This window comes from Lygodium microphyllum, chromosome 8 (assembly GCF_053477565.2).
Source record: "Lygodium microphyllum isolate KBCC chromosome 8, Lygodium_microphyllum_v1.1.10, whole genome shotgun sequence".
NCBI classification, from domain to species: Eukaryota; Viridiplantae; Streptophyta; class Polypodiopsida; order Schizaeales; family Lygodiaceae; genus Lygodium; species Lygodium microphyllum.
The window spans coordinates 35,735,723-35,879,901 of NC_141142.1; the positions used below are offsets into that span (position 1 = coordinate 35,735,723).

At 40.1% G+C, this 144,179-nt stretch overlaps 3 protein-coding genes and 1 pseudogene across 5 annotated transcripts; 2 read left to right on the plus strand and 2 right to left on the minus strand.

Annotated features, from left to right (window-relative positions):
- Nucleotides 1-5,879: 5,879 nt before the first annotated feature.
- LOC148032151 (myb-like transcription factor family protein) lies at nt 5,880-74,986 on the minus strand. 3 transcript variants are annotated; one of them, XR_015691578.1, is made up of 16 exons: nt 74,718-74,986; nt 74,447-74,536; nt 58,343-58,408; nt 58,141-58,200; nt 57,999-58,055; nt 40,044-40,173; nt 34,225-34,292; nt 15,816-15,908; nt 15,670-15,714; nt 15,395-15,589; nt 8,124-8,234; nt 7,942-8,037; nt 7,490-7,565; nt 7,349-7,383; nt 6,204-7,260; nt 5,881-6,115 (listed from the first exon to the last, which is right to left on the minus strand). XR_015691578.1 is itself a non-coding variant. In XM_087682791.1 (15 exons), the coding sequence occupies exons 1-15, from the start codon at nt 74,832-74,834 to the stop codon at nt 7,180-7,182; spliced, it is 1,314 nt and encodes a 437-aa protein (XP_087538917.1). In that variant the 5' UTR covers nt 74,835-74,986; the 3' UTR covers nt 5,880-7,179. The 3 variants fall into 3 exon arrangements, 2 of the variants coding, with proteins under 2 accessions (XP_087538917.1, XP_087538916.1); XM_087682791.1 differs by having other exon boundaries at nt 5,880-7,260; nt 15,395-15,583; XM_087682790.1 differs by having other exon boundaries at nt 5,880-7,260.
- Nucleotides 16,642-18,997, minus strand: LOC148032152 (heat shock protein 81-1 pseudogene; annotated as a pseudogene).
- LOC148032153 (uncharacterized) lies at nt 18,450-19,232 on the plus strand (the record flags this gene model as incomplete). The annotated part of the gene is made up of 1 exon (XM_087682792.1): nt 18,450-19,232. A coding segment is annotated over one exon (618 nt), but the record flags the coding sequence as incomplete, so codon positions are not given.
- A 47,941-nt stretch (nt 74,987-122,927) lies between the features above and the next one.
- LOC148032154 (pentatricopeptide repeat-containing protein At2g39620-like) lies at nt 122,928-128,883 on the plus strand. Its single transcript, XM_087682794.1, has one exon. It carries the CDS (start codon nt 123,419-123,421, stop codon nt 125,669-125,671), a length of 2,253 nt encoding a protein of 750 aa, XP_087538920.1. The 5' UTR covers nt 122,928-123,418; the 3' UTR covers nt 125,672-128,883.
- Nucleotides 128,884-144,179: the final 15,296 nt, after the last annotated feature.

Sequence of the window (144,179 nt, forward strand, 5' to 3'; positions counted from 1 at the left end):
TATTGTTTGTCCACCCTATGCTATAAGAAGTCTTAGAGTATTTTCTCAACCTCACTCCAAGAATGCTTGCTAAAAGGGAAGTTAAGAGGCAACAAAAATAATCATTGGCTGCAACTACTAATCTATTCAAGTTGAAAGCTTGACTTCTTTAAACTTTTGCATCTTTAATTAAATTTTCTTTTAGCCAAATAGACCTTTGCCTTATGGTGATTTCTAATCCAATGGGACATCCCGAATATCTAATAACCTTTCCAAGCTCAATATTCTTGAAGCCAAACTCATCCAAGACACTATCATTAGAATCCCACTGGAGCTTTAGAACTTCAAGCTTAGTCATGCTAACCTATGAGCCAAAGACTTCATAGAATTGATTATAAAGCTCCAAAAGTTATTTAATGATATTTTCATCCTCTCAAGTAATATTGGCATTGTGAAAAAGAATTATTTGAGTTCTAAAGAGACACTCCCATTGGGGATATGTGATAGTTTGATGACTTGTTTTCTCAAAAAAGAATAAGGGACCATGTCAAACAAAAAGGGGGATAAAGACACCCTTGCGTGGCCAATCTCTTTAACATTAAGTAACTCAACAAAGGTCCATTAAAGAGATAAAGTAGGTAAGACATTAAAGAATAGGGCATTAGCCATTCTACAATGTGGACATGAGGCCTCATATGTGACCAATACTAGTTGACCCCATATTATTCCATCATAGGCTTTATCCAACTCCATACTCAACATAACATTAAAGCAATGCATGATCCAATAAGAGAAAAAACTAGATTAAAAACATAGAAGGAACTAAAGCTTAAGATCAAGGGCCTTAGCAATTACCTTGTATGAAATAGTCCATATTTCCAACCTTTACAAGTTTTTCTTCTCAATTTTATTGGATTGCACTTCATAACTCCTACATTAAGAGGTTTTGATGATTGATTAGTTTCCTCACCTCATTAGCCATATGGGTGATATTTTGCTGCTGCATGTCCCAAAATCTTAAAAACTTTGACTGGTAAACCATCTTTATTTAGTGTTCATTTTTCATGACAAACATGACTTGATTGACTTGATTCTCAATAAAAGGCCTATCAAGAATGGTTTCTTCCTCTTTGGAAATTGCCATCGACATATAGTCTAGGAGCATAAGACTCTATCATAGTAATGATGCATCATGTATAGTGTCTACTCCAACTATTTAGGGGAGATTATAAAAAAATACTTTAAAGACCTTAGCAATTTTTGCATCTTTGGTATTTAAGGGTGGTAGACCCCTATTAATGTTGTAGCCATGCATGCAAGAAAGAGCGATAACATGGGATGAATCATTATAATAAAAAACAATTTGAAAAAACCTCAACCTCTACTAGCAAGTCTAGCCACCAAAAGTGTCCCCTGCAAAATAGATTTGATTGAAGCACACCGCCCAAGATGATTCGTCATGGTGTTTTCATTTCTTGCAACAATAGGACATTAGAATTATGTTCTCTTATCAATGCTTAAACAGTCTTGTTTCCCTATTGCACACAAACTTCTTGCATTTTGAAGAATGATTTTGGACTTTCTAGCCATATGAAATGTCAATTCAAGTCTTATGCCAAGCCTTCAAGAGGAGAAAAAATGCTAGAAAAAATATAAGGCTTTCATCATTTTAAAATGAGACATTGGGCACCTTCTTTTCTTTATCACTACTAGAAGTTGAAGGAGATATGTTTGCACAACTAGAACCCACTTCACCTAGCTTCATTTATGGTTTCTGTTTGTGGCTATCATTAATCCATAGAGATCTTGGAGCTCTAGCAAGAAGTTCATGCACCCTTTCCCCTTTACAAAGTGGAACCACCGTGTCACTAACATTAGCCTCATGCATTGTGTGTTTGTTTCATGTGTCAAGCAAGGTATCCTTCTTCTCGTCGTGCACGTTTTTAAAATGTTCCTCATAAAATGTCCTACCTTCCTGCATGCATAAGATGCATCAGAGAGGGGAGAGGATATGGCCTCACACATAATCTCAAAGCCTCTCTCATCCAAGTTTTCTAGTATTTCAAGTGTTCCACCCAATGATGCCACAATATACATGCATGCCTATCACCTCTTTGATTAGTTGAGAATGGGAGCATGCAATATTTTACCCAAAATGGTGACAATAATATGTTCTTTGGAGTCACAATATGTGTGTGGAGTTGAACATGAGACTCATTCATGGTGGCATTGAGAAAAAAGAATATCATTTGAGAAAAACCAACACACTAAGGAAGTATGTGCCAATAGGTTGCCTTTACCAATTGAACAATTACAATTCTTGTTGCCAAGGATTTGATAAGAGCCATTTCTTACAAATTTACAGGCCAAAGGGGCTAATAGAGTGTTATCTAATGGTTAAGTGGCTAAAAAATGATGCATCTTTTATGTAAAACAGTGACTAAACTAAGGTGGGATGTGCTTTGCTTTTGGGGGCATCACCTTATTGGCCTCTTTACCCTAATGGATGAGGCTACAATGAATATCAAATGTTGCTAATAACTAATTTAAAAAATCGTTTGCTAGAACATGAATAGCCCAATGATACAGAACTTATAATAGTGACCACACAAGATTGAAGGGAACATAAACAATTGTGAATCTTTCTTGGCTCTACAAGCAACTTTTCTTTGCTAGCTAGATAGTCAACCAAAGCTTGAATCACAACATGTGTGCAAATGTGTTTTTCCCTAACATGAAAGCATGTTATTCCTACTTGCCATTTTTAATTAGTGTTTAAACTGATAGAAGCTATTGGGGAGGCTCCTACAAGGTGTTTCTACTAGAATAGATGGTTTTATCAAAAAGTGATTCATGTTAATATAACCCCAAGCAAAACAAATGTTATCATCTCAAAGGAAATTGACATTGTCCTCCCTACCAAGTGCATCATATGAATCCAAGCACAAGCATTTTTTGATAACTTTAATGCCTTTTACATTCAAGAATTTTGATAGCCATGGAGTACACTAAAATTGATGAAAACTTGGTGATGTTGACTTCCCCATTCCAATATTGAAAGGTAAGATAGCTTGTTAGATATGAGGTGTAAGGTAAGATAGCATGTTAGATATGAGGCGTAACTATATCAAGGAACATGCAATGTGCACGAAAAACTAAGGTCAATTGTAAAATTTTCAATAAATTGATAGAATAAGGCTTAAAATCTTGAACTTTTCGAAATTTATAAAAATGATTGATACATGGAAATTGGTATCAAAATCCCTTCAAAATTCAAGTAAAAGGTTATTGATTTTGCCACCAAAAAAGATTTTGTGAAGAGTGGCAACAAGTTAGGCTTGTGGGTTTGTTCACATTCTAATGAAATTTCAACCCTACTCATGATAGAGAGAAGGTCCAATTGACAAGAAGCACTTGCTTACTCCAAGCTAATTCCCCTATTTCACAAGAAGTTCTAGATAGCTTCCCACCATGATTCCCACATTGTGAATAATGATGACACCATGAGCTTCTATGAGGGAAGGACTACATATCTAGCTAGGTGCAACTAGGGGCAACCCCAAAGCTGAGAACCTCCCTCCCCCATGTACACCTAGTTAGGTTGAAAATAATGAAGTGTTGTAAGTGATTCTATGCATTTCTTCAAATGTCATGCTATCCAAACATATGGACTTCAAGCTTGCATCAACATCAATGTACTTAATTTTGGTTTCTTTTAACTCTCAAACTTAATGTACGTAAGTTTAAAATCCCTTTTTTACACATTTTTTATACACAAAATGATACCATATAAAAGGGGTATTTACAAATTGAATAGAAAAAGGATATGTTATATTTCTCATAAATTTACAAATAAGAGGTTTTTTAAATGGGCCTTGAATACATGTGATATAGAGGGTCTACATATAGTGATCCCTTCGAGTCTCTCTCATTGTACCTACATTTGGATACTTTTGTATTCATTTAGAGTTGGTTTATACAAGTTACTTCAAGATTCAAATAGCTTCTTACATGAAAGCACTAGATCTTCATCAAGTAAATAGGAGATGCAACAACAAAGTCTTCAATAAAGTTCACTTTGAAGGCTTCACATCTGGTTTTGCACTTTACTACCACACATTTAAAACCTCGATTGCTAATGTTGTGAGGTCCCTCAATGTAGGGATTAACCAAAAGGGCTACATGAAAAGCCATGTGTTTCTTAGCAAATCTCTTAGGCCCCCTTGAAACGTAACTATTAAAGAGCATCAAGATGATGTCTAGTGTGCTCCCTCCCAATGTATATCCAAAAAAAAAAGAGGAGAAAACAAAGAAAATACCCATACAAAGTAAAAGGAAAGGAACAAAGAGCTTTCCCATGTAATATCAGAGTGCCAAAAATACTGCACCTAGGGTTTGTTAAGTTAGATGCATTCAATGGCCTCAGTCGGCGAGCTCCATGCCTAATCCCCTAGCCCTCAAATGTAAAAGATGAAATTTCAACGAACTAAGCTATTGAACATACATACATACATACATAAATAATACTCTTTTTGACCTCAAGACATTCATTCATACTATAACAAAATCAAAAGCCCTTTAAATATAATTCCTTGGTATTAACTATTAAACGGTTCTTACAATTCAAAATGCATTGGTGGCTAATCCTACTCACCTTGAGTGATGGGGTGCTCCTATCAAGCCAAACAAGTTTGCAATTTTCCAAAACAAAGAATAGATATTATTCCCCAAGAGGGCAAGACAAAGGCAAAGGAAAAAACCCACCTTGAACAAGATTGTCTTGTGACATTGAGCACTAGCACATCCCTTCATTCAAGGTAATTGTAGCCTTTTCTCTTGACAAAATTCCTCAAGTACAAATAATAATGCTTGTAACATTGCTAAACAATAAAAGGCACAACAAAGTAACAAGGATAGAGATGAACCTTTGGCCCTTGTCTTGCATGTAATAATGTAGTCGATTTGTTTAAAAAGCATTAATAATGTCTCTTGGAGATGATTATTGTAGTGTGAATCACAAGTACAGGCTAAGTCAACTTATACTACCCCTAATTGTACCATGCTAGTAGATTGGTGTTTGAAAAATAAGACAATACAAGAAATGAAAACCTAATTCATATTATTTGAAAAATGAGAGTAATACAAGTCAACTTTCTTATTAGCACGTAGCATTTATTACACCTTTCACTTTTATTGTTTAAGTGAGAAGACTGGTCAAGGTAATGATTGAGAACCCAATTCATATAAACTAAAAATGCAAACAAGACCAATTTAATTTTTTCTTATTATTAGCATACAATCTTTTTAGACATCTGGCTTTTTTCATTCACAATGAGTGACTCACCTAGAGAACTTAAGCTTTGGCAAATTTCCTACGATGTTATCTTGATCCTGTCATGCATTGGTCCGTGAGCCAACCTAATTTCCCAAAGATCCTTTTGATCACATAGTACTTAATACCTCACCTTATGGATTGGTCCATGCAATAGTAGCCAAATCCCACACACAATTAGAAAAGGAATATGCTAGGCTATATCAAGGCTATGATGAACTATTATTGATAAAAGATTGGTCCACCTATTATCGAAGGCCAATCCTAATAAGTCTGAAATTTGGTTGGGGTGATGTTGGGTTGACTTACTTTGCACATGGAATGTGTCTTCAATTAATGTTTTCTTCTTTGAAGATTCAAGCAGCAAATTGTGCCCTAGTTTTTCAAAACTTTCCTATTTTGGCAGTGTTATAGATGTTGGACTCGGTTTCTATATTCACTCTAAACCCACAACTTGTGCCATGTGCAAAGCCTTTCTTAGATGTCCAGTATAAGAGCAATTGAGAGAGAAGGTAACATAACAATTGTCTCTTAAGTTTTATGTCTAGACATACTTGAATACAATAAAGGACTCCTTTATAGATGAACAAGAACAAGCATAAGGTCTTTCAGTTACTTCATGCTGCAAGTATAAAGACTTCTTTTGTAGTCAACTATACATTTTGATTGAATGAATCTGGCTATTCAAAATAATTCCTCCACATATAACGTCCCATATAAAGCCACATTGTCCTTATTTGACGTAGAACTTCCCATATCAGCATGAATACCAAGAATGCTGACTCAATGAAAATTTCAGCAGATCTGCAAGACCATAAATTCTCATTTCCATGGGCATACATGGCATTGGCTAATAGGGTATCACTAGGTATCAGAGCACTTTTGGGGCTACCTGAAGGGTCCTGTAGTGTGAACGCCTTCTTGGCACTTCAAAGTTTGCGCAGTAGGTTTTATCAATAGACCTTGGGGCTCACTTCCACAAAACTTTTTGCACCATGACTGTCAGAATCTGGACCCTAGGCAGCTCCTTCCACACCAAGGTGGTGTGGGCTTGACATGCTTCTTGTGCCCAAGCTTGAGATTGAACCCCATTAGGCTCTACAGCTGACAAGTGAGCTCAATGTCCATCCTCTATGTTTCTTTTTGTGCTTGTATGCCTTGTATCATGTCATGTGTGCAGGTTTGATGTCTATGTGGGTGTATCATCAGGTTACTAACCAAAACGAGCATCCAATATGTATCCAATACCAATAATAAAAAATTGTTTCTTGATCAAGAGATGAGAAAAACCAACTTAAAAAAAGATTTCTATCAATCAAAACCAGTGCTCTTTTGAGCCCCTATGTAATCAGCACTCAATGTTACATAGAGACTGACAAGAAGCAGCTCTTGGTGATACATTTTACCATCTGTTGATAAGATATGCACCTCAACAAAACAATACCTGCATACATCGTAAGGCCAAGACCATGAAAAATATTCTGCAGAGTTAAGGAACTCAAATATCACTCCTGAAACCATCATAGGATAATTCCATGTAGATAGGTGCCCTTTGTATTCCATTCTGTCGGCTGGGTATGAGGTTTGGATTGCATGATGTTCTGAAGAGATATGAGTTGCGTAGTTGGAGTGTCATGACTACAACATCCAGAAAACACATGACAGCAGAACCATTTGCTTCTCCACTGACTTCTCTGCAGGCAAACTGAATGCCAATGTTCCCATAAAATGTTGGTCTTGGACTTCTGCACAAGTTGATGCACTCAAAACATCCTTCCCTTGTTTGACTCAATCTAGTTCATGCATTTGTGGGGAGCAAATTGGGCCAGGCAATTCCTTGCTAGACAGCTCAAACACAATGCCATAATTTATCCTTCTGATCCCTTCAGCTTGCGGGAACGTTTACTGCTTGGGGGTGATGGTGGACCTTCTGAGAACCTTGCAGGGACCTGAATAGATTTGTTGTTGAGTCATGTGTTATTTCATTACATTTTATTTTATTGTTCTGCAAAGACAAACTAAGGTCTGTAATTTTACCTTGCGTTTATGATCACGCTTGCCAGACCGTTCCCCTAAAAAACAACAAACAGATCCCACCAACTGCCATCAGCAATCACTAGAATATTAGTCAATAAATGAAATAAGAAGAGAGACTACTCAATTGAACAGTGGCCAAACCAGGGAAACCATCTGGGTCACCAACACGACCCAATCCACGTTCGTAATCACCTCCACGGTTCATGAGATCTGCTTTCTGTACAGAAGAGCACTTGAATGTCAGCTTTTACACCAATTCCATTCTTTCCAGTGACGATAGCCCACTGCCTAATAGCTCTCCATCCAGAGAGTTCTGAAGGGCTCATATTTATTTGTAAACTTGAATTCTAAGCCAACTACTCTAGTTGAACTAGTCCAATATGGCTAATATCATCCATTCAGAAACTTCTGAGGTACTCATGTTTCACTGTATGTTTTAAGTTCTAGATCTGTTCCATATTGGCAGCCAAAGGATGAAGGAGGTTATTTATGGCCACATCATTTGCATCCATAAGGAAAAACAGGATTCCAAAGTCACAGTTTCATATTCTGTATGAGGCACAAAAAAGAGAGGATTTTGCCCAGAAGCATACCTGCTTTCTAAGGTTCAACATAGTCGAAATTTCCTTCCGTAGTTCAAGATGTTCAGTGCAAACTGCTTGTGTAGGAACCTTAGGCTTCGTTTGAACCTGTTTGTAGCCGCAAGTCATAAGGCCAGGCAGAACATACATAGTATCTACTTGACAAAGGTGAAGCAGTATTGACATAAAATTACCCCATATTCCTCTAGAACTTGTTCAACACGCTTTGAGAGCCTTGCTCCACCAGGTGGAATCATTGCCGAAACCATTTGTGTCAACATGCCTCCTCTCATATATACACGTGGCTGATTCAAATATGGCAATGATAACCACTACTCAATTACAGCATTAAATACACTGCAGAAGTTCAAATTAGCTACACGCACTGCGCAACAGAAAACTGACTTTTCCCTTCCATTAACACAATATAAAGACATCGACAATGGCCCCTATCTTAGAAGATCAAAAGTCTGGGAAACATTTGTTGGTGGGGAACAAACAAGGATCAATGCTTGGGGTTTTCAAGATCAGCAGATAATGAGCTATCAGCCAGCAGAAGTCCAACGACAAAGCATCACTAGGTGTGTATTTCCTTGAAAATGAGATGATTGTCCCCAGCCATATGAAGCCAGAATTTTTGCTCGTCTTTATCTTTACTTCCATATCCTCATTTGCCCCATATTTTTCTTTTTTACCTTTGTCATTTTCTGAACCACCACCTTCACCTTCATCTTCATCTACATTGTTAATGTGAGAAACTAGAGTGCACAAAGGAGGAAGGATATGAACACAAGAGAAGGGAAGAGAGAGATTGATGAAAACCTAAAAAACAGGAGGAGAAATCTGCATGAACTGAATAGAATACCGTAACGAAGACATGAAATTTTAATGCTTTGCTTAGCCTTTGATATAGCTGTCAATCAAATGTGCAAATGTGAGGTGCAAGTGCTGTGCAAGATTGCTAGTTTACAACGGCGGGCCAAGTACCTTAAAAAGTCACTATGTCTCAAAGGAAAAAATTGTAATAAGTTATAGTAATCAAGTACTAGGCGGTACCTGGTGACAGATTTTGGCTTAGAATATCTTATTAGCTATTACTGTCAATGGTGGTGACATTAGGAGCTACTCATTAATTAATTAATTGATGCCAATTCAAGGGCTAATAAATGCTCAACATTGCTTGAATGACAAATTGGCCTAGCCAATTAAATTATTGGCTAGAACAATCATTTTTCTAAGCAAGAATTTATAATTAGATCAATTTTCATGGTTAATATTTTGAAGATTAATTTAATTAGACTGAAAATTGCTACAAAATGCATTTAGAATATTACCACTTGGCAAAACTTGCTCATGCAAGTGTGTGAAAGACTATTAGAGGCTGGTGGAATAGAAGAGGAGGACACAGAGCTGCTGCTGCAATTTTCCAGCCACTGGTGATCAGCCATTGAATGTCCAATGGTGACATTAATTAAATAACTAATGCTAAGTCCAAGACCAATTAATGTTGGGACATTAAATGTCCCATGGGAGTTAGCACATCAATTGTGGAGATACTAGCCAGTTCTTGGACAAGGTCAAAAGAATAATTAACTAAATTTCAAAAAATAAATTCTGAAAATGAATTAATTAAAGCTGAAAATTAAATCTAGAAAGTTGCCAAGTGGCAAAACAAGTTGCCACTTCTCAAAACTTCCATGCAAATTGGAAGAGGGCTGTTTGGGACTGGCTAAGGGTCATTCAAGCATTCACATGCTAAGGGAGGAAGCAAGAGCCATTGGATGAGCTCTAAGAGAGGCGATATCTAATCATGCAGTGCGGCAAGATAGGGGCAGCAGGTTTCCTTCTCTGCCTCACTGAAAGGCAGCAGTAGAAGAGGAGGGCTTGCTAGTTGCACTAGGATTTAACACCCCTTTTGAGGCTCTTGGCACCATTAGAGCTATTGATCAAAAGATACTCCTTTCAGCTGATTTTCTCTCTCTACATCTTCCTCTCTCATCCTCTGACAATCCCTCAGCCATTCTCAGCAACTTCCAATTTGGGGTGAAGAGCAATTGCAGAAATTGCTGCTGAAAATCCTAATGTACAACAAAAATTAGGGTTTCCATAGCCACCTCAAGATCCATGTGCGATTACTGAAGAGTCAAGACTCAACACTTGTGTTGCAACTCCAAGCAAAGGGATTTGCAACTAATCCAAGGTGTAGTCCATTCACCAATTATTGTGACCCGCATGCAAGAGATTGAAGACCCAATGAACCTAGATTGTTCTACAATCAAGGGGCAAATTGTGCCCAAGCAATGCTGGTCATTTTATGATAGCCAATGTATTAAAGATTAAAGGAGATCAGCTTATATCTCATTGTACTTCAACCTTAGAGCAATACAAGGTAAAGAAATACCACAAGGAGCACTAGTTGTTGGGGGGAATTGGGTGTCAACTGTCCAAGATTAAGTGGCAAAGTATGTACTTTCAGATTTATGTACTAAATGCTTGTTGTAGATTGAGTTAAATCAGGTTATCACCACCCTTGCCAAGAAGAAAGGCTAGTTTCATGCAGCCAATGTAAACACACACCTAAATAGTCTAAAACTGAAATCGAGGGGTGCCACCTCCATCAAAACACCATGCAGACAAAATGTTAGAGCTGCCTCAAACTAAAGCTCACAAGCAAAAGATGACTCTACATGGTACAAATGTTCATTGACACCCCCCTAAAACTCTTGGATGTGGCTGAAAGGCCAAAGAAAATGGAATGGATCAAGGGGTAGTAGGAGTGCCAACGTCCATTGATGTAGTACATAGATGAGGAAAGCTCTAAATAATCTCTTCATAATTGCCCTTGGACAAACAAAGGGCCAAGGAATCCACAACTCCATCGTCTATATCACCCCCCTTTGAAAGGAATGGTGAATACGAGAGAACCACTAGAGGAAAGTGTGGGGGGTGGAATGAAACCTGTGGGATAGATGGTGAACAATTGGGAGCATGTGTGGTTATGGAGACCTATTGAACAAAAATCATTCTTCCTTCAAAGTATTTGTAAAACACACCAAGAAACTGCTGAGTTTTGATGTTAGGCTGCTGGAATGGATGATAAAGTAGCTACATTGCTGCAACACATGGTGTAGTTGCTCGGCACACATCGAGGAAGGCCCAAAATAGTGCAAGAAAATCTGTATTTGATGAAGCTGGGGCAGCAATAGGCTATTGCAAACAGTGAGCAGCTGTGACCCCTCTTAGATGGCTGACCTTAGTGATAAAGCTGCACAAAACAGCAAGTAGAGTGTGGTCTCCTCTTCATAGAACCTCCAGGTCCTCTCATTTGGCTTTGATACCATGTGAGAGTCTCAAAGAAAGAAGAATACAAACACAGAGAGAGAAGGGAAGAGAAATATTGATGAAAGCACAGAAAATAAAAGGAGAAATCTGTGTTAAACTAAATAGAATGCTAAATACAACACAAAACGATCAGTCCTTGCACATAGCCTGAAGTGTTAGTGAGGGCACCGAATCAGGCCAATGACAAAGAATGTCCATTGCATGATGGCAAGAGTGCTGAACCCTATTACTACATTAAATAGGCAGTCCAGCCAAAACTAGCTGACAGACTCTATAAACATGCAGCAAACCTGGCCGACCAGCTTTAAAATGCTGGTCACCAGCACAAAATGGCCAAAAAACCATATCACCAGCTGCTAGTGTGAATTCAAGCAGAGGGTAGCCTAAAAACTTAAAGGCACTAATCTAACATGTAGTCAGTTCGAACACACACCTAAACAGTCAAAAAATGAAATGCCACCTAAATGACAAACAAACCAAATGTTAGAGCTCCTAATGTCCTCATTTGACTCAGAATAAGGCTCACAAGCATGAGAAGACTACACATGACACATGTTTGCTAACACTAGCTTCATCTTTCATCTTTCATGCTCTTCATCTTCATTATAGGAAACTTCTTCATCTTCACTTCATATTGATCATTGTCTTTGTCTTCATCTTCCATAACCTACACATCTTTCTTTTGAATTTCTTCCCTGAGTCTCCAAATATTTATGATTCTTTAATTGTCAAAACTTCAGAGTCAAATCTTTCAGGCATGAATACCTCAAGATCAAATTGTTAAATGCGACTTTATTTGGTAGAAAATGGCAAATGCAATTTCTTTACTAAAGTATGGTGTGTCTATCAATGGATGCAAAACAGAATACGAAGTGAAAGGGATGGATAGGGAGAGATATAAGTTTGGTTGTCAAGAAGTTTGGGGGTGAGGAAAAAGAATCTCAGTGATCTTGACATAAGACTACATCATGGACATCTCTATGCAAGTAAGATGCGTTGCAACTTGGGGGTTGATGAAGGATTGCATTCAAGGGAGACCAGTCGATTCACAACTAATGTCATAAAACACAGCAAATGGGGATTCCTATGGCACCTTTTGGGTAGAGATCACTCGTTCTTCTCCTTGTAGTTCCTATGAATGGAAATCACATTATGTCTTTTGTTGTAATGACAAGTCAAACAAAACAACAGCAAGTCCCCCAAAGGAAGAAAAGGAAATTGCTTGAAAAGCGGTACAACAAAGCTACACTTACCTTCATTGAGATTCACACCTAATAGCTTACCTTCATTGAGATTCACACCTAATAGCTTGACTTTTGTTGAGTGCATACTCTCTCTCTCTCTCTTTTTTTTTTTTTGTAAATCTCTCTCTCTCTCTCTCTCTCTCTCTCTCTCTCTCTCTCTCTCTCGATGCACCATCTCTTTCTTTGAGCCACTCGGAGGTTAGTAGGATCATCAAACATGCTTATCCAGCTGGAGACTAGGGCATGGTTGACAACAGCACGAGTTGCAAACGAAAATGGCTTTTTACCAAGAGCATCTTCTCCACACTACCAATCATAGTTTTTCCATATGGTAATCGTACATCATAGGTAAACAGGTTCAAAAGTATGATTACAGTATGATTCAGGCCCTAGGGCTGAATCATGCATTGCCCTGATTTCAATTTTTAAAACCAATAAATATGTATCTAGACTATGATAACAAGCTGAATAAAAAATTAGAATTTTAAGTCTCTATCGACTGAAGCAAGCTCCAAGGGAATAGTATCACAATTTTCATGCTTTTGTATGCTCTCAAGTCCATTCACCACTTTCATTTTTTGTGACTGGTTCTCTAAATCATTATATCCAAATATCGATTGGACAATACGTTGCGAAGCTTTAGTCTTTTCTAATCTCATGATGCATATTAAGCATAGGTCCCTAGTGGATTACATGTATTGACAAATCCTTGCCAGCTTCTTAAGTGAGCCTTTGATAGATGCTCCACCTTTTCTAGCCACCCCAAGTACTTCAATAATAGCTTTAGATTCTACAAAATAGTCACTACCAATAAGGCATTCAATGATCAAGACACAACATTGATTTGCCAAAAAGAATTCAGACTTTGATTTCTAGTCATTTAAGTCGAGACACGATTAAAGCACCAATGGTAGGTGGTTGCCATACCATGCTGTCTATAGGCATGTGACACCCTTTTTCAATAAAATTGTCAAGTTTTTGTGCTTTTTTAGTCATTTCTGCACCCTGAAAGTGGTCAAGTCTGGAATAGGATATCATATGCCGGATTTCATACATTTTTCATACACCTGCATCAGCAATCATACGAGTATGATAAAAACTATGCTACCAATGATGCCAATATTGTTCGCTTGAGATACATGAACACCCACCTATCTCATGGGATTAGATGTGCTATTTGTAAGCTGTGCACTTCTTCACACCATCTAGAAGATTGAGACTAGCAGAAATACATCCACACCTTCTGAGGAGTGCATATGTCAAGTTTGCCAACGAGAGCCAAACACACAGGAGCACTACAGTTGCCATTGATCGGCATATTATGAGAGGGTGCTTCATCTATTCAAGGATGGTTTTGGGCTGCCGAAGAGAGTAATGGACTACACTAATCAAAGATGACATGGTTATTAAACCGAAGGCCTATCCAGAGGTAGCTCACATATTTCTTTACAAGGAGTACCCATGCAGCCTCAGATCAGTCTCAATCTGCCTCAACTTACATCTACCAGAGTGATATTGATTGATCACGTGATTTAGCTTGGCCAGTCCAAGCATCCTAGATCTCAATTGATGAGTCAATGACACATGCATAGGAGGTTATTACACCGAAGGCCTATCCGGAGGTAGCTCACATATTTCTTTACAAGGAGTGCCCATGCAGCCTCAGAGCAGTCTCAGTCTGCAACAACTTACATCTACCCGAGTGATATTTATTGATCACATGAATTTGCTTGGCCGGTCCAAACATGCTAGATCTCAATCAATGAGTCAATGAACATGCATAGGAGGATAGAAAAGATTATTGCTCAAGCTAAAGCTAGGCCCCCAGGTTCTTTTCTACATGGGATGATGTTGAGGCTATGGGACATTGACCAATGAGGGTTTTCTTGAGTTGACATGTAGCTGAGCTACCCTCATGGACTTTGTAGGCCCACTTCATGTACTCCTGATTTTGATCAAGTGTCTGGACAGCCAGGCACCTCTCTCACCTATGGCAGTACCAATTAGGATTTACTATCAGCATTTAGATTCATATAGACTGCTTATTTCAAAGACAGTTATATCATTTTACAGATCGTTGTAACTTATGGTCTCATAGGCCCATCTTGTTCTTTTGCTGACATTCATAAAACACTTCATTCCATTTCCTCTCCCTCCCCCCCAACACACACACACACACACACACAAATTTGCACACACCTCTATCTAGACTCTATACAAAACCTCAAGTATTTACAAAATATACGAGAGGATTCCGTTCCTTTCTAAAAAACTTGTGACAATGTATGAAACGAGCAAGTAGTGCAAGTCTTTGTAGCAAAAGAGACCATCACTTTGGATTAGTCTTTTCATATTTCCTAACTTTATTTTGCCTCTTTCTCCATCAGAAAGGTATGGTAATGTCCAACATATAGCTACTACATTGAATTTATGAAAATTTGAAATAATTAACCTCATCCAGTATGTTATAAAGAGTACCCATGCTCTTAAAATAGTTTAGACATGGTCTTGTGGCTCTCTATATTCAACTTGTCGTAACTATTTGCACACATTCATCATCTCCTTAAGCTTTCCTACCCCCATTGATGCATATGAACCAACCACTTTAAGCAACATCAACTCCCACAAGTAGCTAATGTGCTCCTCCTTAGTCTTACATAAGATGATTGACCTGCTATCCCACTTTGAATAGCCATTCTGATTAATTTTACAAAAACAGTCAATAGCTAAAGGACAATTTTCTTCAACTGCTTATGAGCAGCAGTACTCCTGATGAGGTTGTCCAAAATACCACAGACAGAGCCCAACCCATTTGTGATTGTGCAGTTAGATGAATTACTCAACACCAAAAAAAGGGAGAGATGAGTAGGAGCCAATACCAAACGAGGTGCATTGGAGGCCGTTGTAATAGCTGACAAGAAAGCAGGCATTGTAGCTGTAGCAGATGGGCGAGGTGGATGCACAGGGGATGGAGAACCCGGTCTGGCAGGAGTAGAGGGAGCTTTCTCAGTGGCATCCCCATCAGCAGCCGCAAATGCAGAGCCAGAAGTATCTGTCTCATTGCCACCCTGTTTCTTCATGAAAATGGAGATAGGAATTTAGATATGTTCACATTTGTGGCAGCTGGCTAACAGAACAACAAGTATGAACATACCTTGGAAAAACGGGCTTCTGAAAAGCGTTTGGCCTCAGCTAAGACCTGCTACAAACCAATTAAAATGTTTAATAAATTAATACTATGTACAGACAATACTTTCCAGCACTTCTTGTATCAGAGAGGCCAGCTTTACAGCAGATTACCTCAATATCATCCCGCTCCTGCTGCCGTGATTGAGACAACACAACTCCAAGTGCACGCTTTCGCTCTATTTCATGTGCTGTATTGTACGACTCCTGAAAAGACTCAGTTTTAAAACAAGCAACTTGGAAAATGTTAAGTTCAATAGGTCAAAGTGAGAATGTTAGTCTCTATCCAGCAAGGCAGAAAACCTAAAAATTAACTGACACTTATACAATTAGAACAAGAAACTGCAATTTTATTCTCAGCATTAGTTTGGCAATGCAATAGAATACAAAAGCATCTGTATCCTCTTCAGAAGTGAATGCATTAGGTTTTAATGTACACAACTTTTCTCCGCTTTTCGAACCAAGAACATTTGCAAATTCAGTCGGTGCCATTTGCAAGAAACTGTACATCCTTATGTTGGGGATGGTCTGACCATACGTTGTCATTTTTGCACTTGTATATTCTTCAGTATACTATTGGTCTTTTAGAATTTCTATGACTAATCACTATTATAGACAACATTTAGGAAAGGTGTGTGTACAGATTCAATTATCTAGATCTAAATCACAGTACATTGGACATACATAACTTTGGCTACAGAGTAGCAACCATAACATGTATACTTGCAAGTGGTGGTACATGATCTGTGATGGTCAACAATGTAAAGAGAAATGAACTATTATAGTTCTAAAATGGTACTTTAATCAGAAAACAATAAGAGAGGCTCTAACTACAGACTGGAAGTTCGAGGTTATTTTTCATCTCAATTAATGACCAGGTGGCCAATTTTTTCATCACTATAGTTACTCACTAGTGAGCCACATGTTGCAAATCTCTAGCTTGAAGGATACTCAAATATTTGGTGCTATTCCCTAGACCAAAAGATTTATCCACCACTATTGAGCGTTCCCTGTGAGGAAAATAGATACCTTACACACCTTGAACCACTCAATAGAGTTCCCTCTTCAATTAGCTATGTCAAACTAGTGGAGAAAAGCCAAGCATTGTTGTCCTCCAGTAGAATATTTTGGCTTGTCATTCAGAGCAAGGATATCATACATAAGTAGCTGCAAGAATCTTGATTGACTTTGCACTACCAATTGTTTGACCAATATTCAAGGCCGCGGGTGTTCAATTTGCATTACCGAATACCAATAACATACCTAGTAGGTGCAGTTGTACCCCAACCGGAAATCCTGCTTGAGTGCTCAGATTCGCATTCATTGTAAAAGAGTGGGGGTAGACAGGTAGGACACGGGTTAGCACGGGAATACCCAGTTATATTGACAGGGTATATAAGGTGTTGAGAGACCCAATTAGGGCATCAGTTATCAATAATCAAGTCTCTCTTTTCTCCTTCCTCCTAGCTTTCATGGCTTCCCTCCTCTTTCTCTCTCTTTTCCTATCTTTCTCTCTCTTCTTCTCTCATCTTCTTCCTCTTTCTCTCTCCTCTCTGCAGTCTCTCCCTTCTCTCCTTCTCTCTCCTAGGTCCCCTTCATTACAGTTGGTATCAGAGCTTAGTTTTTAGATCCTTCCTTTCTCTCTACTTTCCCTCAAATCTAGTCTCATTTTCCAACAATAAACCCTACTTTTCAGGTACACAGGTAGAGATGGCAGCCTTTCTTGGAGTCTCAAATGGAGCTTGGACCAAAAAATGGAGGCAGAAAGACAAAAATGGCAAGTCGTTTTTCAACATTGAGGTAAAAATTCTAGGGTTTTAGTGGAGGAGGACACTGTAGCACTTAGAGGGAGCACTGGAGTGACCAGTGGGCATTCCCAAGAAGAAGACAGGCAACATTGAAGACTTTTCAAAAGAAGACAGGCAACATTGATCCTTCCTTTCTCTCTCCTCTTCTTTGTCTTCCTTCTCTTCTTCATATTCATAATCCGACACCTCTTTCGTGGTGGTCTTCTCAGGCCACAAAGAGATGGGATAGCTTATGAACTCAGAATGTTTCTTAATCAAGTCTTTCAACCTCCTCTCATCAAGGTACTCAAGCTGGTCTTCCTTCAAGTAAAGAGTAATCTTCGTTCCCCTGCCTAGAGGCTCTCCAGAGTCACGGGTAACAGTAAAGGAACCGCCGGCCTATGACTCCCAAATGTACTGCTCATCGTCATTGTGCTTGGTCGTAACTACCACCTTCTCTGCCACAAGATACACAGAATAAAACCCGACACCAAATTGACCGATCATGCTGACGTCTGCCCCGGCAGCCAAGGCTTCCATGAATTCCTTAGTACCGGATCGGGCTATAGTACCGAGATTGTTGACCAGATATGCTTTTGTCATGCCAATACTGTTGTCGATGATGGTCAATGTGTTGGCCGCCTTGTTTGGAACGATGTGAATGAAAAGCTCCGACTAAGAGTCGAGCTTGCTCTTGTCAGTCAAGCTCTCAAACCGGATCTTGTCAAGCGCATCAAGGGCATTGCTGATAAGCTCACGGAGGAAAATCTCCTTGTTGCTGTAGAAGGTGTTGATGATGAGGCTAAGGAGCTGGTTGATTTCTGCCTGGAAGGCAAAGGTTTCGGTCTCAGCCACCATGGCAAGTTTGAGCGGAAGAAAACAGGCAGTGAGATAGGGAAAGATGGTATCTCTGGGGTAAAATCAGAAGGAACAATGCTGATAGTAGTCCTTTCTCTCTCCTCCTTCCTGCTTGTTCGCTTCATCCAAATGTTGCAGAGAGAAGCCATGGTTTGATCCAGAAGATGCTCAAACTCTCGTGCTTCCGTCGGAGGAAAACAGAGGCAAATTGGCAGACCCTTTCTATCGTTTAGAACACTTGGAAGAGGATGCACAGAAGGCTAAGGAAACAGAACCTTTACTTGTACGCATGCAAGGTGTATCAGATGTCAAGCATGAGAAGGAATATTTACTTAACAGGTCACTTAGAGCTCAATTACGAGCACAAAAGGAGCGAGTAGCTGCAGAAATAGATTATTCCAAGAAGTTGGGACTAGGCATCAAACTTCTCCCTCCCTCAAAAGAAGATGCAGAAGAGGCTCTTAAAGTCAAGTTTGCCAAGAACTTTGAAGCCAATAGAAAGCGGAAAAGGGCAGCTATACAAGCATCGTCAACTTTCTCAGGTTCTTCAAAGCAATGCTATTCTTCTCCCATAGATGAAGATCAAAAGCTGCAGTTGCTTGCAAAAGTAAATGCAGCTGCAGTTCATAGCTTTGTTACTGGCAGGGTCAAACCATCCTCTCAGCCTAAAACCATAGAGACAACTCCAAGAAAGAAATTCAGGATCACAAAACCAACTTGATGGCAGCAAAGCTAACTTCTGTATTGGCATTTTCAATCTAGTCTTACTGGTTTTCAAGCCAACACTGGCAAAGTTTGGTTTACAACTGATTCTATCTGGATATATCAGCATACACTGTTCTAGAGGAGTTCATTGTAAGGAGTCAGTACGAGGACTTGGAAGAGAAAGCAGAGTTACAATCCTAAACATAGTATGACCAAAGTACATGTTCTGTTGTTTGAAGGGATCCTTTCACCCCATTCAAGATCTGCAGACCCAGCTCCTGGGATCACTCCTTGTTTCCCTTCACCCGCAGGACTATATGTGCTACCAAGGCCAAGGTCTGTTGCTGCTGTAGCTTCAAAAGTCCTCTTGAGGACTTGTCTTCTGAAAGGGAGATAGCACGCTTCCAATGATGCTTGGACAGAAGTGTATTCATTAGAAAGAAGAGTCGCAAGAGTCCACTGCTCACGTCGATGCTTTGAAGCTGGAGCTTCAACACAAGGATTCGAACCTTTTTGACACACAGCATCCAAGTCATTGCTTGACAGATCCAGGGTGGTCAAAAGCTCTAACTCGGCAAATATATCAGGAAGGTTGCTTGACAGTTGATTACCACTGAAATTCAATGTAGCCAAGTTGCTCAAGCCAGAAAGAGCAAATGGTAGATTTCCTGTGAACAAGTTGGAGGACAGAAATAGTTGTTGTACATGGGGTGGAAACTCATTTTAGAGTTTCTAGAAGCATTTGGGACAGATATAATTCATGTCAAGGCAAGCAAGGGCACAATTATTGCGTGCAACAAGCGTTAAAAAGGCAGTATCACACATCTTGCTGACTCCACTTTCACTGTCTTGCTTCAAAAGCTGGGGTTGATCCTCCCTTCTGCAAGAGCAGTTCTGCCTCCTGACATACTACTTGAGCTATAACATTTTTGCAGCAGCAAGCACGCGTAGCTCAGGATTCTGAAGTAACAAAAGGCTTGGCACTTTGATTCTCTTGATAGTGGCACTTATATGCTCATGTTGGTATGAAGATGTTTATGCAAGTGGCAATGGTACTCATGGGATATGCCTATGCCTTTGATTGGCAATCTTGGTAATGATGCTTATGATTGGTCTTGAGATGATCATGTTTGACAAGGTTATGCTCTTATTGGCAAATGCATTTGGCCATGGTGGCAATGGTTTGGATCATATTAGCAACGACTTTCAAACTACAATGATGTAAAGGACAACTTCCAACTCATAGGTCTCCCAAAGGTCCTCATTGAGTTTGATCAGTTGGTTAGACCCTACAGGGTATCGACTGTTCAAAACAGGCCTCTTAGAGTTAAAAACAGGGTGCTGGACTCCACAGTTAAGCCACGCATTTCTTATTACAGAATTTTCTGTATAAGACCTGTTATTACATACCTATGCTCTTTGCGTAGAGGGGATCGATACCTTCGACTAGAGCTTGAAAGCTCCCCGATCGGAGCTCCCATTGGAGAGTTACAGCCACTTTTGTATGCAGTGATCCTGTGGGACAGGCAGCAGTTCTACACAGTCAGCCCACAAAAGTCTATTACAGCAAAGCCTTCTTGTGTGACTAAGTGCGGGCTCTATAGCTTGATTCGAAGAGGGCATCCTCCCTTTCGATCTGAACTAAAAACCTCCCCATTCCGCCCTATGGTTTGGGAGATACACTCAATTTTGTGCCCAGAGGTACTGTGGGACAGGCAGCAGTCCTACACAGTCAGCCCACAAAAAGTGATTACGGCAAAGCCCTGATCATTTACTGTCAGAGATATTTTTACATAGCCTCGTAGAGGGGATCGAAGGCTTTCATTTGAATCAAAAAGTTTGGCGATCGGAGCTTTCTAGCTCAAGATATCGTCGTCTCTGTAACAAGGGGTCTAGTGGACTGCACTTGGGATGGCAGGCCACAAGGGTAAAGCAAAGGCCCAAGAGGACTTCCAGCATGAAATAAGGGACTCATGTGCCTCAATGAATGATCCTAGCTCAACCCAAGAGGATCGTGAAGACATGTTTGAAGAGGGTGCCCCTGAGATGGACCGCTTCTCTATGCTCAACCATACTCTATGCCAACATGAGACCCGTCATGCCGACCGGCATTGAGACTTGGAACAACGCCATAGGCAGATGGAAACCCACCAAGATCAGCGTCATTCCGAGATGATGGCCAAGATGGACTTACTCATCGAGCGCATAGGCGCCCTCATCCCCGCCATCGCACCCTCCTCGGCTCAGCCCAAGGAGCATGTCCCTCCCCGTGAGGCCAACTCCCCTCCTACCTTGGAGACCGGGCGTAACCCACAAGGTTTTGGTGGCACCTATGGCCTTTCCCATAGCACCTATGAGCTGGGTGAGCCCCCTATGTGACATGATGAACCCATTCTCCCATCACCCGTGACAAACCCTTCTAGCCCATCCTTGGGACAGCAGCTCCCCCATAGTAACAGCTATATGCAAGGGCAAAATGTAAATTTTGGGTAGCATAGTATGCAGGGTGCACATGGGCAGCATGCACGTGGCAGTTTTGGGCAGCAAGGACCCAATGTTCAGTTTGGTTTGCATGTATTGCATGGGCAGCATGGAAATTTTGGGCAGCAAGGCCCCAATGCAGGTGCACATGGGCAGCATGGGAATTTTGGGCAGCAAGGCCCTAATAATCAGTTTGGTCCACATATAATACATGGGCAGCGTGGCACCCATAGACATTTTGGTCAGCAAGACATATATGGGCATTCTCATGGACATTATGAGTACCATGACCATTGGCATGGTATCGATGTGCAAAGGCAAGTGCATGCACCTACTTATAGTCAACATGTATATGATGAGTGTGAATATTTTGAGCAACATGCATGTGATGACTATATATGTTCTTATGAACTACATTCTGGTCACATACATGGACAACCATCTAGACAGCATTATGTACATGGACAACATCATGCAAATATATATGAGTATGTACATGGGGAGCAACATCATTATCGGCAATGGAGTGCTCGATATCTCACTGCCACAGGCTCATGAGCAGATGCCCCATCAGCCCAAGGCCCTTACCTTTGAATGCCTAGTAATAGCCACGCATGTGAAACTCATGGACATGAAATGCCTAGGGATTGATGCATTGAATGCTGTATTGATTGCAGCCTCATCTACTCCAGTCCGATTTGACCTAGTGGTTCCCAATGAGTTTATGGACAAGTCAATGCATGCTACCATATGGGTCGGTAAGGATCTTGTGCCACCATTAGTGCTTCACGATGACACCATGAATTACTTCTATGATACAGTGGATGCATTGGATCACAATTATCCTTTTGACCCCGGTGGTAGTATGGTGACCCATGCTTGTATGGATGACCCTTGTGCTCTTGATGCTTATTATGGAGGTTATCCATTTGATCCCGGGGAATGGAATGGTCTTGGAAAAGCCCTATGCTGATCAGCATTTCATCCAGTGCAGTTCTTTCCCTACTCCCAGGATACAATTTTGATTGAGCAGTAGCTAAATTTGCCCCAGTCTGAAATGAAGACAACTTACAGACAGCATACTATTTCAGAACAGTTTTTACCCTGCATTAATGACAGTCAAGTGTCACTTATATGGCTTGAAAGTATGCTTCATGAGCTTCGTTTTGACATGTCACACGCCTCAATCGGAGCTTCCCATAGGAAGTTATGACCAGTTTTCTCCAGCAGGCCTGTTCTGGACAGCATGCTGTCCACTGTTTGTCAGCCCCTAATTGTCAAGAATTGGAGGCCAAACTCATATGCTATCAACTTGCACATGTCATATACATCATATACACAATTCTATGCCCCAATCCCACATGAGATTGTACTTCCCCCATACCTATATTCTCCTTTGTAATGCTGAGCAGAGTAGTACTCTGCAAACCCCCCCCCCCCCCCTTTTTTTTTCTTTCGTTGTGAGCCATAAGTCCTCTTTTTGTTTTTGAGGGCAAAAACCTTCGGGATCGGGATGGAATGTAAAAGAGTGGGGGTAGACGGATAGGACATGGGTTAGCACGGGAATACCCAGTTATATTGACAAGGTATATAAGGTGTTGAGAGACTCAATTAGGGCATCAGTTATCGATAATCAAGTCTCTCTTTTCTCCTTCCTCCTAGCTTTCATGGCTTCCCTCCTCTTTCTCTCTCTTTTCTTGTCTTTCTCTCTCTTCAACTAGTCTTTCTCTCTCTTCTTCTCTCATCTTCTTCCTCTTTCTCTCTCCTCTCAGCAGTCTCTCCCTTCTCTCCTTCTCTCTCCTAGGTCTCCTTCATTACATTCATCATCACATTAACATGCCTAGTAGGTGCAGTTGTACCCCAACTTGAAATCCTGTTGAGTGCTCAGATTCGCATTCATCATCACATTGGGTGGATCAGTTTGCATGCATGAAAACACTTTCCCTTCCAAACATATCGGAGCACCAGTGCTATGCCCTTGGCCAGCTCGAACAATGGTTGCAATGGCTTGAAACAAACAGCTCCTCCAAAATAACTTGGATGAGTGGATGGTGGCTAAACAACATGCTACACCTGCTGAGAATTATCACCTTGTCCATTGACTTTAGCAACCAAAACAGAAATAGATTGCTGAAATTGAACACGCTGCACTGCTGGAACCACTATCTGCTGTCCAACAACATATAAATTTTAATAGGCTATCTCTTGGCCACACTAGGATCCCAAATCGATGCCTCCTCTTTGCCAACTTTGATAAGTCATACAACGTACCAAACTTAAGATCATAGCAACAAAGGAATGTGTTTCTTTGGGATCAAAACTTGTATTGAGAGATTATTCTTGTATTAAGAGTTTAGTATTAAATGGGTTTAGTCTCATTTATAAGTTATTTATGATACATTATGATTCATTCTGGCTTTTGACATTTTATCAGTTTGTTTTGGAATAAGAATAATGATGTTGCAACTTGACTTAGTCCAGATTGTACATGGGCTACTTACATGTTTATTTCAATTTTCTTTGTGTGATATGCATGAATCATAATGTTTGAGGTTTGAACCATAGTATTGCTTATCCAAAGACTAACTTTGACATAAGTCAATAATGAATCATGAATGTGCCACATATTATTCTCAATTGACTCTCATGGATTATCACTCAAGCTAGATTGGCCTTTTTTTGTTTAAGAGAGAGTTCTATAGAGGTTTAAAACCTCTTTCCTTAAACTATAAAAAAAACCCACGTTTCTTATTTTACCCCCCCTTGAAAGAAGCTTACAAAACACGTTTCAAGCTGCTATACTTAAGATACTTCATGAGCTACACAAAATACACTATATGTTATATCCCTAGACATCCGGATGGGCACTAGTAGCATTGGTCACAGTGGTCATGAAGTGACTAAGTGTCAATGCACTAAGGGCACTTTGGGGTTACGGTAACACTCAACGCTCTATTGTGCACATTCATTGTGTGATCACCACTCTTGGACTCTCGGCTTGTTTGACAATTAATAGGGAAAGAATTAAAATGGTACACGATCCTATCATGTTTTATACTAACCAACATCATACTTCCAAAGAGCTCCACGAAGGCATGTAGGTTTACCTTAAAGTCCCAAAGGACTTGGATTCAATAACTACTAGCAAGTGCTATAAATTGTGTTCAAGGTATTATACTCCTTTTCACATTACCAAGAAGATAAGTAGTATATTCTATGAGTTGGACTTACCTTCCAAATTTGAGTTCACCTTGTGTTCCATATAACTCATTTGAAAAAAGGACTAGGACAAGGTGAGCAAATTGTCCCAATTGAGGAAGTCCTGCAACTTGAGAATATTGCTCATTATGTTCCACTAGGACCTAAATTGGTTCTTGACTTTAGGACTAAACGATCTCAGTAGACCATTTATCTGAAATATTTGGTCAAGTGGAAAAACCAATCGGAGGCAGAGGCTACTTGGGAGTTGGTTTATTCATTGAAGAGTTGTTTTCCTCACTTTGTCCTTAAGGATATTGTTGAGGATAGCAATCATTCGTAAGAGAGAGAAATGTTATGTCCTTGGATATCCAAATGGGCACTAGTAGCATTGGTCATAGTGGTCATGAAGTGACTTAGTGCGAATGCACTAAGGACACTTCAAGGTTAGGGAAGCCAAGTCCTATTTATAGAACGTAAACTCCTATTGTGCATATTCATTGTGTAATCACCACTCTTGGACACTTGGCCTATTGGTTAACGCATTCATACATCAAGAAGGTGTGAGTTGGTAGTATGGAACACTGACCCTCGTGATGTGGTTGTGACTTTGAGTGGTGCTAGCTCCCACGCTCCCGTTTGGCTCTATGGTTGGGAGGATGTCCAGTCCCTTTTATGGTGAGATTAACTTGCATCATATCTTATGTGCATGTTGGATCCTATGGATCACTTTACTAGAGAGATGAATAAACCTATCGATTGCACTAAGTTATTGTGCTTTGAATAAAGTATCATCATCCACATTGCTCATCATAGGCTCCCAAAACTTTGTCAACATTATCCATTTGATCCATGTATCCTAGAGAACCAAATTTTGGTCCTTGTTGTACATCATCAACATCTCATCCAACATATCTCAATCCTTCAAGAGAATCATTGCTCCATTCCCTTCTTCCCAAATGCTTTCTTTGTTCACCTAAATTTAAGACCCGAGTGTTTGCACCCTAAGTAACAACAAACTTACTTCCCTTAATGGAATTGGTGTTGTCCCGACAATGGAACTATGAAACCAGTCTTTGGTGAATCAAAGGGTAGCACAATTTTTCTTAACAAGCACATAACGTGAAACACAAAAGTTTAGCAAAAGAAAAGCCAAACAAACAACAGAGCTAGACTGCTCCTATAACTAGACACAAAGAAATATTGGCCCCAAGCTTGGTGCCCCTTTTGCAATTTCATTATCATTACACAATAAGACAATTGTTCATGGATCTTTTGTGCTTGTGCACCCATCTCCAATTATTCTCACCAGCCAAGACCAAAAGTATGGTTGCCAAGAATGAAAAGTACGATACACTACAATATAATAAAATACAATACTAAATGGTACCTTAAGATCTTTTAAGGTACAATACGATAAAAATACATTATTCTCTCCTAAAAGCTACTTAAAACCTAGTTTTTCTAATCAAAAGAAAGTAGAGAAGTTGTTTGAATCTTAAACAACACAATCCCACAAGCAAATTATACATGTATAATAAGCGTTTAACTCATCGCTAAATGAGGATTGGACTAAAAAAGAAGTATCCATTAAGTTGGTATCTCACTGTATTAACACATATGATATGGTACCTATAGTATGGTATAGTATGAGCCCTTTCATACGTGGCACTAGTGCAACATTACCAAAAGCATCAAATCTGAACCAAAACAAGTGGAATTCCACAAACGAGAAGACCAATCTTCCTAACATGGAATCTCGCTAGAAAAACCCGATCTTATAGAATCTACCACAATAGATCTCTCCACAGAGCCTTGAAATTGACCAAAACAACACAAATCAACTCCACAATCCCTAGAAAATTCAAAAAAACATTATCTAGGCAAGAACAACTCTGCCCTAATTAGAGTCGCCATCTTGTAGTAAACAACATCACCCAGCTTCAATGGCTCTTGTGCAACTTTACACCCTTGGACAACTCTGTCATAACTCCGCCTAGCCCTAGATCATTCACCACATAGTATGGGGGAGTTTTGAAAGAGGGAAACAAAAACGACTAAAAAATGAGTTTCGCAGTTTTGGCCAGTTTTGGAAACGGGAAAAGAGTTTCACATTTAACCATTACATCCATACATAGGTACTTTAATATGTCAATCATGGTTGTCTTCATACATAATACAGACTTACCTGTACAGTACCATCCTAGACCATACATATTGGGACAATCTAATATGAAAAATAGGGGCTTCTAGGCCAGCACCCCCCTCTTTTATTGAATTGTACCCATCACTGAGCAACAAGGACAAATGGTGACCATTGTCTTGAATCACCAATTCTTTTGGTACAAGTTCACAATAGTGTTGGAAACGGAGAAAGAGAGAGAGCAAATACAAGACAATGAGCAAGAGTGGGTAATAGTTCCACACTCAAAAGATACAAATGCTAGAATGATAGAATGAAAGTACAATAGGTCTTAAGTAAGTTAGACCTATCCCTAACTCAACTAGAGTTCATTTAACTCTAGAACCAACTCTAGAAGCGGTAACACAACTTATTAATATAGTTGTGTTCACACTACAAACCAACTAACTAAAGCATTCGACACTACCCATATAAGTGGCAAATTCTAACACCCCTTGCAATGCCAATGTGGTAAAAGTATAGGAAGATAAGGGTAGCAAGTTCAAGGACTTTCAAGAAGCCTCGAAATTCTCACAAGGAAGTGCTTAGGTTAAAATGTTTGCAACATTCTCCTATGTAGGAACATACATCAAACTGATCTCTCATGCATAGCATCTCTCTTTGACATAATGGTAATGTACCTCAATGTGTTTCATGCGAGCATGAAACAAAAGATTCCATGGCACTACAACAACACTCTAACTGTCACGAAGAACAGGTGTAGAACTCTCCAAAGAAATCTATATATCAGTCAACAATCTATGCAGCCATATATATTCCACTATTGCGGTAAAGGTTGCCTTGAAGTCAGCCTCACAAGATGAGGTAGCCACTGTAAGTTGTTTCTTACTTAGCTATGAATGCACGAGTGGCTTAGAAAGAAACAATGTCCACTAGTAGACTGCATAGTGTCTGCATCACCAACCCAGTCTGAATCACTAAAAGCCTATAGATGCAAGTTTCCCTCCTAGGAAATAATAATATATGTGATTGAGTACTTTGCAAATATCTAAAGATCTGCTTAACAACTTGTCTGTGTATTGTCTGCGGGCTATGCATATACCTGCTCACTTGAGATATTGCATATTGAATATCAGGGCGTGTGTTGCAAAGATGAATAAGACAGCCAACAGTTTTTGGTTGTAAATTGCAACATCAGACATCTCTTCACTACCATGCATAGACAGCTTTGAGCTTGGCTGCATAGGAGTGCACATAAGTTTGCAATCTTACATGTTAAACCTATGTAACACCTTATCCACATATTGTGAGTACGAAATGATGATACCATGCTAATTTTGGGTGAATTGAATCCCCAAATAATAGTGTAGACAGCCCATATCTGACACAACAAATGCATGTTTTAATTCAGCCTTAAAATCTATAATTTTTTCCTCTATAGATCCAATGAGCAGCATGTCGTCTACATAAAGAATGATAATCAACAGCAAGTCCCCCCTTCATTCTTAATGTATAGAGTGGGAGCAATCGGACTATTTTTTAACCCTTTGTTGACCAAATAAACATCAATTTTATAACCATGCATGAGGAACCTGTTTGAGACCCTAAAGAGCCTTATGCAACTTGCATACCATATGCTCTTTCCCTTTAACCACAAACCCTAGAGATTGTGACACAAACACTCTCATACAAATCCCCATTTAAAAATGTTATCTTGAAGTCCAACTAATGAACTTTCTAGCCATAATTTGCAGCCATAGCAATCACACATCTCATCATACTCATGCATGATGTAGGAGCAAAGGTTTCCTTAGAATCTATGCCCTTCTTCTGTGCATAGCTTTTTACTACCAACTATGCTTTGTATCTCTTAATAGTGCAATCAACCTTGTGTTTGAGTTTAAAAACCCATTTCGTGCCTATGGCCTTCTTACCAAGTGGTAAATCCACAAGATCCCATGTAGAGTTAGTGGCAATGGAGTCTAACTCCTCCTACATGACCTGCATCCAATGTACATCTTGCTGACCTTTGTTCAAGTAGGCTCATCATCATCCAATAGTGAACTCATGAGCACATGCTCATCACAATCATCTACTTCCACTATATCAGCCAAATGTGCCCCCTTGCATCATGTGCTGCATGCCGGCAGCCCTTCTAGTGTGCAGAGGTAATGGGGCACCCATTTTACTCTCCTAGAGAGTTTGTAACAACCATCTTGGGACTGTTTTTGCTGCATTTACAGCAGCCCTTCCATGCTGAATTGTTTTTACCTTACAACATCACGTCTAGTGCATCGAGGTAATGGGGCATCCATTTCGCTCTACTGGAGAGTTCGTAACAGCCATCTCGGGATTGTTTTACCTTCTAGTCTAATTTTTTGTAGAAATATCGCCTCAGAACACGTGTCAACAATAACTAGCATGCATACCAAAGCCAAAAAACTGAAAAGCCCTAAATTTCTCACATTGATATTGAAGAAATTCCGCAATGTTGGCAATTTTGGTGGAGATTCACCCACGGGAACTTGAATCGGGCAAAAGCCCAACTTTTCTCAAAGAAACTTTGAGAAATTTGGAAATTGGAAAAGTCAGCTATAAATCCCCAATTTTCTTGATACGGAGTGTGAGAAATTGAATATTTCTTTGAAATTAGGTATGAGACGAGCAAGGTGGATGAGAAATGAATTTTTTTTTCAAAAACCCCCAAATATTGAAAATTAGGGTTTTTGTGTTTTTCTCGGATTTGCAAGAAATGACAGGCAAGGCTGAGAATACTACAAACAAGGCTAAGAGGCTATCTGTGCACACTTGCATACAAGACTGTGTATAGGACTATGTGTAGACTAAAAACAACAATAGCACCTTCTTCAAAACAGCAACTTCTCTTCCCTGGGTTTGACGTTGGCTGCCTATAGGAGGACCTTGGCAGAGTGGCACCAACTAACTGTGGCTGTTCAGAATCAGCATGTAGAAGCTGCTCTGATACCAAATGTTCAAAATGGAGAGAGAGAGAGAGAGAGAGAGAGAGAGAGAGTGTGTGTGTGTGTGTGTGTGTGTGTGAACACAAGACAAAGCAAGAGTGGACAACAATTCCACACTCAAAACATGCAAGTGCTAGAATGATAGAATGAAAGCACACTACAAACCGACTAACTAAAACTTTAGGCACTATCCATAGAATTGGCATATTCTAACAAATAGATGCTATTGACATGCTCTTAACACAATAATACAAGGTTTTTCTTTAATCTTGATGTTGGGCCAATTAAGAGAATGTAAAGGTGCAATGAGACAATTATTCCTTAATGATGAGTTCACCTCATTGGCATTGGTAGACACCTCTCTCTCTCTCTCTCTCTCTCTCTCTCTCTCTCTCTCTCTCGCCTACACTTCTATTTGTATGATCATTCGTGCATGATGTATCCACTCCCATCAACGTACACTTGTAAGTTGTAGCACATGTTGCACATGCAGCAATGCCATAGAGGTTTTGGGGCATTACCCTAAAGTGTTCATCTTATATACTCTAATAGCATTGCTATTTAAACATCAATTTTATCATACTCGCTACAAAATAATCAAGTTTAAATTTTGTTTCATACTAACATTGTACCATACCTTATAAAATCTTAAGGTACCATTTACTACCATACTTCATCAAGTACAATATTGTGCCTTTCATACCTAACAACTATGATATCAACGCACATAGCACCAATTACTCAAAATTTACACACGACTCTTAAGCCTTCATGTCACATGAACTTGTCTTCATCTTGTCTCCATCTCTTATATTAAAAGAACTATGACAAGTTGAGGGTTTCAAGCCTTCATGTCACTATTTAGTAGCTACACATTGCTCGCAAGAGTTGAGAGTAAGTACTACCGTCTTAGTTATGCAAATCTTTGTGTGATTGCTTCCATCCTCTCACTATAAATGGCTTTAGTGAAGAGAAATAGGCATAAAAACACATGCAATAAAAGTGCTTTTTGAAGGCTAGAATTGAAAGCTAGAACTAAAACACATTGCCTATCAACCATGGTAACCATGAAATGCATTTCACTCACGCTGAAATGCGAAACGTTTCACTGAACATGAAACACCCTAAGTGAAATAGCTAACTAAAACATGATTTTCAAATGGAAAAAATAGTTTTTCTTGCTTTTTTAAAGGGTTTTTGCAAACTCTACTTATAGGACACCATTCATATTAATCTTATGCATACAAAAAAATATATCATTTGTTGACATGAAAGGATTTGCATGGTATGAATTCATAAGTTGGAAAAGTTGGAATTCACTGTTTATTTAAAAAAACTTACATGTATTTTTCAATTGTTTCACTTGGGACTTGCCCAAAGATGAAACGTTTCAAGGTGAAATTCAAGGGTGAAATGTTTCACGATTAGCTTGCTATTGACTAAAAAGTGAAACACGTGGGAAAAGTTCAAGGGCTCTCACCCAATTTAAGGGACTAAAAAAAACCCAAAAAAGGATTGACACAAAAACATGTTTCAGATTTTTAGAGTTTTGGAAACGTTTTTAAAATAGTGCTGAGGGTCTGAAACAACATTAGGGTTCGAAATACCATTTTGGGATACTATGCTTCACTAGCAGAGCAAACAACATGATCAACAATAGGACTTCACAAGTCTACAACTTCAGGTGATGATCTCAACCTAGGCAGCCACAACCTTTCCCGATATGTCTTTCCATCTAAAAAGAAATGTTGTGCTATTCACCTTTCCTTCCAAATCCTAACTTTTCCCTGTCCTTAAACAGCTTTTCACTAGAATGTTTAAATTTAATGTTAAATTTTAGTTATCCAGCCTTTGCTTCATTAATTAGTGTCCCAACCCAACCACTCCCAAATATAATAAATTAAACAAAATTTTAAATAAAGTTCAATTTAATAAAATTAATTAATGTATGCACAAACTTACACATTAACTAGTTTCATTTTTCCTCAAAGAACATTAACCCATCTCCAGCACAAGTCATGCAATTTCCTAGACTTGCCAAATAGTGTTCCGAAGAAAACTCGCATCCTCATGACATTTTCAGCCTTGATGCACTTAATCGCACCCAACATCTCTCTAGCTATCTATATTTGTGGGACAATCACAGGTATATTGAACAAGCTATAAGTTGTATTAGAGCAACAGTCTTCCATGACAGCTATTTATTTTCAAAGGAAGCTTTTCTCCCTCGCCTATAATTTGGCTGAATCCATGCAATCCTTCATGTGTGTGAAGGTTACCCATGATCACTAGATTAATAGTGACATTTGTTGGTCCTCTTCAAACCCCCTACTACGTATGACGTTACTACATGGGAGGCCTTGCAATCACTCTCCTTTGGCTCCATGGCTTTCCTCCTTGAAAAGAGATCCATTCTACGTGTACAAGAAGGCTTTCACAAATAGTTATAGAGGATGGCAATTCTTCCTTGTTCCCCATTTCTATATATGTTTCTCTATTTTTTCAAAGAGTGTTAAGAAGAAGGCTGCCTCTTCTCTCACAAGTGGCAAGACTAATGCTTTTAGTCCTTTATTGCAATCACACTCTCGACTCCATGGCTGTCCTCCTCCCTGAGGAGAGATCCATTCTACATGCACAAAAAAGCTTTCACAAATAGTTACAAAAGATGGCAATTCTTCCTTGTTCTCCATCCCTATCTATGTTTGTCAATCTTTCCAAAGCTTTTAGTCCTTTATTGCAATCACTCTCCTTTGACTCCACGGCTGTCCTCCTTGAGGCTTAAGGAGAGATCCATTCTACATGCACAAGAAGGATTTCACAAATAGTTAAAGAGGATGGCAATTTTCCTTGTTCCCCATCCCTGTCTATGTTTTTCTATCTTTTATAACAGTCTAAAAGAAGGCTGCCTCTTTTTTGGCAAGCAGCAAGACTAATGTTTTTGGTCCTCTATTGGATTTATCCTCTTGCTTGTGCTATGGGGCCTAGGACTCCTTTCTAGTTTGAGTGTTTACCTTTTCATGCTTTCAACCAAAGAGGGCATGATGATGCTCTAATCACAGTGGAAGATGGCTTTCATTGTTGGCAATTATATTAGGGATAATTTTTCAAACTGTGGACATGAGATATGCTCTTAAAACATATATGCATTCAGTGCTGCCTATGGGCTTCACTATAGAGAGACCTTCTGGTTGACACCTTAGAAGATGTGCTAATCTCCAAGTTCATGATATGTTAGCTTCTTGAGCATGCCTACATGAGGGAATCATCACATATGCTCATGTTCATAACACAGATTCCACATATATAACCTAGCAAGCTTGTCAATGGCTTGTGAGACTTTGTGCCATGGCTTATACAACTTACTCCTAGGCACCTTGGCAGTGCTTCAGATTCATTATGCTTCTTTGAGATATATCTAAAAGCCTTAGGCTAGACTGTCCATGATGCACTTTGCTTCTTATTAGTGTTCCACCATTAAGTTGAGAGAGAGCCTTAGAGGTCACTTTATCCTTCTTTATCCAATCCCATGCATAAACATACAAGGATCAAACCTCCGCTCTTTTGATCACTTTGTTTCTCTTATGGGTGGTCTCTCACTTCAGATGTACTAACATATATATGCCCTGGCCCCTTTGTGGGATCGCTTGTACTTCTACATCCCATTGTAGCTATCCTTGGATGTGAGATCCTCCTCCTTATCTGCAGAGAGAGGTTGCTCTAATCTTGCTTTCTCCAAGCTATTGTTTGAAGCCTTACACATTTTGTTCAATCTCTATGTTAATAGATCTTGTGTTTAGCTTCTGCATTGCATCACTCTGACAATTGACAAGGTATCACCTACAAGTTTAAATTATCAACCTAACATAATTGACCAAAACATACATTTCTAGTTCCCAATGACATGTAAATCTCTATATATGACCTGGCACCCCTCACTAAAGGGACCATGTGAATATCTTGTAAACCAACAATAAGCTTCAAACTGCTGATGTACAGTCCCTTAGCTCATGTTGAATCAACAACATCCTATAGAAGCTATGTACAAAGAGAAGAGAATAAATTTTGTACATCAAAATATTCATGAAATTGTGGGTTTCAGCCTTTTACTCTACAATGTTAAGAAACATATCAAAAATTTGTATCCCAAAGAAAGGCAATTAGCATATTATAGCAAATAAATTATCTCAAGCCTTTAGAAGTGAGGAAAACAAGAACTTTTGCAAATAAGAGTTCTAGAGATTGTGAATCTTTGACAAGAAATGGACCGTAAAAATTTTTATAAGCTCAATGTCAAATGTGTGATCTATATTACCAAAAATAGTCCAATGTCTTCAAGTAAACTATGATCTGAATATTGGCTTAGAAATCACCTTTACAAGGGTGTGATCTGCTGCATCTTCAGGTGTAGATGCTCTTGCAAGGATTATAGCTTTTGCAGCTGCAAAGACAAACACAAAACAAACAACAGAGTTCAAGTTAAGCTAAATATACTTCTCAGTACTTATAATCTAAGCATTTAGTATGCCTATATAAGAATGCATATTGATCTATCTGCCTTCGGATTATATTGCCTTCCTATATATTTCACAGCCAAACAAAACATGCATGTGCATAGAGAGAGAGACATTCACCATATTGCGCAAAACAAAACATACGGATCAAACCATTTCATTCATGCATGTGTGTGGATCATGGTAACTGTGAAACATGTTTCAAGCAGAGTGAAGCACAGAATTGAAAAGTTTCAGTCAAGCATGAATCACCCAAATGTTTCACCTGCCCCAAAAAAGAGGATTACATGAGTGTACATTTTTTGGTTAGATGAGTTGTGATCAAACTATTCTTGTTAAATTGTTGGCCTTGCAAGTCAGGAAACGCATCAATTGTCAAATCAACATAGCACATTCTCTTCATTGTGGACACTAGACAATAACATTGTGAGCATGACACCAAGACTTCCTGTGATTACCTCTCTCTCTCTCTCTCTCTCTCTCTCTCTCTCTCTCTCTCCACAGGGGCCAGTTGTGACGACCCCAGGCCTACACAACCTGCCTACACCCAGTCCTATGCCCACCTGCCTAGCAAGCCTGTAGGTCTTGCTCCACCCTTGTCCCCCAGCCATCCTGCCTTGCCACTGCCCTAGCTACCAGCCCACCCTTGCCCTGCCCTAGTGCCATCTTGCCTCGCTTCACCGTCCCCACCCTTACTCCTATTGACCCACCTTGCCCCTTTTAGGATGTCATCCTGCCCTACCCAGATCTGTTGACCAGACCCTGTTCTGTTGGCATGCCCTGACCCTCTCCTATCCATACTGCTATCAGGCCGCCGGTGGTTGGGGGGGATGTGGTTGTAGGGTTTCGTCAGGGGTGGGGATGGGGATGGGGATGGGGATGGGGATGGGATTACTACAAGGTTTCAAATTAGTGCAGACAGATGGCAAGTGTGGCCTTGTTTCAAATTAGTGGAGACGGATGGCAAGTGTGGATGCCAAACTGGACACCCTGGAGAAAGCACTAAAAATGCTTATCACTAATACAAAAACAAACGTGGTCATCGAGATTAACCAGGTGCAGCCTGACCTACAAGCCAAAATCACAAAACTTGGGAATGAAGCCAAGAAATTAAAAAGGAGAAGGCAGCCATGTTGACAAAGATCTAGTAACCAAAGCTTGGAGAGTTCGGGAAGAACTGCAAAAGCGTACGCTCATTTTGAGGTTCTCAAATGAGATGGAAAGGACGGCCTTCACAAGGAAGAAGGCCATAATATGAACATTCCAAGGGGATTCCATCTACGTAGATGATCTTACCAGGATGTAGGTGAGTTTATGTCTACCACCAGCTCAGCTATCTCCAGCCCTACTACCTATCACCCACCAACTCTATCAAACGGCACGTCTTCCAAACCACCTCCATCTCAGTCCACAGCTCAAAGCCACCTAGCTGCTGTTCCAGCACTCGCCAACTGAAACCAACCTTCCTCCTCCGAGAGGGTGGTAATGATCTGATTAACCAACAATTACAAAAAGCATAAATTTCACATAAACTGAAAATGCACATGTTACCACTTAATGTTGAACATTCGACAGCCTATTGGCCCCAAAACTTGGCGTCCCTTGCGGTATTTATTTAACTTGTATTGTAAATGGATGGAATACAACTAAGACTCTTCAACCTCCTCCACTAATCCAAGTGCCTCTTGCTGTCATAAATGACCAACAAGCCTTCAAATTAGTTGCCCCTTGATGTGCTCCTTGGGAAATAAATTAGCACCAAATTAAATGCTAGTTGGCTGGTCTCCTGAATCTTCTTGAAATACACTGATTTTAGCTCTGAAAATTCAAGCCCAAAGCCTTTAATCTAGGCACACTTCCTAAGGTGGCTGTCAAACCCTAATTTATGGTATACAGTAGAGATTCACCCAAAATCTCCACCTCCAAGGGCTGGATTGCTGTAAAACTTGAAGCAAAGCTAGGAAATGGTTGGAAAAAGAGAGAGACTGCTATAGAGAGAGAAAATTCAAAGATTTGTCGCAAGAATTTGGTGAAATTGAGCTACTGACCCAGTTTTCCAGCCCCAAATGGATTCTCCAACAAGAAAGGGAACATCAAAGGCTGTAATCTTCAAGAGAAAGTGCATCAGTCACAATCATCAGCTTCCCGTGGTCAAGAATATGCAACCACCTTCTTCAAAATTGTCTCCAATGGTTGAGAAATGGCCCCAAAAGCAACAGCAGCCAAACCTCTCTTCCCAACAGCTCCAAAATGCAAAAATGAGATTTCCTTCTCGCTTCAGCCCCAATCCAACTTTCCCAGACTTGCATGGGCAAGTTTTGCCAAGTTGTAGCCTTCTAAACTGAATATTCAGTATTTTCCAACCCATTATATTAATTTTCAAAATATAAATTTTAAATTTAATTTAATAATTATTTTGTGCCCAAAAAAATAATCTAACCAACCAACAATTATCACTCCGAATTGGCCAATTCCCTAGTCTCACCACCACTGACACTAATGGGTAATTAAATGTTCTAGGCCAACTTCTGATACCGGATACCACCTAGTACCTTCCAGGCATAGCTTATTACAACTTTTGCCTTTGGCACCAATTGATATCTCAAGGTCCTAAGTCCCACATTGTGAAATAATTAACTTGCACCTCACATGTGTGAGTAACATTTGCACATTTGATTAGCTTTTAATCAAATGCTAAGCAAAGCAATCAATAAGATTTCACATCCTCGTGACACCAACACTATAGTCGCAGCCAACATAAGACATCCCAACCAACAAAGAAGAGGAAGAGGAAGAGACCACTATGTTAAGCATGAGCAACGCATATGTGCCTTTGCTTGACCTACCCCATGTGTCAACACATATGGTTCTTGCATCATCGTTGGCCCTACTCCAACCTTTCATTTGACCACATGTTCGCATCTACCACCTTGCCATCTCTAGCCGGATCCAATCCCGCCAATCATGTTAACCTGCTACATTATGCCACATCATACACCCATGACCAGCCACCGCATCATCAACTATTCAACACTCGACACCAAACCTGTGCCACATTGCCTCCTATACATGGCCATCCTGCTCAAATTTCCACCAATAGTCCATTAACATGCTTCGACTAGAGATAAGGAACAAGGTTTAAAATAAACATTAATTACTTTAAATTCAAGCCTTTGTTAGTTAGGGGCAATTCATGTGAAAATTAGGGTTTTTAATTTCAATTGAGATCTCCTGATTTCTTCGTTAAAATTTGGACTTTTTCACATTCAAGCCCTTTGCCATCAAATTGAAGCCTCCAACGAGACGTTAAAGACCCCCTCAGATCTTCTTCCTCACCATTAGGCATAAAATGACCCATTAAGTGTTTTGTGCTTGGCAATGTTGTCGCAAGTGCTCAACATCAACTACAACATCCTCATGGTCAACATCGAGGGCAGATTATATAATGCATAAGACTTTAAAAACTAAAAATTTTACTATGAAAATTTCAAAAAATTGTACAATTTGTACTTATTTTTATTTCTTTTCCTTCAATTCTCGAAGGAGTCCTCGCTTTCAAGGGGGGGTTTATAACCAATTCTAATGGTCTTTGAGTTGAGCCCAAGAGCTATACTTAAGTTTGGACCCCTAATCACGTGTACTGTGCCTCCAAACCATATTGCCTTTTGACCAACGTCTAAGCCACACACGAACACCTTTGGATCAACTTCAATTATATCATTGAGCTTGTTAGTAGAACATGCCATGGAAAAACTCTAGTTACAAATATCTTCCTACCTTTGTATATCTCCATTTGGAATCTTTCCTATGGGATTCAACACTACCTCTCATGAGGTAAGACCTTCCCATGTTTTCTCTTCTTATATTACAAGTGTGGGTTGGTGGTATGAGAACCAACTCTTGGGACATGGTCATGACCTGATCTACTATTAATTCCCATGCTCAAGGGTGAGCCCGTTTGATTCTATGGCTGGGAAGTAAGTCTAACACCCATTCACTTTGTGTTCTTTATTGTGGGTACAGCTTATGTCATGTCTTGTGTGAAGTTGGATCCTAGGGAGACATTTCACTCTCAAGATTGCATGTTCTTCTTAATGGAGTTCCATAGACAAAATGCTTGGACTAGATCCCCATATTAGTGAAACGAACATTAGAGGAGTAATACAGAGGATTACCAACAATTGATCCATAGGACACCTTAAGCAATTCAGATCCCAAATACTTATTGTTGCTAGTCCCTACACAATGGTTCAAGAATTGAATCTACCTGCTATTTGTGAGGGAGAGGCAATATATACTTCATACATTAATATTCCAGTCGACATGCTGTTGCTCTGGTGCAAAGCCTGATCAGTTGTGTCTACTGAAAGGGGGTCTGCAAAGGACTCACCCCAGTCAGTGAAAGCAACCCCCTCTGGGCACAATGAATCTTGGATGTGGCTTTGGACTCTCCCAAAGGTGGAAGGCGAAAGATACATGAGAGAGCATTACATCTGGACATGGATATGCTAGTGCCTCTAAATTAAGCTGAGGAAATTGGGGGGGGGGGGGGGGGGGGGGGGGGGGAAGCCCGAATGCATTGGATATGGAAGCATGAAAAAGGCATGGAAACTGGCTGAAGGGAGAAGAGGAAAAGATAAGGGCAGCAGGGAAAGGAGATGCTGGCGAAAGAAGGGGGGAAAGCTGAGAGGCTGAGGAGGAGGAGGAGGAGGAGGAGGAGGAGGAGGCAGCATTGAGGAGGCTGCCAAGAAGAGGCAGAAAATAGCCACGTGGGGATGGAGGGTGATCAGCAGGGCAGGTAGGGGGTTTTGAGAGGGTGCAGTAGAGAAGGCAAAAGTCTGACAGTGAAAGCAGTTGTGTTACATTCTTGGACATCCAGATTAGGCCCATTTTGCACATCATTGTGCAATTGATGCTGCTTGTGCCCATCGGAATGTAAGTGGATGGCTGATGAAGAAGACAGAGAAATAGGCAGGGGGGCTGAGGGCAGAAGGAACAGTATGCAGGAGCGAAAAGGTTGCAGGGAGGAGAGACAGGAGGGTTAAAGGCAGGCAAGAGGAGAAAGGAAGCAGGTGAAGGATGTCTAAGAGCAGGCAAGGGCTGTGGGAAGCTGAAGAGATTGTGAGGGGCAGGGCATGGCTGAGAGGAAGCAAGAAACAATGGCAGCAGCACGTGAGGGTTCCCAAGTCCAGATGATGTTATTCTCAAACATTACTCTGCCAGTTGGCTGCATGTAACATAAGTGGACCTTGAGAGCAGTCATCCACATTTGTTAAAAGGTAACACCTCACACACGTAAACATCAGAGGTCTAAATGTTTTTCAAAACTGTCCTCGTAATGCATGTCCAAAAATTTTTAAAAAACAAGTTTGTCAAAAATGGTTCAAGAACTGAATCTACCTGCTATTATTGAAATAAGGATTTATCATAAGCAATTTATACCCTATCAAGTACTCAATCAAGTGCTCTTTAGAATTTCAAATCTTAAACTCAACTACAGTGCCACAGGACAGGCTATTTGCTAATTATATCATTCATAAGTCAATCTTGAATGCAGTGAATCGCTTTCTGTTCCACATTTGCTTAAGGCACACAAAAAACAATGAATATCTAAAAATTAAAAAGGGATAATCACATGCATATCCATCAACCAGAAATCAGTTGTGCATCAGCTATACCTGAGTAGTAGCGGCTTTTTAGCTCTTCAACACTGCGAGGAGGATTGAATCTATCTGCTATTATTATGAAACGAAGATCAAATCGTTCGCAAAGATCAAAAAGCTGATCAGTCTCTTGCTTGCTCCAATTCTGAATTGCAAACAGACACAAATCGATATTAAAATTGGGCAAAAGAATAATCATTCATTTCATTTGTAAAAGCATTGTACAATCCTAGCCAGTCAACGTGTGAATCACCATATATCTAGGTTTCAAAGTCTGTCATATTGGGTTGAAGTTTGTTTTTGGTAGACAAGGCAGAAAGAAATACAAGTAGAACATAATCAATATGGCAAACATGGCGTAGTCCTTTCAATTCACCTTGAACTTATTCATGTTATCTCTAGCCCCTTCCTCCCTCCGCTCTGCACGAGCTCCCTTACCCCAATTCAGAACCATAAGCAGATTTGAAAATGTACTAACTACTGTAATGAAGATGTACTAACTACTGCAATGAAAGACAAGATGTTCTGGTCTCCCATACCACCAAGAGGTGCTCCAATGAGCCTAAGGATCACAGCCTAGTAGGTGCATGTCTCCGACTGGGTGCACAGGAAGCCCAAGGCTACCTTTATATTATGAAGCTAACTGGGCAATTAGCTGCCCAAGTGGGTACTTGTAATCCCCAGCTACAATTCCTCCTACAGACATGACACGACACAAACCATACAGGCAAACTGAACAAACATAAGGAATAGGTGTACAAATAGGACTGCCTAGGGCCTCTAGTCCAAGTATGGTGATCACACGATAAAGTGCAAAATGAGTGTTGGGTGCTATTTTACAAGACCTGGCTGCCCTAACGCTAAAGGGCCTTGAGAGTGTTCACACTATGAAACCTTTCTAGACTAATGCTATGGGGACCCATCCTAGATGTCCAAGCATGTAACGGCACATTCCTGTCCAATGAGACCCCAAACTAGCTGGCCAATCACCTACCCTAGCTTCAGGCCCCATCAAGCATCTAACCTAGTCATGTTTGCCAAGCCTAAACTTTAACCTAGGGTTTGCATTGCGCACACACATAGAGATGAATGGAGACAAACAATGTGTTTCCATCTCTCATGATTGGAGATGAACCACACATGTATCACCTTCCTTTCATCTTTTTCAGCCTTGCCTTTTCAAAACACACCAATACATAATTGCTCTGCAAACAGTAAAGCACGTCTATAGCAATCAACTACCCTCTTTTGCTATTCCTATGACCTCCGCAGTGAATATTTTATCTTTGCATAGGTTGCATCCAAGTTTTCCACATAACAATCAGCCTCAAAGTTATCATCCTTAGTCTGCAAGATAGATAGTACTTGCTTGCCACCATAGAAACAAGGAACGGCCGTTCCGGGCTATAGGAACGGTTTAACGCGTTCCAGATCCTTGGACGAGGTGAAACGGCCAGGGAACGTTCCTTGCCGTTCCCTGGGCCGTTCCCTGTTTGGAACGGCCATTCCAAGCCTGTTGACTAAAAATTTACATTTTTCCACCATTTTTCTTTTTGCTTATATCACACTCCTACTACATATTCACCTATCTCCATTGCCTAATGTGCACACACTAATCTCTCTCTCTCTCTCTCTCTCTCTCTCTCTCTCTCTCTCTCTCTCTCTCTCTTTTGAATATTCAAAGTGTCAAGACAATCCACAAGCCAATTAGGAGTCCATGCAAAGCTCAAATTTGATGCATTATGAACTCTTGCAAATCACAATCAAATTTCAGCCTATTTTCAATTTCAAGGTAATCATCCATTTATATTGTCTAATTTCAAGGGAAACTGGAATAATTGGGGCAATTCATGAGCAATTTGGAGCTGTGGGGTAATCGAGTCAATTTTGGGACATTTGGGTCAATTTGGAGCATTGAGGGGTATTGGGGCAATTAGAGGGACATTCTTTGGGGCAATTTGATCATGCAGGGCATATTTGGGGCACTTAAGATATGTGCCGTTCCCCCCCTTCCCGTTCCCCCACCTTGGACGTTCCCCCCGTTCCAGGGGGTCCCGCTCCCGTTCCCGTTCCCCGTTCCAGGTAACTATACTTGCCACCCTCAACCACCTCAAATGAAGCTTTGCCAATGGAATTATGCACCATGTTGTTGTAGGCAAACTCAATCAATGGCAACTATTGCTCCCATTGTTTCTTGTGGCTTGAAATATAACACGTCAAAAGATCCAATACTCTAGAATTTGCTTCCTCAGATTGACCATCTATTTGCGGATGGAAGGATGATGAGAATTTCAACTTGGTACCCATACTTTAAAAAACCCCTTTTAAAATAATCTGGTCATCCGAGAATCTCGATCACTAATGATCAACTCTGATATACCATGATACTTAAAGATGTGCTGCAAAAATAATCGTGCCATATGATTAGCCTTTATTTTCTTCCTCACCGGAATGAAATGGGCCTATTTACTAAACCTGTAAATGGTAGTCCATATTCCATCATTCCCTATAGGTATCCTAGAAAGCTCAAAAATAAAATCCATTGCAATACTCTCCCAAGGCCTATCTAGAATAGGCAAGGGCTGCAACAAGCCCAACATCTTTTGCCTATCATGCTTTACCTTCTAACATATGAACAAGTCCTGACAAATTGTTCTACATCATGCCTCAAAGCTGGCCAATAAAAGAAATACTCTCTTTTGAAAATGGCAACAACAAATACAGCATGGACAGATTATCCTTTCAACTTTGCGTCAAATATGAGTGTCTTTCTCTTATGCTAAATAGTAATCTCTTTTGCACATGAATCAATCACTGCATGCATATTGTGACACCATGGCATACCAAGCACCACACCACAACCCTCAAGTGGAGCAATGAAGAACTCTTCACTATCCACGTATTCTTATATATGTAACCAAAGCTTTCCAATGAGTGGTATGACAAGCTTTATATAGCCTTTATATACCTTTCCAACTTCCCCCATGGGTCCCATCTCATCCTCTCTAAAGCCTAGACAAGAGGCTGCTATGTCTCCAGAGATGAAGTTGGCTCGTGCACCATTATCAAAGAAAATCAATGCATGTTGATCCCAAAATTTGCCCCTTGCTTTGCACAACTCAGTAGAATCATCATTGAGCGGATCATGAACAACATTGGGTACCAATCCCACTGATGTTTTAGACTCCTTTCCCCTGGGATCTCCCTCATTTTCCGATTTTGCACTTTGTTGCCTATTGAGACAGTCCCTTGCAATTTGACCCTCCTGTTTACAAATGAAGCATTTATTTGAAGCCATCAATTCCCTACATTGCGTCAATATTTTTTAGCCCTTTCTTTGCTCTTTTGGCCTCTTTCCAAGCTGATTTTCAAATCTACCCCTTTTCTAAGCCTTAACAACTTTTTATTTGGCTTCTCCCTACTCACTAGGAAACTCAAATCTTTTACATGCAGCAATGTATCTGTTGTAGCAACAATCTCTGTGAACTGAGACATACTAGACACTATGGATTTAATGCAAAAATCCATGATTCCTTTGGACAACCCACAAACATATTTTTTCACTTGCTCATGAAGGGGTACGGGGTGATACAAAGTGACAAGCAACAATGCATCCCAAAACCTCTTATTATATTGCTCCAAATTATCACATTCCTTAATATCCAACTTATTCCAAGCTGCTAGGATGTCTAACTCAAAGGTACTTGTCAACCGATTCAATGCAAACATTTGTTGAAACTGTACACATGTTGACAGTGCTCTATCTTGCATTAAAAGAGTGGACCACTACTACAATGCATTTTGCTCCAAGAAAGTGGCTGCATTTCGAATCTTCGAGGACTCACTGAAGTCTCCCCGACTTAGCTGCATCAAATTGTTAAATGAAAGTCAAAGCTTTCAACCTATCTTGTGCACCATTGAAGGACTCAAACTTCACCGCTTTTCCACCCTCATCATAGTCTTTTGCTGCCCCTTTGGGTGCGAAGTTCACACACTAGCTGCTACAGAAAAGATGCATTTGCTGAATTTACATCAAAGCTAACACTAAATGAGGCATTTGCATGACCAACACTCATTCCTTGAGCCACATAAACATTCTAAGGTGCATATGCATTACGAAGCATGCTACTTTGTGCCCCAGGCATCAAGCGAATGCTGCCATACATAGAGTTTTGTACATTTCTAGCCATATCCAAATACATTAAGCCTTGGACACCGTGCATTGGTTGCTACATACCATAGGGATTTGTGCCATACATTTCCATATGCGGTCCCTGTCCCAACCCTAGCATGAAAAATAGTGCTTCCACCAAAGTAACTTGGCTACCCCATCATAGCATGCATGCTCCACTGTCCAAAATCCATTGGATCAGCACTTCTATAGTTACCACGAACGGGGAACGGGAACGGGACCCTCCGGAACGGGGGAAATGCCCAAAGTTAGGGAACGGGAACGGCGTTATATATATATATATATATATATATATATATATATATATATATATATATATATATATATATATATATATATATATATATATATATATATAGAGAGAGAGAGAGAGAGAGAGTCAAGTTTCAACACTTAAGCCTAGATTCATCTAGAGATATATATCATGCACATGTCCAGGCAGGAGAGACGCCAGGTAGGCGAGAGAGGTGGGAGTCGCGAGAGGTAGCCTTGGCAGTCGGGCGCCAAGCAATCACGCCGGGCAGTCGAGAGAGGCATGAGAGGCGGGAGGTAGGTTAGGTAGGCGAGAGGTGGGAGTCAAGCCAACTGGAGCGAGACGGGACAGGACGCGATCAATATTTTTTGAAAAAAATTTAATGCCCCGCTGCTGGAACGGCCAGGGAACGGCCTGGAACGGGCAGGAATGGAACAGGAAACAGGCTGGAACATTCCGCCAGCGTTTCTTGGGCTCGGACTTCCCGGAACGCGTTAATCCGTTCCTAAGTCCTGGAATGGGCGTTCCCTATTTCTATGAGCACTTCCATGATGGCCTTGCATTTGCATTCCTTGCCTTGTAGGCACCAACAATTTTTCTTCATTAACATCTTTGGGAGCTTCAGGTGAAGGATTTTGCATTACTTTCAATACACCTTGTTGTCCCAAAGGTGTAGAAGACTTCTTCTTCTTGCCCTAGTGCTGATTTTTGCTCTCAACTGAGAAATACAGCAATATGTCTTCATACAATGAGATGCAATCAAGCAGTGATGATGCCTCTCAGTATAGATACTCACATGGGGAAGAAGGAAATGCAATGTCTGATCTTGGACAAGGCTTAGACCATGCATAGCAAGCTGAAAATGTGTTGTTGGCAAGATGGAGGGCCTTCAAGGCATAACGAGGCTGATGACCAACAAAGTGAAGAGGACTTTGACGACCGATTCAAGAATCAGATGAGGATAGTAGCAAATCTCTTTGCGGAATTGGCAAAGGATCCTCAGTTCACACAATTTTTAAATGCTCCGAAGAAGGACAACAAGGTCCTTGGATAGAGCGGTAAAACCTAATTAAGCACTTATTACAACAATTAATAACTGAGCATAAATTGAAATGCACACATTACCTTAACAATCTTGGACAATAGACACTCGGTTGGCCCCAAAGCTAGCGTCCCTTTCTGTATTTCTTTATCTTTAATTACTAATGGACAGTGTACAAGTTGGCATTCCATGATCTCCTTTGCTAATCCAAAATCCCCTTGCTATACATACAATTTGCAAGCTAGTTGCGTCAATTGCCCCTTGATTTTCACCCATGAATTGCACAATTTGAACCACCTACTAGCCAAATGCTGCCCCAATTTGCATTGAATGACCTGGCATTTGAAATCCCTATCAATTCCACAAATTTTAGGTGTTGATTTCAGTGTACAATGCCTATTCCTGTTGCCACACATCCCAAGGTGGCTGTCAAATCCTAATTTCTGCAAAAATTTAGAGCTTACAGCAGAATTCCTCCTACTATCTACCAAATTTGGCTAAGATCTGTTGAGAACCACACAAAAATGTTGAGATCTTTTGAGAAATTACTGGAAAAGGTGGGAGAAAGCCAAGATGAGAGAGAGAGCTGATTTTCTTTGTAAGAAAACCCTAAAATCTGCCTACTACTTGCTCCAACTTGCATTTAATGTAGTCATCTACTGCTAGGCACCTCCAAAATGCTGTCATCTAATCGACAACATTGTTGCCATTCCCTAGAAGGTGTCTCCTTACTGTTCCCTACTTGCTAAGGTCCCTAGATAGCTATCTTCTGCAACGAATTGTTGTTCTTTGATTAGAAGATGGACCAACAGCTCCCTCTCTCTCTCTCTCTCTCTCTCTCTCTCTCTCTCTCTCTCAAGTTGCAAACTAACTGAAAGATTGAGACCCAGCCCCCCCAAAAACGTTTTCTTAGTTTGCACGGGCATTTTTGCCATGTGGCAATCCTCTAAACCCATTTTTTAGAATTATGTAGCCGTTTAATTAATCTTCAAGATGAATAAAAAATCCAACAAATTAATTTCAACCTTTTTGACCCTGCCTAAAATTAAATGTGTCCATCCATAATTAAATTAGCTAAGCCATTAGCAACCTGGAGTGATCGCCAACCTCTGTTGACCCTTAGACTTGCATTAATTAATTAATTAATTAATGTTAGTCCCTAGTGTCACCACTAACACTAATTGGCCAAACAACTGTGCCAAGGCTAAGGTTAGAAGTGACACCAACTAACCCCCAAACCCAACTGGCATAACTTATCACAACTTTTGCCTTTGAGACCCACTACATCCTTGAGGTCATTGGCATGTTACCATGAAATAACTACCGTGTGTATCACATGTGCTAAACAACCTTACATATTTAATTAATAACATAATCAAATATTATTGGCAAGATTAAAGCATCTTGAAATTTCACATCTCCATGGCAAAAGGAAGAAGTAAAGAAGAAAAATAACCAAGAGAGACTGAATGCAAAAAAGACTCTAGTCTTGAGGGAATCTTATTAAGCTAGAAAAGATGCATTAACATTAAACCTTAATTACCTCATTAAAACAACCCCAAAACTCAAAAATTACCAAAATTTCTATGTCCCATAAGCAAGCACCCAAACTTTGGGAGAATCCACATCTATATAGAAGAGGCTACCCCCACTACTTGCTCAATCCTTTGTTTTGCTTGTTCTATCTATTCTAGCCCTCAAGGCTCTTTATCCAGAGGCTGTACAGTCCTCTACCAACTACTACCACATCTCCTTCAGCCCAAGGTGCCTTGTCTACTACTGCTTCCTTATCTAGCTGCTATCTCCATAATCAAGTAACCTCTCAACTTGCAACTTGACTGTTGCTACTCCTACTACAACATTTCAACTCTAGTAGGCCATCCTACTTTCCAACATCACCAGCATCTATTCAAGGCTGTGTTTTGTAATGATGCAAACCAACTTGCATCCATCTACACCTTTCCACCTGTCACCCTGCTACATATGGCTCTCTAACTTGCCATCCTCATTTATAGGCAGTAAATTGTTGTCTTTACCAGCTCCGATATCATAGACTGTTGTGTTTTGGTTTCCAACTTGTTGTCCTTCCATTTCCAGCGTCATCTCAGCTCCGATTGGTGATTACAGCCCTTGGGATCCATATCTAGTTGATGTTGTTCTCCAACTACTCCCTCAACCTACTCCACAAGAGTAATCGATTGTTTTCTATTTGTGTTTTTGTTATTCATACATTTTGTGTTTTCTCCATGCAAACCCTAGCATATCTTTGAAGAAATACCCTAATGCATAAGCATAAATGAAAACATACAACAAAGCATAAACTCAAAAGAACACGGTTAGGGTTAGTGTCACTCAAAGACAATAAACACAATGAATCTAAATGAATGACTCAATATTGAATATAGAACGCTCATGCAACAAACAAACCATACAGGCAAGAAAACTGTATCCTGAACTCTCACGTCTCTACGACCGAGGCAAGGGTGCTGAACGGGAGAGTGTCACACTCTTAATGGATCCCGACATGCAGCAAAGGCAACTTCCAAGTGTCAAATATCAACAAACGCACCTGTGGCAAAGGAGAGAAAATACACAGCAAATGGAAATATCTAGAGGCGTGACCAGCCTGAGTGGCAGCAAAAGGATGTAAACACAAGCTCCAAATGTCAACATGATGACAGCCGGAAGCAAAAGGTGCAAACACAGCTAGGAATAGGGTCGCCCTGATCTGGGAGAGCCTCCAACATGTCAAACGCAGCAACAACGATGTCGTTAGGGAGGAAGTGATGGTCGCTAAGCTGGGAATGATGTCATCAAGCTGAGGAAGATGTCATTAATCAGCAAATGCAGCTTTGGAGATGGACTAGATGAGTTGGCAACTCCACAACAAGATGGAGGCAAAAAAAACAAGCGCCAATGGATGGGCACAAGGTCAGGGCAGATTTGTCTGACATGTCCTCCACAAACAAGGTGCGAGTATCTAAACTAACACTTGCAAATTGCGAGACTGAATGGAGGGCAAGCTTGTATTTATAGAAAGTTTCAAGACCTCATACCGCACACCATTTTAAAACTCTCTCGAACCGCAAAAAACCAATTTAGGGATTTGATTAATTAAGCATTTTTTGGGCTGTTTAAGTAGCTAATTCAGAATGTAATGCTTATATTTTCTCAACACTTTCTCTCAAGCCCAAAGAAGTCAACTAGAAAGAAAGGCCAACCCAAATTTTTTAGTATGTTTGTTTTTATATGTTTTTACTCCAAGGTGTCGCACCCCAAAGCAGCCATGGCATCGGACAAAGGGTGCACAGTGGCTGCCCAATGGCCTACCAAGACTACAAAGGCAATGGTTATCTTACCAAGGGAGTCCAAGTGCTCACCCCAAAGAGGCCAGGGCACCAAACAACGAGTACACATCAATTGCCCCATGGCCTACCAAGTCATATAAAGGTGGATGGAACCACAGTGAACTTCTCTTTTTGTGGTTAGTTTGATAATGACTGTTTCAAAAAGGAAAGTGGTGGTTGATTAAGTAGTGAACTGGAAAGAAATAGCTAGTCCCAAAGGCTTTCACAAAAAAAACAAGCTATCCCTACCACTACTAGATGTTGATGATGAAAAAAGAGGCTAGTGAAACGTGTATTTAATATGGAGGGTTATGTGGAGAGGCAAAAAAGATGTGTGAAAAGCAAGCTAGCAAGGGCTGCCTTGGAGACTGCCATGTGCAATGCCGCAAATATGGTGGATCCAAAGTCAACCACTTAGAAAGACCGAAAATGAATAAATGTGCATAGATTCATGTTTACAAAAATAGAGTGTCAATGTATTGGAGATATGCAAGAGTGATCATGCTCATGCAAATATGTAATGGTGCCACTTTAACAGTATCCTCACAAGGAAATTGTTTACTTGTCTAAGAGCCTTTTTATGATTATGTCATCATGACAATGCAAATGAAAATACAATGTTCAAAGGGTTCAATAAAAACAATGATTGAATCAAAATCTGTAAGCATCACACAGTCACTATCAAGAGAAAAAAAACCACCTCCTCTCAAAGTGAAAGGGAAAGCCAGAGGTAAGCACTCTCTCCCCATCAATCTGAAGTAGAGAAGAGTGTACCCAAGCCGATCCTAGGTAAAATGTATTGTAACACCGGCCGATTAACCGCCTTGGTCAATATGTTTACAAAATTGTCGAAGGAAAACAAAAACTCTAGGCATACGATGCCTAGCTCAACCTGCTCTATGGTGAAGTGAAAGTGGACTCGCACATGCCACATCAGGGGTGTGATGATTGGATTGCCTGCAAGGGTATGACACTCTAGTTGTCACAGTAAACAATGGTGGGAGTCGCATGAAAAATGTGTAAAGCCGTTGGTAAGCTCCTCAAGTAGATAGCCTCCCTAGAACCATCAAAAAGAGCCTGATACTCAACCTCAATCATGGAAACGGCCATAGTCTCTTGCTTACGGCTGGCTCAAGAAATGGGTACCATGCCCAAGGTAAAGAGAGAGCCGCCATGGAAACAATGAGTCACGATCTCCTACACAGTTAGAGTCACTGTACCCCTACAACCATAAACCAGATCCATAAGTTAGGCCATAAGAATAGATACACCACAAATATCTCAAAACACACAAACATGCAATCCAATGTGACATCCTAGGTGCAATGAAATATTGACAAAAAAAACTAACAAAATAAGCTAAATCTGACCTAGTGTGAATCAACCTAAGAAGCTTCTTTACCACAAACCTATAGGTGTGTTCATCAAAGGGCTGACCTAGAATATCCTTAGAAAGATGGACAATGGGATCAAGAGGCATGGGCATAGGCTCTGTTTAATCCATATAATATTGGTCCACTAATTGAAGAGTATACTTCTATTGTGATACAAAAATACTATCTCCATATCGAACTATCTCCATCCCAAAAAATAAGACAACAAACCAAGGTCTATCATCTCAAAAGTACAGCAAAGATAAGCCTTTTATCTCTACTATGACAACAAAATCAAAACCGGTGTTAAATAAATCATCTACATACAACAGGATATAGTTGATCCCCTCTGAAGTAGTACGGACACATAAGTTCGTATCATAAGGAATAGAATGGTATCCAAGAGTCCAAAGGAACTCGTCCATCCTCTAGAACCAAGATCCCGATGCTTGCTTCCGCCCATGAAGAGCTTTCCGCAAATGAAAGACCTTATCTTTCCATTCAGCAAAAGAAAAGCCAGCAAGCTGTTTGAAATAGACTTTCTCCTCCGAATAATCGTTTAGGAACTCGTCCATCCTCTAGAACCAAGACCACAGTACTTACTTCCACCCGTGAAGAGCTTTCCGCAAATGAAAGACCTTATCTTTCCAATCAGCAAAAGACAAGCCGGGAGACTGCTCCACATAGACTTCCTCCTCCAAATAATCGTTGAAGAAGACACTTTTCACGTCCATTTAATAGATCGGCCAACCATCCTGAGCAGCTAGCACAACCAAGAAGCAAAAGGATGTCAACTGTGCAGTAGGAGCAAAAGTCTCTTCATAGTCAATACCTTGCTTTTATTGAAACCCCTGCACCACAAGGCAAGCCTTATATTAGTCCTTAAAATCCACTTTGTCCCAATGACTTTCTCGTGGCTTGAACAATTGACCAAAGTTTAAGTCTCTTTTCGGTCAATACTCTCTAGCTTCCTTTCCATGGCATCTTGCCATGAGGGTACTGAAAAGCCTCCTACCAACTATTTGACGGGCAGATCTTCTAGGACGCCATATAATCAACTATAAACAATGATGCAAATGAAGCCCAAGATGCAAGCCGGGCAGATCTTCTAGGGCTCTCCAGAGTGGAATCCAGTAAAAAGATCCCAGAATCTCGCATGGTCTGCTGATACCAACGAGGTAACTAGTCTCATGGAGGAGCCTAGGATGTGAAAAATATGTGGCTGGGTCAAGAGAGATAGTAGACCCAACTCAGGAGATACTAACTTAGTAGGAACAATGTGAGAAAAGGGCTCAGAATTTGGTACAAAAGATTGCACAGTGTCCCTCTCATCAAACACTACATCTCTCCTAAAACGATCACCTCATTTGCTCAAGGATCAAACAAACGATAGGCTTTCACTCTTCGAAGGAGTATCCTACAAAAATCAAGAGATCGGATCGAGAGGTGAGCTTGCCTATTTTGATATCATGGGTGTGCACGTAAGCACAACTCCCAAAGACCCGAGAGTCGAAGAATGCCTCATACGGAGTCCTTTGAGGAATAGCCACCGTCTGGGCACCGATTGAGGAGGTACGCCGAAGTGTTAATAGCCTGAACCCAAGGGCACTAAGAGAGCTCTGCTACAAATAGCATAAAGTGTGCCATGTTCATGATGGTCTAGTTCATATGCTCTCCAACTTCATTCTGTGAAGAGGAGTTGGTAGACATAAGCTAGTGTGAAATATCATGCTCCCATAGAACTCTAAAAACTCATGGAAGGTCGACTCGCCCTCACTGTCACCCCTCAGCTAACCAATCTAGTTATGCGCTAGCAACACCCAAGCATAAAAATATGTGAAGGCATTGGACTTATACATGAGAAAGTACACCCACATGTAACAAGAATGATTATCCATAATCAAAAAGAAGTATAGTGTGCCGTTTAAGGCAACGATGGATATCAGACCACAAAGATCAACATGAATCAATCTAAGAGGTGCCTCAGCTCTATGTATAGACTGCTAAGGGAATGGGATACAATGTTGTTTTCTGAGTTGACAAGCTTTACAAACATCCCACGATAGCTTCAAACAGGAAACATTATCAACCATCTGTCAACGCGACACTCCTAAACAGGCTCGTATCCAAGATGTCCTAAGCAAAAATGCCAAAGATACTCGATGCTCTAGACTCCGTGTAGCGGCTAAAGCTTGGAAGCAGTGGAACTCAAAGCCCTCAATTGTCAACTCGATAAGAAACTATGTCACGTAGTACAAGCCACTAGGTTATTCCTCATCGCAAGCAATCACTAAACCAATCTGAGAGTCAAGAACCCTAGCTATAATTGGGGTGAAGAAGACTACTCGATTCAACCGGCAAAGCTACTGAACGGATAACAAGTTCACCCCTAGCTAGGGAATATAGTATGCACTGGCATTGAGAACATTGTCGACTATGATGATTGCTTGGTAGCATTGTGAATTTGGCCTCGCCACTACCCTTGCTGAGGGTTGCTCCGCCCCTACCTCCCCTGTTGAGGGTTACCTAACTGAGAGACAGGGTTCTGATTCTTAGCTTTTGGTGTTGTGCCTCTTGCCTTTGATCGATACTCGTCATCAAAATGGCCAGCCTTCTGACAATGTTGACAATACCAACTTTTCTTTGATACATTCTGCTACCCGAGTTTTAGAGATGGCTAGGAAATTCCTTAAATCTCACTTGTTTGGTTTCAATTTTGATTTTTAGTTTGTTTTTTAGTTTGTTTTTTATTTTGTTTGGAATTTTTTTATTCACCCTTCCTTGCTACCTCTTCTAAGAAGCAGCAACAAGAGCCCCTCTAGAGATTAGACTATGAAATTGGTTGAACAGCCGAGCGTAACACAGTAGCTAACACTCAAATTCATAGAATCTGGACACAACAAGCTATGAGATCGCCTATTGCACAAAATAAAAGTATTTCCTCAACAACTTATTTAGAAACAATGTGACCTGATCGACGAGAAAACACCGATACTCCACCAACTTGACTTTCAAGTCATCAAGGTCAATGATTTTAAAATTTTGAAGCTCATGATCCAAATTGATGCGATGGATCCTATCCTAAGCCGCATAACAATCAATCGAGTGTATCCAATGCTCGGATGCTAAGTCAAAATGTTGAAGTTGTAAATGAAATTCAAGTAAAAGACCTTACATCAACTCAACAATAGCGGAGGCATTTCTAACTTTTCATGAGCGAACAACCTTGTATGGAACAAGTGCGAGATCACATTGGGGTTTCAACCCCTGCACAAGATCCCATAGATTCTAGAAGTCACAAGACATGTCTCATCAAGTTTAACCAAGTAGTCAAGTTCAACCCGTTAAAACGAGTCTTATCATTAAACGCATGTTTGATTGATGAGAAGAAAGAACCATGAGGTGTCGAATAAGTGAAATATGAAGCAGATGGTGGAGGGAAATAAGTGGAAGGGGGAGGTGAATAGGCAAAAATAGGCTGATAATGTCCAATGGATGTTAATTGATGCAGAAGCATTGAAACATGAATATTTCCATAAAGTGTCAGTAAAGGTGGAGGCAGCCAAACACGTAAAGCCCTGTCCAAGAGACAGTTGGGATATAGCAAGCTGACTTGAAGACCCACTAGGTAATGCCATAGAGGCAAACTAATCCACACTCGAAACTGGCTGGGAGGCATTCCTAAGCCGTGAAAAATCCAAAAGTGCGGAGATGGAAGGATAACCCTCCATCATGGAGACACCACCCAGCTGGGAAAAGAACAAGATCCTGAAAGATGTACCTATGGGCAAAGAACCTTTGGTGTGATGTGAAAAGGCATGTATAGTGCACTTAATGAAGGTTGAAAGGAAGGTGCAGTGAAACTAGTGGATGGGATGGGTGGGAGATTAAATGGCTTTGTCATTTAAGGAGTTAAGGGAAAAGTGTTAGATTTCTTTTATCCAGTAAATGCAAATGAAGAAATAGATGCATCACCAAAATCATATTGACCATGAGATATAAAAGTCAAAGGAAATGATAAAGAAGCAACACTCACCATAGATTCTTGCAATTTTTATTTATCTTTTCTTGAGTTCAAAAAAAGAAAATTTTATTCTCTTTAGGGTCTATGAACCAATACTTAGTATCAAGAGTTCCTTCATCCTGAGCATCACTAATATCTTGTGGAAAAGAGAGAGAAAAATCATAAGATTGATAAGTAGTATGCATACTTAACATGGGAGTAAATGAAGGTGGAGAAGAGAACGGTTTATACTCCATGCCAGAAAGAGCCTCCAAGGTGTCAAACATAGCAACAAGTATGCCGCCAACAAAAAGTGATGGTCGCCATGCTAGGAATGATGTCGCCAAGCTGAGGAAGATGTCTCCAATCCAGCAAACACAACTTTGGAGATGGACTAGATTAGTTAGCGACTGCATAGCAAGGTGGAGGCAACAAAAACAAGCGCCAATGGATGGGCACAAGGTCGAGACAACTTCATCTAGGTTGTCCTCCGCGAACAGGATGTGGGTGATAAAGCTCTAGCACTTGCAAACTACAAAAACAAGATTGAGACTAAATGGAGGGCAGCTTGCCTATTTATAGAAAGTTTGAGAACCTCGTACCACGTACCATTTTAAAACTCTCTCAAACTGCACACCAAGTTAGGGACTTGATTAATTAAGCATTGTTAGGCCTATTTAAGTAGCTAATTCAACATATAATGCTTATGTTAGCTCAACAATATCTTCACATGATATCAAAGCCAAGAGCATCCTACAACTATCGTGGAGACTTGGCTTGTGTAGAATACACAAGCAACACATATCCAACTCAAAATGGCTGAGCCTTCTTTCTCTTGGAACCTATAATTTCTCAACTTCCTCCATCACTAGAAGCCTTGAGTCATTATGGCCTCAATGAGAAGGACAATGCACCATCTTTTTCTTCACCTTCACCAAACATAAGGCTTATGAAGAAAGAAAAGTTTATTGAATTCATGCATATCAAATATTCCCACTACTCTTGAGACACTCCTTAGAGCCTTGCGTATCAGTCAAGATCAATTAGTGAGGCTAGCCACCATAGTACCACGGAGTTTCAAAAACCAAAGAAATAGAAACAACAAAAGCCAAGGTTTTAGAGTTTTAGCTAGCATTGGAAAGCTGTGTGTGGTTTAGTTTTAGCCTAAAATCCATACATAACTATCTAAACATATCAAGGCCTACATCAATGCCATGACTTAGAAGGACACGTGAAAACTTAGAAGGAAGAAGAAAAAGAATGGAAGGAGAAGGAGGAGGAGGGAAAAGAAAGGAAGAAAGAAAAAGAAGAGAAAGAAAGAAAGAAAGGAAGGAAGAAGAAGGAAAGAAGAAAGGACGGAAGAAAGAGAAGGAAGGAAGGAGGAAGAGGTGGAGGAAGAGATGGAGGAGATGGTGAGCTCACAAGTCACAAGCGCAAGCGGGTCACGGGTGGAGACAAAAACACACAAGGCAAAGTAGATTCACAAGACGGCAGGGCAAAAATAAAGGCACAAAACATTCTACATAAATCATTTTTGGCACTGCAAGATGACCAGCCTAAAACACCATTTGGATAGTCTTATTTCGGCTAGAAACGGCCATGCAGTTTCGGGCTGCCCAAAACAGCATTTTGGCATACTATGCCGGCCATCTCTCCACTCAAGGAGGACATGCAACATTCAAGATAACCGGCGACCCGTCTTCTTCATCATAGCCAAGCAACAATCCCAATGCCAAATTCATATAATCCTTTTGAATCATATGAAATACTCCCCCCCTTCTTTCTTCAATTGGTGTGCAAGATCCGGATCTTGATAGGTTCAAATATATTGAGAAGTCGGGACAGCACAAACTTTATGCGAATCTTGAGAACTTTGAATTTGCAGTGAGGAAGTTGGAGTTCTTAGCATATATAGGAGAAGAAGAAATCAAGGTAAACCCAAAGAAGGTCAAGGCAGTTGTGAATTACCCAATCCTAAAGACTATAAGAGAAGTTAGGAAACTCCCCTAGAGTTCACCATCTTTGCATGCACTTCATCAAAGACTACAATCTAATGACAACCTCACTCTCTCAACTTCCTACAAGAAAGTCATTTCAAGTGGGGAGCCAAAAGCAACAAGTTGCCTATGACTTTATAGAGCGCATGAGCTATACCCCCATGCTCAAGATGGCCCATTTTACCAAGCCCTTTCAAATCTCTACAGATGCATCAAATTATTGTATTGGCAATGTGCTAATGCAAGACAACCACCCAGTTGCCTATGAGTCCATGAAGTTTGCAATAGTAGAATACAAACGGAATACTTGTGAGAATGAGACATTAGCAATGGTCTATCAAGTTAGAAAATGGAGGCATTATGTTCAAGGGAAATACACAATGGTTGTCACAACATCCCCCAAATACTTCCATTCCCAAATGAAACACACTCTTGTGAAGATATGCTAGGGTTTGTGGTAAGGAAACATAGAATGTACGACCGCGACCAAAACATAAAGACTCAGACAATGACGTGCGAAACTCAAACTCTAAACACAAAACTCAAAACTCAAACATAGACTTAAACACGAACAAAGAAAGAGAGAGAAAAGAACTTTAAAGTGAATGAATGATGTGAATGAATATAAGAGTGTATAGAATGCTCAAGGGCAAAGCTGAAGAGTGTTGGAGTGTGATGTCCACCAGAGATGAATCCTGAGTGTTTTAACCACCAATCAAAGATATCAACATGTGGGAAAAAACAAAATGCGGATTACCAAGGTAGTAGGAGACCCATATGATAGCAGAAGAAGTGGAGGATGATGCATGCGGCCACACCAGCTACAAAAACGCAGGTTGATATAGCCGCCAAGTGGAGATCAACCTATCCCCAAGTATAAAGCTATGAACACAAGCAGATCTAGGTGTCAATGATGAGTAAACTATAGGCGACAACTGGCAGCTGAAAATGCAAGTGTGTGAGCCTCTAGCGTAGCAACGCAATAGCAAGGATGGAGACGCCACATGCTAGAGATAAAGGTGCTACAGTCAACAAGGGCTGGATGGCAGATGGAAGGTGGCTGATGGGACTGAAATCTGCATGTGGGAGTGAGAAACCTGCACACAACTGATTGGTGGGCAGCCTATCTATTAATAGATGCAGAAGGATTCTCGCAAATTAGGCTTTTGCATGTGGGACATAGAAACTCTCTAGAACTGCTCCCAGTTTAATGACACTTTTTGGTAATGTACATGTAATGGGGCTGTGTTAAAGAGCTAATCAGTATGTAATGAATTTTTAGCTCAAGCTTTGCTTCCTTGCCGAGTTTGACATTGCTTTGTAGCCCAATGACCTGTGAAATCCAACAGGAACGTACTCAATGTAGGAAAACGGACAGGCAGCAGCACCAGACTGAAGGCAGCAGGCTATAAATACACAGGTGGGGCTGGAAAGGCAACAAGGTGGCATACATGCAGGCTGGACAGGTGGCTGGGCAGCGGTCAGGAAAGTGAACGTCCACTTCTGGAAAGTTCTTATTCCATGTGCCCAAACACATTAAGAAAACACAATATCCTTGAAGTAATTTGATGTGTCTAATCAGAGACAGACTGCCTTTTAGCATCTGCGTTTCGCCATATTTCCCTTTCTAACTATAAAAAGATAAAGCCTCTTTAGCATTGTTTACTCTTATGTGATGACAGCTGGCTCAAAAAATTAACTGCAAAAATTGTCACATTGAGAACTGTAGACTTCAGCAGAATTATAAAGCACCCAGTACTCACTGGATCAGTAAGATATCTGCTATATTCTTCATCTGTGTACCTGACAACATCAATGGTCTGCAAAGATAAAAATCAGAAGCCTATGGTGAGACTTTTTTTCTAAAACAATAAGTAAAACAAGCCAAACAAAGAGCATACATACCTTGTTATACCTGGCAAAATAGTAATCTCCACTTGGGGCTGCTCCATCAACAACTTTAACCTGATAAAAAGAAGATGAAAGAAATATCCAAGGTGTCTGGTCAAAAGAATTTCTAAAGATCTTCATGTTCACAATTTTCAGGACACATGCTCCAAACAAGTTACATGAGTGATAAAAGAAAAGTTTCTTTCAAGGGGCTGACCCAATGGTACAACTGAAGGTTGTCTTTGCGTGCTGAAGATGTAAATGGTAACCACTGCCATGAAATCTGCAATAATAGAGCTACATTAGCTTCTGCTCTCAAAACCCTCAAATCACTAGCAACAAAGACATGTAGAATTTCTCAATTTCGATCCTTAAGTTATCCAAGCTATTTGAACAGTAATATGCTAGTGTTCACAAAGATTGAAGCTACACTTGGAAGGATGTTGAATTCTGCAAAATCGGACCTAGTGCTGTTCAGAAAATCCCAAATATTTGTCAATCCAATCCAAAGACCTACCCAAACTCTAAATATTATACTCTAGCACAACAAGCTGAGCTGCTAAATCATGTGTGCTGAAGTCCTCAATAATGAATATTTGCAGACTGGCCAGACCTTGAAAGTACATGCTCCATTGTTCAAAACTTCAACTGGCTTAAAGCTGCAAACCCTAAATTTGACCTCCTGTTCCAGCCAGAACCCTAAGTCTGTAATAATCTGCTGCTTCTGCAGCACTAATATTCAGCCTCTAAACTAGGAGGAAAGCAAGAACACACACTGTAGTTAAGCATTCGCAATCCTTAACATAGAATCAGTTTCAATATCAGTGACATCTACATTTCAAGGATGGGAAAGGCATTACTCGTATGAGGACAAATGGTGGCCATCAAATCTTCTCTCAATTGAAGATAGCAATGGTGATGCTGTTGAGCTAAAATATGCATTACTTGCTGATTAGCCTCTTAAACAGCCCCAAAACACACTAAAAATGCTCTTTTAGAGTAAAACCCTAAAACGGGGAGCGGTTCGAGAGAGTTCAGTGGAAACCCTAAAACGGGTAGCGGTTCGATAAAGTTTAGTGGAAACCCTAATTTTTGGGACGCCTTTCCACATCTATAAATAGACAGGCTGCCCCTATTCAGCCATCATCCTTGTTTGTAGGTTACACCAGCCCACACACCCTTTGCTGCTGTTGGCGCCCAGTTTCCAGCCTGCAGCCCGCCTCCATCTGCTGTCTAGCCATCATCGACTGCAGCAACATCATCTTCAGCCTGTCCATTGCTGTAGGCGACAGCTCTCAGCTGCTGGCGACTGCTCCAAACTGTCCCAGACTGCTGTTCAGCCTACTGTCCATCATCTCCAGGGTCAGCCAGCCTACGTTTTCAGCATTGCAGGCCCTGACACTCTCAGACACTGTTTCAGCCTGCTGATTACAGCAGACTGTGCACAATTTCCAGCCCCTGATCGGTGGTACACTGCTGCGTTTACCAATTTCCAGCCTCCAGACTGGTGCGTTTTGCTGCCATTCACTATTCAACACTCCAACTAGTGGTCACAGACTTGGGATCTATCTTCGGTGGACATCACACTCCGACATTGCTCTGCCCTTGAGCACACTCTACACTCTTACATTCATTTACAGCATTCATTCACTTCAGAGTTGTGTTCTCTCTCTCCCTTCTTCTGTTTGTGTTTGAGTTTTGAGTTTTGCGTTTAGGGTTTGAGTTTGGCCCTCTATGTATGTGTCTGTGTCTTTGTGTTTCTGTCGTGGTCGTACACTCTATGTGTCCTCAGTGCAAACCCTAGCAGTCTTCTTAACAAATGCACCCTTCCAAGCCGACTTCAAGTTGATCTTCATGCTATGCTAATCAAGCAAATAAATTTGAAATCGAGACTTTGTGCAAATCAGCTTGAGAAAGATGTGCCCTTGCAAGCATCTTGTACCACCCAATTACACTCTTTTCCATTATTTGGAATTCATTGTCTTCATTTTCATACTCTCAAGTTGCTGCATTAGAGTACAAACTGCTATAATTATGTCGTTTGACTGTGTCCTTCTGCCAACATTTGTAAAAAGCTGGGAATAACAAATAAGTGTTAATAATGTTGATATTATGCCATGTCACACTGACATTGGTATAAAAGGAGAGAAGATGTAATTTTTCACATCTTTTTGACACATTAATACAATTACAATCTTTCTCTCCCTTCTTGCTCACAGCTTCTATGGCTTCCTGTCTTTCTCTCTCTAAATCTAGTCTTTCTCTCTCCTCGTCACTCTTCTTCTCTCTCTTCCTGCAGTCTTTCTCTCTCTTTTGCAGTCTTCTCTCTCCTCTTTCTCTCTCCCTAGTTCTCTCTCTGACATCATTCCTTTATCTTGAGCAATCTCAACCCCTCGCCTTCTAAGGCACCATTGAGTGTTCCTTTATCCTTAGTGCACTCACTAGCATTGCGCACACATCATGGGCACAGGTATTCATTAGTTCAGATCTCATTCATTGTGTTCATTTTATTCCCTGCATGAGTCTGTAAATACTTACCACAACCAGGTTCTGCATTGTACAATGCCTAGAAACTCAATAAACAAGAAGCTAATGTGATTTGAAGGTCGTAAACCATATCGTATTGTTATGCTGATTCTGTTAGAGGTACACCTCCTAGACAAGCAACAGGCAGGCAAGCAGGCAGCCTTCAAGCAGTCATGCAGGTGCAGCGGGTAGGTCAAAGGGCAACCGGGCAGCCAGTGGGACTATGCCCTGTGACACAGGGCAGCTTGCCATATCTAGCCTAGCCGACCTAGTGACTCCTCCCCACCTGCAACCTAGTTATAGGCCCAACCCTTTTGTGGTATGATCTTTTATTTCTATCAATGAGAGTGAGGTTGCTAACGTAAAGAAATACTTGGACAAAGAAGATAAAAGTATATAACAATAGCATAGTGAAGACGTAAAACTCAAAGGTGAAGTGTAACTCAAAGATAATGAAAGTGAATGAGCAAACACACTATGCTATGTGAATACAATGAACCTCAAACCTCCATGCCTCAGCTCAACTAGGGCAAAGATGAGCAAGAAGATGAAACCAGCCTTCCTTCACGGATAGGGTGGTAAATATGCTAATTAAGTACTTCAACAATTAACAGATTCACAAAACTGAAATGCACAATTTATGATACAATCTTGGACATTGGACAACCTGTTGGCCCCAAAACCATAGCAGCTAAGAAACACGTTTCTCTGAATTTGAAACTTACGAAACGTTTCTTAAAGTACGAAACATTTCTGAGAGTAAAAAACGTGGGCCCTCTTTTTTTTTTTGGTGAGTTGGAATCCAAAACATGGTTTTTCTAACAAAAACTATTGGGCAATGTTAAACATGATGATAATGATGTGTAATGACTCATGAGGGCTCAAGATTTTGGACGAGTGATTGATTTTTTTGTGATTTTGTTTAGTTATTGGACTTTGTCAATCTAGTATCTATTATTATCTTGAGAGTTGAATATTATACAACTTTAGTTTCATTTATGAGTTATTTATTATATATTATGTTTTATTTTCGATTTTGACATTTTGTCAGTTTGTTTTGAAATGAGAATCATGAGTTGCAACTTGACTCGGTCCATATTGTAGATAGACTATTTACAAGTTAATTTCAATTTTTCTTGTATGATATGTATGAATCGTAATGTTTGAGTTCTAAACCATAGTATAGCTTGTCCAAAGACTAACTTTGATACAAGTGACAAGTCAAGCATGGATCATGGACATGTAACATATTATTTTCAATTGACTCTATCATCACTCAAGCTCAATTGGCCATTCTTTATTTAAGAGAGAGTTCCATAGAGATTTAAAACCTCTTTCCCTAGTCAAAACTATTAAAAATCCCTGTATATAAAAAACCGTGTTTCTTATTTTACCCCTCTTGAAAGAAACTTACGAAACACGTTTCTAACGTTTCGTTTCTAACATTTCTGGTAACTATGCCCAAAACTAGCGTCCCTTGCGGTATTTCTTTATCTTATATTGCAAATGGAAGGAATACAACTAGCATCCTTTGATCTCCTCCGTTAATCCAAGTATCTTTTGCTGTCAAAACTAACCAGCAAGCCTCCAAACCAATTTGCCCCTTGGTTTGCTTGGGGATTGGCCTTCATCCTGGTCCTTGAAAGATAAATTCAGCCCCAAATCTAATATTGGTTGGCTGGCCTCCTCAATTTCAGCTAAGGAAATTCAAGCCCTAAGCCCTCAATTCTAAGCGGGCATCCCAAGGCAGCTATTGAAAACCCTAATTTATGATTTATAGGGTTCAGAGCAAAGATTGACTGAAATCTCTTCCTCTGATAGCTCAATCTGCTGAAAAATACTAAGATAACTTGAGATATGGCTAAGGGATGAGAAAGAATGTTGTAGAGAGAGAGAGATTTCAGAGTTTCATCGCAAGAAACGCTAAAAAACTGCTGCTACCCTACTCAAGCCATGAAAGTTGTCACCTACAACTTAGGACCACCAAAAAGACTGCTACCCCATTATATATGTTGTTATTTGCACCAAAAGAACCTTGGGTTGTTGTTACCTGCTCCCGAAGGGCTTCAAACTACTGTCACATGCTGTAGGACTGATCCTTGGTGGCTACAAATCACATCAGCAACCTCTCCTCGCTCTATAACAACCTCCTCCTCTCTCACAATGGTTGAAATAGACTTCCATCAGCCCCTAAACACATCTTTTCCACTTGCATAGGCAAGTTTTGCCAAGTGGTAACGCTTTAATCCTATTTTTCACCATTATCCAGCTTATTAAATTGATTTTCAGAATATTAATTCTAAAAAGTAATTGCATAATTATTCTAGTGCTCAAAGAATTAATTCCACCAGCCAATAATTAAATTGGCTAGGCCAATTTGTCTTCCAAGTATCCCTAAGCAATTATTAACCCTTGGACTAGTATTACTTAATTAATTAATGCATGTCTCTAATGTGAATGAGAGAGTGGCCTATAAATAGGCACAGTCAGTCTAGGATGGCGCCCCTTTTTGGGGCTACAAAACCTAAACGCAAAACGTAGAAACACAAACTGCGGGTGAAGGGTGAAGGGTTTCTCAACAGGGCCTCCTCTATCCCATCAAGGACGCGCCATTCAAGTGGGTCACCTATGCCAAAGAGGCAAGCCAAACTTCCAAGCAACGGGCCAAAGAGGCAAAGAGAGAAACAAAGACAAACCGAAATAGAGATTGCACACACCATAATTGAGTACAATATCTCTTTCCACATCCTTAAAGTGGATCAATGGAAGTGGATGGTGAAAGCCATTGTCGCCGTCACTCCATGTGAGGAATGGTACGATGACACATACCATGACATGTGTACAAGGAAACTTGATGAGGAGAGTGAGAAATCCTATGATGACACATCATGACATGTGTACAAGAAAACTTGATGAGGAGAGAAAGAGAGAGAATTGATAAGTCACTTGAGCCCATGCATGTAGGTTGGGCAAAGTACGAGTACTCTATCCTATCTAATGGATAGAGCAACTGTAATAAAAGGGGGATTATCAATATCCTCATCTCTTGCCTCCTTAGTACATACTTCTTACGAGCAATGGATACTGGCACAAGGGGAAGGAGAACCACAAGCTCCTTTATGTATCGGCACATACGGCAAGCCATCATTGGGGCAGTTCATTTGTTTACTTACAAGTTGCAACTTTTCAAATTTATTGATTTGTTTATTTGCAAATTCCCAAATTTATTGATTCCTACTTTATTACGCATGATCTTGTAGGTTGGTCCACAAAACATTGAGCAAGCTGTCACAAACTCCATCTCTAATTGTGTCTCTATAGGACAAACTTGAGGCCGAGTTTCTATCCATAGTATGGACACTGTGCACTACACATTGCCTAGATCTTCTTATGGAAGGTGTAGGCAAGTTGGAGTGGGTGAAGAAGATTGTGGACGATACTTGCACATTTATTGGTTTCATCAATGCCAAGGTCCAAGTTCTTGCGATTTATCACTCGTACTCGGACTTAGAGTTGAAGGAGTCTTTCAATACACACTTTGCGGCCATGTGGCTTCTCCTTGAGCGTCTCTATGATGTTCGCAACAAGCTCCAAAAGAATGTCATTTCTGACGAGTTCAAAAAGTGGCTTGATCGAGTCAAGTAAAAGTAAAGGCCATTTAATGGCTTTGCTTGAAGATGTGAGGGGCATTGTCACTGTCATTACTCCTATATACAAGGTGCTTCGTATGACTGAAATGGAGAGGTCTAATATCGGCCTCCTATATCATCTTATAGCAAAGGCAATAGCAAAGATACAAGCATCGACCATTTTCACTGGGGAGGCTGCTTCTTCATGGTAATCTCTCTTTTTTTTTTAAATCATGATCCGTGCTTCTTTTAATTTTTAGAATTCACATTGTCTCACTTTCTCTCTTTCCACCATCCAAGAATTATGTATCCTCTATCTCTCCCTCTAAATTTCTCTCTTATACCTTTGTAGTGATATCTTGGACAACATGCCAAACAGAGAATATTCTCTGTTTGATGAAGAAGAGATGAAAGTGGATAAAGCAATCCATCCATGGGTTCCCGGCATTCTCGATCTTGCATTCAAGAAGCCTTCTCTATTTATAGATGCCAATGTTATTGCCGATCGTGATGCCTTTTTTCCAAGGGCTTTGGCAGAAGAGCACCTATCTTCATCCAAGAGCTCACAGAGTGATCAAAGGGACACCGCTTTCGCTACCACAATTTGTTAGAAGAGAGATTCATTGGTGAAGCCTCTTTTTACGTAGAGTCAATTTGGCTATCAATTGCCTCACCTTCTAGAAGTGGCTTTATGCATTCTAAGACATGTTTACAACAAAATCTCTAATCTCTTAATTCTTTTAGATTGATTTTAGTTGCAAGTTTGATTTTTGAAGTTTTAACCTATTTTCTTTTCCTATGTGCTTTAGAATTAATCATCGAGTACTTGTGAGAGAAATCGGTCCGTCTATTCTCTTGTGTGCACCAAAATTCACAACAAGCTTAGCATACGACAATTAAAGTGACTCATTTATATTCACTCCAATTTATGCATGCTACATTGCATGCATGAGATATCTATAGCAAGACATGTATATCATTTCTATATACTTGTTAATTTATTCATGAAACTTAATGTGAAACATTTAGAGATGTTTTATTTATTTAATCTAAGTTATTTATCCTTTAAATGTATAGATTAGTGTAGATGCACTCCAGGTCTCCACAAGCACACTTAAAAGTGTAGCTCACAAGAGGAAATTGCAGGAGCAAATCTTTGTCTTTATTTGGAGCTAAAGGGGATAGACCAACAGGTCTCTTGCACTCGTACGAGCCAACATATCGTCGTTTACCCTCACACTGGTAGTCGTAAAGCTTCTAGTTTGACATTGACACCAGCTGCCCATCATAATCATAAGGCCTTAGGTGCTACATGAGACATGGGAGTGGCTCAAGAGGCACTCCAAGTGCGGCATATGAGAATACACCTATCCCTACCTCGTGTAGAGCTTAGAGAGTCTCCCCTATGATGAGGAGGACAATGTACTTAGTGAGAGTAATTTGGTTGAGAAGAGTAATGACTCCTCAGTGCATAAGAGGATCATAGAAGCAGGGGACACCTCTCCCGGGTCCCCCAAGACATCGGAACGCTATCTCGAGATAGGATACCTGTGTGAGACATGGAGGCAGAATGGGGGGCAACCATCCCCCTGTCTTAGGGATGGACTCATCTCCGCAGGCCGCTCCGCTCTTGTCCTTAGTTGCCTCTTCCTCGTCCTCGGCTTCTTCTTCTTCTTCTTCTTCTTCTTCTTCTTTCTCACTTGTCTCCTCCTCCTCCTCCTCTTTATTATCATCATCATCATTTAACATCATCTAAAGATTGATCATCATCTTCTTTTCCTTCTTGCTCCCTACAGCTTGGGCTCCCCGCATTAGGCACCGCAATCAGCAACTGAGCAACCAGCAGCCAACTGCTTTCCGATACCCATACCTACCTATGTATTTCGCTAACACCTTGTGTTGCACAACACTTGTCTCTGCATGGCTTCTTCACGACCGGCTCGTCGGGTCACAAGGAGAGGCCAATGCTCCAACACATGGTCCTGGTGAAATGAGATAAATGTTGAACACCCATCAAGCAGAGGCAAATCACGACCTTGGTCATACAAACTATGTCCATACCAACGTACGAATCGTACAATTAAAGTAAGCACCCATTTATTGCATAAGCCAAGATTTGAAGTGCAATTTTGTCCCAACGTCATGCCGGAGAAAATAAGGGAGCTTCTAGATCGTGTGGTTGGACAAGAGGCTCTATTTGCATCGAGGCGCCCACGAGTGGTGTCGATCCAGCTACACTTGCAACAGTGGCAACAATAGTAGCAACTGATAGGCCCAGAGCTTCATCTACAACGTGTGCGGCATCCACGCCACATGGAGTCTCTCGTTCATATTCGCCATCAGTACCTTCGTCCTTGACCATTAGACGCCTGACTACTCTCGAGGGAAGTTGGGACCCAATCAGAAAAGAGAAGGCAAATTCAGCAATGGCTCATTTCTTCTACCGCGACCATATTGTCTTTCATACAGCCATGTTTTGAGTCTTAACAAATTAATATGCTCGAGTCTTTACTGTTTACATTTCTTTCTCCTCAAATAATATGATTTTTAAATTTATAACTTGGTTATAACTTATATAATATAAGCTTATAAGAACTTATAACTTATTCTAAAATCATATCATCATGACAATTATTGTGTTTATTATTTTATGTCCCTAGATCGTAGTACTTTAGAGCCATGTTGAAGAAGGTTGGAGAGTATGGGCCAAACTATGTGCTCCCCTCTTTTGAAACTTTGCGCACTACCTTACTCGATAAGGAAAAGCGTGTTGTAAAGCAAGCTGCAGCAAACATAAAGAGAGATTAGGAGAAAAATGATATCACACTTATCGGTGATGGGTGGAATGATACGAGAAAGAGATCTATCCATGGCATTGTAGCTTACTCTCGAGGGAAGATGTATTTTATGTCATCAAACGATACTTCAGGGACTAGGAAGTCCGGAGATCGTCTTGCAACAGAGTGGATCTCTGCCATTGAGACTATTGGGCCACACTTGGTAGTTGGTTTTACAACTTATGGTGAGCCCACGAATAGGGCAGCAGGTGCCATTGTTCAAGAAGTATATAAGCGTATCACATTTTCTTATTGCATGGCGCATTGCTTGAACCACCTTTTGAAGAATATTAGTGAGTTATCATGGGTCCATCCTATGATATATGATGCAAATCAAAGGGTTAAATTTAATTTAAGTCACCAATACCTTCTCTATGAGTTTACAAAAGGGTCAATAAAGATGTTACAGTATTCAGATACACGGCTTGCCTATAACTTTTTGATGTTGGAACGCCTCAAAGAGTGCATGGGTACAGTGAGAGTTGTTCATCAGTAATGAGTTTAGTACTTCTTCATTAGCAATCACTCCCGTAGGCATGACATACAGTGAAAATGCAAAGAGCAATGAATTTCAGGATAATGTAAAAAAATTTAATGCTATGGTTGTGCTTATTGTGTAGTTGTTGAGACTCATTGATGGTATGCAACTATGTATTGGCAAAGTGTACGAGGCAATGGATAGGATGATTGAGAAGTTAAAAGATTTAGTGCCTACGGCCAAGCAATATGAGGAGATACATGATTTGTATATTGAGAGGTGAAATACCTATAGCTCACCTTTGCATTCAACTACATTTGTTTTGGACCTTGAGTTTCAAGGTAAGGATCAAGAAAATGATGCTAAGGTCAATCTTCATTGGAGGCAAATTCTTAAGTGCATGTGCTTGATGTTGATACTAGATGCAAAATTAGAGATCAACTTGCTCTCTATAGGAGAGCAAAAAACTCTTATGGTTGTGCAGATACTCTACATGATCGATGCAGGGTTGGGGCACCTTTGTAGTGGGAGGATTTTGGATCAGATGGGCCCGCTCGTTATTTGTATCTTAAGTCAAGCAGTGAGCTCCTCTTGCTTGGAGCAATTATGGAGCACCTATAGTCGTATTGCTTCAAAGAAGAGGAATCACCTTGGAGTAGAAAAAGTAAATGACTTGGTGTTTGTTAGTGTCAACTTGAGAATGCTTTGCAAAAATGTTACGTTATAGGCCGATCCATTTACCTAGTGGGAGATGGAGCAGGAGGAGAAGCATGCTTGTTTTATGGAGACTATGCATGGCTCCCATGATCATGAGGCTAGCACTTCAAGTGCTTCAGATTCGCATTTTGCTCGAGACGATGATGATTCCCTCTAGATTTGGCCTTATTCCTTGCTAGAGTTCATTTTGTATGTTGATTTATGGCTGGTTATAGCTTGATATCCAACTGCCAATTGCCTATATGATGTCATGACCTATTGCCACAACTTGTAGATGCTCATTTTGTTGAAGATTATGATAATTTCCTCTAGATTTAGGCTAATTCAAAGCTGAAGTTCATTTTGTATATTGCTTTATGACTAATTACAGCCTAGCAACCAACTGGCTACTACCTACGCCCTAGGGCCTACATGATGTCATGAATGATGAAGCTACTTTAGTCTTTCGTCTTTTACTACTCAATGTCACTCTTTTAATCCTTAAACATTTGTTTTAGTTCATCTTTGAAGTTTGAACTATTAAGCTTTCATTGTCACATGAATAATGACAGATCACAATGGAGTTTAGACGCATGCTCTTTTGTAATACATTGATTGTTAAAGTCTATCCATACGGTTTGTATTTGCCATTTGCTCATATCATGTTCATTATGTGATATGCTAATAAAATTCAATGAAAAATCATGTTTTCAAAGCTCAAACTGTGTTGTTTATATATTTCATTGCAGTAGAGTCCAATGTGATAAGCTGAAAATTGTTTTATATGTGAAAATGCATTTTTTAAATATGTCGTTCCTCCCATCCCCATTCCCTGGTTTGTCGTCCCCAACCCCGTTCTCAACCCCGTTTCCGTCCCCCGTCCCTTGGTTCTATGAGGAAAATGCTTCTAGCTTCAATGTAGAAAGTGATATAAATAACTAGACTCTAGAGCCTATGTCATATGAGATTGATCATCTTTGTCACATGATCCATTTTTATATACCTTTTTTGTATGAGATTACCACTTGGCTAATAATAATGTTGGTTTCATACTATACTCTTAAGTCATGAGTTTTATTTCAACCCTCTTTTACACTTACATCACCATCATCATCGTTATCATTGTCATTGTTATTGTCATCATCATCATCATCATCCTGTGCTTCACGTCCACAAATCTCCAAGCCCCACTGTCAAGTCTACGCATGGGTGATAATTGGCCAGGTTGCACAAATCTATTCTTCCATCTTGCTACCACTTTTTGCAAATGTCCGCTCTATAACTTTCTATTTGATCCTATGGATTCCTAGCAATATGCAAGCCTTTCAAATGTAGTGTTTTTAATACACAAGGCTTTAATACGAAATTCCTTGCTTTGTTAACTTTACTAACTTTTGGTATTTTGAGTAAAGTCTCTAAATTTATGTTTTAACTTCAAACATTAAGCATAGACTTTAAATATGTTTAAAATATCTTCATTGGACGTAGCATAAGATTTATTAGTCCGAATAGTATTGTACTAGTATTAGACAATACTAATCGGACACCATCGGATGTGATAACCCTAAGCATGACCTTTGCATTGCCCCTTGTATTACCCCCTGCATTGGCATTCTACTCTTATAAACATGCATTTGTGTGTATTTATCACTTTTCAGTCAGAGAAAAGAGTGGTCAAGTTGGATCCACCACATTCGTGGTGGCTCACATATAGTCTCTACAACATGATTCTCCCTATGGTAGCATGCATCACATACCCTCCATATTTTTCTCATCACGAACACCTACAGATGGTTGAGATCTATGACACAAATACTTGAAAGGAATAAAACAAACAAAGAAACGAACAAACCAAAAAAAAAAACAAAACAAAATATTCAAAGCAGGTTCATACCTTGGCAAGTCTTAATAGGCTACTAGGCAACCAATGAGCACCCTTTGTCCAATGCCTTGGCCTCTTTGGGGTGATCTTTTACGCTCCTAAGGAGCGATAATCATCGTCTCTATAGTCTTGGTAGGTCATTGGGCAGCTACAAAATACCTTTGTCTAATGCCCTAGCTACTTTGGGATGGGAGGTGTTGAGCTAAAAAATGCATTACAAACTTAAATCATCCAATTAGCTACAAACTTTCATTAAGATTACCAAACTTCACCAAAAAGTGTCTATGCCCCACAAGCCAAAACCTAATTTGGAAGGATCCACACATCTATAGATAGAAGGCTACATCTATAGATAGAAGGCTACCCTTCCACTCAGCCCATCTCTGTTTGCTGACTGTTGGTGCATTGTCTATTGCCATCCATACCCCTTTTGGGTTGATATCTCGATTTGTGCTGCTGTCCAGCAGCCATGCACCAATTTTCAGCCCTCTATCAATCTGTGTTTGCTGCTATCCAGCCATCATCAGCCCTAGAACGACTGCATTTTGCTGCTAGCCTTTGTCAAATGGCTGCCATGTCATCAGCCTGCTGTTGCCCATTATCCAAACTACTATATTTACAACCTGCAGCTGCTGCCTAACCTGTTTTGCCTCTCTGCAAGCTCTTTGTCACTAGTCTTCAGCTATTTTCATTGCCAGATCAGTCATCGACCTCTTCAGCCCTGCATTTTTGGAACAGTACAGCCTGCATAGTTGTCTTTTGCCATCTACAGCAGTTGATCATTCTCCAGCTCCTTTCTCTGCCCCAATCCTTTAGAGAGACAGGAACTCGAGGTTTTGTACACTCCACATTGTGTTTACAACATTAGGCATTGTATTCATTATCTAGTCTTCTTCTATCTTCATTGTCTCTGAGTTACTCTTCACCAATGAGTTTTGTGGTTTGTCATACATTTGTGTTTATCTTTTGTGTCCAAGTATTTCTTTACACCTTCTCAAATTGGGATTGCTCGGATTGAGAAAAGGTACAGGAATCTTTGACCACCAAATCGCCAATGGCTTCAGTCCCAACCACCATCAAATCATAAGACTCCAAGATTGCCTCCATCATCACTTTCTAGAAGTTGTAACTCTCACTATCAAGTTTCTAATCGGAGGAGCCAATAGGAGAAGGACCTTGCAATCCACGATGGCCTAGATTTCCATGTCCACCTTAGAAGACCTTCTATTCTACCTTAAATAGTTTCACATTTGCAAGTAGTCTCCCTCTAGTTGCAAAAATGCACCCAACTAGAACTTCCTTCACTCAATTCTTGAGGAAAATGTATCATCATCTTCGAAAAGCTCAAATGCATTCTTTTCTGCACTTTGACAGCAATCCTTGCACACAAAAGATTGAAAATGTTGCATAGCCCTCCTACTTGAACTAATACCCCAAAAGCGCAGCCTTTGTGCCACATTGAATCCTCCTCTTTAGATCTGTCCACTTATGATAGGCCCCTAGACTATTCTGATACCATGTTAAAAGTGCAACATTGCGAAAGCAAAGACAAACAAACAAACAAAGAAGAGACAGAAAATATGAAAGCTAAAAAACAAATAAACTCATGGCAAAAAGGTACAACAAGCTATGCATATATATATATATATATATATATATATATATATATATATATATATATATATATATATATATAGCTAAAGACCCCACACTGTACAAAACAAGAGGATCAGACCAAAGTAAACAACCTATTTATAGGTGAAAAGAAGGAGAGAGAATAGCAATCGGCCCATAAATGATGGCCGACTAGGACACCTTGGCCTAGGCTGCCATGTGATAGTCCGATCTCCTAACCAATTGCCCCAACCCACTATTCTACTCAGACTGCCTTCGCACATGTCCACCTTCCAAACGCTACTAACATTGCTACCCATGCTACCTATACTATCTAGAACTACCCACAATCCATCCACCTTGGCTCATACCAAACCACTCTCCATAGCACTGTCCACCCTACCCATCCAAGAGGAAACCTCTAACCATGCAAGACCTAGGTGACTTCTTTTGTGTGTGGCAACAAGGGAAACAACCTTCGATAGGGAACTAATGCTGAGGATAATGTTGATGATGGAGTAGCTAGATAACTTGCACAATGCAATAATGAGCGATAATAACGGACGCCTTCAACATGTCCTTATACAATAGATTTTAGGGCATTTACCCTACTGCCAAAACAAAAAGCCTTTTTCATGACAATTCTTTTTGGGGCTATTTCTGTGGAGCTAAATTTAGACTGAATGCAACCTTCATAGCAAGATGCACTGGTCCCCAAGAGGGCTTATTGTCAATGCCTCAATTTCCTCAAAAGGATTTAGTACACTTTGTAAATGTCTTATTGCCTTGAGTAAAGAAAGAAGTGAAATAAGAGACATCCACACAAACTCGTGGTCATCTTGACAAAGGATGCCTCAATGTGCTCAAAAGGACTTAGTATGCATCATAAGTATCTTACCTTGACCCTGGTACTTCAATAGTTGTTGCAAATGAACATTGCTACCCAAAGACAAGATGGCCTCGATGAAATGGCTGATTGAAATATGATTTTCAAATGGAAAAAAATGGTTTTTCCTTGCTTTTTTAAGGGTTTTGCAAACTCTGTTTATAGGATACCATTGTTATTGACCTTGTGTGCCCAAAAATAGACATCATTTGTTGAAATAAAAGGATTTGAATGGTATAAATCCGTAAGTTGGAACTCATTATTTATAAAGAACCTATTTCACATGTATTATTCAACCATTTCACTTGGAACTTGCCCAAAGGTGAAACATTTCGGGGTGAAACGAAACATTTTAGTGGTGGAACATTTCGGGGGTGAAACGTTTGTCTTGGCTCTGACACCATGTGAGAGTGCATAACAAAAGAAAATCACAAAAACATAGAGAGAAGGGAAGAGAGAAACAAGAAAGAAGGCAGAGAATGAAGGAACAAGACTAAACTACTCTGAAAATGAATGCTGAATACAAGGCTGAACTCATCAGCCCCTACATGCAGCTGGTATGCATCAGTAAGACACTGAAACAGGTAGACAGTGGAAGAAGAACAAGTTGGAAACTGAGAGATTGCTGGTAACTAATGTCAATGAGTGCAGGCTAGTTAGGGCAGTAGCTATATATAGCTGATGGAAACAAAACTGATCGACCAGCAATCAAGGAGAATGAAAATGCTGGCTGACCTGCTGCTGGACACAAAAACTGGCTGAGCTGTTGCTGCCCATGAAAACTGGCCAACCTGGCTGTCATAAATACCACCCCGCCTGACACGTGACAAAATTGCAATGCACTAAGCCCAAGAGGTGTGGACATGGCTACAAACCAACTGACAAAGCTGGCAATAGAAATGCAAATGTATTTAAAGCTGTCAGAGCTACTCTATCTCCATCAAACTCTGATGAAGCTTACAACCAGAAGATGACCAACATGAATACAAGAAATGCTAAAACATTTGTCTTGCGGCATACAATGATTGCCAAAATATAAATAACACCCCTAAAAGGTAGTTGAAAAACTCCTATGATTGATTCGTACCCACCCTGATCTCCCCTATCCCAGCTCCATTTTCAGTCAAAATTTCCATGCGCCTACACAATCTCAGTGTTATCATTGTATGTATGTTTTGAGGCACATTGACGGAACTTATGATTATGGTTTATGTTTCAATCAAAGACTGACACTGCCAACTTAGACTAATTCTGACTTGGCCAAAGACATCGATACCCAACATTCTTACAGCAGCTACATGTTTTCCTTGGGCTCAACTCCCATTCGTTGGTGAAGCTGAAAGCAAGAGACATTTGTTGCATCTTCGGCTCAGGCTGCATACTGGGCATTGTATGACACAACACAAGCCCCAAACAGTTACCAATAGCAAAAAATGTACAAGTTAAAGCTTCGTGCTGGTACCACCACACCCTCAAGCACTACTTACCAACAGCAAAAAAATGTAAAAGTTGATGCTCCATGTTGGTAGCACCAAACCCTAAGACACTAACCCTGAACTGTTACCAATAAAGAAAAAAGTAAAAGTAAAAGCTCCAGGTTGGTACCACCATACCATAAAAATGCAATAGTCAAGGCAAGCCACCACATTGGCAAAAGTGAAAACCTTCCACAACCTCCACTTGAAGTTTTTTAAACACACAATTCACTCTTTAAGTATACTGACAATAATGGAGACAGAATTGAGGTACATGACTTCAATGATTGGATCGAACCTTCTTATTACTCGCTGTGGGTCGTCTCTTCAGAAAAGAAGTGTCAAGCGCTGGTATGATAGGAGGCAACCCCCCTGTAAGGGCATAGACCTAAATCCATAACTCTTAGAAAAGCTCAGCAATTCATCATACATAAAGACCAATAAGTAGAGAGCGCTACAGACATATCCCCGCAGACAGGGCTCAACCAGCTGGTACTAATTAGTTGCCGTCGAAGGAAACATCAAACGAAAAAGGTAAGGAAGAAGAAAACTCCAAGGAAGAAAACTACCTCGCGCGAGACACCATCGGGCTTCTTAGGGTTTTCTTTGGGAGGCTTACTGCGTTTCTCAGAGACAACCGCAAAAGTGACTTTGGGCAAGCCAAGGATGTCCTTGGCGTCCGCCATGCTCGCTGATCCTTCGTTCTTCTCCTTCTTCCTCGTCCTCCTCTTCTTCGGCCTTTTGCTGCTTCCTCCTTTTCCTTCATTTCTGCGCCTTCGTTTTCACGAACAGATTAATCACGACGAGGAAGAGATCCATGCGGAGGCAATGTTCTTGTTTTTCTAAATTCTACTTACATTATATTGTTATTTATTTATTGTTGTTGTTATATTCTTTTCTAAATTCTAGTTTTATTATTGTTATCAAAGTTTTTGTTTTTTCCAAATTCTAGTTATATTATTTTATTATTTCTTGTTGTTACTATATTCTTTTCTAAATTCTATTTTTATTATTGTCATCTAAGTTTTTGTTTTTTCTAAATTCTAGTTATATTATATTATTATTTCTTGTTGTTACTATATTCTTTTCTAAACTCTAGTTTTATTATTATTATATTAAATGATAGTCATGACTTGCAAAAAGAGCACATCAATTGGGGAGGCAAAAGTTTTTTTTCTTTTTTCTTTTCTTGTTTTTTTAATGCCAGCTTTGGCTTTTTTTAAATTGGGTACCCTCACAAGTCTCCATATGGGTTGCCCAATGATCATGTAGTTAATCCCTCGAAATCAAGCATGGCCTCTCACAAACACACCCTAATAATCCATCGATTCATCCCCATGATTAAACCTAGCTTCTAACACAACACACGATGCAAGTGCCTTATTATTATTATTATTGTTAGCATTATGTTTAACTAATGGTTATTGTACAACTTGCTCGTTTTTCGAGTAATACTTTGTCATGTCATGCAAGGTTGAGAGAGAGAAGCTGACTCATAAGCACCTCCAAATCCTTTGAGGCCATGTGAGTCCTCATCGGTAGAATCAACAAAAGTGAATAAACTTAGTTGCAAAGTAGTGTGCTTAGTGAAAGTATGGTCAAAGTACCACACTTTGAATCAACAATAGACTTGCAATAATTATGGAGTAAAAGGGTTGTGAGTTTGTTAAGCACTAAATGTCCACATTTGTAGATACTGAATTACAAGGAGAGGCATTTGTAACAACCATATTAGTCGCTTTCACAACTAGTTTAAGGGAGTCCTTAATAACATGTTCTATTGCCTTACATTACCCACAAAAGCTTTTACTCTCGTTTTTCTTCTCATCCTTATGAGTATCCTTTGTCTGAACAATATTTGCATATTTCTAGTACTAATAGAAAATATAGCTTTTCCTTTACCGTTCTAAGTGTAGTAGACGCAAAAGCTTAATCTTACATATATAATGGATTTGTTTTGTTTAGATTGGTTTCTTATGTTATCACATTTATAAGAATTTTTATAGAGAAAAAATGATTTAATTTCTTTTTGTGAATGCTCAATATTATTTAATTGTTGCATGATTGTAATTGTCATGCATAGATCGGTATATGTTATTGGTTACTCATACTTGGTAGTTAAATAGGAAGAACTGATGTGATTTGTGCTTGGTGCAATAGATTATTAAATGAAGATATTATGTCTCGAAGAGCACTTATGGTGTGTAAGGGGTATTTATTTATTTGGCACTTGAGGAGTGCAGAATTATTATATTTTGGATGCACACTCTTTAGTGTGATAGCTGTATGCACGCATGCATTCGTGATTATTTGAGAACTAATTTGTAAAATCTTAGAATTATTAATTTATTAATGTATATCTTGAATAGATTATTACTATTTTTAAATCTTATTTTCAAGAAAGATAGTCCACATTGGAAAAATACATTGGGAAAGAAGAGCCATGCAAGGAAGATAATATGTATGGGCCTATTTTGGAATTTTTTTGTATTTTGAGCTCAAAGATAATAAAATTAAATAAATACATACATGGGGCAATTATGCATGGGGGAAAGATTGTACCCAATTGGTCTCTTGTACACTCTTGTCTTTTAATTCTATTCTTTTGTAATTAGTGATTGTATGAATTTTCTTCAATTTTATACAATGCTATGGCAAATTCTTGCAATATTGGTATCAAATAGCAAAGCTCGGTGCATGCATCACTATCAAGGTCACCATCAAAATCAAGCATCCATCCATCATCAAGGTCTCCTCCATATTCAACATCAAACATCATTGAAGTGTCTGCAGGATAAGGCTTTTATCCTATGGTTTCTTGCTTTGGAGAGTGGGAGTGGTCCTTTCACTAATTCCAAGGTAAAAGAAACCTTCCAAAATCCATTCTTGTCAATCCTCTTTCTCCTCAAGCTCACATACACAACTAATTGATATTGTCTTTTTTAGCACACATGGAGATTTCTTCAAGCCCGTGTCTCCACATAACAAAGGACTGATAATAACCAATAATCATGAGCATGTGGATTTATTCAATAGTTTATTCCTTTAACAAGCTCATTATTTCTTCAAGATGATATAGTTGTTTAACCTTGAAGAAATTAATGTTGAATCATCTCTTCCAAATATACTCTTTAGTAATAATTTGATCTCTTACATCACAATTAGACCGAGGTTATTTGCGTTCTTCAAGAGTGGACATCACAATAAATCACGTCTATCCAAGATGAAGACGAACACATTGTGTGTATCGTTTACGGTGTCTTTGATGTGCAACAAATCTAGAAGAAGAAATGCATCAGCCATAACTTGTCTTTCCAATTTACAAACTTTAATTATACGAAAGAAGACAATGTTGTTTTATTATGATTAAGCTAGTTTAATGATTAATTTAATCAAGAATCTTTACCCGAGAAGGATAAGCTCAAGTATGCCACAAATTATCTATCCAACAAGGTGTCTCTATGGTGGAATGTACACTACCAAAGTGTTGATTATCATATCACATGGGATGCATTTCAAATATTATTTCTTATCTCCTTAATTTCATCTTAATGCCTGAAGGAACTAGGCAAAAAGAATGCGACAGTGTAGTCACCCGCACTAATTAGCAGTTTTGGCAATGATTTCTATTGTTGCGTATGCTAGAGGAAGTATTAAAAGACATGCTCCAACAAAAATACGAAGATGGCAGCTAGGTATACAAGCTAAGCTTCATTCTCTTAAGTTTTCCTCTTTGTAAGCTACCATATCCCATGGACATGAGGATGAAAAAAAAATTCAAACTGTTGCACACATCCTTTATACTCAACAACCCACTCAAAATTGTTTTCACAATAATAATGGAAATCCACCATTCAAATGCTATTTTACCTTCTAGTTTGCTACATTTCACATCAAGAGGCACAATAGACCAACAAACTAGAGCACCTAAGGTAAAAATTCAAATCCCTTTAGTTGAGGATATACCTTTATTAGACGAGGAGACTTAGATTTTAGTTATTGAAAAGATAATAGACCATGATTTGACCACTACACGAACTGGTAATCAATATCACCAATCCTTAATCAAATATAAGAACCATTGTCTTGAGGAATCCCAATGGATTAAAAAATCATATTTATCCCCTTGGTATGATTTCTAAATTGCTACCTAACATTTATGATCAATTTAAAAGTTTGAAGGTCACATATTTGTTGCACAAAGGCAATGATCTATGAAAATCCATGGTTGCCTTATTTTTTTTAGGGTTATGTGCAAATTCACCACATTGAGGTAACACTAGCATGTAGTTGGCCATCCTTACATTTATTTATGATTTATTCAACTAAGGAAAGTTGCTTCTTACCCATTGGCATGTGAACAAAATTATAAGAAAAATGATAAAAAAATAAGATGATGATTTCCTTTTGTGGATTTTTAATACAGCTTAATTGTCACACGATTGTAACTTGTCATACATAGGCATGCATGTGATACTGGGTGCTCAGACTTGTAGTTAAATGGCAAAGACTAATGTAATTTGTGCTTGGTGGAGTAGATTATTAAACGAATATATTATGCTTCAAAGAGTGCTTATGGCACACAATGAATATTTATTTATTGTACACTTTAGTAAAGCATAATTATTATATTATAAATGCATGCTCTTTAGCGTGATAGTTATATATGCACAAGTATTAATGCTTATTTGAGGGCTAGTTTATAAAAGCTTGTATATATATATATATATATATAGAGAGAGAGAGAGAGAGAGAGAGAGAGAGAGAGAGAGAGAATAGACTAGGATTAACATTTTTAGATAATATTTTTATGAAAAATAATAAACTTTGGAGAAAAAAATTAGGAAAAAAGAGCCGTGCAAGAAAGAGAAATGTTTATGTATGGGGGAATGTTCTCACCCATGCATGGGCAATAGATTTTATCCAATTGGTCTCTTGTACACTCTTGCATTTCAATTCTATTCTTTTTCAATTAGCAGTTCTATGAAAATTTTATTTAATTTTATGCAAACCTATGGTAAATTTTTGCAACACCTTATAGCAAAATTGAAACCAACTCAAATTACAAAGCATTACGATTGCCTTTCATCATCAAACAAATGGTAAATGTAAAATTGTGATAAAAATAGAGAAGACCATTGAGAATAGTTTACACAAGTGAACTATCTAGCAAAATCTTATTTAGAACAATTAATGGCTCCTTAAGATCTTTGATGTTTGTCAAAAATTGTCCATAGAGTCACCACCATCCATGTGTTTAGTCTCTAATTGCTTATGTAGGTGAGCAACATGGGCCTCATTGCTTCCTTTATATAAATATGCAAGTGTATTCGAAGCCTCATTATAAAACTCATATTTTGCACGAGTGAACAGATGGGATCATGATATGTTTAACGTATATTTTGAGGAGTATCAATTTAGAAGATTTACAAGAATAAAATTGTTGGAGAGTGAATGGGTGGGGGAAAAAAACCTCCTAATGAGGGAAATAAGTATCCTAGTGGTTCTAAGTGTGTTCACAGACATCAGTACCTAAATATGGTACTATCACATGCATCAATATTAATTGCTTTTATCCTCTCACAAAGGAGTTGGTAACTTTTTGTTGACTAATGCTAATGACAATACTTTGCCACTTTTAGATACTTTATATGTGCTAGAGCTCAAAACAAAATTGTTATCGATTTTTGTGTTTACCAAGATTAGCTTGATTGTCGATTTTTTGGATGATAGTATGTTTTGAAAGCTAAGTTTGAAGAGTTCTCGTGCTTCAAACAATTTGTATGTGTGTGGGATAAAACACCAATGTATAGTGTTGTGTAAACAACCTCAACAAAATGGTATAGTTGAGAGAAAGAATAAAACTCTCATGGAGATGGCACAATGTGCAATTGAAAAACAAGCTTTACCACGTGGTTTCTAGCTTGAGAGTGTTATGTGTGCATCTTATACACTAAATAAGTGTCCCATTGAAGCATTGTAGTCCATCACTCTAGATGAGGCTGAGGATGGCAAAAAGCCATCCATTGCTCACTTGTATATATTTGGTTACCTAGCTAGTACATTAGTTTTTGTATCATCCATAAACTATGTGTATTTTGATGAATTGCAATGTTGTTTTGTGGAAAACATATCGAAGCCTTTACTTTCATATACTAACGATATAGGTGTACACTTATAGGATATATATGATACTTTGTTACCTCCTTTCAATGGCAAGCATTCAAATGTAGCACCAAATGAGGCAATCTTTTACTTTTACTCTATGCAAGTTTCTAAGATCCACATATTAGGCTATCTTTTATATAGACATGAATGATGCACTTATCAATGCGAGAGCTAACATCTAGAAATCCTAGAATATGTCAAATTGGTTGGTGTAGACATTACATGATAGTGAAGTGGATGAACCTTTTTCTAGTCATTCTTATTCTAGCTCTCGTAGTGTGTCTTATATGCATCACATTATTATGCACTAGCTTTTCCTAATTGTAATGGGAGCTCACACTCAACCACCAAGACCCACGGACAGCTTATTCTTTCAAGCATTTTAAGTGAGCACCTATGGCTATCTCTCACTTGGCCGATGCACCTTCAATCCTATCGGGGTGTAGTGAGCTTACCTTGATGCCCAAATGAGTTGCTTCCTCTCTCAAGCACTCCAGTAGCTCCATGATTCGTGATGCAAGCTCAAGCATCCTCAAGCCTCTTTCTCCAAGCTCCATCCTCCATAGCCATGCGTGAGACGAGAGAAGAGAAGAGAATAGAAGAGAAGAAGAAGAGAGGAGATGATGGAGGGCTTCACCTCCAAGATCCCTCACCCTCATATACTCACTCACACTCCCTCCCTCAAGCACTCACTAGCAAGCAAAGAGAAGTCCACTTTTGCCACACACCAAAGAATAAGCTTTCCATTCACTTTTTGGCTTTTATACATAACCCTAAATCCCCTTTTGGGCGGTCATCCCTTCTTTACATGACCGGCCATTGTAGCAAGGTCCTTTTTTCATTTCCTTCTATGTGCCTTCTATTTGCCTTCTCTCTTACCTATGCCACCCACCTTTTACAATTTGCACAGGAGGGAGCCTAGCACTCCACTACAACAATTTTAGTGGCACCTTGCGTTTAAAAATGTGATTTTGCCTTTGACTTGATTTTAGAGGCCGCTCTTGCACTTTTAGTTATTCTCCATCATGCCTCTTCCATTATGTCCGATTACCATCCGGGCCACTTCTTTTAGGTCTCTACTTACGCTTTTCCACTTTTTTTGCTTTCTTCTCGTGCTGAGGTTAACATTACCCCCCTCCTAGCTTAGTGCCAGTCCCATGGCATTGATATGTAGTAGTTGGAAGGTGGGGTCGGTGTAGCCAGATGGTTTTTTTGAGTTTGTATACAAGCCCTTGCAGGGGATGGTGTTGGATGGACCGGCCCTTGAACTTGAAGATGTAGTTGGGGCGGGTCCCTCTTTGACATTGGCCCTGAGTGGAACCGTCCTTGAAATTGAATACCGTGTTGAACAAACTCCTACTTGGAGAGAGGTTGATGAGCGGATCTATCCTTGAAATTGAATATCATTTTGGATGCATCCGTCCTCTTGCCCTTCGTGGTTGCTACGATACAATCTCAACATAGTGTTTTCTTATTCCCGTCAAGTTGCCTTATCCCTTCACCTATGTCCGTGTAGAGTTCACCACTCGCACAGGAGGAAACATGCGTGCCTTATAAAATGAATTACATTGCGCTCACGCTTTCCTTGCGAGAGCGTTCAAAGGCTCTCCCTCTTGAGAGAGCCTTGCTAGATAGAGCATCCTTCATCCTTGACTATTACAAATGAGCTTCTTCATTTACTTTTTGATTGGGGTTGCCTCGGTCTACCTCTGCTTTGTTTTGTCTGCATGGTGACATGTCGCATAAGATGACCCCCCTCCTAGACGAGGTGCTAGTTCCAGGACACTTATGGTTTTGAGTTGATGAAGGTTCGATGATTTAAAAGGCGGTCATGTGAGTCGATGATGATGGGGTCTCGGGGGGGAATTGGTCTTGGGAAGAAACTGATCAACCAGTTAAGGTGGTGGAGGCTGGGAACGCATTGCATGGATGATGGGCCTCCAAAATTAGGGGGTTGGAGCCTTTGTTTGTCCCTGAAAAGAAAAGAAGGTGCACTACCTGGGGGTGTGTCTGCTTTGCCATGCGGTGCATTGTGCTTGTGCTAGTGGAACTGGGAGTTGGATCGAAGCCTGGGTGTTGTCCCCTACTTGAGGATCCAGTTTGTGCATAAGGGAGGTGCGGTGCGTATAGCTTAGGGTGACATGTCTAACCATAGGCGAGTCGGGAATCAAAATGAGGCTAGGGGGTTAGGAACAGAGGCTGACTGATTGAAGCCACCAGACGCACATAACTTGAGAACCCCTAGGTACGGTGATTGTGGCCTATGTGGGGTAAACTATTGTTTGTTGTGATTTCTTCTCTTTTCACCTTTGCTATCTTCTTTCTTTCTCTCTCTTTCTCGTTCATTTTCTTTTCTTTTCTTTTTCCTTTCCTTTTTTCTTTTTCTTTTTGATTACATAGTCGTGTAAAAGAGTGGGGATAGACGGGTAGGACACGGATTAGCATGGGAATATCCTGTTATACTGATAGGGTATATAAGGTGTTGAGAGACCCAATTAGGGCATCAATTTTATCAATAATCAAGTCTCTTTTCTCCTTCCTTCCAGCTTTCATGGCTTCTCTCCTCTTTCTCTCTATTTTCATGTCTCTCTCTCTTCTGCTAGTCTTTCTCTCTCTTCTTCTTTCATCTTCTTCCTCTTTCTCTCTCCTCTCTGCAATCTCTCCCTTCTCTCCTTCCCTTTCCTAGGTTTCCTTCATTACAGTTGGTATCATAGCCTAGTTTTTAGGTCCTTCCTTTCTCTCTCCTTCCTTTAGATTTAGTTCCTTTTTCAGTCTCAGGAAACCCTATTATGCACAGGTACAACATTGAAGAACCCCAGTAGTCAAGAAGTACTATAGAGATGGCAGCTTTCTTGGGAGTTTACACAACTTTGGCAGGAGGCTTGACCAAATTTGGAGGCCAAAAGACAAAGATGGCAGCTTGTTTTTCAACCCCAAGCCAATTTTGAAGAGGTCAGTGTTGGATGCATTGCGGGTGAGTGGCAAACTACGAGGATACGAGCCAAGTACCTTGGATCCTCGAGCTCTACCTCTCTGGCTACAGTCACTCCATCGTTGATGATTTTGGGGGAGCCATACTTGCTCTCTAGCTCATAGACTAAGTTTTCTCAATGCCTCTTGATATCTAGATAGGGTTGGCACCTGCGGCAACCACCTTCACACCCTCTGCAATGAGCTCTTGAGCAAGCACGACCGATGTGGTGGTGCCATCTCCGGCCAGGTCATTGGTCTTTGCAGTAGCTTGCTGCAAAAGTTTTGGATCCTGAAGCTTCCATTCATCACCATTGACTTGAGAGTTCTAGATCCTCAAGCTCTACCTCTTTGGCTACAATCACTCCATCGTTGACAATTTTGGGGGAGCCATACTTGATCTCAAGATTACTGACTTCACAAATCTATTTGAGGGATTTGTATCACGGGCCTTGGCTGGACGAGTTGTTGGAAACGGTTCCAATGCACGTAACTAGTTCATTGGTTCCGCAGGTGGAGAAGGAGGGTTGAGAGGTGAGAGAGCTTCATCATCTTGAAGAGGGTCAACAGAGTTTGGGCAAGGATTATCACCACTTTAGAGGATGAAGTAGGATGATTTGCAGGACCTGCATTTGAAACTCTTCTTGGAGATGGCCCTGACTTGGGAGTCCAGTGCCATTGAGCATCACTGGGAAAAGAGCGCTTAGGAATCAAGGGATTGGATGATTCCTAGGCATCACAAAATTGGTATCTTCACCCTACTTGTGGGGGTCTACTTGTGAGAGAGCCCATGAGGAAGAATATATGACAGTGTGAGCTATTGCATACATTGATGCAAACTCTTGACATGCACCACCCAATCAAGTAGGCCAGTGTCTACTCCTGCAAACTCTGCTGGGATGACATTAGTCATCAGCAACATCACTACCACCATGCCTTTTGCCAAGACTCATTAAAGGAGCACCGCCACCATGCCTTCTTCTAAGGCTCGTCAAAGGAACAGATCAGTCAGACCATGGCAAGGGACATGAGGAGCTATGCAGTGCACCAAGTTTTCACGCTTCCTGGTGTTTGTTGCCACGCTCACTCAGTCTTGCCATCCTTTGCAACCTGCCTGCTCCTTATGTACCCCCTGCATAGATAATCTTGCATGTGGCTCTTCTACTAGTAGGCAGGTAGGTGCAAAGTTCGATTTCATTCGAAGCCAGGAGGAAAATGCTTGTGCGCAAGGCCATCGAGATCAAGGTGTAGCCCATACTTCCAACAGCCACTTTCAGCCTGCTCCTGCTTGCAGAAGGGGAGACGTCCTCTCAGGTAGTTCTTTATTCCTTGACAGGGAACGAATGTCTCCTCCATTGCGATGGCCATAGCCACAACCGGGCATCAACTTGGAATAACCTGTAGGGCTTCCACTATGTTGCTGAGAAATGTAGAGCTTGGTTTGACAGGTCAGAGTTATTGCGCCCTTATGGCATTCCGAACAATCTCTGATTGATATCTTCTACCCCAACGATTCATCAGCAAGAAATTGGCATGCCTTCATTGTCACCTGTTGGCCAGCCTATGGCAATTCTTGTCAAATTAGAGGATGAGATTGCAAATTTTAAGGATTATAAGGATGTTGGTGGTGAACCTCCTCCCTCACCACCTATGAAAGAAGATGCGCTGAAAGCAGATACACCTGAAAGGTACTGGCCCTAATGAATGTGTCATAAAGGCCGATGTTGAAGAGTTTTTAGCTTCTGGTGCTCCAGCTCCCGCAAAAACAGTTGAGAAGCCACACGAGACTCTTGGCTGAGTGCAATAGTTCTTGGACAGATGAGTTCATCCGACAGTATCATAACATCAACATTAGTGTTGCTGTGCAGACTGACTATGGTATGCTTGTACCTGTCGTGCATAATGCCCACAAGAAAGGTCGTCTCAAACTTGGGTGGCCCACTCACTTCAGAACTGTCGTTGTGAACCCATGACTTGGCCTTGCCGGACAACAGGATAAATTCTGGACCAAGCAATGGATATCATGTACACATCATAGAGGCATACTGTCAGGAAAACCCGCTGATGTGACTTAGTCTGCTTGCTCCAAATGGTATTACCAATAGCTCCAAATCGAACTGGAAGGATGGCTTGTCTGATTGCAAGGATTCTTTGAATAAACCTCCTGATGCCATTAGCACCAGATCTTGCAGCAAGGTCTTCTTCTGAGGCAGCAACAAGGATTGGGACTGCATCCAATCCTTGCTCCAGGACATCATTAATTATATCATTGTAATGGTCTACAGCCACTTGGTTCAAACCAACATTGCCAACAACATGATAAATTCTGGACCAAGCAATGGATATCATGTATGCATCACAGAGGCATACTATCAGGAAAACCCGCTGCTGTGACTCAGTCTGCTTGCTCAAGCTATGCTGAGGCCACTCAATTTTTGGATCTATTGAGTGACTATTTCAATAGACCTTATGGGGAAGATCTAATATCTGTTGATCATGATTGACACACTCCTAGCCTCCTCTCCAACTTCACTCCCTTTTGCATCACACACTGGTTCGCCCCAAATTGCATTGGTGCTGAACCGATTGATGCGTACATTTCTCCCGCTGTGTTGACATAGGCTTTGCAGGGTTGCAGATTGGAACCGTTCTTGAAGTAAAATGAAATTGGTTGGGTGATCCATCTTTCAAATTTGAATCCCCCAAAAAGGGGACATAAAGTAGAGGATTGGTGAAGAAAGGGGATGAGACTGGATGCAAGGCTCCAAATTGATCCTGCACATATGAACTGCTAATTTACTAGTCTGAGATGAAGGATTCATGGTTGCTACCAATACCATTAAAGGCATCTTCTGTCAGATCTTTGCATATGATTTGAGTGCAAACAAAATTCTGTTGGCTTGGAAGGGAGCAGCAGTAGTTGCTTTTGGTGAAGCTGGTGTGATAGAATATCTGCTTCAATCACAATTGGGTGATTAGTCTGGCAGAGAGTATTTCCATGCTTTGGCAATTTGCAGGAAATTGATCTACCTTGGTGGTTTCAAGATTCCATGGAAAAGATCAAAAGCTCCAAATTGTTTAACACCTTGTGTCAATAAGTTTGTGCAAAGCATTGATTATTGAATCCTCAACCTCTTTCATAGTAACCTATGGCTGCGATGGATCAACATTGCAAAGTTTAATGCTTGTTAGCCATCAAGAGGCTACTAGGAACCACAAATTGGGGAATTTTGGCTCTATACCTTCATTCTCATTGTTGAGCGTCTCTCATAGTGCTTGCATCTTGGACATTCCCCTTCCTCGAGTCTGGGATAGCTAGGCACTTTAGCACTATTGAGGCGTCAATCTTCCTTGTGGACTCTTCATCAAGTAACCCGAAGTGTACTACTACGGAGCGTTACAACTATGCGGTATGCCTATGCCTTTGATTGGCAATCTTGGTAATGATGCTTATGATTGGTCTTGAGATGTCATGTCTGGTAAGGTTACTAAGCGCGGGCTCTATAGCTTGATTCGAAGAGGGCATGCATCCCCCTCTTTGATCTGAACTAAAAATATCCCCATTCCGCCCTATGGTTTGGGAGATATGCTCAATTTTGTACTCAGAGGTACTGTGGGACAGGCAACAGTCCTACATAGTCAGCCCACAAAAGTCTATTACAGCAAAGCCTTCTTGTGTGACCGAGTGCGGGGCCCACAGCTCAATTCGAAGAGGGCATCCCCCCCTTCGATCTGAACCAAAAATCTCCCCATTCCACCCTACGGTTTGGGAGATAAACTCAATTTTGTGCTCAGAGGTACTGTGGGACAGGCAACAGTCCTACACAGTCAGCCCACAAAAGGTGATTACAGCAAAAAGCCCTAATCATTTAGTATCAGATATATTTTTACATAGCCTTGTAGAGGGGATTGAGGGCTTTAATTTGAATTGGAAAATTTGGTGATCGGAGCTTCCTAGCTCAAGATATTGTCATTTCTGTAACAAGGGGTCCGGTGGACTGCACCTAGTATGGCAGGCCACAAGGGTAAAGCAAAGGCCCAAGAGGACTTCCAGCGTGAAATAAGGGACTCCCGTACCTCAATGAATGATCCTAGCTCAACCCAAGAGGATCGTGAAGACGTGTTTGAAGAGGGTGCCCCCGAGATGGACTGCTTCTCTATGCTCAACCATACTCTATGCCAACATGAGACCCGTCATGCCAACCAACATCGAGAGTTAGAACAACACCATAGGGAGATGGAAATCTGCCAAGATCAGCGTCATTCCGAGATGATGGCCAAGATGGACTTACTAATCGGGCGCATGGGCGCCCTCATCCTCTCCATCGCACCCTCCACGGCTCAGCCCAAGGAGCATGTCCCTCCCCGTGAGGCCAACTCCCCTCCTACCTTGGAGACCGGGCGTAACCCACAAGGTTTTGGTGGCACCCATGGCCTTCCCCATAGCACCTATGAGTTGGGTGAGCCCCCTATGCGACATGATGAACCCATTCTCCCATCACACGTGATGAACCCTTCTAGCCCATGGGATAGCAGTTCCCTTGTAGTGGAAGCTATATGCAAGGGCAAAATGCAAATTTTGGGCAGCATAGTATGCAGGGTGCACATGGGCAGCATGCACATGGCAGTTTTGGGCAGCAAGGACCCAATGTTCAGTTTTGTTTGCATGTATTGCATGGGCAGCATGGAAATTTTGGGCAGCAAGGCCCTAATGCAGGTGCACATGGGCAGCATGGAAATTTTGGGCAGCAAGGCCCTAATGCAGGTGCACATGGGCAGCATGGGAATTTTGGGTAGCAAGGCCCTAATAATCAGTTTGGTCCACATATAATGCATGGGCAGCATGACATCCATGCACATTTTGGTCACTAAGTCTTGTATGGGCATTCTCATGGACATTATGAGTACCATAACCATTGGCATGGGTTCGATGTGCAAAGGTAAGTGCATGCGCCTACTTATGGTCAACATGCATATGCTGAGTATAAATATTTTGAGGAGTATGCATCTAATGACTATATATGTTCTTATGAACTACATTCTGGTCACATACATGGACAACCATCTAGACAGCATTATGTACATGGACAACATCATGCAATGTATATGAGTATGTACATGGGGAGCAACATCATTATCAACAATGGAGTGCTCGATATCATCAGCCACTTGATTATTACTATAAGCAACATGCGCATCCTTATGAGCCACATGATACTTCTCAAGAATGATGCCATGATGAGAGCATCTCATTGCCATAGGCTCGTGAGCAGATGCCCCATCAGCCCAAGGCCCTTAACATTGAATGCTCAGTAATAGCCACGCATATGAAACTCATGGACATGAAATGCCTAGGGATTGATGCATTGAATGCTGTATTGATTGTAGCCTCATCTGCTCCAGTCCGATTTGACCTAGTGGTTCCCAATGAGTTGATGGACAAGTCAATGCATGCTACCGTATGGGTCGGTAAGGATCTTGTGCCACCATCAATGCTTCACGATGACACCATGAATTACTTCTATGATACAGCGGATGCATTGGATCACAATTATCCTTTTGACCCCAGTGGTAGTATGGTGATCCATGCTTGTATGGATGACCCTTGTGCTCTTGATGCTTATTATGGAGGTTATCCATTTGATCCCGGGGAATGGAATGGTATTGGAAAAGCCCTATGCTGATCAGTATTTCACCATTGCACTTCTTTCCCTACTCCAAGGATGCAATTTTGATTGAGCAGTAGCTAAATTTGCCCCAATCTGAAATGCAGACAACTTACAGACAGCATAATATTTCAGAACAGTTTTTACCATGCATTAATGATAGTCAAGTGTCACCTATATGGCTTGAAAGTAGCTTCATGAGCTTCGTTTTGACATGTCACACGCCTTAATTAGAGCTATCGATAGGAAGTTATGACCAGTTTTCTCCAACATGCATGTTCTGGACAACATGCTGTCCACTGTTTGTCAGCCCCTAATTGTCAAGAATTGGAGGCCAAACTCATATGCTATCAACTTGTACATGTCATATACATCATATACACAATTCTATGCCCCAATTCCACATGAGATTGTACTTCACCATACCCATATTCTCCTTTGTAATGCTGAGCAGAGTAGTACTTTGCACCCCCTCCTTTTTCGCTGTGGGCCATAGGTCCTCTTTTTGTTTTTGAGGGCAAAAACCTTCGAGGTCGGGATGGAATGTGAAAGAGCGGGGATAGACAGGTAGGACACGGATTAGCATGGGAATACCCAGTTATACTGACAGGGTATATAAGGTGTTGAGAGACCCAATTAGAGCATCAATTTTATCAATAATCAAGTCTCTTTTCTCCTTTCTTCCAGCTTTCATGGCTTCTCTCCTCTTTCTCTCTATTTTCATGTCTTTCTCTCTCTTCTGCTAGTCTTTCTCTCTCTTCTTCTTTCATCTTCTTCCTCTTTCTCTCTCCTCTCTGCAGTCTCTCCCTTCTCTTCTTCTCTCTCCTAGGTCTCCTTCATCATAGCAAGACGAGAGCTAAGCTTCATCATCTGAGTGGGGTGGAGAATGGGGCCTAAGAGACTTATTTAAGAAATTCCAACTCTGCAAGTACCCTTTGAGGTTCAAGTGGACTTGTAGAGTGGTGGTAGAGAGAAATGGATGATTGCAACACGTAAAGTGATTATCATTCATATCTTTTAGAAGGAATAAACAAAACGAAGGAAGAAGAGCGGTGCGCATTATCAATTGAGCCATGGTGCAGCTGTCTATGGCGTTGAGGTCAAAGTAGAGGGGGTGAAAGGTTGCGTTCTTGCAGAGTGGGATTTTTCCTAAGTAGCATTCTAACTAGCCTAAGGTAATTACATGTAATAATGAATGCAGGGTTGGGGTACGAGGAGAATTCATCTACAAAATTGACTCTATAGTCATACTGATTTTCTAGGGTGAAGATAAGGGTCTCTTCAGGCTTAGTACAATTTGCATTGTAGATTATGGGAAAGTTGTACTAGCCGTGGACATTGGGGTCAAAATCCACTCCCATTCTTCGAGGGTATGGCATGAATGTTGGGTTTTGCGTTCAAATGGAAGGGTATTGCAGAAATCCACCCAAGTGTTCATATTTACGTCACAAAGATGCCTTCGCCATGTAGACTGGCACTCATAGCCTAGCACTGATCTTAAGACCTCAAAAATCTTATTTTGCCAAAATGTCACATCCTTTGTGCCCTAGAGAGTGGGGTTTTGCACTAGCCATTTTTCCTCGAGCCTGCTTCCAATGTTGATCACTTCTTTCACCACCTTGATTAGCAAAACCCTGCACAAATTGGTGGGGAAGCGGAAGCTCAGATTGAAGGGGTTTCTTGAAGTTTTTTGTTGTTCCAAGATTACCAAATCAGCATGGAAGCTCTGTGCTTCCTCCACCATTCGTTTTCATTTTTCCTTAATTATAGCCCTTCTTTCTCCAGATATGTCCGCTTGTTGTTGGTCTTTTGGTTGTGGTGGGTAAGGAGGCTGTAGAGCTAGCTCTTCTTTATGGGGCTCCATCTTGAAGCTTAGACCGGCCTCATCTCCTTGCTAAGTTTCCTGTTGGACACCTTTCGTGAAACCTATTATATCTATTTCTTGTGGGGTTAGGCCTGCCATGCTCTTCAAGGGTCAAGCTGACTCCCATAGGTTGCGATGGCACCTGCAGGCCTACTCTTAAGGCCCTGCCTGCAATCTGCAACTTCTTGAGGGTTTCAACGGCCTTGCTTTCCTCTGTCTGGGTGACATCAAACAATTTATTGAGGAAGGCACGTTGCTAGGTTTCGAAGCCCACTCGGGCGACCTCTACTCGACTTTCAGCTAGTACCTTATCTTTTTGAGCCTGAGCTAGATGGCAAGCCAAGGCTTTGACTCGTCTTTCATTATGCGCTGCCCATTCATCTGCCCTTTTTGTCATCTCCTTGAGGCTTTCCCCCTACCTATGAGCTAGCATTGTCAGCCTCTATTTTTTATCTTTCATTTCTTTTTTCAATCTCTGTTGTTCTTCCTGTGCTGAGGCTGCCTCTTGTGTCAATTTCTCCACTTCTTTTTTGTTTTTGCATGGTCTTTCCTCCCTTAGTGCCTTTAGTTCCTTTGTGGCTTTAGTGATCTTCTCCATTTTTGCTTGCAAATCCTCATAAAGCATTACGATCTCTTTGTTGTGTCTTCGCAGGCGCACTATGGCTTCAGTTTCTTCGTTAAATCTTGCTTGCCATTCAGCTTTTGCTTCATCTTTAGCTTGTAGTTGTTCTTTGAGCTCACCGATCTCCCTTTGGGCCATGGCTATTTGGTGGGTTTTCTCTAATTGAAATGCATTCATGGCCTCTTTTTTTGCTTCTAGCTCTGCCACCACTGCTATCTTTTTCTCTTCCTTGGCTTCCTCTAGTTGAGAGATAAGCTCCTTGACATATTCATTGTACTCCATAGGTGGCATCTCTACTGCGGGGATGGAGGTTGTAGAGGTTGTCACCTTTTGCTTCTTCGGGTCTTCTCTAGACTCAACATCTAATGGTGCCAATCTTTTGGTTCCTGCCAAAGGGGTCCCTTCTCCGGCTCCTTGGCTCATTTCCTTATTCATAAAGTATTGAACCTAGGCCATTAGATTGCTGCCGTCCACGTGGGTCATAGAACTAGGTGTGGATATGGTGGTGATAGTGTCATGCGCCAAGAGAGTAGGAATGGGGGTAATTGGGGCCTTGCAAGGGCCTTCTTGCACTCTAGGTGGTATGAGTCCCGGTACATGGGCACTTGAGCCTGTTCCGTCATATCTAAGTAGGCTCATGGGCTCCAACTCATCCTGCTTGGACTGTTGCTAATGGATCTGTGCATTGCAAGGGCTATATCTTCCTCCTCCTTTCTTTTCAACTCCTCCTCATCTGCCAGTCGTATTTTGCTTGTTTATCTTTCAAGAAAGGCAATCTGCCAGTCTTTTCTTGGCCTGCCATGATGGTTGCATGTCATGAAGCCATATTCACCATTAGTGCTTTTTAAAAGAATTACTTGTAGAAGGAAAGACTTTATGCTTGTTGACTTGAGATGCTTAAGCACATCAATAGACTTTTCCTTCAAGCAGTCCCTTCATTCCAATATTTTATGACATTTTTCCTTAATTCACAAATTAATTTTTCATCTATTTTGGACATTGACCGTGGCTTTTTAGTTTTCCTTGCACATTCTATTCACATTACTTATTTGATTTTACCTTTTGATTTCACCTTACCCCCTCCCCCCTTGAGAATGAGAAGGATCCTTCCTAGGATCAGAGGTTAAAGGGTTAAGGGCATTCAGCACCGCTTGTGCACGGTGCTTCGCGTATGCATGAGCCAAGCATAGAAGTTTGGATTATATTCCATTTTAGTGTAGTGGTCCATGTCAATAGGTCAAATGCCTACGTGAGTGATGTGGATAAGGACATATGTTAGGAAGTCATCGGAATTGATGCAGCTAGCAATGTGTAACTCCTCCTTAGTTAGAATACGATCAAGATGGCGGTCAGGAGGTGCTCTTCTAGGGGTCTATTATGAATTGTTGTCAAAACCCTGTAGGAGGTTGGAGCTACATAAATAGGGTCATACTCCGAGGTTTTGATATCACGTCTTTGTTTAGGATTAGTCATGATTTGACAGCCCTCAAATTCCCATTGAAGTTAGAGAGTATACCTTTTTCTCAAGAAGGAAGAGTCATTGTCAGCAAACTGCTTTAATTCTTCAATTTCTTAGTCAGTGGTGTATGTAGTGCGCTTGCCATATGATGTGATGAGGTGTCATTTCTATGCTTGCTCGCAAGAAATATCGGTGTCGATTAACTCCTCAGCTACTTTAACAACCTTAATGAATACAAATTCAGATTCTTCCCATGAGCAAGGTAGCGTATGCACCTCCATTGCTTAAGCCTCCTCCAAAAGCTCTAAGTCCAAGCAGTTATAACTTTTAGCAAGCGATCGAAAGGTGGCATCTAAGTGTCTAAGACAAGCAACCAAGTCATCCCCTGTGTTCTTAGCGAAGTCTTCAACCAAGGTTAGAATGGATCTTTGCTCGTAAGAGGGTTTAAGGCCTATAGGTGGCTGGGGCTTGACTGAACTAGAGAGTTTAGTAAGCTGATTGTTGTGGCTCTAGTTTCTTCTGAGGTGGTGGCTTGGCCTCGTGTTCAATAGGCTGAGCTATGGCAGTTAATGGTGCTTCTAAGGTTTGAGGGGCACTAGTAGGCCTAGGTTGAGACAATTTCTGAGTAGCAGGCTGCGGTTTTTTCCTATAGATTGTTTTAGATTATGCGAGACTGGGCTTCGAAGTTTCTATGGGGTTAGCATCCAGAGCCTCTCATGGATTGAGTATTTGATGTATCCTGATGTTTCATGTGGTCAAGCTTGAGGCGCAGCATTTGAGTAGGGCCTCTAGCTGTTGTGGCTTTAGGTACCTAGATCCAAGTGCTACCTGCATAGTAGCCTTGTGCTTGCAATAAGGTCTTGGGGACCCATCATGGCTTGATTATGCGTTGACATCTATAGTTTCATCTTGGTCTCCTAGGTTTCAAGTGTGGGTCTTTAACCTTGCTGGGCCGGGGATGTATGCTTCTAGGTGCTTCTAAGGTTTGAGGGGCACTAGTAGGCCTAGGTTGAGACAATTTCTGAGTAGCACGCTGCGGTTTTTTCCTATAAATTGTTTTAGATTATGCGAGATTGGGCTTCGAAGTTTCTATGGGGTTAGCATCCAGAGCCTCTCATGGATTGAGTATTTGATGTATCGTGATGTTTCATGTGGTCAAGCTTGAGGCGCAGCATTTGAGTAGGGCCTCTAGCTGTTGTGGCTTTAGGTACCTAGATCCAGGTGCTACCTGCATAGTAGCCTTGTGCTTGCAATAAGGTCTTGGGGACCCATCATGGCTTGATTATGCGTTGACATCTATAGTTTCATCTTGGCCTCCTAGGTTTCAAGTGTGGGTCTTTAACCTTGCTGGGCCGGGGATGTATGCTTCTAGGTCGCGGGTTTTGCTGTTTAGGTATCCATTGGAGCCTTGGTTCAGGGGGTGTAGTTTTGGCTTCTGTGGTTTGTAGGTCTTTAGGTTTGGCAGGTGATGGCGAGTCACGACCCCCCTCCTTAGACTTGGCGGTGGATTTCCCTACCGATGGCTTGCAGACTTCGTTGGAGTCACGTAGCCCTTGCTAAAAGCGGTAACTATACGTATGTTGCCTATGGCGAGGTGAATACACTGGGACTTGTAGTGGACATTGCAATGAGCTTGCTTTTTAAACGTGCGTCCTAACAACGATTCTGTACTTGCATCCCCTTGGTGTTTAGCAACACATAGAAGATCATTGGTATGTTTTCAGACTCGATAGAGGCTACAGCTTTGCACCTTTTCCAAGAGTGCATATGATCGGCTCTCGTATGGGCTAAGTTTCGCGTTTGTGGGCTGCAACTATGGTCTACCAATGTGAGTCCAATGATCGTGAGTTAAGACATTAAAGTCAACTCCATCATTGATCAATGCATTTAAGGTGTGTGTCTGCTTGGTAGTGACTGATATGCTTAGGTAGGACATTTCTATTTCTTCCTCATCCTCATCATCAATCTCTGTGATAGTGACCACTCGCACATGAGAGGGGGTTCCTGCATTGGCGGCTCATGTGTTGGGTGTGTGGGAGGGTAGTACTTCTTTATGCGGTTGCCATTGAAAAAGCCTATGTCCTCACCCTCTAGGGTTTCAAGTTCCACATTGCCAATTCAACTGATAATGCGAACTCAGAAAGGCCCTAGCCCTCTAAACTTCATTTTCTGCTTGTGTCCCTTGACTGAGTACATCAATACCTAGTCTCCCTGTTCGAAATTATGCTGCTTGACGTGCTTGTCAAACCAGATTTTGTGTCTTGCCTTCTCACACATTAGGGCATCGGTGGCTAGAAGTCGAGGTTTCGATAGGCGTTTTAGCTTAACTAGATGCTCTGTCCATGCCTCCTTTCCATCCCATCTCTCTTGACGAGTGATTTTAAGGCTAGAAACGAAGAACTCTACAGGTAGAATTTCTTCAATCCCATAGGTCAACCTAAAGGGAGTCTGTCCCACAACCATTTTGTAAGTTGTGCAGTATGCCCATAAGGCTACCATGAGTTTGTTATCCTAGTCACTGGGCGAAGCAGAGACTACCTTGGTCAAGACGTTTACTAGTATTTTATTTGTAGACTTAGCCTGGCCATTAGCCTAAGGATAGTACAATGAGGATTTTTTATGGATAAATAGAAAGGTGGATAAGAGATGAGCGATCACTTCATTGATGAAGTCAGTGCCTTGGTCACTAAACGGGTTCGATGGGGTAGCTAAATCTTGAGATTACCTATTCCCAAAGGAACTTGGTAGTGGTCATAGCATCATTCTTTCTTGTAGCTCGTCCTTCTACCCACTTCGTGAGGTAGTCTATGGCAACAATGATGTATTTCACTTGTGAGTATTGTGCTACGGGATTGATCGACCCAATGAAGTTGATTCCTCATTTCCTGAATGACTGCCTTGTAATGATTAGACTCAACTCCATTTTGTCATTGCGAACTCGTACCTTAGTCCTTTGGCACTCATCACAAGGCTTTACGAATCATATTGCATCTCAAAAAAGAGTAGGCCATCATAGTTGAGAATATAGCACCTTGCGGGCTGTTGTATCTCTGTTGAAATGTCCTCCTGCTATCCTGTTGTGTGCCTTTGCAAGTGCGTTGAGCATTTCATGCTTGCACACACATCTACACAGTAATCCGTCTTGCCCTAGCCAATAGAGTTGGCCTACTATCAATTGATAAGGTTGGACTTTGAGAATGAGTTGCGTGAGTTGTCCGACTTTTCTGTTGGTCATTCAAGGACCACTTTGACTATGTTATCTGCTCAATAAGGCATCAGATCAGCTTTAAACAAATCTTTTGCGCTAGATAGCCTGAATAGATGGTGTTAACCATCAGAAGAACAAGGTGGAAAATCTGGAAAAGCTAAAGCAGAAGAAAAAGGCCAAGGCAAAGTGAAATGGAAGACAAAGGCGCGCTAAGAAAAATCTAGAAACGCAAGAAGCGCAGAAAAGTCCCAAATAAGGAAAAAAGGTGCACAAGGAAAAGCGCAAGTCAATACTTTTGTAAAAGAGCGCAAGCGCATCATGATTTAATTTAATGAACGCCGGGCTCTCACCCGTGCAATCTGTAAATGTAGACGAGCAGTGGAAAGGAAGCTAGGAAGATAGAAGGACAATGGGAAAAAGGGCCTAGGTCACCGGCCATGTAAAAAAGGGGATGAGGGGGTGACCGCCCAAAAGGGATTTAGGATTTTCTATATAAAGTTGAAAAGTGAATGAGAAGCTCATTCTTGTGTGTGGCCAAAGCTTCTTCTTCTTCTTCTATTGTTTCTTGCCTTCTTGCTTATGCTTGAGTAAGGGATGGAGCTTGACGGAGAGGGCTTGAGGTTGCTTGAGCTACCGCAAGGATCGTGGAGCTATCGGAGTGCAAGAGAGAGGAGGGAACTCGATTGAGCATAAAGGTAAGCTGACTACACCCGTAAGGTAGGCATTGCACGTCGGCTATGTGAGAGGTAGCCATGGCCGCTCGGCTTGAAATGCTTGATCAATAAGCAGTCCGTAGGTCTCAAGGTAGAGCTCCATAGCTCCCCTCCATTTTGGTTCCGTTGTCGGGACCGATGGAATCGAGTCTTGAGAACCGCGCGCATCGAATCGAGCATAGAAGTCGGGTTTGCAGCCTGAACCGGTGCTCGAAATAGTTAGGAGATTTAGGAGGTTTTGATCCATGGAGCAAGTAAGTATTTTGATTTGTTGTTGAATATTAGAGTAGGACCATCCATCTCCATCTCTGGTTTTGATTTTGGTTGCATTAGGTTAAGATTAGGCTAGGAAAAATAAGGAAAACATAAGGGTTCTGCTATTACTGGAAACAGGGAAATAGAGGCACAGATTTAGATTTCTGGCAAGAAGAGTATGAGGGATTAATTTCTGATATTACAATAGGCTGGGATGGGGCAATAAGAGGTGCAGGGAACCAGGAAACACCACATATGACATTCTGCCTTCTGAGAAGAGAGTGAGCTTGAGAGTCAGGGAGAGAGAGAGAGAGAGAGAGCTACGGGGAGACCTTTGAAGTGCCGATCGATTCGAGCGCCACAGTGATTCCAGGTATGCCTGGCAATTCCTTGTATTGTTTTTCACCTATTTGGAAGGCAAGGGATGATTCCATAGAGTAGGCATTGACCTTGAGGCATCGCACCCAACCCGCGGGCTGTCGTTCGTGCCGTCAAACCAGTCCGTTCGATTCCTAGAATCGGACCATTCAATTTCTAGAGTCAGACCATCCGACTGCTAGAATCGGACCAACTTGTCCGATCCGATTCCCAGAATCAGACCATGTGTCCGATTTTCAGAATCGGACCGAGTCCCAAAATCGAACCACCCTATCCGAGTCTCACAATCGGACTACGTGCTCTTTTACAAAAGTATTGACTTGCGCATTTCCTTGTGCAAAATTTTCCCTTATTTGGGACTTTTTTGCGCTTCTTGTGTTTCTAGATTTTTCTTGGCGCACCTTTCTCTTCCGTTTCACTTTGCCTTGGCATTTTTCTTCTGCTTTAGCTTTTTTAGATTTTCCACCTTGTTCGTCTGACGGTTAACATTAACCCCCCTCCTAGACGAGTGCTAGTCCCATGGCACTCACCGTCGTAGGTAGCAGGCTTTGGCTTGCACTGAAGATGTGGGTGGAAGGGGCATCAATGGTTGCCGCGGAGGCGTGTTGGTGGTGGTATGGAGGAAGGTCATTGGGAGCATGTTGGTGGCCTAGGTGGTTGGTGGTAGGGTTGTTCTTTGTTGGGGATTGCATTGATGGCCAGCACAAGTGTTGGTTTGTTGGGGATTTTGCACATGACAATGCTTGGCAGGCTTGCAAGATGATAAAGGATAAGAATTCGGATTTAGGTGTCGATGAAGAGCGAATGACACTTTCATTGGAGTCTTCAATACCTGCAATTGAAAACCTCTCATAGCTGGTCAAAGACCTATGTCATCCTGCATCCACTTGTCACTTCACGAGAGTACATGCATGGCATATGCCACAACTATAATAAACTAGTGCAACGCAAGGAGACATCACTTATCTGAATTCCATTGTGTTGACTTAGATACTTATCACTTGTGCTTGATTAGCTTTTTCTTTTGCTAAAGACGTGAAATATATTAAATACATGGAGTGGGGTAGGGCTCCTCCTCGGAAGGATAGATCGAAAAGGGGGAAAGGTGTATAGAAAGGGACGGTACCCTATCTACACCATCAGAGATGTTGGTCAGGGCTTCCTATGGTGGTAATGAGGGTTGCATGCCCTCCACCTGGAGGCAGGAATGGTCACACAACTTCTAAATGTGTGGTGAGAGGAGGACCTGAGGAGCTTAGCATGTTGAACCCAATTCTTCTCCCTGCGCTTGACTATAATTGCTTGTGTGTGTTGATATTGTCTATACAGGGTCACAAAATTCATTGTTTATTTATGTACATATTTACAAAGATTGGCCCATTGATGTTCTAGGGTCTCTGTTTCTCTCTGTTCGAGTATGGGCTTTTGGTTGCTCTTTTGCAAGTGAGAATCCATGCTCGTGTAGAGCCATTACTACACTAGGGTCTAATTTGGAGGACCTGTTATGACGCGCGTTTTCTCTTCAACCTACTTGGGGGAGGTGCAAAGGGGGCAGAGCCCCCTCTGTGGGGATCCGAGGGGGCGCAATCTCCCCCGGCCCACAAGGCCGTTACGGTAAACATTATGCGCAATTTGGAGGACCGTTTATAGCCAATTTTTGAACTACTTGCTCTAAGTTTCAGCCCAGTGATCGATCTATGATATGGCTTCGGTTCTATATGGTCTCTCGATTAGTTCTAGGTTTATGGGTTAAAATTTGAAAAAATCCAAATTCGGCCCAACAAGTTCGAGTTGTAGGGGCCGAATCCCCGATTCAGCCCCCGTCATCATGATTTAATTTAAGGAGCGCCGGGCTCTCACTCGTGCAATCTGTTAATGTAGATGGGCAGTGGAAAGGAAGCTAAGAAGATAGAAGGACAATGGGAAAAAAGGGCCTAGGCCACGACTGGCCATGTAAAAAAGGGGCTGAGGGGATGACCGCCCAAAAGGGATTTAGGGTTTTGTATATAAAGTTGAAAAGTAAATGAGAAGCTCATTCTTGTGTGTGGCCAAAGCTTCTTCTTCTTCTTCTCTTGTTTCTTGCCTTCTTGCTTGTGCTTGAGTGAGGGATTGAGGGAGTGTGAGGGAGTGAGTGTGTGAGAGTGAGGGATTGTGGAGAAGAAGCTCCCCATCTTCTCTCTTTATCTTCTCTTCTTCTCTTCTATTCTCTTTTCTCGCGCGGCTATGGAGGATGGAGCTTGACAGAGAGGCCTTGAGGTTGCTTGAGCTTGCCGCCAGGATCGTGGAGCTACCGGAGTGCAAGAGAGAGGAGAGAACTCGATCGAGCATCAAGGTAAGCTCACTACACCTGTAAGGTAGGCATTGCGCATCGGCTATGTGAGAGGTAGCCATGGCCGCTCAGCTTGAAACACTTGATCAATAAGCGGTCCGTAGGTCTCAGGGTAGAGCTCCATAGCTCCCCTCCAGATGGGCATTAAGTAGTTCGTTTGCAACGAGTTGTCCAATGGATTTTCCCATGGGGATACGATACATATGGTCAGCCATATAATGTTTCTTTTCTTTATGCACGACCACATAGAAGTTGAATTCTAAAAGAAGAAGCAACCATTGAGCTATGTGTCTTGTAGCGCATGGTTTATTAACAAGGTAAAGCATGGCTTGAGGGTCAACAAAGAAGGTAAAGGGTGTAGCTAAAAGATAATGCCAAAGCTTCTTTAGAGCAAACACCATGGCTAAACCTTCTCTCTTTATTGTCGAATAATTCATTTCGGTATTTGTGAGTTGTCTACTAGCAAAGCTCACAAGATAATCTAAGTTATGTTCACCAAGCTGGCACAATATCTCTCCTACAACGAACTTAGAAGCATCAATGTGAACATGAAAAGTGATTGTCCAGTCTAGGGCTCATAGTATTGGTGTTGTGGTTAGAGCCTTTTTCAACTCCTCATACGTGCGTTGGTGTTTCTCGGTCCATTTGAATATAATCAACAACTTGTATAGAGGTATGGCAATCAATGCGTAGTTTAACACAAACCATCGATAATACCCTGTCTAGCCTAGGAAGCACTGAACTCCCTTGTAATTAGTTGGTGGTGGAAGATCAATAATAATCCTGACTTTTGAGAAGTTGATGGCAATGTCGTTCTTTGACACCACATGCCCTAGGATGCATCTGTGCTTTACCCAAAAACTGGCACTTTAAGAGGTTCAACGAGAGATGATGTAATTAATCAACACCATTCAAAGATAGCTCGGAGTATGTCTACATGCTCCTTCCAAGTGGAGTAAACACACAAATCGTTGATAAAAACCTCTAACTCCTTCCTAAGCATATCCTTGAATATAGCACACATGAGTCTCTAGAAGGTAGCTGGTGCATTAGTCAACCCAAAAGGTATGACTATGTAGGCAAAGACTCCCCACTCAGTGGCAAATGCGATCTTGTGCTTATCGTCAGGGTGCACTTGCACCTGATTGTACCCCAATAAGCTGTCCAAGAAACTATAGGTCTCTTTTATAGTAATGGATAATGATCTCTCTTCGTACAAGCGTTTACCTTTTTGTAGTTGACGCACACTTTGATATTCCCCTTCTTCTGTAGTATGATGGCTATGGATAAAACCTAGTCTGTGTGCTCAATATCTTAGATGAATCCTACTCTCATTAGCTTATAAATTTCTTCCTTGACAACGTGAGTATACTTTGAATTCATGGGATATGATCGCTACTTGATCAACATTGCATCGAGTGTCATGGGTATATTGTGAGTCACTACACTCGTATCTACCCCTTTGAGTTCCTCTAGGGTCCAAGCAAAGATGTCTGTATACTCTCGCAAGAGAGCAATGAGAATTGCTTCCTCTTTCTCGGTCAATGACCTCCAAACCAACTCCACTGATGAGAGGAGGTGCAAAACATCAATAAAGTTCCTTGGTCACAAAGTACTAACATAGATTGCCTAGTCCATAGATCCAACCTCATCCTTCAAGCCTTACATTCCATTGAACACAACTTTCCAATTCAATTTCACACAGCCTTTCATAGCCCCACCATCTTGTTCTCTTGCCATGGGCCCATCCCCTTGTAGGCCTTCTCCCAATCTTGTACCCTTGCAAACTCAGCCCATTGTGCATAGGATTCTAGAGCCACTATCAAGCTAAGCATAATAATCACATCCCCGCATTGTATCAAAGCAACCATATCTTGCACATGTCTATGGTCAACCCCAAAAACCACACCCCTCCCCCATCCTAGAAGCACCAAAAACTCCCACTTCCAATCCTCTTGCCACTCAAACATATTCCCTATCTAGTAATGGTAAAGTGAAAAAATGGACTGCTAAGAAGGCTAGGCAGAAGAAACTTGTCGGAAACCGAAGCATCCAAAACCATAAGAAATTATTGGACACTAGAATAGCTTAGGGTTTTGGTAGATGCTAGAAAAATATTGGACATAAAGATATCCATTGCTAAGGGTTCACAATAAATTCTCTCATTGAATGATTGATTGAAGTTGATTGCCAATTGGTGCAAGGAAGGGGGTGTGTAGAAAACCCTACCATGACAAATTGGAGAATTGCTTCCCTAAGTGTAAAAAAGTGGGCAAGTGTAAGAAGCTCGAAATAAGGACTTAGTGTAAAAATAATATTGATATTATGCCATGTCACACTGACATTAGTATAAAAGGAGAGGACATGTAAATTTTCACACCTTTTTGACACATTAATACAATTACTGTCCTTCTCTCCCATCTTGCTCACAGCTTCCATGGCTTCTCTCTCTTTTCTATCTTTCTCTCTCCAAATCTAGTATTTCTCTCTCCTCATCACTCTCTTTATCTCTCTTTTGCAATCTTCTCTCTCCTCTTTCTCTCTCTCTAGTTCTCTCTTTGACACGTGGTATTAGAGCATTGGTTTTTGATCCATTTTTTCCCTCTATTTTCAGTCCTATTTTCTTCCATCAAAATCAATTTCAGACAAGTATTGTACAAGACAATGACTAGTGGAGTGCTTCAGACCATCTACAGTTAGTAAGAGACTACATCTGGAGATCTCCAAGGTCATATATGGCAGAGGATGGCTAAAGTGTCAGGTTGCCAATTTTATGCAAATTTGGAGGTAACTAGGGTAAAGGAGAATTAACCGGGCTTAGTTTGGGGGTAAATTGTGGTTACTTTTCAAAAGAGGTATTCTTTTCCTCTTTCTGCAAGCTTTTCTTTCATGGGTTTTTCAGTAGAGATCTTCTCTTCCTTCACTGATCCTTGCTTCTCTTCAACAATGGCATGCATAATGGCCTTTTAGGCATCAAATGGAATAGGTAGAGCACAAATTTCATGACTGTATGGATAGCCACGTGTGCAGGATAGCAGCCCGAATTTTACGCTGATGTTTCCAGCCTTGTTCTTCATCAATCTTCAACAAATATTCAGCACTGATGCTTCTCAATGATCTTTGGCATGGTTTACTTCAACTCTCTGATGTGTAAACTCTCATATGAGGCTATATTCTTCATCCTTTTACTCTCTTGAAACCCTAGATGAACAGTCCATGGGCAGCCATGAAAGCTTTAGCCCAAGCTTTCATTTCTCAACAATTTTTTGAAGATTCTTCATCTTTTCAGCCTGTGGGATCATTTCAGTAATGATTCTTCAATAAATTGCAAGGATTGAGCACTAATGGTCAAAGATTGAAGCTCAAGAGCTTCCATGGAGCCAAAATTTGGGGGAAACGGGTTTAATGCTTCAAACTCAAGCATCTGAAGCTTCAAGATTGTTCTTAAGCATTAAATACACAAGTCTTGAAGATTATGTTGGTAACATTGGACCACTGGAGGCTTTATCAAGCATATGAAGATTGATCAAGTCATCATCAACCATGTCAAAGGTACTCTTCTTCAATTCTTAATCTCTCTCATTAATCCATTTGCCGAGCTTAATACATTTGATTGAGAAATTAAAGAATTGAATAATATCCATCAAATTTTAGCCAACCCTTGCTTGAATCAATCCATTCATGTAATGCAATGTTTGCTCTATGCATATTAGTTCTAATCAGTGAATTAGAGGCTTTAATTTGAAATTTCCATCATAACACTTGAATCCAATTGATTGAATCTATTGATTGATGAATTTGCTCACTCTAATCCATTGATTGGCTGAATTTTTTTACCCAAGCTGAAATATTGTAAAAGGGTAAGTACTAGCAATTAGTGTGTCACTGAATTGCATTGGTAAGACCCTTATCCTATCCAGTTTTGCAAAATTCTATACAATTGCATCTCATGAAAGGGGCTGAACGAATATTTCAAAAATGCATTTCATACTGATTGATGAGATTAGCATGCTACCACCATGTTGATATACCCACCGAGGAAAAAGGTGGATGCCGAGGGAGATAGTGGGACAAAAGAGAGGTGACCCTCCCTCACTATCAAAGATCTCGAGAAGGGGTGCAACCAACCGACCCGGGGGGAACTTTGTCCACCTCCCAGTGATTCGGAGCCTGTGTAGGGAGCCTGTCATGCCATTTTATCCCTCACATAGGTACATCAAGTGGAGAATTGAATATTGAAGAGTTTCCAAAGGCTCAAGTATCTTCAGGATCAAAACATGGTAAAACAGGGATTTTACAGGGCACTACAGGGCATTTATAGGTTATTATAGGTACATCCTTTATTACTGAAGTACAAGTGCAAGTACTACAGGGTACCCACAGGTCCTACTCAGCCTTCTATAGGGTTTGGTAACCATTTGGGGTTACTATTTTACCTTACAGGGTCAAAACAGGACACTTACAAGTTAAAACAGGGTGCAGACCTAGACAGTTCAGACTCAGAAATTGAGTTGCAGAATTTTCTGTCCTAAATCTGTTATAGTGTGCTATAGCTCATCTCTAATAGGGCATTATTGGCTTCAATTTGAACTAAAAAATTTTGAAATCGGAGTTCCCTAGCAAAAGTTATAGCCATTTTTCTGACAGGGGGTACTGCAGGACTGCACTATTATGGCAGGACATAAGGGTAAAAATAAGGTCTAGGATGATTATACTCAGCAAATCAGAGATTCCATGTTGGATAATGCACCTCAAGAGAGCCTTGAAGAGCCTCAACAACAAGGGGAAGTTAGTATACTCAATAATACCCTGTGCATACATAAACAAAGACATAGAGAACATCATGAGGTCCTATTATCAAGAATGGAGCAAATGGTTTTGTCTACTAATCAAACAAAGTCTTCCATTGACAAGGTGGTGGAATCTAATGCTCAAATTATGGCACAATTCTCCTAATGGATGTAGATGCAAATGGGATCTAAAGAAGCTAAGGAGAAAGCCTATTCAAACAGTGAGCCTTCAGTCCCACTTCAGCCATCTAACCAAAATGGTCATGGTCATGGGATTATTGGAAGAAGAGGCATCCCAAATAGCCAATATGAAGTAGGTGAGGCTTCACAAAGGCATGATGACTATTTGGGCAGTTTGAATGGAGCTAACTCTCAAGCTTTTGGGCTGAATACTCAAATTCCTAGGGGTACTCTACCAACAGGAAGATTGCATAGTGGTTCTCAGCCACCTATTGGGAGATTTCCATCTCAATTTGGGGATTCCATGCATGGTACTCATGATTAGTCTATTTTGAGATAGCAATCATTCCATGAAAGAGAGCTAAAGGACAAGATTGTTTTAGCCAAATTTAATGGTCAGTTATCTTCGCCATCTGATTTAGAGGAGTGGACCTCTAAGATGGAATCCTACTTTGACATATTCCCTAAAACTGATGACATGAAGATTCATTTTGCTTCTTTGCATTTGGAGGGATTTGCCCATACTTGGTGGAGGTATATAAAAAAAGAAAATATACTTATAGAGAATTGGGAAGCTTTCAAGGCACTTATGGCTAAAGTATTTGTCTCCCCTCTTGAAAAAGAGAAATCGGCACGGAGATGGTATGGCTTGGAACAAAGAGGCCTAAGTGTAAGAGAGTACACCAACCAATTTCTCAACCTAACCATATATGTAGAAAGCATCAGTGATGAGGCTAAGCTCCACAAGTAAATGTATGGTTTAGAGCCATCTTTATCAACTGATGTCATGGCACAAAACCTTACTTCCCTCTTTAAGGCTATTGAGCTTGTGGAGTGCTATGGAAGAAAATCTAGAAAAGAATCTTCATTTCAGCCTCGTTTTGGACAGCCAAGGACTGTTTTTAAATAGGGACAAGTTGGTAACACTTATGGCAGCAATCATGTGCCAAATGGGAGCTTAAGGGTGTCAACTTATCCACCATTCAATGCTTCTAGACCTCAAACTAATTTTAGGATAGCAAACAGTCCTGGAGTTGACTTCAAACAAGGGGATAGCAAGCCTAAATCCAATTCAGCCAACATGAATCCAAAATCCATTCCTATGGATCTTTACAAAGAAAGAAAGGAGAAAGGCTTATGTTTCAAGTGTGGGGAAAAGCATACACCTGATCATGCCTCAAAGTGTGTATATAAAAATGTCAAACCCAAGCTTCAAAGTATGTTAGTCTTTGAGGATCTTGAAGATGAGATGGATGAAGCCAATGCAGTTGCACTCAATGCTGAAAATGAAGATCTTGAGGAAGAGGTTGGGGAAGAGTATTTCTATGATCCAACTAACTCCTTTCCTTTTGATCCAGTGGGACTTGTAATGACACACTTGCTGCCACTAGTTGTTCTATTTCCATGGATGCTTGGATAGGATCTAAGAGCCCTAATAAACTCCATATGAAGGGTAACATTCATGGAAAGCCAGTGTTCATTCTGATAGACAGTGGCAGTATCCATAGTTTTGTGAATAAGTCTATCATGGACAAGCTGAATTGTATTCCCACAAATTTATAGCAGCCCATTAGATTTCAAGTGGCCAATGGTAAAGAGAAAATCAACACACAGATATGCCCACATGTTTCTTTACACCTGGCTGAAAATTTTGGAGCAAAAGTAAACTTGATTACTTTGGAAATGGGGCCTATAGACATTGTACTCGGTTGTAATTGGTTGATGACATTAGGCAGGATCACTATGGATTTCTCACAGCTGTATATGGAGTTTATCTTTAATGGACATTTCATCCATTTATAGGGAATTCCTAGTAGATCATATTTTCAGCTTATTACCATTCAACACCTCAAAAGGGAGTACAAGAGGTGCTCACAAATATTTGTTTTGCATTTGAATAAAGAGATGCAAGATCAGCCCAATAATTTAGCAAACCATCAAGCCTTGACAGCTCTTCTTGAGGAGTATAGGGATTTGTTTGAGGTGCCTTCTTCGTTGCCTCCCAAGAGAGCAATAGATCATCCTATTGATTTGGAGCCCAACTCAAAGACAATCAATAAGCCACCTTATAGATTTTCTAAGTGTGAATGAGAGGAAGTAGCCAAGCAGATCAAGGAACTTCTTGAGATGGGATTCATTGAACCAAGTTCTTCACCTTATGCATCTCCAGTTCTGTTAGCCAAAAAGAAAGATGGATCTTTCATAATGTGCATTGACTATAGGGATCTTAATAAGATCACAGTGAAGAACATATATCTGATACCCAGGATTGATGATTTGCTTGATGATCTCAAGGGGGCTTGATTCTTTACGAAGATTGATTTGAGGTCAGGGTATCATTAGATTCGCATGCGAGAGGGTGATGAAGTCAAGACTTCTTTCAAGACTGATCGAGGACTCTATCATTTCTTAGTGATGCCATTTGGGCTTACAAATGCTCCAGCTACCTTCCAGAGCCTGATGAATAAGATTTTATAGCCTTTTCTCTTTCAGTTTGTCTTGGTGTTCTTTGATGTCATTTTGATCTATAGTAAGACTTTATAGGATCACTTGGCACATATGAGGAGGGTTTTTGATGTATTGAGACATCACATGATTTTTGTTAAGGAGAAGAAGTGTTCTTTCATGCATATTGAAGTGGAATACTTGGGACATATTGTCAATGAAAAAGGAATACATGCTGATCCCAAGAAGGTGCAATGTATAAAAGATGGGCCAACATCCACTACTACTACTTCTCTTAGAGTATTCCTTGGTTTATCTTCATTCTATCGCCGATTCATCAAGCATTATGCAGCCATTGCAACTCCTTTGACAGATAGGTTGAAGGAGGCTTTCTTTTGGGATGTTATTACATATAGTAGCTTCAACCAGTTAAAGGGACTCCTTACCTCTGCTCCTATCTTAGTATGCCCGGACTTTTCCAAAGAATTTACTATACAGTGTGATGCTAGTGGTCGTGGCATTGGGGCTGTTTTGTTACAGAAGCATGGAGTGATTGCCTTTGAGAGCCGTAAGCTTATAGATAAAGAAATGGCTATGAATGTTTATGATCAGGAGATGTTGACTATCTTGCATGCAATTAAGAAGTGGCACCATTACTTATATGGTAGCCGATTCAAAGTACATAGTGATCATAGGGTTCTTAAGTATTTCCTTACTCAGTCCAATCTTACTCCTAAGCAACGTCGGTGGGTAGCTACACTACAGAATTATGATTTTGACATCACTCATATGAGGGGCAAAGACAATATAGTGGCTGATTCTCTTTCTCGTATGTGGGCTTGCAAAGTTTCAGGTATGACTAAGTTGCATAATGATTGGATCGAAGAACTACAGGAGGCTTATCTTTTGGATGAAGAATTCGGCCATATTTTTCAGAAATTACATCAAGGTCTTATGGAAGAAAACTCACATTATCAGTTCAAAAATGGCCTTATTTGGTTGAAAGGCAATATTTTCATTCCTTCTACCTCTTCTTTTACACGGAAAATTATGAAGGAACTACATTCTTCACCTTTAGCTGGACATTTAGGAGTTTTCAAGACCTATGACAGGATCAGTAAAAGTTTCTATTGGAAAGGACCGTGGAAAGATGTCAAGGACTTTGTCATGAAGTGTATGCCTTGTCAGCAAAATAAGGGAAGTACCCATAAGCCAGGAGGTTTGTTACAGCCATTACCTATTCCTACAGGTAAATGGACTCATATTACTATGGATTTCATTACTGGCTTTCCTACTATCAAGAAGGGATGGAATAGTATATATGTGGTGGTAGATAGACTCACCAAGGCAGCCCATTTTATTCCAACTAAGATTCAATTTACTACCTCTCAAGTGGCCAATCAATTTATGGAGCACATTTTTAGACTATATGGATTACCGCAGGTGATTGTTCATGCATCTACGGCCTATCATCCACAAATTGATGGACATACAGAAAGATTCAAAAAATGGTTGGAGACTTATCTTCGCCATTTTTGCTATGATGTCCAAACTTCATGGGATTCTTGGTTACACTTGATTGAGTTTGCTTATAACAATTCTACCCACGCTAGTATTGGAGTTTCACCCTTTGAGGCTTTGTATGGTTACAAGGTGCCCTTACCCACAGTCATCTTTAATGAAAGGATCAATCCTCGTGGGAAGGAAGAGTTAGAAATAATGCAAATCCTTCTTCAGCAATGCAAGATGAATCTTAGGAAAGCTCAAGACCAAATGAAGATGTATGCTGATGAGAAGAGGCGGCCTTTAGAGTTCCAAGAAGGAGAGTTGGTCTTAGTAAAGGTGCCCAAGTCTAGGTACTCTACATTAAGAGATGGATCTAGTAATAAGCTTGCTCACAGGTTTTATGGCCCTTACCGGATCCTTAAGTGTATTGGAGACTTGGCATACAGATTAGAGCCTCCATCTTCCACAAAGATTCACAATGTCTTCCATGTTAGTCAACTCAAGCCTTTTTATGGTGATCCAGTGTGGATATAGTTGATGAGCTGCCACCTATTGATGAAGAAGTTCTTATTCAGTACATCCCAGAGGCTGTTATAGGTCAGCGTGAGAAGAAGCTTCGATCTCGTTCTATCATGGAATATTTGATCAAATGGAGAGGTTTACCACTCGAGGAAGCTTCTTGGAGGCCTGATTTTATATTGGATGAGTTTCCTTTCTTAAGGGATACATTGGTGGCTGAAGCCTATTGATTATGGAGCTAGTGATGATGTAGACATGATCGGGACAACACGCTGTTTTAGAACAGTTTTTATCATGCCTAAATTTCATAATTAAGCTATCTACATGGGCTCAAAGTACTCTTCAAGAGCTCCATTTTGATATATGGCATGCCTCATTTGGACACTTCTAGTAGAAGTTATGGAAGATTTTGTTCAGCTGTCGGTTAATTGGAGCACCTTTTCCAATTGGACACTTCATTTTGAGATTATCTGATGAAGATTTTATGGCTCCATATACTTTTGAAGTATTCCAAATCATGTATATAGCTGAGGCCTACTCTTGTTATTCAATTTTAGTCCATATATTGGTCATTCTTCATTCATTTTCCCATTTGTAAAGCTGTAAAAACAGAGCAGTACTATGTTCTATCCATCCTTTTCTAGTCTTTCAAGTTTGTTTTTTAGGACAAAAACTTTTGGGAAGAGATGGATTGTAAGAAGCTGGAAATAAGGACTTAGTGTAAAAATAATATTGATATTATGCCATGTCACACTGACATTGGTATAAAAGGAGAGGACATGTAATTTTTCACATCTTTTTGACACATTAATACAATTACTGTCCTTCTCTCCCATCTTGCTCACAGCTTCCATGGCTTCTCTCTCTTTTCTGTCTTTCTCTCTCCAAATCTAGTATTTCTCTCTCCTCATTACTATTTTTCTCTCTCTTCTGCAATATTCTCTCTCCTCTTTCTCTCTTTGACAGCAACAAGGACAAGCACATCCCATCAAGATGCACCAAGTTGGCCTACATGGAGTAGGATGAGTGAGAGAAGAGGAGGCTTCCCAAAATGTTTGATAGGGATATCTACAACATCATTGATGCAACATTTCCAAAGGATATCTTGATGGAACCCGGACCCTTGGTAGTTCATTCTTCTACAATTGAGATAGATGTTTTTGTCTTTCACTCGAATTGAGATAGATGTTTTTGTCTTTCACTTGGTTTGAAGATGTTATTGACAATGTAGGGATATTCAATGCCAATGGAAAGGAGAAAGATGTAGCTTATCTAAGAGCTGATGTAGTAAGAGGATGAGGTGGATATGCTAAAACATATGTCAATTACATAGCTAAAAAATGGCATGACGAAACACAAATATCATAACAAACAGGTGTGGGCTAGACTAGGTGTAGATGTGGCATTAGGGGATATATAGACCTAAAAGGGCCCTTTAAATTAGGAGTTAATGACTTTCCCAATGATAAGAGATTTGAAGTGTACCAATAAGAGAGGGGATGGTATGTGCATTCCATCTATCTTATTTTTCTACCTTGGCCTATCACATCTACAAACACATACCACATCTACATTAGTGATTAACAAGAAAAATACAACAATCTAACCACGTATAACAATTTACATCTATGTCTAGCTTAGCCTATGCATATATATATATCACCTAGCCTACACCTAACCTAACCTACTTGCCTTGCCTATGCCTAGCCTAGGCTATGCTAAGCCTAATCATAGGTGTCAACTAAGCTAGGCTAAGGGAGCTAGGTGTGGCATTGCTTTGCATAGGTATTGGCTAGGCTACTTGTAGACATATGTTAGGCTAGGCGACCACAAACTAGGCATATGCATGGTAGATGTAGACACTACTAAATCTAGGTGTAGGATAGGCAAGGCATAGGTTGGGGCTAGGCTAGTGTAGGCTAAGCAAAGCATTGGCATGGGCTACATATGGGTGTAGACTAGTATAGGTTACAAGTAGGCTAGGGTAGGATAGGCTACAAGTAGATGCAAGCTATAGGTGTTGGCTAGGGTAGCTAGGCTATGTGTAGATGTGGCATCATAAGATAGACTACACATAGGTGTAGATTAGGTGTGGCATAGTATAGGCTAGATGCAACACTGGACCTATGCCTACACCTAAACCTAACGTAACCATCATGGGAAATATGAACTCAGAAGGGGCCTCATAATGAATGAATTAGTAGCGGATTACTTTTTCTAATCTAAATAGAAAGGTGGGTCAAAAAATCATAATAAGGAAAAAATAGATTTTCAATAAAAATCACTAATGGCTCTATTAGGAGTTTGACTACATGGGTGGCCCAACTATACCAAGTGGTGTAGTGGTGAGGACTATCGTTTTCAATCTTTTTTTAGGCTACAATTGGGATTGTTCATCCATCTCTCACAAGTACTTTAGCCTTTCCTTCGTCAAGGTAACATTCCAATATTGTTGCTCTAGGTTTGTGACTACCAATTCCCAATGTAAGCTTTCAATTGTGTTGATATATCTTGCCACATGTTCCTTCAGGGTGATTTCTGAGCCACCAATAGTTGTATATATGATACATTGTGTAGAAATATTGCCCAAATGTGTAGAGTTGTTGCTCTATCAGTCACTTACCTAGCCCCAATGAACATCTCGGTGAATGTCTAAAAGAGGGCCTCTCGAGTTGATGAAATAGATATTTATTTGCTTTGAGCATTCCCAACTTGTCTCTGATCATGGTCATTCCAAAAGAAAGTAAAGACAAGGGCACATCTTTGGTTGTGGCCTCTCCACTGTCTCAAAAATTATTGATAGCTTCATTGATGCATTGCTTCCTTTTCAAAAGCAATTCATTACATGGCCTACTATGCCTAATGAAATGGCTCTCCTCAATGCATACATGCAACAACAATAGTGTTATCAAATTTGCAAGAAAAATCACAGGAAACTAAAGTGAAGATTTAATTTATTTTTGTGGATTTTCAAAATGGTTTAAGTTTGTTCCATGCATACAATCGCGGCCGCTACCAGATAACACTGAAGCTGCTTGTTTTTTAGAGGTAGAAGGTCATCATTATAAGTGAAAAATTAAGGGCTTGCTATTTTGAAGCTCAAGACCCACTTGTTCTATTAAGAAAGAAGAGGAAAGAGAGACAGAGTTGATGTTTTGTGATGTGTATGAGTTTTATTTTGCATTCAACTACTCCAAGAGATTGCTATTGATGAAAACAACATATTTTAATGCATTTTGATGAGTTGGACTATTTGTGCCATTCCTCCACACTTTTCATGTTTGGAAAGCCACAAGGCATTGGTTTAATAAAAAAGGACTTTCTTTGTAATCTTTGAATTAAGGTCAAATAGGCTAGAATCATTTTCACACTACAAAAACAAGATAAATGTGTTTTTGGAGTTTGTTTTACTTAAGACAAACAACATAAAAACTACATGAAAAGTTTCCAAAAATATTGCTAATGCTTGAAGAATGATTGATTGTTTTGATATTGCCTTTTAGCATTAGTTGGCCAATGTGTCAAGCACTTGGTTTTGCAGTTTGTTGGCCTTTTTGGTCTTTTTGGTTTTGCAATTGATAGTTTCTTGGTGCTTGGTGTTTGGCACATACTATAATGACTGTGACTTCTTCTTCAACTTTAGAAAATTCATTGTTCAATATTGAAAATTTTGATGGTATGAACTTCTCGTATTTGAAAGTGCTAATTTATAATGTGCCAATTCAAAAGAGGCAAATCAAGCTAATCAAACTGCGGGGTGTAAAGGAATGGAATGAGATGCTTAGGATGAGGTCCATGAGTTTGCACACTCTACCATCATCCTGACACTCTAAATATGTGTATTTTAGTATTGAGGGCTCTAAAAGTGGTGGGTGTATGGAAGAAGCTACATGACTTGTATGAGAAAACAAGTGCTACTTGACAAGTTTATTGGTTGAAAAAACTCATTGACGTCTCCATGGATTGGCTTCTATATCCAATCCTTTGAATGAATGTAATATTGGTTGAAAAAACTCATTGACCTCTCCATGAATTGAATTCTATATCTAATCATTTGAATGAATATAATCCATTTTTAGTTAGTTGATGGCTCAAAATATTACCTTTCATGATTTAATGAAAGCCATCTTTTTAATTGTCACTCTAAGAGTTAGGATACTTTCAGGGGTAGAGTAAGTTTAGAGAAGAAGAAAACAAAACATACTTAAAAACAACACAACTCCATTGAGACATGCATGAGCGCACATGCGCACGCGCACGCGCGCACAGAGAGAGAGAGAGAGAGAGAGAGAGAGAGAGAGAGAGAGAGAGAGAGAGAGAGAGAGAGAGAGAGAGAGAGAGAGAGAGAGAGAGAGAGAGAGAGAGAGAGAGAGAGAGAGAGAGAGAGAGAGAGAGAGAGAGAGAGAGAGAGAGAGAGAGAGAGAGATGAACCTTTGAAGTTTCTATTTACCTATGTGGAGTATTCACTCAAGGACCCACAAACTCACCCACTCACAAACTTTCTGTGGTGACACAAGAAGCTAAGTGGCACTAAGGTAAGGGAAATAGAAAACTAGGGTTTCTTTTTATTATTGAAGCTATGTTGGGAAGTAGCATCTACAACAAGGGTTAGCTTTTATGAATTGTGTGAAAGAGAAGGAAAGTTTAATGATTACTATTTGCTAATGGAAAAGGGTAGTTTTTAACATTTACAAAAGAAAAAGAGGGTTTCTTTTCTAGAGGAGTGTGTGCTAAGGAAGGAATAAGTGACTAATACAGGAGAGGGAGAAATAAGAGGAGGAGGAAATAACATCATCATTGAATGAAACAACATATCCTCTTCAATCTGCAATCCATAGGTACCCATTGTGTTTCCTTTCTTGTTCTATTCCATTGAATTTGTGTTTTTAAAAGAGAGAGATCAGGGTCACATGACTTATGAGTTCATCCTCCATGATTGGAATCGGCCTAATAAGCTAAGTTTAGATAGAGGAAACAATATTAAGTATTGGGGATAAAGGCACATGTTCCTAGCGGCTCACATTTACTTATTATACACTATACCCACACACTTGTACACTGCAAGTGGTGGACACCCATCACTTAACTTTATTCTTTATTTTTTCAGTGACTATTGAACAAGGGAGGGCTAGCCACATATTACGATTATTGGAGTTCCCACATATAGTGTCTCTTTCTCTTGCTCTATTGCTCTATCCACCATAGCTCTTGCCTTGCCCTTACTTCTATTTCTGTACTTCTACTTGGACTCTACCTTTCAACTTGTATCAAAGCTTAGACTTAGGAGCTTCATCAATTACTTTCTTTAGCTCATAAAGAAGATTTGGCTCAAGGTTTCATGACATCCATTCTCTCTTCCTCCCAAGGTATGTATTGAGTCTTCCCTTCTCCCAACTTGTCAATGAGCTTCCAAGGTTTAGCTGGAATCTTGTAGAGTGCTTATTGAGATAAGAAGAACTAGCCATTCTATCCATTTTGAGTGGATACATAACATGTTGTAGAAATCATGGACAAATATGGCATCTTGATAGCACTTTGGTATTTTGGCCATAACTTTTGCATACAATCTTATTGAGCTAAGAAGAACTAGTCATTCTATCCATTTTGAGTGGATACATAGCATGTTGTAGAAATCATGGACAGATATGACAACTTGATAGCACTTTGGTATTTTGGCAAACTTTTGCATACAATATCAGAGTTAGGTGTTCTATAGCTAAAAAAGAAGAACATGGCAAGAGCTACAGAACTTTGCACTCATAGAGTTGATTTTGTACATTTTTCTATGGTTTGTTTTATACAAAATAGAACAGTTCTAGTTTGGACAACAAGCATTTGATTGGTTTATGTTGTGATGATAATGGTGAATGTTTGCAATTCTTGGATGATGCATTGATGCTCTAGAAAGACCTTTGAATTGATTAGATCAGTCAATGAAGTGGTTATTGCTGTAATAATAATTTGGACAACAAGCATACAATAGTGAGCTTTATGCTTTGAATGCCTATTGTGTCTACATGGCATTTTGGATATGCAACATATCTGTGATAATGTCTAGCATTGATGTATGATTTGGGATATGGTTATGAGATGCTTTGGCACTTGAATTTGAGCTACATTTGATGTACTTGGGCTTTGGTCGATTGCTTTGAGCTTCCGTGCTTACTCACTTAAGGGTATTGAAGCTTCATTGGACAATTATGCTCCTGAATGTATTTATGATACGCTTGGGCTTCCTCAATGCTTTGATATATATGTCTTGAGCTTTGCTTGCTTACTTTGCATTATGGATTCACTTCCAATAAGAGACACTTGTACTTACTTAATAGACCTTGGTCCTTTAAGATTGTGGGACTCTTGGTTCACATATATGCCCTCTTGTATGCTATTGGATGATGTTATCTCTACTTGTGGGCTGATTTGATTTTGTATGCTTTGGATGCTAGCACTTACCTCTATCAACAATTGTCAATTATGTATATATGCATATTGGTTACACACTAAGCGCTATTGCTCTTTGCTTAGTCAGTTGTACATTTGACTGATCTTTGCAATTGCTCTTAAGAACTTCTACATGCATGATGTATGTGCTTATGGGATACATGGTTTACTAACACTTTTGAATTGGTGATAGTCTTTAGTACCAGTGCACTATGGTCAACCATTGCTACTTACATTTTTTGTATCCCAATCACTATTAGGATATCCTTGGCAGTGGGAGCTTGCTTTCTTGGTTATTTTCCCACAATTGGATTGGTATACAATACTGTCTTTATTTCAATGTTGTTGTAATTACAGCTTTGAGCATTCTTTTGGAGAGTAGACACTTTGCCTTGAGAATTCTATTGATTGCTGTTTGTGGACAACTATACCACCTTTTGTTCTTTCCTTTTTACTCGCTCTTTTGGATCAATTTTGGGGGTTACTTTGTTGAATTCACAATAACTCATACTCATGTTATTTGTAGACACTTGCAATCATTATGACAAAAACTTGTGGACCTTTGCATGAAAGAGGGTACAGATATGTGTACTCATTTGAATGAGTTTTATTCCATTTTTACTATGCTTGTATTGCAAGGCATTCAATTTGAAGATAATTTCCTATCTTTATTCTTGCTTGTCACATTGCAAATGCATTTGCTATGGTAGCAAGGATACAAGAATCATGGGCTACGCTAACTCAGATTATGCAAGACATATAGACAATAGAAAGTCCACCTTTGGATATATCTTTACCAATATTGAAGGTACTATCTCTTGGATGTCCAAGGTATAGGAATGCACGGGCTTGTCTACTACCGAGGCTGAGTACATTGCAACCACTGAAGCTTGCAAGGAGGCCCTATGGTTAGGCCATGTGATTGTAGATCTTAACATGCATATGACTCCTACACAACATGTGGATTCTACGAGTTTTATTCAATTGGCCAAGGATTCAGATTTCCATGTGAAGAAAAACCACATTGAGATGCACTATTACTTCATCACAGAGGTGGTAGAGGATAAGTCCATTGAGCTTGTTGAAATCTATTGTCAAAATCCTGATTGATGAGAATCTTGTAGATCTGCTCACTAAAAGTTTCTCAACGAAACATTTTGCCTTTCTTAGGAGGTTGATGGGCATAGGATGACATGACGTCTTTCCTCATCCTGTTGTCCTCTACGTACATAGTGTCCTTTTCTCTTTTTCTTTTACTCCTCACTAAGGCATACTTGCCTTTAAGTGGAAGGTTATTAGGGGTAAAGAAGCTTGTGCCTAGCCACCCATATTTAGTCACTAAACACTATACCCGCACACATGCAGACTACAGGTAGTGAGCGCCTATCACTATCACTTTATTCTTTACTCTTTTAGTGAATATTGAATAAGGGAAGAATGGTCACACATTGTGATTGTCGAAGTTCCCACATACTATCTCTCTCTTGCTCTCTTGCTCCATCCACCATGGCTCTTACCTTGCTCTTGCTTCCTCTTATGTGCTTCCACTTAGGCTCTACCTTTCATTGATCAATTAGAGTTTGCCTCCTTTATATTACATACTACATCATCACTAGAGTGCCTACCATAAGTAACTCTATACTTGTTAATAGTTTGACAAGTGTGAATGTTCAAAGTAGTTTGCTCTTAAAATAGGTCAATGGGAAAATAAATGTAGGCACTAAGACTTCTAGTAGTGTACTCATTATTAGAGAGAGATCTTATGCAAGTGGAGAACCTCTGGATAGGGGAAAGTCTAGGATCAAGTCATGCAATAGAAAAGACGTGGGATGCTACTATTGCATCAAGAAGGGCCACATAAAGGATTGTTCCAAATGGAAAAGCAAGATTAAGGAAAAGCAAAAAGGTTAAGATAATGGCAAGAAAGACGAGAAACAAAAGCCCAAGATCAAAGAGTCAATACAATTAGTAGGAATGAAGGTGATATGCTCTATGTCTCTTCATTTGGGGATGCATTCTTGGTTGCTGCAAATGATGGCATGTGTCAAGATTGGATTCTTGACTTTGATGCATCATTTCATGTCACTCTTTGGTTTGCCAAATATGATGGTGTTAGAAAGAGATGTGCATGCTTGGGCAATAACTTTGCTTGTAGCATTATTAGTATTGGAGATGTACACTTGTCATTGGCCAATGGTTTTTCCTTTATACTTAGAAATGCATGTCATGTATCACTTAAAGTAAAATTTGAATCCTAAAAAGCACTAGAGAGCTAGACGATTATGGCTATCTTGTGATCTTTGGTGATCATGCATGGAAGACATGCAAAGGGTCTCTCATAGTTGCTAAAGGACCAAAATTTGACACATTATACTATTTGCATGTATTTAGCCTGAATGACAAAGTTATAGTTATAATGGAGGTCACATGTTTATTACTCAAATGAAATAGTAGTCATGTTTGGAATACTTACCATCTCCCCTTTCACGCATGTGCATATGAAAAGTACAAGCATATACATAGAGTGGTAGGAGGGGATTGCCTCATCAATCCTCATGGCATGCATATCTCGAATTCACAACACATGCCAATCATGCAACCTATTCTATCACACATGTATATATGCATATACACAACACACACATACGTGCATGCTAAGTGGTAGAAAAGGACTACCTCACAACATACATGTGCCAAATTCACGGCACATTCCAATTAGCAAGCCTCTCCTACCACATATTACATAAACTAAAACCCAAAACTACTTCATTCTCTTATGTTAATTGAAATTTCTCCTATTAGCTAAAGTTTGAATTTGAAAAAAGCTAGTTGACACACTTAATTAACAGCTTGTATCTAAATTGTGCAAAATGAAATAGAAATATATATTTTAGAAACTAGGTAGTTAAGGAGTCCTCTCCTAGAATATCATGAAGATGAGTGACTTCACCAAAGGCTTGTACATGAAATGGTTTGTTATGTTTTAAGTGTAAAAAAGTAATAAGAGCATCTACAACCATGGTCCCGTACCTTTGTGTCACTTCAACTAGTGGAAAACGTTCATTGAATTTGGCAATTTCACTTGGACATGTCTAATGGTACTTAATGAAGTAAACATACATTTTTATAATCGTTTGAATATGACGTTTTGGAAAATCCTATCTTTAGTGTCAAAGTCGAATAAAGATTTTTTTGCTTCAAATTATTGACACAACAAATCAACATGAATTGATTTATAGCTTGATTACAAAATAACATAAAGGTGAAAAGGTTGGAAAAATTCGAATAAGGATAAGATATGTCATTTAACATAACTATGTATAGATTGATTAGTCCTATTCATTTTCTCCGTTGCCCCATTTTGGGCTAGCTTTTTTGGAGGTACTCTCTTTTATGCCATGCATATCATAAAAGTTTTGAAAAGAATGAGAGGTATACTCTCCACCATTATCACTTTGCAAGCATTTTAGCTTATTTTCTGACTATTTTTCTACAAATGCCAAGAACTTTTTGAAACTTAAAAAGTATCACTCTTCTAACGAATGAGAAATGCCCACACTTTCTAGTGACATCGCCAATGAAAGTGACAAAATAAGAGGCTCCACCCAAAAAACCCGAGGATTAGATCCACATTCCCCCAAGGTATGGATAGACACTGGGCATGAATTCTGCTAGATAGTATCCAAATAAGTTACACATGAATAAACAAGTGATGGGCATTTTATCATGTATTCAAATACACAATGTCCTAATATGCTAATTGTTTGATGGAATGGGCATTTAGATCATATACGTGGCCATAAGATGTCCTTAGATATATGTAGTTTTTTAAAAATTTGGCAATGTTTTTGCATTCTTATGCTTTCATGAGTAACAACTTAATGGAATTTATGTTACATTTTCAACATCTAAATGATATCGTAGAATGTATGATTCAATTGAAGTTTATATGTGATACCAATATGACTCAAGGTTGATATGATATAATTGTGTTTTTTAATCAAAGATTCTATGTTACACATTTACATTCAAGTGATGTAACTTAACCTGGGGAGGTTAAGCCTTGGCCATCATGCTTATACACTTACTTTTCTTTATTATAGAGAGTTTGTGGTATGTGAAGATGGTGCTTAATATTGCCAAAGCACTCTACATTTTCTTAATAGAGCCATATCGTATAGTACAAAAAAGTAGATATCATTCATCAACAACAATGACATTGCCTTTGTCAACTTCTGCAACAATCAGGCATATGCGACAATGTGTACCATGCTATAGCAGCAAGGGCTAACACACTTACTTGTTGATGCACTTTGGGATCTTCAAAAGAACCTACATCTTTGCCATACACTACTCGAGAATGCACCCAAGGTGCTTGAAGACCTTAGGGAGTCAGCATCAACATCTACATTAAAGAAGTTAGCCATGTGGAACATAAAGTGGAGAGAGGAGGTGGCACACTTAGAGTAGGCGAAGGACTTATTTGGTATAACCTCTTTGCCAAAGCATCTGAAGACTACCATATGTGCAAGCTAGTTCTAGTCTTACAAGGCAACAAGAAGATATGTTGAGGGCAGGAACCATGTGGCACACATTGAGGAATCACCAATGCACACCAATAATTGGTGTTCCCTTTGATGCCATCAAGCCAAGCAGAGTCATTGGCAAAGGTTTCTTTAGACAGTGTGTCAAAGCCACCATAGAAAATATTAGTTATTTTCCTTTAGATTTAAAATATTGTGCAAAATATACAAGGACTCTAACAGTGCTAAGCTGCATCAATTTTAACTAGAGAGTGGAATGCGAAAGGTCGATGCATCAACTATGTGATGCATTATCTTTACTTTTGAGCCCTCGTGAGTTACGATCTTCTCCTTTTTGAATGGTGGTATGGTGAATGAAGTATTGATGGAGGGTCCTTTTTAGGAATGTAAATCTAGAAAGATAATCAAGTGCCTATGCAAGCCATTATTGGGGTTCAAGCTGGATCCTAACATGGCACCAAACACATAGAATAGGGCTAGGATTATGGGCATCATCAATAACATGCCAAACATTATTCATGTGCTGTGGATGGGATGAAGGTTGTGCATAGTGTCAATATCATCCATTCAAACTTGCATGCCAACAACATGGTATTAGACTTCACCAAAGATAATATCTCCATGGTGGGCATCATAGACTAGGATTAATTTTTATTTCTGGCATGACAAGTTCAGCTCCCCATTGGCATTGTGGGGCACTAAATGAGCCTATACACATCATGGATGAGTGTTGATGAAAAGGAGAGTTGGAAAGGAGAAGAATGCCATGGATTGCATCCAATATCTATGACTTGATGTGTCAATTTGCCAATAGCAAGGAATTAGATGTGTGTGCAATTGTCTGACTCGACATCTGCCTTATTGAGTTTTGGCACTTAGGACAATGCTTGTGGTTGTGTAGGAAGCCAATGGATGTCCTAGATGAAGTGATTATGCATGTGATAGAGTTTAAGGCAAGATATCACATGTTGGTAGATGATAGGGCCATGCGAATGTTGGTTGTGGATCTCGACGACTTTTTGAGGGTGGACAGTGGTATTGTTCTTGTAAAGGCACAAAGACCACTTGTAGACCTTAGCCTTATCCTAGTTTACCCTTTCTAAATAGCCCACCTCTTGTAATCTCTCCTTGTAGTTTATAAACTTTTCTAATAAATTTTTGGAGTCTCTATGACATGTGAATCTAAAGTTGTCTTGAAAAGAGTCATATTAAAAAAATTAATAAAACTCTATGGTCTATGAAATACAACTTATAATTTATTGTTTAAGATTAAGTTAGTTATGTTGTTATAATTTTTAAGAGTAATTATCTCAAGATTCCATGTCTTTATGTGTCTCATCCATAATTTGCATGGTTGATAGTTTTCTCAAGTTTTGAAATTTACTATTTTCATTGTCTCATATTTTATATAATAGTATAGATTTTATATTTGCAAATTGTTTCTAGTTAGCATATATGAACCATTGGTGTGAGCATATTAATGCACATACAAAGTCTATGAGTACAAATAATTGCATCTTGATATTTACACTGTGGACCCACAATGCTTATCATAATATATTTAATAAAGATAACACTTAGCAAATTCCATAGTCATTAAAATTAGTAAGAGACTTTTATGAACCCTTGAGAGCTACTTTGTGATTAATTCTATAATAAATTTGTATTTTGCATCTATGACATAAGAATCTATTAAATTCTTTAGTTTAAAAAATAATTTTACAATAAGAGATTTATAGCTATTGCTAAAAACGTCACATAAGGGTCAAGAAAATTTCATAACATAGGTTACATAGGGACGTATTAAACATGCCTTGGACACACATAATGCCTGCACATAGTGGTCTCCTCGAGAGAGCATCTTACGCTCGGGTTTTTGTATATATTTCTTTCCTTCTATGGATGTGTGGCTATAGAGGTTCAAGTTTTTTGTCTTTATAGACTCCTAACAACATTTAGTTTGGTTGTTTTTTTTCCCAACCTTGTAGTGCCAAGAGGAAGGCTTCCCTCCCCCTACAAACCTTCAAGTCGCACTGTGGGGTGAGGGAAGATAATGCGAGGTGAAGTGTTGGATTTTCAAAAATTGAAAAAAGCTGATTGGTTTTCAAGATTCTGACACTCCTAAAGGAAGCAAAATGATTCAATAGCACTGTAATCGTTGCGCTAGAGCTCAAAACTTTCATGGCTTTAGTGGGGTGAAGATCAGGGTAACTAAACCTCATTGCCATCGGGTGCATCCGTGAGATAATTAATAGGGGGAGTGGGGTTCCACTTCCCTTATTAGCCTAGGTGCGACAGGACTGTGAGGATGATGACAAGGCTGACATGGTTGTCTGAAACATGTAACATATATTGCAAATTTTTTATGGATCAAGAGAGTCCTCTATGTTGGCTAGTATAAAAGTTAGCATTATCTTGGCCAAGATAAAAGGTAATGGTGGGACCAAATAGGCATAGCTCGATTGGTTAAGTTGAACAGGGTATAGACTAGAAGGTCTTCGATTCAACTCCTACATCTCACACAATCATTTTGTATAGGTGTTACAAACGCGAGAATGGAATCGAGGTAGGGTTAATAAAAGAAAGGGGCTTGTGGCTTACCACTAGGGAGATTATTTCCTCCTTAAGAAGGGAGATTATTTCCTCCTCAAGAAAAAAGGTTAATGGAGGGGCTAATAACCAGGCGTTTAATGGGATATTTGATTGTTAGGACTGACGAGTTGACATCGAGGGGGGGGGGGATATAACAAGATCAAGAGACTACTGTATGATTAGTCGAATGGCGGCATCCGCAGAGTAAAGTGGGGGGACTGATCATCTGTGTCGTACCTTCAGGCAATCATGCAGAAAGGATATCCTCGGGCCTTGGATCGAAGAGCATGCTTGTTCCTTGCTGAATTATTCCTCGTTATTGAAAGCAAGGCGCCATGAGATATGCATAAAACGACCGCACAGAGTCTGCAAACGAAAATGAAGCAGCAGGTGAAAGCGAGGGCGCGAGCCCTTCATCCTATTCTTTCGCAGAATCCAGTGCACGCCCGAACCAGCGGCATTATGACATGTTGCAAAAGAAGCTTTTCAATGAGAGACAGTCATGTCTTCTGTACAATCAAGCAAGCAGTCCTTGTGGATCTGCAGTGGCTACAATCGGCATCATGAAGATGGGCTTGTTTAACGAGAGGGATTTTGAAATCAAAAGAAGGAAAAGATGGTATGGGGAATGAGAAGGCCATCCATGACAAGGCGATTGGTAAAATTGTGGCCTTGCTTAAGACCTGTGCCAAGTGCAAGGATCTGTATAAAGGCACCAGGTTACATGCCGATATCCTGAAAAGAGGGCTCCTTGGAAAGAGCCCTCATGTTGCCAACACTTTAGTTAGTATGTATGCAAAATGTGGTGCACTTTCACAAGCACGTCAAGTACTGGATGAGCTTCCCAAACGGGATGTGGTCACTTGGTCTGCACTTATCACTGGATATACACAGCATGGACATGGTCAGGAAGCACTCAATTGCTTCGAAGAGATGCAGCAAGAGGGCCTTTGTCCAGATGCAGTGACCTTTGTTTGCATCTTAAAAGCTTGTGCCCTCATTGGGGCAGTTTCCATAGGCAAAGAAGTCCATGATCAGATTGTCAGACAGGGGTTGCTGGGAACACATATTTCCCTTAGCAATGCTTTGGTGGATATGTATGCAAAATGTGGTGCACTTCGAAAGGCCGGAAATGTGCTTGACGAGCTTCCTATGCGGGATGTAGTGTCTTGGAATGCTCTAATTGCTGGATATGTCCGACATGGACATGGTGAAGAAGCACTTAACTGCTTTGAGAAAATGGAGCACGAGGGCATTTGTCCAGATGCTGTCAGTTTCATTTGCATATTAAAAGCATGCGCTCTTCTGGGAGAAGCATCCAAAGGCAAGCAATTTCATGACCAGATTGTCAGACGAGGGTTGTTGGGAGCAAATATTGCGCTTGCCACTGCACTGGTGGATATGTATGCAAAATGTGGTGCACTTCTAAAAGCACAAGAAGTGCATGCTGAGCTTACAGTCCGGAATGTAGTGACTTGGAATGCACTAATTGCTGGATATGCCCAATATGGGCAGGGTGAGGAAGCACTGAACTGCTTTGAGCGAATGCAACATGAGGGGCTTCATCCAGATGCCGTCACCTTTATCTGCATCTTGAAAGCTTGTGCCATCATGGGAGCAGCTACTGAAGGCAAACAAGTCCATGATCAAATTGTCAGACGAGGGTTGCTAGGAACAAATATTGCACTTGCCACTGCTTTGGTGGATATGTATGCAAAATGTGGTGCACTTCCAAAAGCACAGCAAGTGCTTGATGGGCTTCCATTCCGTAATGTAGCAATTTGGAACGCATTAATCACTGGATATGCCCAACAGAGACACGGTGAGGAAGCACTCCACTGCTTTAAAAGAATGCAACTTGAGGGACTTTCTCCGGATGCAGTCACTTTTGTTTCCATCTTGAGGGCCTGTGCCATTGTGGGAGCAGTTACTGAAGGCAAAGAAATCCATGATCAGATTGTCAGACAGGGGTTGCTGGAAACAAATCTCCTGCTTGGCAATGCCTTGGTGGATATGTATGCAAAATGTGGTGCCCTTGCAAAAGCACAACAAGTGCTTGATGAGCTTCCATTTCGGGATGTCGTCACTTGGTCTGCATTGATTGCAGGTTATGCCCAGCACGGGCATGGTGAGGAAGCATTTAACTGCTTTGAACGGATGAAATGTGAGGGCCTTTGTCCAGATGCGGTCACCTTTGTTTGCATCTTGAAGGCTTGTGCCATTGTGGGGGCAGCTACCAAAGGCAAACAAATTCATGATCAGATTATCAGAGAGGGGTTGCTGGAAACAAATGTCGTGCTTGTCACTGCTTTAGTGGATATGTATGCCAAGTGTGGTGCACTTTCAAATGCACAACAAGTTCTTGATGAGTTCCCAGCCCGGAATGTGATTACTTGGTCTGCACTGATTGCTGGATATGCTGAACATGGGTGTGGTGAGGAAGCCCTTGATTGCTTACAGCGAATGCAATCTGAGGGCCTTTGTCCAAATGCAGTCACAATAATCTGTGTGCTTAATGCTTGCAGTCAGTCAGGTCTACTGGATGAGGCCCAGAGGTATTTTGAGACTATGAGCATGAAATATGGCATGAGACCAGATCTAGAGCACTACACTTCCATGGTTGGATTTTTTGGACATGCAGGGCACTTTGATGAGGCAATCAGATTGATCAAGGAGATGCCGTGTCCTGATTATGTTCCAGCCTGGGCTGCTCTCTTGGGGGCTTGTCAAAAATGGGGAAACCTAGAGCTTGGGAGGTTGGCCTTTGAACATGCGGTACAGTTAGGTAATACTGATGCTGGAGCTTATGACCATACCAGCAACATATGTGCAGCTGCTTGCTGGCAAGAGGAAGCAGGCGAGATTGCAGCCTAAAGACTGAAGCATTGACATCTTTTGTACATCTTTTCACGAACTTATCTGTAACCTTCTCTTGTTTCCATTGAGATTTTCTATAGCCATTCTCACCTTCAAAACTTGCTTGACTTCGTCGATGTGGCTGGACTTCATTGATGTGGAAGGGAAGCTCACCTTTGGATCCTCTGCACCTGCATATGGATGAGATTCGGATGCCTCGCCTCCACCACCCTCTCACACTCCTTTGGCATTGGAGAGTTGTGAGGGATGACCGATATCCCTTCTTGTCACGGTGATAACACCGTGCTTTCGTCTTCTTCTTCCCATCACCCCTTTCCAAAAGCTCCACCATATTGAGATGGAAGCCTCCCCTATAACTACAACAATGCCCCATGCTCAAGCGACATGGAGGACATATGAACAAGCTGACAATGATTGCTGACATTTGAGACCCTACAGCATTGGCCACACCATCAAACTCTGAGGGAAGCTTATAGAGCACAGTCCTTGTTGAGATATGCAAGCTCAGTTAGTACTTCTGCCGATCTTATCCAGCAGTAGATTAGCTAGATGACGTGTGGGTAATAAAGTCAGCCAGACTTAGTTGGTACAGTTAGACTAAGTCTCTTTACACTGCTTATTGACTTAGGTGTAGTACATTGTACTTTGGGTTACTTAGAGTGAGTGTGATGAATAATGAAGAAATAATATACTGAGAGCTGACTGCTCTTTGTTGCCCCTATCTCTCTCATTCTTTCTAACATGGTATCAGAGCCATGAATCCCCATGACCCCGCGAAGCGTGTGAAGCTTGGAAGCTTGGCATTGGAGTTGCAAGAGATCTGCGAGTAGTCTGCGCAGGAGTAAAGAGCTGTCCTGGAGTGTTGGCAGCCATAGCTCGAGATCTAGGTATGTTTTTGTGGTCTACCTACCAAATAGTGATCAGAGCTGATTGAGGCTTGATTGTAGGGGTTATTGGCAAGCATTGGAGCTCTTGACAATGAGCATTAACCTCAACAATTTCAGCAGCATAAAAAACGTGGGCAAGACAGGTTGTGCCTATTTTTGGATTGACAGGAAGAGGGCAGCAATAAACACAAACTATGGTTGCATTTGGAGCTCTATGTTGAAGAGAAATGCCATGCAAATCTTGTCAAGCACCATTTAAAGTCACCCAAGCATTATGGCATGCTTAATGCCAGATCTGCGAGCCATCTACAGCCTATGTGATCTGCCTTGAACTGCACGTGTAGGTTGATTATTGTCTCTTGCTCAAACTCAGACATTGGCAGCCATAAACACACTCTATTGTTGGTTAAACAACTTCAGGGATTGAAGATGACTCCATAGAATTGGCATTTTGGGTCTCGGCTCATGTGTGGGATGTTTGAATTAGACATTGGCTAGAAAACAGAGCAGGTCCGCTGTTAATCCTACACAGATAACCTATATCTACTTGGTTGTAGCTCATCGGGAGCTATATTGAACTCCATTGTTGTCTATTAATCCTTGGCAATGTATATGCCTTTACTCTCATGCACTTGGGGATGGCCTTGAAGAGTTTAAAACTCAGATCTAGGAGGCAAGAGCAGGTTGAAATCTGTCATTGAATGTATGACAGTTAACACTTGAAGGTTGAAGCACTCTGATGCTTGTTTGGTACCTAAATTTGTCTGGATCTTTGCCACATGTAACGGGGATGTAATGTGGGTGTTCTTGAGATGTCGTGGGTTGTAAATACTCTAAATCTGGTCTGATTTCATTGTTGTTATATAGTAGACTGGTTGTTTATAGCTTGTGGGAAGCCTGTCTAGCATTGCTACTGGTTATATAAACCACCGTTGATACTTGTATGTACGTGTATTGAACCCGGAGGGTTATGGTACATGTCACAGATGTTTTGAGGCTGTTTTGAGCTGGAAATATTTCAGTTTGCAAGACAATACACTGCTGGTTACAGCATTGAAGTGGCTGAAAACTGTCTTACAGTTATGGAAAACTGAGCAAGCACTTATGCCTATGTAATCATGTATTATTTCCTACGAGTCATGACAGATGTCTAATGTGATTTGAGGATGTTTGTGGCATGAAATTGCTTTAGTTTTGCACAGAGAATTGTTGGAAATTGTAGACTGTGATCTGTAAATGGTTTTAGGAATATACATATTAGTCTTGCATGTAGTGAATGAAACCTACGTAGTATGCTATTGAATATGGTCGTTATGAGATATGTTTGGAGATGTTTGCTATGTTTTTGAGTTGAGAAATCATTGATTTTTGCAATCAACTTACTGTCATAAATCTGAGGACTAAAACTGTCTTGTGCAAAGAGTACTTGGTCTGTAGGGAGTTAGGCACTGTTTATTTCAGACTGCATTGAATACGCAGAGTTGCAAAGATGACAAATGTTGAGAGAATTGATAACATAACTCAAATAATGGGTGTCAAATTAGACAATAACAACTATGCTATCTAGAAGTTCAGGATTTGGCATAAGCGGATTGGATATATAAATGTCTAAAAACTAAAAATATGCATAAGGAGCTTGTTATAGGGCTACCGAGTTTTAAGTATGTTGATTTGGGATATGTATACTTAGCTTGTCAATTTGCAAAACAAGCTAGGTTTCCATTTACCAAGAATATACGGAATAGTAGAGCAGGCCTTTATAGCTTGTGCACTTAGATATCTGGGGATGTGCGGATAATGCATCACTTGGTGGGTCTTGATACTACGTGACATTTGTGGATGACTATAGTAGGTATATATGAATATACATATTAAAGCATAAAGATGAGGTATTGGACAACTTTATGGATTTTAAAGTTTATGTCGAAAAAGAGCTTAATTATTATGTCTCGTGCTTACGAGTTGATGGTGGTGGAGAGTACACGTCAAAGGAGTTTGACAAATACTTAGCAAGGTATGGGATTAGGAGACAATTGACTTGCAACTATACTCCACAGTAGAACGGGGTTGCTGAAAGGAAGAACAAGGTGATTATGGAGGTAGTTAGGGCCATGCCAAATGAGAAGGATATGCCGTTGCATTATTGGACTGAAGTAATATTTATAGTTGTCTATGTGATGAATAGAATACCTACAACAGTAATATATGAAAATACACCTTATGAGCAGTTGTATATGTCGAGATATTTGCAATCACACCTAATGTAGCCTCTTTGTATGAGGCAATTTGGGCTGAAGACATGCAGGCTGCAAGAATTCCATATGCACAGAGAGGGAAAACTGTAGCCATCCAATAACTATAAAGCATTGTACCTGACTAGCACTTTTGATATAGAATGAATACAATGTCATGATGCTTTGTACTTTTAGTTAAGTGTCTTGTCATTGTCAGTCGTATCAAGATTGTGTTTATGAGTCCAAGCTTCCATCTTGGAACCTAATTCACTTGTGTAACAATCAAGTCGAGTGTCTCTATCATCATGAGTTCATTTTTCTTCTTTCATCCACCATAGCTCATTGCCACGTCTTAGATCCCGCACATTTCCACATGGTATCGGGCATGGCACTGCTTCTCCAACCTCTCTTGGTTCCTCTCAATCTCTGTCTAGCTCACATCCAGCTTAAGATTAGTGTATGACTTCAATTCTTTAACTCCATGTTTAGCGCACCTTGTGGCAGCCATAGCCAGTCTGCATCCTATCTCCTTTGAGCCCTTGGATCTCTTCATAGAGGCCATTTTAGCTCACGATTCCTTTTGGAGAAACATTCCTCTACTCATGGCGAAGATCTCTGTTACATCATAGTCAAATATTGGTGATCACTCAAACCAGCAGTACGTGATTTCGCCATCGCTGCCTGTTTTGCGCCATCTTTGCATCGTACAGTCTGTGCCATACATAAAATACACAATGTCGATGCTGATCATGGGGCATTCAAAGCCTAACCTATGAGCTATCCTCTCACCAAATATCAGCTCAAATGGCTATCGGATCGAGTTGCTGTCATCGTTTTTATCAGATGGGTTTGAAATCCTAACACAGTCCTCCATAGCTTTTGAACTCAAGCTCATAAAAAACTCATCATTTTCTTCATTTTCTCTCTCCTATCACTTGGATTAGGACATTGCCACTCTGATTCACTGACTTACTTAGTGATGAACATCAAGGTGAAGACATTCGTGGAGTTTTTGGAAGACTTGGAATATTCAATCAAATATCATCATCAAGCTTCTCTTCCATCTCTCTTCTCACTCCATTGGAAGGTTTTGTCACTCTAATTTGAGTCCCATCTCAATTTCCAGTAAGGATTCAAGTAAAATTATCCATCACAATAGCAAGGAGGGGACTCAAGTTGAAGAACAAGACAAGCATTGAGAATCAAGTCAACTCAAGCAACAAACATCAAATTTCAAACTAGTATCTTTTGATACTACACAACCATTGCTTATGTCTTTTGACACATACAAAGATCAACTCATTGTTGGTTATTATTAGGTTGTGGGTACTGATTTCTAGTCATGTCAATGACAAGCAAGAAAATTTCTATGTGGATACACTTCATGAAGAGTAACATGTATCTTATGGCCCATTTACACTACATAGAAGATGTTACTCTCCCTAGAGGAAGACATGGAGCTGCCTATATTCAAATGCCATCAATGCATCCATTTGAAGACCTTGAAGACATGAAAGTGCAAAATTTTGAAGACATTTCCGCTGCCTCAAAGATTGTATCTTTGCTTGAGGGGGATCATAAAGAAAAGAACCAGATGACTAATGCAAGCAAAGTCCATGAAAATGATGATCATGAAGGAAAGATCAAAGAGAAAAAGAATAAGAAGAAGAAGCAAAAAAATCATGAAAACTCTGAAGCGGCAAGCAAAGTGAAGAGCAAGTACATGATAAAAAAGAGCAAGCTGAACTACTCTGACAAGAAGATCTACAATGAATTGAAGATCTATGTCAAAAGTAATGTTGAAAACTGCAAGGGCCTGCTGGTCCTTGATCCAAATTTTTGCTGAATTTTTTAGCCTTGTAATGTCTAGCCCAAATGTCTTTATCATATGTTTGTAAACTCCTTATGTAGCCTTGTACTACAGCCTCTATAAGGCCCCTGCTATAGCCTCTGGATGTCCATCATGTTTTGTGGTACCCACACTTAGCCTTTTCTACGACAGCCTCTGCTGTTTTGCCATGTTTATGGTGTGCCCACACTTTGCAGGTGTTGCTTTCACTAAAGCCTCTACACACTTTGTACTTTCTGGTTGTGATTGAGGAGGCGTGTTGAGATATTTGCAATCATACCTAATGTAGCCTCTTTGTATGAGGCAATTTGGACTGAAGACATACATGCTGCAGGAATCCCATATGCACAGAGAGGGAAGACCGTAGCCATCCAACAACTATAAAGCATTGTACTTGACTACCACTTTTGATATAGAATGAATACAATGTCATGATGCTTTGTACTTTCAGTTAAGTGTCTTGTCATTGCCAATCCTACACAAGATTGTGTTTATGAGTCCAAGCTTCCATCTTGGAACCTAATTCACTTGTGTCGAGTGTCTCTATCATCATGAGTTCATTCTTTTTCTTTCATCCACTATAGTTCATTGCCATGTCCTAGATCCCACACATTTCCGCAGTATGGCTACAGGCTTGATATCTGACATTTAAAAGTATTTGGTAGTATTGCCTACGGTTATGTTCTTGATGACAAACATAAGAAACTTGAGCGTAAAGTAGTGAAGTGTGTTTTCCTTGGATACTCACAAGAAAAAAAGACATACAAGTGCATTGTTCCGACTATACAAGAGATCTTGCTTAGTTGTAATGTTGTGTTTGATGAATAAGCATCTTGGTATGGTTCTAAGCTGGTGCATAGATCGGATGCTGTATGTGTGCGTAGTGAGCGTTAGAAGGCTCCCAAGAACAAAAGAACTCTACTTTTGCACAAAGAACAAGAAAGAAAGCTTGCACGACATGAAGCAAGAGACTAATTGGGTACAATCTTCCCCCATGCCTTGTGTGACCGCTCCACAAAGCATGTATTTGATATATTATTCATCTCCAAGCTAAAAAAATAGCCCAATTTACAATTAGCACGCTTTAGCTTTTGTGTTTGCTTTTCTCCCACTAAAGAAAAAAAGCTATTGAGCGCCCAAGGAGTCGGGCGGTACCCAAATACAATGTCCAATACAAATATTTAAATCGTATGTCCATGCGCATATAAAATAATAAATAAATGTCAAGCACTTCAATAAATAAGCGTGTCAGAATAAATATTGGCACCACGCCTAAGATGCGCGCCCATAAAAAATGATAATAATCTGAATACACGCTATCGCCCAGTGCTTCCCAATGCCACCACTGCTTGCTCTATGGAGATTGTACCCAATTAGTCTCTTGCTTCATGTCGTGCAAGCTTTTTTTCTTGTTCTTTGTGCAAAAGTAGAGCTCTTTTGTTCTTGGGGACCTTTCGACGCTCACTACGCGCGCATACAACATCCGATTTGTGCACCAGTGGTATTAGAGCGAAGCTGAGATCGAGAGCTTCCAATCGCTTACCATCTCGCGCGAAGTCGAAGCTCCTGGAACAAACGGGCTCTATAGTCAGCCTCGCGACAATCAATCAATACTAGCATGTTCCTGGTGGTGAAGAACCCCTTGTTGCGCTGTTGGATTGTGAAGGACCAATCTCTGCTGAACGAAGGACCACTTGGAAAGTTCTTTTGGAAGGCATTTTCTTCTCAGAGATACATTAAGCAAAATCTTCATTAATAATAGCTTTAAGCTTTACAAAGCTTAAACTTTGCTTAAGCTCTTAAGAATTTGACGATTTGCTGCGGGAGGATGTACTCGATGATGATGCCGTCGACGAAAAGCTACCGTCATCCTAGTCCTCATCAAAACGTTCAGTCAAGCTTTTTAATTATGCTCAAGTCTCTTTTAAGTCTTACTAAGGCTTAAAATCCAATTCTTAATCTCTTCCATAGCCTGTGTTCATACGAAAGTACACCCAAACTGGTTCTAAAACTCCCTGCAAGCCCCTGTTCGTGCCTGCATTCTGACAAGAGCCAGATTCCAGTAAACATTTTATAACACATAGTCTATACGCAAGATTATCTTCTTGGAAGACGACCGTGATATCAAATTCCGCATTTGCAAAGGAGAAATACTATAAAAAGCCATAAAAAAAAAAGAAGAGAAATAAGCCTTGTAAACCCGACTTTGAGCTACGCTCATCCCGCTAACAAGATTTTGAGTGTGTGAGGTCTTTTAGAATTTTGCAAGATGTCCAAACCATGGAAGATCTACCCGAACCAACGATGGAGCAAAAACTGGATTTGATTATGATACAGCTTCAAGAGGAACGAAGATCACGTCAAACCTTGCAAGCTCAATTGGCCAATCTACAACAATCTATTGCCAACCAAGAGGGACCGCAATTTGAAGATCTTATACGACGTACGATCGACACAATACTTGAAGCACAATCTATTCAGAAAGAAACAAAGATAAGTAAAAGAAATTTCAAATTTTGTACTTTCAATGGGTCGTGCGATGGAAAGATTGTACTTGCTTTTATCAGCCAATTTGATGATTATTTCCATGAAGAACAGTATACTGAGAAAGACAAAATTAAGTGTGTCACTAATCATCTAGTTGACCGAGCATCCCTATGGTGGACTGTTGTCCGCAAGAGCATTGATTGTCCTACTACTTGGGAGACTTTCCAAAAGAAATTTTTGCAGAATTTCCTTCCACCCCAATTCCACGAAGAAGCAATCAAACAATGGGATCTTCTGCAACAAAGGGATCGTGAGCCTATTTCACAATATACCGAGCGTTTTTGGAATGCTTTATTGCAACTACGAATGCTTGAAGATATACCTAAGACAACCCATAAACACAAGTTTATGTCTAGCTTACATGGACATTTTTATGCGGAGGTCAACATGTTCAAGCCAACGACTCTCGAAGATGCAATTTCCTTGGTCCATGACACTGAAGACAAAATTCAAGGACAAGATAAGCGACCACCACAATTTCAAACTAATGGTAACTTTGGTTCAAAACAATTCAATTCAAGTTTCTGAAGATTCAATCAAACTCGTTTATTTCCATCTTCATTTCATAAATCTTGGACACGACCACCTACTTTACCATCAAATACAAATCCAAACCCTAAGCCATCTCTCCAGCCAAATCCCAATATTCCTAAACTTCCTGCTATTACCAATAATGTATCTAAAGCCAAACCCATAGTCTGTTACAAATATCATCAACCTGGACATCTAGCGGGCGAATTGTCAATCCAAAAAGCCAACTGTTCATATCAATTATTTGGGAGCGACAGAAGATGAAGAACATGAAGAAATGCCGGATTTCACGGAAGATGATGATGACATTGGTATTACTTCAGATACTTTACCAGGTATGCCAAATCCCCATTCTTTATTAACAATGAAATGTCTTGTGCATGGTAAAGAAAAGACTGTTTTACATGATGATGGGAGCACACACGACTTTATTTCTGTAAAATTGGTCAAAGAATTGAATATACATACTATTTCTACACATTATCACATTAAGGCTATATTCTTAGGCACTAGATACAATGAAACACAAGAAGTGCATGACTTAGAAATTAAAATTGGTGATTATATTGAATGTAAAAATTTCTTAGTTGTGCCTTTGCAGTCTACTGACATTATCTTAGGAATGCCTTGGCGTCATCAGTACAATCCTGATATAGATTATTCCACGCATTCAATGAAAATTCATTCTAATGGGAAACAAATCACATTGCATGGTATGCACACTTTCGATAATTTTCCATTGCTTAGTCATACTAAAGGTAAACATGCATTACGGAAAGGTAGCAAATTCTATTTAATATGGGTGAATGAAATTGAGGCTAAAGAAAATCAGATGCATCCTAGGAACTCACAATTTCTTTCAAAATTTCAAGATTGTTTTGCTGTTGATTTACCACCTGTACGTCTCGAAGACCACAAGATAGACCTAATTCCTGGATCACAACCACCATGTAAAGCACCATATAGACATAACCAAATTGAACATAGAGAAATTCAAGCCCAAATTGAAGAATTGTTAATTCGAGGACTCATTAGACCTAGTAGTTCTCCATTTGGTGCACCTGTCCTATTAGTGAAGAAGAAAAATAATACCTATCGCATGTGCATTGATTATCGTGTCCTAAGTAAAATCACTGTTAAGAATAGATATCTGATTCCTAGGGTAGATGATCTTATGGACAAGCTACAAGGATCTGCAATATTTAGCAAGATAGATCTTAAATTTGGATACCATCAAGTAAGATTGGACTCATTTGATATATTCAAAACTGCATTTAAAACACAATTTGGACACTATGCATTCCTGATTATGCCTTTTGGTTTAACTAATGCACTAGTCACATTCAATCGTATGATGAATCGCATATTTTTGAAGCATCAGCATTGTGTCATTGTTTTCTTTGATGATATATTGGTTTTCAGTAAGAATGAGAACGAGCATTGTGAACATTTATCTTTGGTTTTTAAATTATTAAAAGAGAATCAATTATATGTAAATCCAGAAAAGAGTGAATTTTTCCAAACACAAATTGAATATCTAGGACATATTGTTTCATCTGAAGGTATTAAAGTTGACCCTAAAAAGATAGAAGCAATTATGAATTGGCCGATATCCAAAAATGTGCATGAATTACTTTCTTTCTTAGGTCTTGCTAGCTTTTACAAAAAATTTGTGAGAAAATTTTCATTGCTTGTATTACCTTTGACAAAATTATTAAAGAAAGGCATTGTATATCATTGGTCTGATAATCAACAAAAGTCCTTTGATTTATTGAAACATGCTTTAACTCATACTCCTGTATTGCAATAACTTGACTTCAATAGACCATTTTTCTAGTAGTCACTCACACTAGTGGATTTGGAATAGGAGCAGTCCTTATGTAAGATTCTCATCCCATAGCCTACTCTAGATGCAAACTTAAACCCTCTGAACTTAAGTATTCTACCTATGATAAGGAATTGCTAGCTGTAGTATAAGCTTTACGTCAATGGAAACACTATTTAATGGGATCTGAATTCATGATCAAAACTGACCAACAAAGCATTAAACATCTCCTCAGTCAACCACAAATATCTAACCGACACATTAAATGGGGTGCTTTTATTCAAAGTTTTCATCCACTCATACAATATCAACCTGGAAAAGAGAATCTTGTTGCCGATGCTTTAAGTAGAAGACCGACTATTCATAATATTTATGTGATATCTTTTGACTCTCTTCTCCCTATGAAAGATACTTATGAACAAGATCCTACTTTTCAAGCTGATTGGAATAAACTAGTTGCAAATAATTGGATCCCCATTGATTCATTGTCTTACACTGATGGATTTATGTTTTATGAAAAAAGATTATGTGTAATTGTTCCATTTCGATAATTTGTTTTGCATGAAATTCATTGTTCCCCATACCAAGGCCATAGAGGAATTATTTCTACTTTGCGTACACTGATTGAAGATTTTTATTGACCACACATGGAATCTGATGTATCTAACTTTGTATTCAGAATGTTTAATTTGTCAAAGAGTTAAAAGACACCATGGTAAACAATATGGTTTATTAATGCCTTTACCAATTCCAAAACGACCATGGGAACAGATCTCAATGGACTTTATAACTAGTTTACCTAACTAAAGCTAATCATGACATGATTTGGACTATTGTTGATAGGTTTAGCAAACAAGCATATTTTATTCCATGCAAGAAAACATTAAGTGCATCTCAAGCTGCTCAATTGTTCTTGAAAATTGTTTTCACTAATCATGGCTTGCCAAAAGTTATTATTTTTGACCATGATTCTAGATTCTGTAATCATTTTTGGATTACTTTGTTTGCTAACTTAGGAACAAAGATTGATTTTTCATCTGCATTTCATCCTGAAACCAATGGACAAACAGAAGCTATTAACAGTACCATTTTAGATCTTTTGTGTGTATACACAATTTCAAAACCACAAACATGGGATACACATTTACATTTACTTCAGTTTGCATACAATAATACAACACATATAGCTACACAGAAAGTACCATTTGAAATTATTTATGGATATAGATTACCTACACATGTTACATCATTATCAAACAAAGTTCAAGCTGCTGATGATATTGCTAACATGCATGCTACTATTTTTGATGAAGTTAAAGATATGATTGCCAAAGCCCAGCAATCATACACAAAACAAGCCAACAAGAAAAGAAAAGATATGAGTTTCAAAGTTGATGATTATGTTTGGTTACAGATTGAAAAGTGAAGATTACAAAGTGTTGACAAACACCCTGTTGTAAAATTAGCCCCTAGATTTTATGGACCTTTCAAGATCATTCACAAAATCAATGACAATGCATTTAAACTAAAATTACCACAACACTGGAAAATCCACAACACTTTTTATATCAGTTTATTACGACCTTTTAGAGAACAATTACCTGTACACCCTGTCTATGAAAACCCTCCTTTGTTGCTAGAAGAAGAAACTGAAATCCTTGAGCTTGAAACTATTCTAGATACTGACTTTATGACCACTAGAACTGGCTGTAGATATTCTAGATATTTGGTTAAGTTTAAAAATCATCCTGTTGAAGAGGCCCAATGGATGCACGCTCAAGACCTAAGTGCTTACCCTTCACTGCTGGCTCCACATTGAGCTAATAGCAATTGAGGACAATTGCTATCCCACCCCGGGGGTATGATGCCAGGAGGCATATTTCACGGTGGATTCTATGAGGTTTTGCAGTGGATTCCATAAAATTTTATTTATTGCCAGGGCTCATACACAAGGTGGATACCTTGTGCGAAAAGTCGATGGGGATGCCTATCCTTTTCGGGCATCTTGTTAATGTGCAAGTGGGTGATTCCATGGCGGGTGATCCCGCAAAATACATATTTAAATTAATAGACGTTTATGAGTTTAGAGTACGCACTCGTAATAAATTAAGGTTAGGATTGAGCTCTAACCAATTTATTTATTTTGTAGCTGAAGACTGCTAGGTATTCACTTTTTTCGGTTTAATTTTATTAGTTTCTAACAATTGTGAATGCTTTAGTTGATGTGTAGAGTAGGCAGCGGTGGCGTTGGGAAGCACTGGGCGATAGCGTATATTCAAATTATTATAATTTTTGATGGACGCGCATCTTAGGCGTGGCGCCAATATTTATTTTGATGCGCTTATTTATTAAAGTGCTTGACATTTATTTATTATTTTGTATGCGCATGGATATACGATTTAAATATTTGTATTGGACATTGTATCTGGGTACCGCCCGACTCCTTGGGCGCCCAATAGCTTTTTTTCTTTAGTGGGACAAAAGCAAACACAAAAGCTAAAGCGTACTAATTATAAATTGGGCTATTTTTTGAGCTTGGAGATGAATAACATATCAAATACATGCTTTATGGAGTGCTCACACAAGGCATGGGGAGAGATTTAAACCCAATTAGTCTCTTGCTTCATGTCGTGCAAGCTTTCTTTCTTGTTCTTTGTGCAAAAGTAGAGTTTTTTTGTTCTTGGGGACCTTCCAGCGCTCACTACGCGCGCATACAACATTCGATCTATGCACCATAAGTAGGCTTCGGTATATGATGACACTTCATGGGGTACATATGCTGGAAATGGAAAGTAAGACACTATTTCTACTGGTGGACCTTCTCATGATGCATGTGGCAGTGTAAGACCTTGGACAGGACGGCTCGGTAGACATGGGTCATCCATTGACATGGATACATCAATGAGGGGGAGAGATATAGGAAAAGAGAAGGTTTCTGATGATATTACATCTCCATTGACTTTAGGATATGACTCTAGTGAGAGTTTGGATAGTGAGTTTGTCATACTTGCAGTGGTTATACCTGGAGTTAAGAAGAGATATGTACTACCTCATGAGGGAGTGGAATCTAGTTCACCTCCATTGTGGAGATCACAAAGAGAAAGAAAGCATGTGGATAGACTTATTTATAGTGGGCACTCATTGAGACATTATGCATACATGACAGAAGTACTGAAAGACAGAGCCTATATATTTTATGGAAGTAGTTAAGGATGAAAATTGGTGTAGGGTTATGGTTGTTGAACATAAGGCTTTGCTGAAAAATAGAACATGGGATTTGGTTGAGTTACTCGAGGTTAAAATCCCTATTGGATGCAAGTGGGTCTATAAGGTAAAATGTAAGCCTGATGGCTTACTAGAGAGATATAAAGCCAGATTGATCGTGAAAGGATATGCACAGTAGCATGGGATGGATTATGACAAAACCTTTAGTTCGGTTGAGATGGCAATTGTACAGACTATTATTGCATTGGTTGCATCCAAAGGTTGGAATCTTTATCAAATGGATGTTAAAAATGCTTTTCTAAGTGGTGATTCGATAGAAGAGGTTCATATGGATAAGTCAGAGGGCTATGTGCACCTCGACTATCCATCGTATGTATGCAAATTGAAGAAAGATTTGTATGGCTTAAAGCAAGCCCCACGAGCTTGGAATGCAAGGATTATTTCCTACTTGTAGACACTTGGATTTCAGCTAGGTAAAGCTGATCACAACCTATTCACCAGGAAAACAAAGACATGACATGTGATTTTGGTGCTCTATGTAGATGATTTAGTGAACATAGGTGATGACATATAGGGCATTGATGACATAAAAGCTATGTTGCAGAAAGAATTTCAGATTACAAAAATGGGAGAGCTGAAATTTTTCTTAGGTATTGAAGTTATGCGTACACCTCATGGGATATGGATGATACAGAAACAATATGCATCGAATATGTTGGAGAAGTATGACATGCTGTAATGCAAACCCATGGATACATTATTGGAATAAAATGTAAAGCTAGCTATTGATACATGAAATGTTATAGAGAATATGACTATGCATAGATAGATGGTTGGGAGTCTTATGTGTTTTACTATCACTAGACCAGACTTGAGTTATGTAGTTGGTTTGATCATCTAGTTTATGCAGCAGCTAAGGAAGCCACACATAGATGCTGTGAGATGGATTTTGAGATATGTGAAGGGTACATTGTCTTCTGGGCTATTCTATGAGCATAATAAGCCCGTTGAGCTCATAGATTATAGTGATGTAGATTGGGTTGGTTGTATGTATGATAGGAGATCAACAAATAGATATGCATTTTGGTCTTGGAAGTAGAATGGTTAGTTGGAGTAGTAAAAAATAACCTGTTGTGGCTCTCTCGAGTATAAAAGCGGAATAGAGGGATTGGAAAATCTCACATAGATGTTCTGAGGCGGATTTTGAGATATGTGAATGATACATTGTCTTATGGGTTGTTCTATGAGCATGGTAAGTCTGTTGAGATTATTTATATGTTATAGTGATGTGGATTGGGTTGGCTTTATGTATGATAGGAGATTGACCAATGGATATGTATTTGACCTTGAAGGTAGCACGGCCAATTGGAGTAATAAAAAATAACCTACTGTGGCTCTCTCAAGTATAGAAGCGAAATACAGGGGTATAACATTGGTTGCATGTGGGGTTGCTTGGCTCATTAAGTTGTTAGATGACTTGGGGATTTGTGTGGATAAACCAATCAAGCTATATTGTGATAACATGAGTAGCGTGCTTCTAGCAAGCAATCCAATTTATCATACTAGGTCAAAGCACATAGAGATACATTACTATTTTATTAGGGAAATGGTGCTTGGAGGTAGGATAGACCTCATACATGTGAAGACTGAATACAAAGTGACATATATTTTTACCAAATCCCTTGGTACAAATAAGTTCACTTATTGTAGATCACTACTTGGGATACATGAAGTGACTTAAGCTTAAGAGGGAGTGTTGAGATATGTAAGCTTAGTTAGTATTTTTGTCCACTCTATCCAATGGTAGATTAGTTGGATAATATGTGTGTGTAATAAAGCCGGTCAGATTTAGTTGGTACAATTAGACTAAGTCTCTTTACACTGCTTGTTGACTTAGGTTATAGTACATTGTACTTTGGGTTACTTAGAGTGAGTGTGATGAATAAGGAAAAAAGAATATACTCAGAACTTACTGCTCTCTATTGCCTCTATCTCTCTCTCATTCTTTCTAACAATCCCCACAAGGTGAGCCTTTGGAAGGGCAAACTATATATGCCGAAGTTGATCTTATATCTATGTCATGGAAGAAGAAATGACAAGATCGTATCCGTAGGTTGGAACTTTAGAGTCTATAGGTGTCTATAAAGGGTCATAGCTCACATAGTGGTTCAGACCCTTGTACATCATCTATAGCTTTTCCCACACTTTTAAGGCCATCCTCTAGGGGGTAGCTATTGGAAGGACCTCTTTAGAGATGCATCTAAGAAAAGTAGAATATGCACAAGCATTATCTGTATGCCAAGTAAGCACAACTTTCTCATAGTTGTTGCAGTTCCAATCTTCTAGAATAGGATCTAGCATTCGAGGATGTATGATAGCTCTTGAAACAATATACCACAAACACTTTTGTACAAACTAAGCTTTCATCATGGCAGTCTAGGTGAGATAGTTTAAATCTTTAAGCGTATCATCAATTAAACAATAGAGAGGTGCCATTGTAGAGGAGAGGAGAGAAGATGAAGTAAAGAAGACATGTAGAGAGAGTATTGCCAAGACTCAGCCCAAGAAAACACAATTTCAAGAGTTCACATAGTGGATATGATATCTGATTCTAACAAAATAGCTGCTACACAATGAAAAGAGATTAAACGAGACATATCAAAATAGGCATGATTAATAGAGGATCAAATGCATAATTTGCAGCCCATATAACAACGTGCAACCTAATGACATGTAGCCTAGTCTGTAAAAGAGTAGAAAACTCAAAATATAGATGTTGATGGTAAAATAGAGATAGAGTAGGCCTCAAATCAAGTGTAAAATAGGCAATGATGATTCCCCAGTTCTGTAACATATCAGAATTTAAAGATGTAGTGACACTATACCAAAGAATACAAGCTGGACAATACACAAAATAGATCATGGAAATAGTAGTATGTGTCAACCAAGTTAGAAGTTGGCTGCAGTAGTCTTAGAATAGAACAAATTAGCAAAAGGGGGTAGAGCCCAGAGAGACAGAGATGGTGGGGAACTTTTGTTGAGTTTTTGGAGCATATAAGCTGATGATAGGAGACCAAAGAGAACGAGAGAGAAGTGGAGGTGATGTTATGAAGAAGCTAAGGTAGATCTAAGGAGGTGGAAGAGGTAACCAAGGTAATTATGGTCGTGAAGAAGAGAAAGACAAGTTAGAAGATAAATGTAGCAAGAGGCCATGTTGTGAGAGGATGTAGGCTAGTAGAGGAGTTAGTTGTCTCAAGTGTGAAATATTAGAAGATAAGAGGGATGTGAAAGAGAGTGAGAAAGCTGCTAGTGTCCTCATGCCAAAAGCCCAATAGCTTCAATTTGGAGGTGTAGAGATGCCTCGTGGATTGGAAGGAACTCTTGTTACAATACTCCTAAGCTAAGGTCTCTCTGATGGGTTGTTTGAGAGTTTCTACTTGCCCACTACCTTGGGAGATTATAGAGGATAGTGATGTAGCTATTGATATATGAGATGTGGTTGTTGAGAGTGTGATCTAGTTGAACAAAGACTATGAATATGAGAGAGCCATTATGTCTAAAGAAGAAACTTGCTTTGTGTTTACAATGCCTAAGTGGTGCCTTGGCTATGCATTTTTCTTCCAAACTTTGAAAGTGCATTCTTGGAGTATAGAGACACCTTGCGGATTGGAAGGAACTCTTGTTACATGACTTTTGAGTTAAGATCTCTCTAGTGGGTTGGCTGAAAGATTCTACTTGCCCACTACCTTAGGAGATTGTAGAGGATTGTGATGTTGATGGTATTGATTTATCAGCCATGGGTTGAGTGTGATTTACTTGAACAAAGACTATGAGTATGAGGGTCCTATTATGTCTAAAGAAGAGACTTGCTTTGTTGTTTACAATGCCTAAAGTGATGCCTTGCCTAAGCATTTCCCTCCCAAATGTATCAACATCAAATTCACCTATGAGTTAATAGTTTGGACACACCCTTACACATTCTGATCCATTGATTGTGGCTTATACCCCATTTTTGAGCTACAAGGAAGTTGTATTTTCTTCTCTACATGAGCATCAACCCTTTTCAATTACGTGTGAAGCTATGCTATGGTGTGTTTATCTAGGAATTTGGAGTTTTTTCATGTGCTAATGCTTTAGGTTGTGCTCCAGTTTCTATTTCTTTAATGTTTCATGTCTTTTGGTGCCCCTTGTTGAGGATCTTTCTACAGGGTTGAGGTAGAAAAGATAGGCATAGAGCTCAAGATGTTATTAGGAGCAAGGAAGAAGATGTCATACAGTTTGTAGAAGACTTTGAGATAACATGTTTAATGAAAAAATTGGAGAGAGAGAACTAGCTTTAAATATTTTACAACGAGATCAATGGAGTGGTTAGAGAATGGCTTACTACATATCTTGCTAGATAACCTTACGTGACAACAAGATCAAAGGAGTGGTTAGAGAATGGTTTACTACATATCTTGCCAGATAACCTACTTGACAACTAGCAGTTGATGTGGATAATGAGGATGTAAAGGTGGATTTGAATCAGAGATTTTCCAAGGTGGAGGATGTGAATGTGGTATGATGAAATTTTTTATTTTATGTACAATAGGAAGATTGAACTATTAAGTAGTTTACCAGTTTACTAAAGGATCTGAGGCCTTAAAGGACCTATGGACAAAGGATTTGAGAGAAGAGAAACCACTCTCAATGGTAAAGAAGGATCATTTCATAACCAACCTTGAGAACTTCACTTCATCTTAAGGTGGAATTGAAGAAGTCAGAGATATATAAGGAAGTTTTGAAGATTGCTGGTAGGAAGGAATGTACAGAAGCAAATTTGCTACCTAAACTTTTTGTTGTTTTATCAAGTTATTTTTTATTATCCCAATTGATGAATAATGCTAAGTTGTTAAAGAGATGGACTAAGTGGAATTGGAAGATATTCAATTATCTTTTCTTAGGGAAGAGAGTTTTAGGATAATATTGAGGGACATGCTTACCTAAAGGGAAATCCTAAGAATGATCAAATAAAAGAAATGATGGAAAACTCCACCAAAGTTTCCCAAACAATTTTACTTGTTTTTTGATGGATCCTATAGAAGGGGGCACAAGGAAGTTTTTGAAAGTCTTGCATTATACATTTGGATGGCAACTTGATAATAGAACAAGGGTTTAATTTGGAAGTTCAAAGTAACAATGAGGTGAAGTACTTAATGTTAGAGAAGGCATTACAAGTGGTTTAGGAATTGAGAATCAAAAGGTTAAATATTAGAGAAGTTGCTATGATAGTGGTGAAATAAGTTTTAGAATTGTGGCAGATGGAAAATTCTAGCCTAAATTTGAGGTGCAATAGGATAACAAGACTCTTATAGAGACATGAAGTAATGGATCCCAAGGCACATTGATGTGAAAGAGAATGCTAATG

Excerpts from the sequence above, each read along its gene's own strand:
- LOC148032151 (XM_087682790.1), bottom strand. The coding sequence starts at position 74,834 with ATGGCGGACGCCAAGGACATCCTTGGCTTGCCCAAAGTCACTTTTGCG. Across the intron at positions 8,038-8,123 it reads AAGTTCTAGAGGAATATGGG|GTTCAAACGAAGCCTAAGGT; the intron begins GTAATTTTATGT and ends GGCTACAAACAG. Across the intron at positions 7,384-7,489 it reads TGACCCAGATGGTTTCCCTG|GGGAACGGTCTGGCAAGCGT; the intron begins GTTTGGCCACTG and ends GTTGTTTTTTAG.
- LOC148032154 (XM_087682794.1), top strand. The coding sequence starts at position 123,419 with ATGGGGAATGAGAAGGCCATCCATGACAAGGCGATTGGTAAAATTGTG.